Source organism: Amphibalanus amphitrite, unplaced genomic scaffold (assembly GCF_019059575.1).
Source record: "Amphibalanus amphitrite isolate SeventyFive unplaced genomic scaffold, NRLGWU_Aamphi_draft 001345F_arrow, whole genome shotgun sequence".
Classification (NCBI taxonomy): Eukaryota; Metazoa; Arthropoda; class Thecostraca; order Balanomorpha; family Balanidae; genus Amphibalanus; species Amphibalanus amphitrite.
The window spans coordinates 39,435-179,811 of record NW_024882838.1 but is presented as its reverse complement, the minus strand read 5'-3'; the positions used below and the strand labels follow the sequence as shown (position 1 = coordinate 179,811).

The window sequence follows — 140,377 nt, the reverse complement described above, 5'->3', positions numbered from 1 at the left end:
CTGCCACGGCGGCCTGTCGCCCGACCTGCAGAGCATGGAACAGATCCGGCGCATACCGCGGCCCACAGATGTGCCCGACCAGGGCCTGCTCTGCGACCTGCTCTGGTCCGACCCCGACAAGGTACGGCCTGTCCTACAGCGACCCCTAACCTATAGCGACCCCTGACCGGGGCTGACCCCGACAAGGTACGGCCTGTCCTGTACTGACCCCTGGCCTTGCTGTGTCCGCTCCCTGCCCTATACCGACCCCGACAAGGTACGGCCCGCCCTATACCGACCCTGCCCTATAGCGACCCTTGACCGGGGCTGATCCCGACAAGGTACGGTCCGCCCCATACTGACCCCTGACCCCACCCAACCAGGGCCTGCTCTGCGACCTGCTCTGGTCCGACCCCGACAAGGTACGGCCTGTCCTACAGCGACCCTGCCCTATACCGACCTTTGACTGGGGCTGATCCTGACAATATGGTACGGCCTATCCTATCCGGGCATCTCACCCGTGACGCTTGAGTCTTGACTCATGGTTCATGACTTATGGCAGAGAGGCGCTTGGCCCCTTGTCCTGATCTCTGGCCCTTGACCCCCGACCATGACCTTGTCTCTTCTATGACCCCTGTGACCTGCTCCGATAGAGCCACCCAACTCTGACATTGGCCCCTGATCTTTGACTGTCGAAGCACGTACTCCCTGCTCTGTGACTTTGTTTCTGTCGACCACAAGATACAGAACGTCTCCCAACCCTACCCCGCCCCGCTCCACCCACCCTGCCCTGCGCCGGCTCGGTCCCTGGCAGCCGCTGCTGCGGGGCGGGCGACTCCCGGCGCGCCGGTCACGATAAGGTAATCCCGGTGGCTGTTGGACGATTGGCCCGCTGTTAGCTATTCATGGGTCACGGGCCAGCGATGGCCGCCCGCCGGGTCGCCCAGGAAGGGCGCCCGGCGGTCACCTTTCGCGGAAGTGGTTGGCGCGCTTCCTGTGCGGGTAACGGGTTAATGTGGTCATTAGTGAACCGGTGGGTGTCTGCAGACACTGGAGCGGCGTGTAAGTTATGCATGCAGATGTACGGGATCGAAGTAAGGACGCCGTGTTTTACATATGTTCGTCGTAGCACCGCTGCAGGATAGCAACAGCGATAGGAGGGTTGAGCTGTTTAAACCGGTGGTATTCGTCCGTCCGCGATATCAGCGGCTGTCAGGGTGACGGCGCCGTGACCCCCAGCTGTCGCTGTGACCTTGATTTGTGACTTAGGACGTCTGGCCGGCAGGACACGATGGGCTGGGGCGAGAACGACCGAGGCGTCTCCTTCACCTTCGGAGCAGAGGTGGTGGCCAAGTTTCTTCACAAGCACGACTTTGACTTGATATGTCGCGCTCACCAGGTGAGGGGCGGAGAGGAGGAGGGGGGGGGGGCGGTCTCAGCGGCCGCTGCTGCGGACCGGCCAATGTATACTGAACACGAGGAGTGGAGTGTTTATTCGGACTTCTGGCCCGGATCTGGCATCATAGAAACAGCCGTGCAGGCTTGTCCAGCGAGTCCAGCGCCTGTCCCGTAGCTCAGTTGGTAGAGCATCGGACTCCCGGTAGTGAGAGCCCGGGTTCGAGACGCTCCGGCGCTCGATAGTTGAGACTCCTGACGGGGATGGTCTGCGGTTGGTGGGAGCAGCCGCAGCCAGTTGAAGTCAGTTGAGTGGGACAGGCCGTGTCCGGCTTTGAAGGGCACGTTAAACTTTGGCATCTAAATTCTCCCGTTACCCGGAATTGCGCGATCGGACGGTAGGGGTCGGGGTCTACGCAACAAGCTCTGCTTAGCGTGGGCTCCGGCTCTGTCAATCCGTCCATTCAAACATTCGAGATAAATTAAAAAAAAAATCTAGTGTGAGATTCAGCTCTAGATGCTATTTCGGCATTTTCTGTCAGAAACACAAGTAGCCGAATCCAAATCGTGCTGTGGAGGAAAAAGATCAACGATATTTTGCTGGTGCTGCAGTCTTTTCCCATTCGGAATGAGCTCAAAGCTTCGATGACCCTCCGGACTCGACCGAGTAGTAAACCCTCCAATATAATCTCCCCGTGAGATCATCTCCGCATTTCGATCTCTCCTCATCAGATCACTCCCGGCTCCGATTTCTCACTAGGCTGCGCCCGACTCTCGGTTGCTGTGGAGCTCGCCGTCGCCGCTGATAATAATAAACAGCTCGGGGCGCCCTGACGCGGGCTACAGGTACAGTTCCAGCCGCCGGCCGGTCGTTCGCTGTCGACCTGCCGGGATCCCCCAGCGTGGTAAATAAGCAGCCGACGCGGCGGGGCTCCCCGCTCCGACCGCGGCCGACGCCCCCCGCGGCGACGCTAGCTGTAATTGCGGTGGGAGGTTTACGGGGGCGGCAGGATGTGTCGCGGGGATCAGGGCGGAGTTTCAGCCGCCCGTCTGGGCTGTGGTCAGGTCTGGGTCGCTGGCTGGGACATTCGGTCGGCGGGTTTCTACCACCCCGCCCCGAGGCTCGGTCCCATGATCGGACGGCCGCCCGCTCGCTGACAGCCTTGAGCCTGTGGCCGCCGGCCAACGCGACGTCAGCGTGACGTCACCGCTCGCCGGCGGCCGTGGCAGCCGGCCAGTCGATGACAGCCCGTGACGTCATTGTGACGTCATCACGGCTGGTCGCGGCGCGGTGTACTGACCGGCGATTTAATGTTGGCGGTCATTTGTTCGCTGTAATGAACAGTCTGTGTGCCGGGCTGACCCGCGCTCGGTGCGCGGGCCAGCCTTGGTCCAGTTCCATCGCCTCGCCGCTCCGCTGCGCAGCACCGGCCTCTCTGATGTCGATGCCAATTTTATTTATGAACTTCCTTCTGACCTGTCTTCTGCCGGTTCAAAGCAGTTTTTCCGCAGAGTGAAAAATGACGTGGGAGAGCTACCGCCGACTTTACAGATGGACCGAGACGCTTTTTGCCGAGTTTTTGCGCTGTATATTTTATGTGAATGTTTCTCTCTCAAGGTGCGCCGTGGTGAGACAGGCGTGTGACGAATGGCGATCGGTTGAGCCCGAGCGCCGGGGTCTGTCTGTCTGTGTGTCCGTCGGACCGTTTTAGTGATGACTCAGCTGTGACATGGGACGGAGTGACAGACGGCTGACCCGAGCTGTCACCGGCCGCCAACCTTGGCCAGGTCTCCGAACAGACATCATCAGAAAAATGAGGTCTTATGACCTGAGTCTGACAGTCACAGATATAAAATTATTAGTCATTAGCCAAAGCATCCTCAGTCGTAACGAGATATGAATATATTCATAGTTACATTCTGATTTGTTTTGTTTATCTCCAATGACTGATGAAACTATTAGCCTTCTCACTAAAAATACGGTGAATCTCACATATCGTCGATAAGACAAACACATTATATTGTTGTAGTTGGCAGCCTCGGTAACGCGCCGGTTGTTCGTTATATAATGGATGTTCATGACTTGTGCCACGGCACGCTCCAGTCGATCGCATCCCAGGGCGCACACAGGTGGTACTGTCTATCAAACTTTCGGTCGGTCCCTCGCCCCTCGGTTATTAGACTGTTTAGCGGCAGGACAGAGCGCCTAGCGTAACTCTAGCAGTCACATCACCGTCTAGAAGCTTATCACGAAAAGCGGCTTCGATGGCAGTTGCTCCTATCCTGATTCGTATGTGCACTCGCGTTTCCGCGTATTTCTTCGGATTAGACAGACTTAGTCTGAATGTTTCAGGCACAGCCAAGTAATCACATTGCTGTAATTAAACGGTTTCCTACACCTTTTTAATTCCCTGTCTTCTGTGTGGGCGTTGATAACATTGCAAAACGGGTGACTTGAAAATTTACCTGTCTTTTTGCGTAGTGTGACTCCATCTTCACTTTACCGCCGAATAACACGCGCCAATGTCATTGTGTGCATCTGGTAACTACATTAAACACCCGTACTGATGAATAACCATATGCGGCTATATGCTTCTGTATATACTCGGCAACTGGTACTGACTGTGTGTGACTGCTGCCATCAGGTGGTGGAGGACGGCTACGAGTTTTTCGCTAAGCGGCAGCTGGTCACGCTGTTCTCGGCGCCCAACTACTGCGGCGAGTTCGACAACGCCGGCGCACTCATGTCCGTCGACGAGAGTCTCATGTGCTCCTTCCAGATCCTGAAGGTAGGCACGCATCGGAGGGGCACCTCTGTATTTTGATCAGAGGCGGGATCGGGGTGGTGTTTGTAGGAATGGAATAGAGCACTGCTTCCCCAGCCAGCTTAATACCTGGTATTTTGCCTGTGTCACGCTCGTGGGCATGTCCAGGTTTGACGATTTTTCGTCATCGGCTGCGATATGTCTCATTGATTCTGACGTCGTATTTCGAGGCTCTCATCCACACGGTATTATGGGTGCGCTGCCCTGTGCGATACGGCGTGGGTGTGATTCCCGGTGTTAGTCTTTCGTAATGCGTTAGTTGTTTGTGTCGGTACATCCGCTGTTGCCGACTGTTGTGCAGGCTTCAGAGCTTCCTTCCTTCACGGATAACGAGACGCACCCAACTGACGTTAATTTCCCGCCGAACGCGCCGCCAGTTTACACTAGGCGGCCCGTGGGCTCCCATACAAGTCCGACCGTGTCCTCACATGACAGTCTGCCCATGCCCTTTCATACTTGTCTGATCGTGTCCTCGCATACCAGTCTGACTACTTTGCAATACGAGTCTGACATTGCCGCTTGGTACTTTGTAGTCTGACAGCATCCGCCATTTCACAGCCGACAGACCGGAAGAAGATGTACGGAGGCGTGAACGCCGGCCGGCCGGCCATCCCGCCCAGGGGCGGATTCCCGGGCGTGAACAAAAACAAGAAGAAATAGGCGGCGGACGGTGGGCAGCTGCGGCGCGGCGACGGTACGGTCGCCGACGCCGCTTTGTTAGTCTTTACCGGGTGGGAGGGAGACCCTCAATGCGCGCGCTGTCTAAGCGCAGCGCGGCGCGTCTTGCGCAATGTGCGCCGCGCGCGTTGCTAGGTTTCGAGATGACGGTGTGCCGCGGAGGCCGGCGAGTTTTACGTTTGACCCGCGGCGGTGCGCGCGCCGCCGCCGCGCGCGCGCTGTGTCGTGTCTAGTGCTCAGCGTCCTGTGGTGCGTCTGGGCTGGGGCTGGCTGTCTCAGTCGCTAGCTGGCGCAGTACAAACCGTGTCTATCTCCGGAGCGGCAGGGCGCCATGTCAGATGGATAATATACATACTTCTCGAGTCGATATCGCCTGTTTCAGACTCCGGGGGACGTGCTGTGGGGGTCGGGAGGGACGGGACGAACCGGCACCAGCTGCCTCGGAGGAAACTTCGGCGAGGAGGCAGCGATGTCATCTCTGCCATAAGTTATCACGTCTCTGACCTTTCAGCGCGAATCGTATGATGAGCTTTACACGCACATCCCCAAGGCAGCGAACAAACAGCTCCCGTCATTTACAGTCCGGTGATCGCGCACCCAGCAACTATTCGGTCGACGCACCGCGACCCCAGAGCCCCCTCCCCCCCCGTCCCCCTACACACACATCGAGCGGCGGGGGCGGTCGGATCAGCCCGGCAAATCGCTGCAGCGTGCACGAATTACGCAACAAGATCGCGACCTGGTATCGGTCGAATTCATTCAGCTGGGGCTGCACGCGCCCGGACCGGTTCACCGTTGCGTCCGCACTGAACGGACCGCTCGTCGGCAGGAGGGGGGGGGGGGGCTGGATGGGTAGGGGGGTCGGGTGAATGGAGGGCGAACAGGAAAAAAAGGACCGGCGGGCGAGGATCGTCAGGAAAGTGAACGCTGATTCAGCGATAATATGAAGCAGCTATCCTTGAAGACAAATAATGAGAGCGATCACTCGATATGCGAAACTGGAAAACCTTATTCGCGAAGTATCGTGTTTCATGTTCAAAATGACTGATCAGTTCGACACAATTGCACATATATCTCAAAACATTCTACACACGCCAGCGTCACAACAAAAGGCTTCCTGTCCACTTCTCTGAAACATAATTAGCTAGGTCATCCATCAGTCGATACGATTCCGCGATCTAGCACGCAATCGTACGCACGCAAACGCTCCCGCACGCTCCCATCGGCCGTCCGGTCAGGTGACCTGCACCGGAGCCTTAGCCGGCCGGTCACGTGACCAGACAGGCGGTGACCTATCACGGCCCTCGGCCGGCCGGTCAGGTGAGCTGCAGCGGTTCCCAGCCGGCCGGTCACGTGACATTAACTAGTCCTTGCTGACCGGTCAGGTGACCAGCAGCGGCCCCCAGCTGTTCTGGCCGTGCAGCAGCAGTCGGTCTCGGCTGAGTCGGTCCAGGCGCGCCTGCTCTCGCCGCACGTACGCCACGATCGTCTCCAGCCGGGTGGCGTCCTTACCGCCGCGCGAGAACAGCCGCCGCCAGAGGGCGCTGGCCAGCACCCGGTCGTCCTGCAGACCCTCGTCGTAGCCCAGCAGCGCCGCCTGCCGGCCGCCGCGCCAAACGTCAGGTCGGCTCCGTCGGGGGCATAACAGAGCCTGACACCTATTGCCGCCCAAGGCAGGATGGTGGGGAGCTCTCGAGTCATCGTCTCGAATCACATTCTTAATATCTTTACCAGGAAGTAATGTCTGGTAATGGTGCAAAGCACCCTGGATCGCCTGGATATTGTGCCAAATCCGCTGGATCTACTCACCTGGAAGTGGTGCGACGTCTGCTGGATTTGCTCGTTGCGCACCGACGCGGCGACCGATCCGAGTTTTTTGCTGCGCGTCTCGAGGTCCTCCCACATGGCGGTGATGAGCTGGCCGCGGCAGAACTTTCCCTCTGCGCCGTCATCGGCGAGACGCACACACAGCATCCACACGTGCAGCTCCGTTACCAAGTACCTATGGTGTGGGGAAACAAAGTCAACATACATTCACAAGCGGAGCGACGTGTCATAGGGAGATACAGTCTCATTCCAAATCATCACGCGTGAACAATGATGCGCCTGCCACATGCATATTGAGCGACAAATGTAAATGCGATGAAGTAAATTATTTCATTATCATGAAACAGGGATGAGGGCAGATATTTTTCTCACACAGTTAATAATCATTGCATTGCACCATCTCTGATCAGGCGTTCCCCGCCCAGGCTCTCACCATGAGAAGAACGTGTCCGGCATCTCGCAGAGCTGGAAGAACTGCACGTAGTCGGGCCCATCGGCGGCCGTCTCGTACAGCAGGTATCCGACGGCCCGCAGTCGGGCGCGGCTCACGTTGAGCACACCCAGCTTTCCCAGTACGTTCCGGATGGCGCCGCCCGGAGCCACCAGGTCCCGGAGGCCGGCAGAGACGGGAGAGGTGTGGAGGGAGGCAACGGAGGGACTGGCGAGGGGTGACAGCAGGTGTCTATGGGGAGGGGTGGCGTGGTGGGAGGTTGCTGAGGTGGTGAGAGGGCTCAGGAGACCAGGCAGACATGTGGTGGTTACAGATGCTGGATGGAGAGATGCTGAGGAGAGGAGGCAGCGAGGGGATGCTGACGTTAGACGCAGTGGTGCCAGCAGCAGCCTCATATCTGCTCCTGGAAAAAGATAGGAGAGAGAGGGTCAACCTCAGCTCACTGGCAAATTGCCACATTTAGGGGACATGCTCCTCAAATAACTTAATGCTACTTAATCAAAATCAGTTGATTTCCTCAGAGAGCAACAAAACTTATGTGGTTCCTGAGTTGTAAGTCATAAGTTTGTAAGTTGACGTCATTGAAGTTGACAATTTAATTTACCCAGCCACAATGAAACATATGAATCTGAGGTGACTAACCAACTAATTCCACACAAAGGATTCTGGGGGAGTGTTCTGAGGATTCTGCAGCATTAACAGGCAACAGCAGCAAATGACAAAGCATCTCAACCTAGTGAATTTGCCAGAGCAATAACTCAGCAAAGTGCCAAATCATTACAAATGAGGAACCGTGCACTTATATTTTTGAATCCTAGAGTTTGAAATACAACATTTTTCCATTCTTTATCAGATAATTATCAACAAATTTAGCCATTATGATTAGGTAGGTAGGTAGGAAGTAACATTTGACTGTGTTATGTAACCTTCAACTTAGTTTGTTTTGTAAGGTAATGTGAAGGACTGACTCAAAGACTTGTTATCTTCCAAGAAATCAAATTAGTTCAAATGCACGAAAATTTACCTGAAGTTCGATGCAGTTCTTTTAAATCTCTGAAATTTAGCAAAATTACTTAAAATCGAATTGGCACTGGGTATAGGAGAAATCAAGATACCGGGAGAAATTGCATGTAACGGAAGTTAGCAGGGATTCAGCAGGGGTTCAGCAGGGATTCAGCAGGGATCGACGGCCCCTACGATATCGCTGAATTTTGGTGGAGAGGTGCAGAATGGTGTCCTCTATCGAAAATCCTAGTGCCAAAATGCGGGGAATCCATCAGGGGGGCCACAAATCCCAAAAAATAGTATGCCCTCAGGGCACAATCGACGAACTTTGAAAACCCTACTTCTAGCCGTCAAAACAGCTAAAAATGCACGTCATTCGAAAGAGGACAAAATTTTACGTGCAACGGTACCAAATTTAGGGGGCTAGCTCCCCCCTGAACCGAACAAAACAGCTTCAAATATATGGGCCCGGGAGTATGCCCTCGGGGCATAAATACACGTTTTCAACAATTTCAGGCCTATAACATCGACAAAATCCAGCAATATGCACATCATTGGAAAGAGCGTAATTTCCCAAACAAAAAACCCAAGTAACATTTTTCGATGGGGCCCACCTGGGGCCCACGGGACCCAATTGAAATTTGGGGCCCAATGGGGCGGCCCCTACGATTTTCTTCAAAATTTGCACAGACACTCTCCTGGGCCCCCTCTTCAATATGGCTGAAGAAACCTACCGGGGAATCCAAAGGAAGGGGCCCAAAGAGGGCCCCAAAGAGGCCCTTTCTAAGTATTGCCCCTAATTTCGCGACCAACCCCGACAATATGCACAGCATTGGAAAGAGCGTAATTTCCCAAACAAAAAACCCAAGTAACATTTTTCGATGGGGCCCACCTGGGGCCCACGGGACCCAATTGAAATTTGGGGCCCAATGGGGCGGCCCCTACGATTTTCTTCCAAATTTGCACAGACACTCTCCTGGGCCCCCTCTTCAATCTGGCTGAAGAAACCTACCGGGGAATCCAAAGGAAGGGGCCCAAAGAGGGCCCCAAAGAGGCCCTTTCTAAGTATTGCCCCTAATTTCGCGATTAACCCCGGCAATATGCACATCATTGGAAAGAGCGTAATTTCCCAAACAAAAAACCCAAGTAACATTTTTCGATGGGGCCCACCTGGGGCCCACGGGACCCAATTGAAATTTGGGGCCCAATGAGGCGGCCCCTACGATTTTCTTCAAAATTTGCACAGACACTCTCCTGGGCCCCCTCTTCAATCTGGCTGAAGAAACCTACCGGGGAATCCAAAGGAAGGGGCCCAAAGAGGGCCCCAAAGAGGCCCTTTCTAAGTATTGCCCCCTAATTTCGCGACCAACCCCGGCAATATGCACATCATTGGAAAGAGCGTAATTTCCCAAACAAAAAACCCAAGTAACATTTTTCGATGGGGCCCACCTGGGGCCCACGGGACCCAATTGAAATTTGGGGCCCAATGGGGCGGCCCCTATGATTTTCTTCAAAATTTGCACAGACACTCTCCTGGGCCCCCTCTTCAATCTGGCTGAAGACACCTACCGGGGAATCCAAAGGAAGGGGCCCAAAGAGGGCCCCAAAGAGGCCCTTTCTAAGTATTGCCCCTAATTTCGCGACCAACCCCGGCAATATGCACATCATTGGAAAGAGCGTAATTTCCCAAACAAAAAACTCAAGTAACATTTTTCGATGGGGCCCACCTGGGGCCCACAGGACCCAATTGAAATTTGGGGCCCAATGGGGCGGCCCCTACGATTTTCTTCAAAATTTGCACAGACACTCTCCTGGGCCCCCTCTTCAATCTGGCTGAAGAAACCTACCGGGGAATCCAAAGGAAGGGGCCCAAAGAGGGCCCCAAAGAGGCCCTTTCTAAGTATTGCCCCTAATTACGCGATTAACCCCGGCAATATGCACATCATTGGAAAGAGCGTAATTTCCCAAACAAAAAACCCAAGTGACATTTCTCGATGGGGCCCACCTGGGGCCCACAGGACCCAATTGAAATTTGGGGCCCAATGGGGCGGCCCCTACGATGTTCTTCAAAATTTGCACAGACACTCTTCTGGGCCCCCTCTTCAATCTGGCTGAAGAAACCTACCGGGGAATCCAAAGGAAGGGGCCCAAAGAGGGCCCCAAAGAGGCCCTTTCTAAGTATTGCCCCTAATTTCGCGACCAACCCCGGCAATATGCACATCATTGGAAAGAGCGTAATTTCCCAAACAAAAAACCCAAGTAACATTTTTCGATGGGGCCCACCTGGGGCCCACGGGACCCAATTGAAATTTGGGGCCCAATGGGGCGGCCCCTACGATTTTCTTCCAAATTTGCACAGACACTCTCCTGGGCCCCCTATTCAATCTGGCTGAAGAAACCTACCGGGGAATCCAAAGGAAGGGGCCCAAAGAGGGCCCCAAAAAGGCCCTTTCTAAGTATTGCCCCTAATTTCGCGACCAACCCCGGCAATATGCACATTAGGGTGTGTCATTTTGTGCACTTTTTTCGCAAAACATGGTGCTCCACTGATTTTATCGTGCCCCAGACACGTAGAAACCGTGTGACATTTTTTATTTCCCCCAAATATTAACACCCATGCGGCGCCGACCGCCGACACTTTGGCCTATCTCTCAGTATTAGCGACCTCAGCGCCCCTAGCGGCAATGTTTTGAACTAACACGCTCGCTATGCTTTGTGAGCTTACGATCATCAGTAAATGCATTTTACCGAACTGACGTCTTGCTGTTGGCTTATCCGGCACTCAGAATGTTGGTGAAAATGTGATGTTATGCATCTTAAAGCACGAAATAGTTCTGTGTTAATGTATATTGCATAGTACTACCCCCGATCCCCGGCCTGGTCTGACGGGATACGTACGAGCGCATGTTTATAGTGCCTGCTATTAGGTGTCACATGTTTTTTTTTTTTTTTTTTTGGTAGCGTCGTTCACTGCATAGACCCCGGGGAACAGGGGGGGGGGGGGCAGTGGGGGCGCTTACCCCCCCCCCTCCAACTTGAGAGCCGAGTGGGCGCCGCCCCCTCAACATTGATGCAACGATGAAGGATCTCATCTCCCTTTTATGGACCTACATGTCTGTTTTTATATAAACATCAGCACAAGGTATTTCTCTTGCATGTGAATGGTTTCTGCTGATTCGGCATCGATTTAAGAACACCTGCTATTGTCATCCCACTTTGATTTTATCTGAACTTGATCATAACTTTGGTAGGTCAGATTTTATACTGGACCATTTTGGTTCCGGATGGTATTTGATTTGGCGTGATGAGAACATTATGACGTACAACCGTGGTAAAGTCGTTGATTGATACAGGTTCACTCGCTCCGGTGGGAGGCAGTAGCGGCGGAACACCTTCAATTAAGTGGAGGGGGGGGGGGGGACACTGCCGACTTTTGGTCCCATTCTTTCCATGCAACGTCCATAGCGCTAATGTTAAAATGCCCAAATCAGAGGGGGCACGGTGCCCCGGTGCCCTCCCCGTTCCGCCGCCTATGGTGGGAGGGCGGCGTGTGGGACTCAGAAGGAGACTAATGGCTTGTGTTGTGCCTTTGGTAGGACCCTCAGTATCACCGATGCAGGGCCTTCAGAGCCTCCAATTAGGGGCCTTTAGAGGCACTGGTGTGGGGTCCTCACAGACGCCCGTGTGGCCCCTCAGAGGTGCTAGTGTGAATCCCTCATAAGCGCCGGTGAGGGTCCTCAAGAATACAGACGCCGTTGTGGACCCTCAGAGACACTGGTGTGGGTCCGTTACATGTGGGTGTGTGGCCCTTAGAGCTGCTGGTGTCGGCAGGGGGCCCTCAACGACCGGGGAGGGGGACCTCAGACCGGCAAGGGGCCCACAGAGGCCGGCGGCATTTTCAGAAGCCCTGTGGGGTCCTTAGATACCGACAAGGTACTCTGAGACGCCAGTGCGGCCCTCACTCTCCGGTGTAGGGCCCTCAGAGTTGCAGGTAGGTGGCCGTCAGATATGCTTTTGCCGAACCCTCACAGGCGCAGGTGTGGGTACCTTAGAGCCACCAATATAGGGTTGCATAAATGGTGTGGCACTGGCTTGGGGGACCCTCAGTGGTGTCCTTATGGGCCCTTAGAACCACTGGTGTGGGGCTGTCAGAGGTGCTGGTTGTGAACCCTCAGAGGCCCTGCTGAGGGCCCTCACGGTCTCCGTTATGGGATCCTCAGAAGCCGGCGTAGACCCTGACGGAGATCTTAGTGTGGCTACTTAGGGGTTCATGAGGTGCTCTTACGAGACCTGTGAGGTCTTTCTCAGTTGAAATATAGTCAGCGTGGACCCTCAGAGGTCAGTTGGTGCCGCAGGGCCCTTTATGGCCGGGTGGGCTCTCAGAAGCACCAGTGAGGGCCCTCAGTCTCACAGTCGTCGTAATGGGGCCGTCAGAGACATTGGTGTGAGGCCATTACTAATTACAGGTTGGCGTAAGGCCCTAGATATGGCCCCTCTTGGGCCGGCAAGGACTCTCAGAGGCACGCTAGCGGCCATAAGAGGCCGGTAAAGGGCCCTCAGAGGCCGCCAGTAGCCTTCAGAAGCCGGCGTGTAACCCTCATGGACAATTTAGTGAGGCTTCTTTGGACTCACGAGGTGCTGTTACGAGCCCTATTCTTTCTGAATCGAAATATGGCCAGCATAGACCCTGAGCGGTAAACTGGTGCCACAGAGCCCCTCCGACCCGAGGGGTCCTCTGAATGCGATAGGGGGGGGGGGGACTAGAGGGCACGTGCCTCCTGGGACCCCCTGACTACGCTACTATTTCATATGCGTCATGTCAGGTATTTTGGGCTTGCACCCCAACTTGAAGAATGTCCCTGGGCCCACGTGACAATATATTGTATTCATTATAGGTATTCTTCATTAGCTTGCACTCTCTGCAATCTGCCCATACTATTATTTGTCCCTGGACGCGCTTACAGAGAGCAGGGATAAGCCCATACAGTCAGCGGCCTGTTAGTTTCGCAAACAGCCGCCAGGGGCGCTAGGGTCGCCTATGTTGTGAGATAGGGTAAACTTCTCTCGCTCGGCGCCGCCTGGGGGTTAAAATTTGCGGGAAATTAACAATGCCACGCCCTTTCCACATGAGTGGAGCACAATAAAATCGATGGAGCACCTTGCATTGCGATTAGTGACACACCCTAATGCACATCATTGGAAAGAGCGTAAGTTCCCAAACAAAAAACCCAAGTAACATTTTTCGATGGGGCCCACCTGGGGCCCACAGGACCCAATTGAAATTTGGGGCCCAATTGGGCGGCCCCTACGATTTTCTTCAAAATTTGCACAGACACTCTCCTGGGCCCCCTCTTCAATCTGGCTGAAGAAAGCTACCGGGGAATCCAAAGGAAGGGGCCCAAAGAGGGCCTCAAAAGGCCCTTTCTAAGTATTGCCCCTAATTTCGCGACCAACCCCGGCAATATGCACATCATTGGAAAGAGCGTAATTTCCCAAACAAAAAACCCAAGTAATATTTTTCGATGGGGCCCACCTGGGGCCCACAGGACCCAATTGAAATTTGGGGCCCAATGGGGCGGCCCCTACGATTTTCTTCAAAATTTGCACAGACACTCTCCTGGGCCCCCTCTTCAATCTGGCTGAAGAAACCTACCGGGGAATCCAAAGGAAGGGGCCCAAAGAGGGCCCCAAAGAGGCCCTTTCTAAGTATTGCCCCTAATTTCGCGACCAACCCCGGCAATATGCACATCATTGGAAAGAGCGTAATTTCCCAAACAAAAAACCCAAGTAACATTTTTCGATGGGGCCCACCTGGGGCCCACAGGACCCAATTGAAATTTGGAGCCCAATAGGGCGGCCCCTACGATTTTCTTCAAAATTTGCACAGACACTCTCCTGGGCCCCCTCTTCAATCTGGCTGAAGAAACCTACCGGGGAATCCAAAGGAAGGGGCCCAAAGAGGGCCTCAAAGAGGCCCTTTCTAAGTATTGCCCCTAATTTCGCGACCAACCCCGGCAATATGCACATCATTGCAAAGAGCGTAATTTCCCAAACAAAAAACCCAAGTAACATTTTTCGATGGGGCCCACCTGGGGCCCACAGGACCCAATTGAAATTTGGGGCCCAATGGGGCGGCCCCTACGATTTTCTTCAAAATTTGCACAGACACTCTCCTGGGCCCCCTCTTCAATCTGGCTGAAAAAACCTACCGGGGAATCCAAAGGAAGGGGCCCAAAGAGGGCCCCAAAGAGGCCCTTTCTAAGTATTGCCCCTAATTTCGCAACCAACCCCGGCAATATGCACATCATTGGAAAGAGCGTAATTTCCCAAACAAAAAACCCAAGTAACATTTTTCGATGGGGCCCACCTGGGGCCCACGGGACCCAATTGAAATTTGGGGCCCAATTGGGTGGCCCCTACGATTTTCTTCAAAATTTGCACAGACACTCTTCTGGGCCCCCTCTTCAATCTGGCTGAAGAAACCTACCGGGAAATCCAAAGGAAGGGGCCCAAAGAGGCCCTTTCTAAGTATTGCCCCTAATTTCGCGACCAACCCCGGCAATATGCACATCATTGGAAAGAGCGTAATTCCCCAAACAAAAAACCCAAGTAACATTTTTCGATGGGGCCCACCTGGGGCCCACGGGACCCAATTGAAATTTGGGGCCCAATGGGGCGGCCCCTACGATTTTCTTCAAAATTTGCACAGACACTCTCCTGGGCCCCCTCTTCAATCTGGCTGAAGAAACCTACCGGGGAATCCAAAGGAAGGGGCCCAAAGAGGGTCCCAAAGAGGCCCTTTCTAAGTATTGCCCCTAATTTCGCGACCAACCCCGGCAATATGCACATCATTGAAAAGAGCGTAATTTCCGAAACAAAAAACCCAAGTAACATTTTTCGATGGGGCCCACCTGGGGCCCACAGGACCCAATTGAAATTTGGGGCCCAATGGGGCGGCCCCTACGATTTTCTTCAAAATTTGCACAGACACTCTCCTGGGCCCCCTCTTCAATCTGGCTGAAGAAACCTACCGGGGAATCCAAAGGAAGGGGCCCAAAGAGGGCCCCAAAGAGGCCCTTTCTAAGTATTGCCCCTAATTTCGCGACCAACCCCGGCAATATGCACATCATTGGAAAGAGCGTAATTTCCCAAACAAAAAACCCAAGTAACATTTTTCGATGGGGCCCACCTGGGGCCCACGGGACCCAATTGAAATTTGGGGCCCAATGGGGCGGCCCCTACGATTTTCTTCAAAATTTGCACAGACACTCTTCTGGGCCCTCTCTTCAATCTGGCTGAAGAAACCTACCGGGGAATCCAAAGGAAGGGGCCCAAAGAGGGCCCCAAAGAGGCCCTTTCTAAGTATTGCCCCTAATTTCGCGACCAACCCCGGCAATATGCACATCATTGGAAAGAGCGTAATTTCCCAAACAAAAAACCCAAGTAACATTTTTCGATGGGGCCCACCTGGGGCCCACGGGACCCAATTGAAATTTGGGGCCCAATGGGGCGGCCCCTACGATTTTCTTCAAAATTTGCACAGACACTCTCCTGGGCCCCCTCTTCAATCTGGCTGAAGAAACCTACCGGGGAATCCAAAGGAAGGGGCCCAAAGAGGGTCCCAAAGAGGCCCTTTCTAAGTATTGCCCCTAATTTCGCGACCAACCCCGGCAATATGCACATCATTGAAAAGAGCGTAATTTCCCAAACAAAAACCCAAGTAACATTTTTCGATGGGGCCCACCTGGGGCCCACGGGCCGCCCCATTGGGCCCCAAATTTCAATTGGGTCCCGTGGGCCCCAGGTGGGCCCCATCGAAAAATGTTACTTGGGTTTTTTGTTTGGGAAATTACGCTCTTTTCACTGATGTGCATATTGCCGGGGTTGGTCGCGAAATTAGGGGCAATACTTAGAAAGGGCCTCTTTGGGACCCTCTTTGGGCCCCTTCCTTTGGATTCCCCGGTAGGTTTCTTCAGCCAGATTGAAGAGGGGGCCCAGGAGAGTGTCTGTGCAAATTTTGAAGAAAATCGTAGGGGCCGCCCCATTGGGCCCCAAATTTCAATTGGGTCCCGTGGGCCCCAGGTGGGCCCCATCGAAAAATGTTACTTGGGTTTTTTGTTTGGGAAATTACGCTCTTTCCAATAATGTGCATATTGCCGGGGTTGGTCGCGAAATTAGGGGCAATACTTAGAAAGGGCCGCCTCTTTGGGGCCCTCTTTGGGCCCCTTCCTTTGGATTCCCCGGTAGGTTTCTTCAGCCAGATTGAAGAGGGGGCCCAGGAGAGTGTCTGTGCAAATTTTGAAGAAAATCGTAGGGGCCGCCCCATTGGGCCCCAAATTTCAATTGGGTCCCGTGGGCCCCAGGTGGGCCCCATCGAAAAATGTTACTTGGGTTTTTTGTTTGGGAAATTACGCTCTTTCCAATAATGTGCATATTGCCGGGGTTGGTCGCGAAATTAGGGGCAATACTTAGAAAGGGCCGCCTCTTTGGGGCCCTCTTTGGGCCCCTTCCTTTGGATTCCCCGGTAGGTTTCTTCAGCCAGATTGAAGAGGGGGCCCAGGAGAGTGTCTGTGCAAATTTTGAAGAAAATCGTAGGGGCCGCCCCATTGGGCCCCAAATTTCAATTGGGTCCTGTGGGCCCCAGGTGGGCCCCATCGAAAAATGTTACTTGGGTTTTTTGTTTGGGAAATTACGCTCTTTCCAATGATGTGCATATTGCCGGGGTTGGTCGCGAAATTAGGGGTAATACTTAGAAAGGGCCTCTTTGAGGCCCTCTTTGGGCCCCTTCCTTTGGATTCCCCGGTAGGTTTCTTCAGCCAGATTGAAGAGGGGGCCCAGGAGAGTGTCTGTGCAAATTTTGAAGAAAATCGTAGGGGCCGCCCCATTGGGCCCCAAATTTCAATTGGGTCCCGTGGGCCCCAGGTGGGCCCCATCGAAAAATATTACTTGGGTTTTTTGTTTTGGAAATTACGCTCTTTCCAATGATGTGCATATTGCCGGGGTTGGTCGCGAAATTAGGGGCAATACTTAGAAAGGGCCTCTTTGGGGCCCTCTTTGGGCCCCTTTCTTTGGATTCCCCGGTATGTTTCTTCAGCCAGATTGAAGAGGGGGCCCAGGAGAGTGTCTGTGCAAATTTTGAAGAAAATCGTAGGGGCCGCCCCATTGGGCCCCAAATTTCAATTGGGTCCTGTGGGCCCCAGGTGGGCCCCATCGAAAAATGTTACTTGGGTTTTTTGTTAGGGAAATTACGCTCTTTCCAATGATGTGCATATTGCCGGGGTTGGTCGCGAAATTAGGGGCAATACTTAGAAAGGGCCTTTTGAGGCCCTCTTTGGGCCCCTTCCTTTGGATTCCCCGGTAGGTTTCTTCAGCCAGATTGAAGAGGGGGCCCAGGAGAGTGTCTGTGCAAATTTTGAAGAAAATCGTTGTGGCCGCCCTATTGGGCCCCAAATTTCAATTGGGTCCTGTGGGCCCCAGGTAGGCCCCATCGAAAAATGTTACTTGGGTTTTTTGTTTGGGAAATTACGCTCTTTCCAATGATGTGCATATTGCCGGGGTTGGTCGCGAAATTAGGGGCAATACTTAGAAAGGGCCTCTTTGGGGCCCTCTTTGGGCCCCTTCCTTTGGATTCCCCGGTAGGTTTCTTCAGCCAGATTGAAGAGGGGGCCCAGGAGAGTGTCTGTGCAAATTTTGAAGAAAATCGTAGGGGCCGCCCCATTGGGCCCCAAATTTCAATTGGGTCCTGTGGGCCCCAGGTGGGCCCCATCGAAAAATGTTACTTGGGTTTTTTGTTTGGGAAATTACGTTCTTTCCAATGATGTGCATATTGCCGGGGTTGGTCGCGAAATTAGGGGCAATACTTAGAAAGGGCCTCTTTGAGGCCCTCTTTGTGCCCCTTCCTTTGGATTTCCCGGTAGGTTTCTTCAGCCAGATTGAAGAGGGGGCCCAGGAGAGTGTCTGTGCAAATTTTGAAGAAAATCGTAGGGGCCGCCCCATTGGGCTCCAAATTTCAATTGGGTCCTGTGGGCCCCAGGTGGGCCCCATCGAAAAATGTTACTTCGGTTTTTTGTTTGGGAAATTACGCTCTTTCCAATGATGTGCATATTGCCGGGGTTGGTCGCGAAATTAGGGGCAATACTTAGAAAGGGCCTCTTTGGGGCCCTCTTTGGGCCCCTTCCTTTGGATTCCCCGGTAGGTTTTTTCAGCCAGATTGAAGAGGGGGCCCAGGAGAGTGTCTCTGCAAATTTTGAAGAAAATCGTAGGGGCCGCCCCATTGGGCCCCAAATTTCAATTGGGTCCTGTGGGCCCCAGGTGGGCCCCATCGAAAAATGTTACTTGGGTTTTTTGTTTGGGAAATTACGCTCTTTCCAATGATGTGCATATTGCCGGGGTTGGTTGCGAAATTAGGGAAAATACTTAGAAAGGGCCTCTTTGGGGCCCTCTTTGGGCCCCTTCCTTTGGATTCCCCGGTAGGTTTCTTCAGCCAGATTGAAGAGGGGGCCCAGGAGAGTGTCTGTGCAAATTTTGAAGAAAATCGTAGGGGCCGCCCAATTGGGCCCCAAATTTCAATTGGGTCCTGTGGGCCCCAGGTGGGCCCCATCGAAAAATGTTACTTGGGTTTTTTGTTTGGGAAATTACGCTCTTTCCAATGATGTGCATATTGCCGGGGTTGGTCGCGAAATTAGGGGCAATACTTAGAAAGGGCCTCTTTGGGGCCCTCTTTGGGCCCCTTCCTTTGGATTCCCCGGTAGGTTTCTTCAGCCAGATTGAAGAGGGGGCCCAGGAGAGTGTCTGTGCAAATTTTGAAGAAAATCGTAGGGGCCGCCCCATTGGGCCCCAAATTTCAATTGGGTCCCGTGGGCCCCAGGTGGGCCCCATCGAAAAATGTTACTTGGGTTTTTTGTTTGGGAAATTACGCTCTTTCCAATGATGTGCATATTGCCGGGGTTGGTCGCGAAATTAGGGGCAATACTTAGAAAGGGCCTCTTTGAGGCCCTCTTTGGGCCCCTTCCTTTGGATTCCCCGGTAGGTTTCTTCAGCCAGATTGAAGAGGGGGCCCAGGAGAGTGTCTGTGCAAATTTTGAAGAAAATCGTAGGGGCCGCCCCATTGGGCCCCAAATTTCAATTGGGTCCTGTGGGTCCCAGGTGGGCCCCATCGAAAAATAATACTTGGGTTTTTTGTTTGGGAAATTACGCTCTTTCCAATGATGTGCATATTGCCGGGGTTGGTTGCGAAATTAGGGAAAATACTTAGAAAGGGCCTCTTTGGGGCCCTCTTTGGGCCCCTTCCTTTGGATTCCCCGGTAGGTTTCTTCAGCCAGATTGAAGAGGGGGCCCAGGAGAGTGTCTGTGCAAATTTTGAAGAAAATCGTAGGGGCCGCCCAATTGGGCCCCAAATTTCAATTGGGTCCTGTGGGCCCCAGGTGGGCCCCATCGAAAAATGTTACTTGGGTTTTTTGTTTGGGAAATTACGCTCTTTCCAATGATGTGCATATTGCCGGGGTTGGTCGCGAAATTAGGGGCAATACTTAGAAAGGGCCTCTTTGGGGCCCTCTTTGGGCCCCTTCCTTTGGATTCCCCGGTAGGTTTCTTCAGCCAGATTGAAGAGGGGGCCCAGGAGAGTGTCTGTGCAAATTTTGAAGAAAATCGTAGGGGCCGCCCCATTGGGCCCCAAATTTCAATTGGGTCCCGTGGGCCCCAGGTGGGCCCCATCGAAAAATGTTACTTGGGTTTTTTGTTTGGGAAATTACGTTCTTTCCAATGATGTGCATATTGCTGGATTTTGTCGATGTTATAGGCCTGAAATTGTTGAAAACGTTTATTTATGCCCCGAGGGCATACTCCCGGGCCCATATATTTGAAGCTGTTTTGTTCGGTTCAGGGGGGCACTAGCCCCCTAAATTTGGTACCGTTGCACGTAAAATTTTGTCCTCTTTCGAATGACGTGCATTTTTAGCTGTTTTGACGGCTAGAAGTAGGGTTTTCAAAGTTCGTCGATTGTGCCCTGAGGGCATACTGTTTTTTGGGATTTGTGGCCCCCCTGATGGATTCCCCGCATTTTTGCACTAGGATTTTCGATAGAGGACACCATTCTGCACCTCTCCACCAAAATTCAGCGAAATCGTAGGGGCCGTCGATCCCTGCTGAATCCCTGCTGAACCCCTGCTGAATCCCTGCTAACTTCCGTTACATAGAAATTGCCAATAGGAAATTGTGATAAGGATATGTCTCTTGCGCGCCGGAACTGCTTCTAACTTATGAAGGTCGCCATGTTGTATCTAAAATGCTGCACTACGGTGGATCTTCTCTGCCATCACTCGTCAGCAAACTTGACGCCGTTAGGACTTGGACTGGCGTCTCAAGAAGTCGACAATCTGAAAGGAGAAAATGTGTCATGTGTTTTTCTCATTACATATTATAAAGCATGACCATCGTCATGCTGACAGTGACATTCGTTTCCCCGACAAATTGCAATCGGCTGGCCGAAAACAGCGCTAGCCCGTTTTCAGGATATTATTTTGGGATATATGCCGCGACCATCCATCCACGATTGTAGCTGTGCATAAATATCATGATAATAAAAGCTAGGCACCCTTTCCCGCTGTAATACTATCGAAATCAGTAACCGAGCTCTTGCAACCCATTATCATTCCATGGTTGGTTACGCGAAGTAACTTCATGCCACAGTATCCTGAATATTCATTCACATACCAGCGCCACCAGGTCCATTCCCCCCTTCATCCTATTGAGTGCAGATCACAGCATAAACATGCTACCTGTATTTAAACCACTCTCAACCGGTACAACGCAACAGTCCACTTCCATTCGGCCACAATCCCGATGACCCAACAAGCCAGCTAGCTACCTTCGGCAGACTCGCACCAGCCCCGTGAAAATATTCCAACAAACATCCCATTCACTGCGTTGTGTACAAAAGCCAAGGCAGTCGCGAGTCGCAACCACCGGTGAGCGGCAGAACAGCCGCACGCGCGCAGGAACGCCCCACGGGCCGTTATCCTCTGTCGAACGGGGACGGGCCGGGCGTCCCCACTGACGGCAGTCGCTCAGAGTCGCGCGGTAAGGCACCCAGCAGCACCACACGGCTCGTACCGGCGCCACCCGGCCGCGTGGCTCCGATGGAAGAGATCGTAACGGCCGATCACACAGAGCACGCCTGAGGCCATACGGAAGAGACGCCAGCGGGCCATCACAGCCGACTGGAACGGCAGCCCCGGACACTAACGGACAGACGACTGGGCTCCGGCGAAACGGTAGCCGCGGACGACAGGCAGACTTCGACCTCGGTTAACGGGCGGGCCACGGGCCAGGCGGATACAGACTTCGCTACCGATACATTCTTCGCACGTCCTGACCTCGGCGGCTAGGACTGCGACTGGGCAGAGGCAGCGGCCGGCACATGGACATAACTGGACGCATACGACCGCCGTCCAACGCCACTTTTTCACAGATTCGATCGGTAAATAACTCTCCTACTCTCCCGTCGGACCAATGTACGTCAAACACGACAGCCGTTACAGCAGTGACTTATCGTGAGCTTCGTAGCGCCCGCCCCGACGTTCAATAAGGGATCACCTTTACGTCGCATCAGGTGGCAGGGGGGGGGACTCTATCCCCCGGTGTAAACTGTGAACACGGGTAACTGCAGTTGAACGCAGGCGCTCCCGGTGAGCGCTCACCCGTCTCAGGACGACGGTACCGCTGCGACGGTAGCGGGGCGGTGACGGTATGCTGCCGTGTACGTACTTCTCGGGAGTCGGCAGGACGCGTACTTTCTTGGACATTGTGTGCTTAACTTCTCGAAATGTCTTTCCAGGCCCAAACTGTCACCTCCACACACAACGAACGCGTCGACCGCTCCCGTGATCACTGATTATCACTACATCGGTGTGTATCTACAAACCAACATCGCCGAACGACGCCGCGTAACAAGCCGCGCGTCGGGGAAGCATCCACTCCCACACATTCACCTCCGGACGAGCCGACCTCAGTCAACCCTCCTCGCCTTCAGGCAGCACCTCTCTTCTAAAGCCGGCACTCTGCCTCAGAGCACTTCTCTCCCAGTCACCACGTGCTCCTCGTAATACGTCTTCATCACAAGGCGCTGTTTTCACGCCACTGCTCTGCCTAGCGGCTGGGCGTGCCCGCCCCGATCCTATCCAGCTCCTCGTCAGCGTTGTTGGACTTCATCTCCTGCAGAGTGTGCGCCAGCCGCGTCCACTCGTCCTGGCGCGGATGGGCCAGCCTCTCGCCCACGTCGTACACCCAGACGCGGCCGCGATCGTCGCCGACGGTGATGTGGAGACCGGACGGGGTCCAGGAGACCCGGTTCAGCGCGGCCACGCCGCCGTCCACCACTGTGCCGGCCACCGGCACCTCCGTCTCGGCGTTCAGGTTCCAGACGTCGAGTCGACCGGTGCCGTCCACAGCGGCGAACAGCGCAGGGTGGAGCGGGGACCAGGCGGCGTCGTACACGTAGTCCGAGTTGTCCTCAAACGAGTACAGCGGCTTGGGCTCCTGTCGGGAGGGCAGCGGGGTTGTGAGATAAGGTGAACAGAGGAGGGAACAGAGCGACGGGAACGGAAATTCTGTTCAGGAATTAATCGAGACGGAGTCGTCCTATTTACACCACCTTAGAACAGCCAGGGAGTGATATGATAAGACATACAAAACGCAGGTGCGATTTGTTTAGGCAAGGCACAAACCTGCCCTAGAAACTGCTAAAGAGAATACCCGATAACTAGTGATATATTCAGCTAGTACCGCATCTCTCCCAACTGAAACTAATTTATTGCTAGCCCATCCCTACCCCCGCATCCCTCACCGACCCGGCCGGCGCCGGCCGTTACCTTGACGCTCCACAGTTTGACGGTCCAGTCGATGGACGAGCTGATGAAGAGGTGTGAGAAGTCGAGGGGCCCGCTCGCGGCGTGCGCACTGACGCCGGTCACCGGGCCGCAGTGGCCCTGGTAGACCTCCTGCACGCCGGCCCGGCTGCCGTGGCGGCACGCTGGGGACGAAAGGGCAGGAGGGCGTCAGTGAGAGTGTGGAGGAGGGGAAACCCAACGGTCTTACTGGCCAAGAGACGGCAGAGACTGCCAATGAGGCTAGCCGACTGCGTATTGTTAATAGCTAACCTGAGCATACGGACCGATATGACCGTCCCTGCAGACATAAACAGATGTCGGCAAGGCCGCTAATTTATTGGTGTAAGCACTAAGCACAATGAAACTGGCGATTGGTACACACAAAATATGAAAGTTTTGGTAGAACTATTTCAGACGATGTCCCTCAGAACGCACCTCAACTGCGAATTAGACCACCAGTCTCCCCAACTGACCTGTGTAGAGGTTTCCGTCCTCACTGGCCACCACGAAGTTGTTGACCTCGCCCTGCGGGAAGGCCAGTCCGGTGACGGGCACAGGCCGGCTCTGCTTGAACTGCAGCTCCATCTTCTCCTGCGGGACACAGAGGGGGGTGGGTGATTAATGCAGACGGTGCGATAGATAAGTGAGGAAAAGAGACAGCGAGATGAACGAGTGAGGAATGGAGACGGTGGGTGCCGTAGACAAAATGAAGTGAATTAAAATGGATAGTCCGAAAAACGGAATGACCTTTAGAGCATCAACAATAAAAATATCAGGGACTGTGATGATGTTCATCACAACTCGCCTATTACCATAATTGTCGATACTCTTTGAGTGACATGTGAGGTGAATCTTCGAGATCTCAAGCATGGACATCGTCTAATTTGGCAGCGAGGCGCTGGTAATCTACAGCCGCCATTACGCACGCCACATCCGAATGTTACTGGAGATAAGAGTCCACTACATTCCAATTAACACAGACCCCAGGTCCTTACCTGCGGCTGGGACAGCATGTCCAGACTCCAGGAGCAGAGCTTGCCGTCGGTGGACACAGAGATGAGGTTGTGCGCGTTCTGAGTACCCACCACACGCATACAGTACACCGGGTGCTGCGGATGGACATACTATGGCTGTCAGACATGGGGTGCAGACGATAAAAAATATACCGAGTGATCGTAACAGACTGATGGAGATCGGATAACAGGGGACCAGAATCATAAAGTTGAAATTTCCTGTGTCATATGAGCGAACTGAAGGGGTCGCCACTCAGAGCGCCAAGACTGTGTTCGTTACGAGTGCGTCCATAAAAATGCAGTGTTGCTTTGGTCAAAAGAAAAAATTAAAAAAACAGATACATTTTTTTCTAAACAATAAATGAGATTCTGTCCGTAATTCCACGCCAGTTAGAAAACAGCGACCTATTGAATCGACCAGCGAAAGGCGTTGTCCACACATAATCTATCGGTATGTCTGTAAAATGTCTATCATTCACATGACAATGGCGTGACGTATTGACAAACGTCAACGCCCCCCCCCCCCCCCACACGCACACACACGTCCGACCGTCGACCGGTGACAGTGTATCCGGTTCAATTACTGGGCCGGCACGACACGAATGCAGCTGGGAGGGGAGATGAGACAGCGGGATTTACAATGAGCCCGTCCTACCAGCCAGGGTGGGAGAGTATCACACGCTGCATCAGTCTGGTCCGATCCCCGCCAGCCCGTCAACCCCCCAGCTGCAGTCCGGCACTGAGGACTGTACCCCTCCTACTCCCCCCCCCCATCAACACACTAACCGTGTGCGCCCCTGTATGTACCTCAGTCCCTCCTCCCCCTCCCCCCCACTAACCGTGTGCGCCCCTGTATGTACCACTCCCCCCCCCCCCCCCCCACTAACCGTGTGCGCCGCTGTAGATAGCGGCGACCGCTGGACCGGTGTTCGCCGCTGTACCCGGTTATCCCAGAGCACGATCTGTCCCGAGTAGGTACCGCCGAGCAGCAGGTTCGGGTGGAAGCGCGCGAACGACACACTCATCAGCGGCGACTGGCAGTGGAAGATGTACTCGGGCGTGTCCTTCTTGAAGCGCGTGTTCCACACCAGGCACACGCCGTCCGGCTCGTGCGGCGCCGACTCGTTGTTGTTGTAGCTGTAGGTGAAGCAGAGGAACATGGTAGATGGAGATTAGAGTGATTTAAATGTGATGGTCTCGGTTTACTAAGGACTAACAGTGGTCAATAGCCAGTTCAGCATAAAAACAGGGCATACCGTTTTACAACGAAACGTGACTAAAACGTTAGAAAGACACAATCACGGAAAATAAAACAAAATACATACCCAAAATTATCATTTAAACGCACACCACAGAACGACGATAAAACAATGGCTCCCTCTCCTCCCCTTTGGACAAAGCACGCCCCGCTCGCTCACCTGGCGGCCAGCAGCTCGGGGAACTGGGGCGACCAATCCAGTGACGTCACGGTCCGGTGCTGCGACCAGCGCTCGTCGAAAAACACCCGGTTCACTGACAGCTGCTGGCCAGACTTGTCGTCCCTGTGGGGGAAGGGGAATGGAGATGCGATCAGTGGTGGAACGCACGCTGCGGTACCAGCACTTCCACAACAGGCCAGTTGAAAACAGAAATTACCGATAGTTTTGTAATGCATAGGTGAAGCACTGCAAAAGAAAGACACACAAAACATTGAGACACAAAACAGCAAGTGTTACACACCAAAACTCCCTCCAGTGTCCAGCTTATAATTTCCAACGTCATCATTTCACATTAATCGTTTCCGCCCTCGCGTTATTGGTCATTCATTACAGTCCTCTCGCCCTCACGGCTGCTAAAATCAAATGCTTCCTCTCAGTCCCTAGTCCCCCGTAACTCACATCATGCCGTCGTCGTCAAAGTTGCGGCTGTAGTCGCTGTAGAGGTCCCTGTCCTCGCAAAGCACGCGCTCCACCACGCGCGACTGTCGGCTGAAGAACTCGCTGAACTCGGCCGACATCATGATCAGCTGCTTCTGCTCCTCGCTCAGCTCCCGCGCTGTAGGGTAGCGAGGAGAAGGTTTTGAAGTGGCTCGTGCTTTCATCCATTGTTTTGTTATTATAATTCAGGTTAAGGTCAACGCAACTGAAAAAAAAATGAAATGATATTCGGGTCTCTTGGATTCATTACTCCTAAACTTTACATGCATCTCTAATTACTACCCACCCAATTTCGCGTCTCACTCTCAGTCCCCTAACCATGGCCACATCCCTCCGCCCCCCGCCACTAATGTTCGTTTTTTTTTTTTTTTGGAGGGGGGGGGGCTCCGCCGGCGGTTTGTCGGCTATACGTTGCCCTCCCCCCGCCACTAACGTTCGGGTTTTTTGGGCTCTGCCGGCGGTTTTTCGGCGGCGTCCGGCTGCACGGTGGCCGGCTGGACGTCTGTGACCGTCGGCATCCCGTGGTGAAGGATGCCGGGTGGTAGTCGGCGTCCCTCCAGGCCGGTCAGACTGGCGTCCTCCAGCTCATCGCCGTGAGGCTCGTCGTACGTCAGCACTGCGACACGGAACGAGGGGGGGGTCAGAAGTACAGCGACACGGGACAGGTGGGGGGGGGGGTCAGAGCGGGGTACTGCGACACGGGACGGGGGGGGGGTCAGAGGTACAGCGACACGGGACAGGTGGGTGGTGTTCAGAGCGGGGATGCTGTGACACGGGACGGGGGAGGGGGTCAGAGCGGGAGTGCCAAACATTGTTTCGTCAGGTAATCGCACATATGTTATATATAGCGCACTCGTATAATATGAGATTATGGTGAACATATTGATTTTAGCGAGCTTAATTGCTCGTAGCAAAGAAGTCTGAAGACTACGGCTGAAAATTACAAGCACATTTCTTTGAAAAGTAAACAATTTTGGCAAGATTCAATCGGACTGAGCGAACAAAGCTGCTGACAGAAAAAGAAACAGGAATATGTATTTCTGCAAGAACTGGCGCAACATTGTAGAGTAAGCATCATGTAAATAGCCATTCGAAAATGATCTTGGCCATCAACTTACCATAGTAATCGAAGCCACCAGGACGCGCTGAAAAAGCGCCAACCAGAACACCGTCAGAACATGGTCACGACGGTAACAATCAGACGTGACAAGTCAGGGAAAATGGTTATGCAATGTGCAATGTATTTTTTTTTTTTGACCCCATATCCAAGAGGTCACCAAACGTTACAATGTACTAATCTAGCACTGTCACTGACAAAGACATGAGATTGGCCCAAATGGGTTAATTTATCCACCCCGTCGGTCCCGGGAGCGGGTAGCCGGGTACTGCACTCACTGGTCTGCTCGGACCCAGACGCCGTGGTCTGCGTCTGTCTGCAGTTACAGGTTAAGGCCCAGTCTGGGTCTGTTTGCAGTAGGTTTGGGACCGGCGGCTCTGGGTCTGTGTTATTACTCACCCGTCTGCTCGGGACCAGACGCCGTGGTCTGGGTCTGTTTGCAGTAGGTGACGCTCTCTTTCGGAGGTATACTGGTCGAGTGAACCTGGACAACCGTCAGATCTGGAGGCTTCTTCCTGCGGGGACGGGAGGGAACTCACATAGCGCAAAGGAACATGAACAGACAGATACGGCGTATAAGATCAGCAATCAGCATGTCCTTACAGGCGCCTCGTCACTGTTTGAATCAACAGTCTCGTCTAGGATCAGACGAGACAACAAATGTCAGCCTGGAATGAGCACCAGTTGAGCTTATCAACCAACAGGCCCTTCTCGCCTGGCGAACCGACCAAGTGGCCCCGTGCCTACCTGACTATGATGGGTGGACGCCTACCTGGCTGCGGTGGGTGCTGGTGCCGGCTGTGACAGACTGGACGGCTGTGAGCCGCCCCCTTCAGAGGGCTGCAGCGACCCCCCGCTCGGCGTGGCACTGATGTCTGACACATCTGAGGGGAGAAGATGGTCAGTTCGCACGTCACAGACTGCTACATGGACCGTCACCGGTAGTTATAATATGGTAAGAACCACAGCAGTTCAAATTGTGATTGACTGCTAGTTGACACTTTATTACCACTTGACACCTGCTGAGGCCATGACCCCACAGTGTGACTGACCTGAGATAGGTGCGATGCCCTGTTTCCTGAGCTCCTCGTCAAGGCTGGCGCGGTCCACAGGTCCGGGCCGGGCCACACTGGGCGAGAGCGACTGACGTGCCAGCTGCGGGCAGCGACAGTAGGGTAGTGATCAGCGGCAGTTGGGATAGGTCACCGACAGTCCTCTGCGCACCAAACATCAGTTGACTGCCCCAGGTGAAGAGCAGTACCAGACAGTGTCCTTCTGGCTTCTCAGCAACTAGCAGCCTTTCAAGAAACAAAATATGCCTACCACAGCTTTCGAGATATACAAATAAATGGTATACTAAAAAAGTTATTATAAATGTGAGTAAGGGCAAACCAGTGATGGAGGAATACAAACCATTCTATAACTTTTTGGTGAAATCATAATTCTGCTAGGATGCACTATCCATGCACAATGCCCTTAAGACCCTTATGACAGCACATGAGTAAAGAGGTGGATTCCGACATATGCAGCATCTAAAGCATCTTACCGCCTGTTCCTTTTCCTGCTGTCTGCGCTGCTTCTCATCTCGAAGGGCCTGCAGACGCGCCTTCTTCCTCTCCAGCTCTGCCTTCCTATCTGACATACTCATCTTGAAGCTGTAAAAGAAGAGTTAACATTTTCAGCCAAATAACAAAGTCAAATACAACAGGCAAATATTTCATTATGTTGGGAATTTGACTTGGTTACCTATTCCTTTCATGAAAATTGCGGCTTTCTAAAAAATTACAGAGTTAGACAAATTTTAGGTATAAGATTTGCCTCCTCCCTCATCCCAACTGAATTGGATTTTTGGATGAGGCTCTCTCTGGTATAGACATTATTGGTGCACGTAAAAAAACACGTGGGTGTATATTTACCTACCACCAGTTATAAGTGATGTGGAAATAATTGGGCGAAACTTCAGTAATAATTGCAAGTATAGAGCAAAAGGCATTTATAAACAGTAATTTTAAATGTGTCCCCAATGGTTTTTCATTTGAAAACAATGCTCATCTTTAAATCGGTAGCAGCACACCATCAATCATCAACTGTTACAACTCACAAACAGCTTAGTTCTTCATAGAGATGTTCCTGAGGCTGCTCTAAAGCAGCTCTCCTTGAAGCTCATCCAACCTCCTATTATATTTTTTAGATCAACCATAGGAACAGGCAGGGGCACGGGAACTACTTTTAGACTGGGGAGCACACTAAAATAGATATCAACCTAGGGTATCCCCAAATCTAGTTTTCTCATTGGTTTTAGGCCACTTATTTTTCATCCCTTGGCTTTTTCATAAAAAACATTTGCAAAAAGTATGATATTCCGTCTTAAAGTTGTGGGCAGCGATGCCATTCCTTGGGATTTGTCCCAAGATCTTGGGATTTGAACATTAACATTGGGATCTTGTGATTTGCACTGCATATCTTGGGATCTGGCAGAAGCTGATTTCACTTTGTCTTCTCATGCTGTCGAATGCTTTTTCCTCGGTCGATAATAGATTTAGGATCGATTTGCACCACGGAGGGTTAATCAAACATATTGAAGTAACGGACGAAGCTTGCGATGTTTCTAGCCGGCATTATCTTCCCGAGATCGCAGGATTATTTTTGTACCATTACTTGTTATGGGTATAGTAGCAGCTTTCAGTCGCTGTTCGCAACTGGCGCTCATTTGTTTAAAGGTAGTGTGCCAGCTTTCTTGGACCGTATGGAGTTAATGGCCCAGATAAGGAGAACCGGATTTTTAGAACTTATCCATACCTTCAAAACTCATGGAAACGTCTTAAATTCTTCAAATTTTGAGTACCCCAGTGCGAAATTCGCCCCGACGGGTTGTCGGTCGTACCCCAACCACATTTCACACCACTATGAACAACAAATGCACACACTGAAATCGCTATTACCGATATGCTCATCCAATCAAGTTTCGATAAACCCGTTCATCATCATCTCCTGCGGTTTCGAACACGCCTGTTAGGTGGCTTCTGATGCTCGTCGAGGTCGGAATTTCCAAATACGCGTGGTGCGTCGGGCCGCGCGCTCTGACTTCGGCCAAGAAAAATGCGTCAGCTGATCATTGTCATTTCTGCCACTTGCGTGTGGTGAAATGGGGTCATAACTTATAAGACGGCTTTTTCATATCAATTATTTTACATAAAATCATATTTCAAACCATAAATAATGTTCGACAGCCAAATAAAAGAAACAATACCAATACGGGCTTACAGTTTAAGGCTCGACATTGTGTTGTCTACGATTAGACAGCTGATAACTCATTCCCGTACGTCGTATGGTCGTAACACTATAATGACCTTTGCTTATTGTCACAAGTGCGCCGCATTCGCGATTGTTGCCCGACGCCTGTTTGCAGGTGAGCCCACTACAGTTGTTATACATATCTAAAAACCGAAAAACTTTTAGGCGAAAAAGGCACTATTCCAGGCCCATTTTTGATTTTTTTTGCGATATTAGGTAAAAACAGAAGCTTCTTATCCTAGGAAAAATAAAATGGGAAATCTTTCAAAGGTGGCACACTACCTTTAATTTCCAACTACCGATCAACGGGGATGGGTGGTTTGGCGGCATGATGGACGACGGTGAGAACAGGGCGCCTGGGGCGATTTGATCAAGGTTCGTGAAATTTACACGTGACGTTTAGCATGTAGATTGTAGAAGGCACACGAAGGGGGAGAAGCTACAAATGTCACGTGACTAATATGCCCTCCGGCGCCCTGTTTCACCGGCGTCCATGATGTTGGGTGGCTATGAAAAGCTTTTACAAACATTATGCCTAAAAAACATTTCAGAAAGCGGCTCCCGCACAAAGCGTTTCATTTTATGGTTTTGCTCTATGGAGGCTTATCCGTCGACCGCGAACCAAAATAAGGGCAATTTGTCTTTGACCTCGGAAAAGTGTCTGGTCACCTGACCTCTGGGCTCTGCTGGACCAAAAATAAATCAGCCTGACCTCACCTGACCCTAGCTTCTCCAAATGTGTCACGAGACAAATTTTGAAATAAATCCAAAATGCCACAGACTTCGTTTCCAAGAAGTTCTAACAGATTCGGACTGTGTTTTAAGTCCTTGACCCACCATTGACGGTCGACGAATGACCTGACCATAATATCAGATACCACCGGCTTCATGTTGTCTAGGCCAGCATCTTCATTTTTCGTGAAGCTCTTATACTCGGTCAGGAACCGATCAGCTGTAGGAGTCCGATCGACCCCCTCCCCCTCCCCTCCCCCCGGCCTCTAGGTACATTAGCTGCTGTAAATACGCCAATAAGGACAAGGGTGGACCCGAAGAAGAGAAAGTTGAATACTAAACACACTAATATGTCCAAAATAAGCTATGGATTTACTTGGGGTACTCCTAAGGATATTCGATGGGTAGTCTTGGGATTTGAGACGAGAATCCTGGGAAATTCTGGTCGAGATCTTGGGATGGAGCAAAAATGTGGATGGCATCACTGGTTGTGGGGGCACCGCCCCAGCGGCCCCAGAGTTGGGCGGGGGGGGGGGGGCAAGCTGCCCCCACTCCCCCCCCCGGTCCCGCACCTATGGGAACAGACGCATTGGTTACCAATGGATTGGGGTGGTTTGCTGCTGTCTGAGTGGCATCTTAGTCTTTTGGGTCACTGGGTGTACTTAGAGCATTTGTAAGCAGTTCTACACTTCACTGTCAACTTCATTATTTTAAGCATACTTGTAAATTCAACTTTTTACATTTCAAACACCTGAACGTCCAGGCTTTTAACATTGAAATAGGCCTGGAATAAACGGCATAAAAGGAAACCACACGATGAGCCCGAGTTTATGACATCCTCCTCTATTCTTGATGAGAGTGACCCAACCATATAAGGCTCTCATAAACCAATATTTCCTACGGATATTTCATACCAACCTTTCTTTTGGCTGGAATTCAGGTTATTTACTTCTAATCATTCATTGCATCGCCATGAATCGCACCACCGGCAAACACAAAAGGGCGGGGAAACAACAAAAAATGAAGGAAATGCGAAATACTTCCGTAACACAGGTCCCAAGTTATCATGATTTAATTTTGTGACGTCATTGAAATGAAACACGCAAGAGAAACAAGAGCATTTGCTCTTACCCCTCAGGCTCAAATCATTGAATGATAACTTTGATTGGACATTTGAGTTTTCTGTATTCATATTTAGCCTTCTTTGCTTCAACAAAAGACAGGAAAGCCAGTTGCCACTAGCCTTCTGGCAGCACAGCACACTATCATTATGCTAAATTTATGACGTCATTTTATTACAGACTTCAAACTGATTGTGAATTTGACTGTGTCCTCAAAGTTTACGTATGTGGCGCTTATGCTACATTTGCATGTTCGCTAAGCTAAAATACAGCTATCTTTTATCTGACATGTAAATATTACACTTAGCTCAAATTACCGATCCACTTGCGCAAAGAAAATTTTGGATACTCTTAAAATTAGGATACCAACTCAACAAATATTGCTCTGGGACCCCAGTAATTCGTTATGCGCCTCAGACGAGATCCCGCCTCAGCTTGTGGCGCAGCCTAGGCTGCACCTAGGCTAGGCTGCCTTGCTGCAGGCATCAGCCGGCCATAAGCAAGCCCGCATACACCAGCAACCGCGTTCGGATCCGCTCAAGTGTCCGCCGTCTAAATCCATTCAATATTTCAGGTGGCGAAAGAAACCGTGATTCACAGATAGGTAGTAGGTACATCAGTAAGACTGGGGTCGCCAGTCGGCCAATTGCCAATTACCTATCATCGGTACCTATTGTCGATGCAATGGTACTGTCGATACCTATTGTCGATGCAATATTACCTAAATTCCGTCAGGCGAAGCTACCTTTTTGATAGACCGGATCGGACGGATACTTGCCTTGCCCTTCTTTGAGATGGGACCAGGACAAATTTCAGTTTGTCAGTCCTTAGAAACGTTACGGCGTCAGTCTGGCATTCTTCCGACATCATATCTCAATGTTCATATCGCGACCGTTACCTCAATAATACAAGATTGCTTGGTCTGCCAGCTTAGACCGGTACTTCGCTGGCTCTTTCCGGCCCAAAAACCGCAGCTAACGGTGGTTCTATCCGACTTATACCGGCTTTACCGTACAATCTCGCAGTGCCATCTCGCTCTGAACACGTCTTCAACAACGGGGCGAGTGGCGCCCCGGCTCACGACTGAATCACCCTCGCGTGATCGCGGTCTGCAGTTGCACCTACCCTGTCCGTCTCAGAGTTGTTTTGCCCCTCAGCCTGCCCTGGCCCTTCCGGCGACTCTCCAATTCGTCTGTCCGTCTGCCTATTCCCTGTTCGTTCCCACGTCTGTCTATCCGGTGTCCGTCTGTCCTATCATCCGTCCGTGCGTCTGTTCGTCCGTCCGACCGTCTGTCCGCCCATCTGTCGTCCAGCGTCCGTCCGTCTGTCCGTCCGTCTACCCGATCGTCTGTCATCCAGTGTCCGTCCGTCGGTCCGTCCATCCATCGACAGGTCTGTCCGTCCGTCCGGCCGTCTGCCTGTAATATCCAGTGCCTGTAATGTCCACCGCTCGTCTGCCTGTGCGCCTCTCTCTCCGATGTCCGCCCCGAGTGTCCGTCCTCCACCCGTCTCGGCCCCGTACCTCAGGACAGGCTGGTACCGAAGCTGGCCTCCATCGCCAATCCTGATCAGCCGGCCGGCTGAGAGAGCTCTCAGTGCCAGCGGCTCATACATTACGCTCGGCGATAGGATCGCTGCCGAGCGGCCCGGCGCCGTCTCCGCGAGGCTCCACGTGCCGTCCGACCGGCTGGCCGGCCCTTGTCGCCACGGAGAGCCGTCCGGAGGGGCGGAGCGCGCCGGAGCCAGGTGTTTTTGTCGCCAGGACAACCGGGAGTGATCCGGCAGCCACGGTGGACGGCGGACTCCGCACGGAGGGACGGTGCGCCGGTGGCTGTTTTTGTCAGGGAGGATGACGGACGTGTACCGGACCGGTGGGCGTTGTGTTTTCAGCTGACAGCTAAACCCTGACCAGATATGATCGTCCCGTCCCGCTGGGCGGATCGCTGTCCGTCGGGCGCATACCTACCGCTGCGGACCGCGCCTCGCGCGCGCTGCCCGGAGCCAAACTGACCGGCGCCGAGGCGGTCACCTTTCGTCAGCGGTACCTGGAGCATTCCCGGCTGACGGGCCTATCGTCTGTCCATCAGAGCGGCTCTGTAATTGTCCCAACCGGCGGCGGATCCTTCCTGCTGGATATTCCGGCAGTGAACGGAGGAAACTGGCCCGCCGGAGCCCCATTGTTCCATGGCGGCGACATTGAATTTATTGCAGTCACTCCCACCTCGCCGTTAGAGCCCAGACCACGAACGAGGAAAGACGGATGACAAACGAAAGAATGTGATGCCGAACGTGATAAAAGAGCCATATTTGATGTGTATTCTGTCACCACAAATAAATATCTGACAATCGCACGCTTCCTAGCAAGATTTTCTATCGGTGAGAACCATGAAAGGCCTAGCAACTGATGTACTTACGTATTCGTCTGCCATCTCAGGCTATCATTCCAGATGACCAGCCATCATCCCTGCTGCTAATTGGCCTCCATCATCATCTCGCTAGCCGCCTCTCATCTGAGGCAGGGTGCGTAGAAAGTGGCGATATCAATTAGCCACTACTACTGGGTTTCACTTGTAGTGTGCATCTGTCTCTCCACATGGGGTGCCTTCCACGCGAGACATCTCACGCTGCCTCTTATCTGACTCAGTCTATCCGTCTTACTTTAGAGTGCCTTTAGAAATAAACTGTTGTTCCTCGCTAAATACCCCAGGACTTCTCCGTGCCTTTTTACGCAGACGGAAGACACCTGTCGGCTCCCCACTCCCGCAGGAGTCTGCCACTGGCGTCAGACCGGCGCGTGCATCCCAGCCAGGAGAGGGCGCGCACTGTAAGTACCGCACACCCTCCGCGGACTAATAACACTGGCCGGCCGGCCGCACACCCTGGCCCACAAAAACACACGGTCCTGTGAGTTGTGGGTCCGTCGGCCGCCAATCTCGGCCCGCCCAGGGAAGGGGGCGGAACGGGCGGACGGGGAGAGGGATCGAGAAGGAGCGGTAGAACCGCCGTCCACCACTCGGGGAAGAGAAGAGGGTATACGAGAAATAATGCCTATACGTTGTAGGTAAGAAGCAAAAATAAAGATCCTAGAAGCAGTGCACAAAAATAGCAAATGTAGTTGGTGGACAAGAATGCAAAGTTGATGTTTTTTATCCAGATTATCATCAACTTCTTGTACCGGCAGTTAGAATCGGTGGATTCCTTGGCATCTTATGAGGTTGTGCGATCAAATACCAATCATAGCGGCTAATCTTTGAAGACCGGCGGGTGGTGTTCAAGTCCTGCGGTGTGTTATTGAGGCCAATACCGCTGAAATATACATAGAGTCGCTGCGACTGATGTTGGATTTCAACAGCCATTCTTACAATCTCATGATGTCTCCGATACTGGGCGTCCTATGAAATGTATTTATGTTGCACGATGGCGGTATCCTGTTTTGTGGGAAGTCTGGGGTCCTGTGAAGGGATTTCAGCCTCACTGAACACAAAACTGCAGAACAATACTTGTCCGTATACAATATGTCACCTGATTCACTGTCAAGCTGCGACTTAAGCTGTCAAGCTGCGCAATAAGTCATTATTGCAACTTTAAAATACAGATAGTACTCACGCATTTAACATGTCTAACTACACATGTGTCGTAGTTTCCTGGCGTCACAAAAATGACACGAACGCGTCCGAGAACCATCTGAGCCGGTAAGTGGGCACGCCGGTGTGCTCGTTTCCCGGCGCACAGCAATAACGTGGGGCGACGAGCCGTGCCGACGACGCCGGAATGGGGACCGGCTGGCGCCGACCGCAGAGCATGCCGCGGCACCAGTCATCAGCCCACTGCGGGACCAGTCAGAAATCGGCCGTGGTTTCAGCCAAAAACTGAGTATGATACAAGCCGGGTTCACGATACAATACAAGCACGCCTTTTTACGATAAATCGGCCCAAAGCCAAGCAACTAAAACTAATCGTATAACAGATACGTATACCTATAATACTATAAACTCACACCGAAGATATCCAGCTTCTCATGCTACTGAACTGAATGACACCATGACGCATGGTTAGATGCAAATATTTAAATAGATGATGGATAGTTACATAGACATTAGACATAGCTGTATACCACTAGGTATAGCTATATCGTGGAATCGTGATAATCGTGAATAGTGATTCCGATGACACAATTCAGGAACCCGAATCACAAAGTCAACGACTTGTGTCCACCGTGCCTGTTGGCCGCCGCATAGTCAGGGGCGGATCCAAGGGGGGGGTCACATGGGTCATGGCCCCCCCCCCCTTGAGGCCCGGGGGCCCAAAGACCTGCCAGGGGCACCACCGGCCTATCAGGGGTATCACAGTCCTGACAGGGGCACCACAGGACCGCCAGGGGGACCACAGGCCTAGCAGGGACACCACGGGCCTGGTGCCCCTGGGCCCTGACAGGACTGTAACGCCCCTGACAAGCCTGAAGTGTCCCCGGTAGGCACGTGGTACCCCTGACAGGCCTGAGGCGCCCCTGCAAGGCCGGTGGTGCCCCTGGCAGGCCTGTGGTGTCCATGGCAGGCCTGTGGTGCCCTTGCTAGGTCTCTGGTGCCCCTGACAGGCTTGTAATGCCCCTGGAAGGACTGTGGTGCCCCTGGGCCCTGACAAGCCTGAGGTGCCCCTGACAGGCTTGCGGTGCCCTTGGAAGGACTGTGGTGTCCCTGGCCCTGACAAGCCTGAGGTGCCCGTGACAGGCCCGTGGTGCCCTTGTTAGGCCTGTGGTGCCCTTGGCAGGCCTCTGGTGCCCTTGCTAGGCCGCTGATGCCCCTGGCAGACCTCTGGTGCCCTTGCTAGGCCGCTGGTACCCCTGCGCCCGGAGAGGACTGGTGCCCCTGAAAAGTCTGAAGTGCCCCTCGGCAGGCCCAAGGTGCCCCTGCGAGGCCGGTGGTGCCCCTGGCAGACCTCTGGTGCCCCTGGCAGGTCTGTGGTGCCCCTGGCAGGTCTGTGGCGCCCCTGGCAGACCTGTGTTGACTGGTGCCCCTGCTAGGTCGCTGGTGCCCCTCACAGACCTGTGGTGCCCCTGGGCCTTGACAAGCCTGAGATGCCTGGCTATGACAGGCTCGTGGTGCCCCTGATAGACCAGTGGTGCACTTGCTAGGCCTGTAGTGCCCCTGGCAGGCCTTTGGTGCCCCTGGTACCCCTGCGCCCGGAGAGGACTATGGTGCCCCTGAAAAGCCTGAAGTGCCTCTCGACAGGCCCGTGGTGCCCCTGGGCCCTGACAGGCCCAAGTTACCCCTGCGAGGTCGGTGGTGCTCCTGGCAGGCCTCTGGTGCCCCTGGCAGGTCTGTGGTGCCCCTGGCAGGCCTGTGTTGACTGGTGCCCCTGCTAGGCCGCTGGTGCCCCTCACAGACCTGCGGTGCCCCTGGAAGGACTGTGGTGCCCCTGCCCCTAGTTGGGCAGGGGCACATGAGCCCAACATGAGCCTAGTTGGGCTCATGGGCCCAACAGGCCCGTTGTGCCCCTGACAGGCCTGTCGTGTATACTTGCTAGACCTGTGGTGCTCCTGCTTCCTGGCAGGCCTGTGGTGCCCCTGGCGGGCCTGTGGCGCCCCTACAAGGCCGTAGGTGCCCCTGACAGGTTTGTGGTGTCCCTGGAAGGACTTTGGTGCCCCTGACAAGCCTGAAGTGTCAAGGACAGACCCTTTAGACGCCAGGTTCAAGTTCGTCGGACTGACAATTCGATTTGCTTACCTGATAACGTTCCTGGTAAGTACTTACTACTCAGCGTCCACAACATATATACACATAGCACATTCATATATACTTGCTTACAATTGGTAAATGTGGTTGTGGCTAAGAGTTAAGATACTGACTAAAAAAAAAATAAAAAGAAAAAAAACTGAAAATGGGGGCCCCACCAAAATGAAGTGAACGAAATCCGTTGAGTTTTTAATTTTGGGTATAGGTAGGGGCACCACTTCGATTCATGACCCTCCCCTTGGAGTTTTCCTGGATCCGCCCCTGCGCATAGTTTCACACTGCCAGCAGAATCAAGTCACATTTTCCTTAAAACTTAGCCGGTCAAACCACGTCGTGTGCCATCAGTCACCATCACGACTAAATCAGGCGCTTATGGCATAACACCGGCTTAGCGGCGTTCGCGCCGCAAACACGGACCGCGCTTTCACGCTTCACCTCTGGGCGACGTTCTCCATCGTGTGCAGAGCCTCCCACGAACTTTTTGTGTCGTTTTTGCAGTTGACTAGATGCGCCGCGGAGAAAGCCCGGCAGGAGGGAAGCCGTGACTTGTCCGCCTCCTCTCGCTCCCTCCGCTCAGCCCACTCTCGGCAACGGGATGAGACCGACAGAGAAAGTAGATTCGCCGCCTCTGGAGAGGCTCTACCCGCGCCAAATCGCCAAATCCGTGCGGACGTTTGGGGTAATCGAGTGCCCGCTCGGTTTCCATAATTCCTCGAACACCGTATAAATCTCCGGTTGGTTCCAGTTAGTGACGGAGATGACGCAGCAGCGGAGACTGTGTGCCCAATGCAGCGCACGTACGCCGGCGGCACGTGTCCGTGTCACGTGGTTTGGCACGTGATTCGAGGTGTCGGCTGATGTCCACTGTATCTTGGCACTACGCAGTGTCCTTGGCAGCACCGCGGGTTATGCTGCAGCCGGGCGGATGATGTGCCGTTTATTTTACAGTGTGCTCTTCCGTCTTCGGCTCTTGGGGCTGAATCGGGGAGCCGCCGGAGATTCTATAGATAAGAACCTATGCATACAGGCAGGTTCCTGAGCGTTAGGAAAATTTCTGCTGACTGCAGAGGAAATCATTTGAGGCTACAGTGAGTCGTAGTGAAGGGTCTGGGAAGATCCGTTCGGGGCTAGTTTTTCTTCACTACCTCTGCTCGGAAAATTGTTTTTGCCAATAAGCACGCATTTTTAAGATACAACCGTTACCCAAAATGAAAATCATTCAAAGTCAAATAACAGCTATTATATCCATGGATTTTGATAACATATGGCAGCAGTGGCGCGGGAACCGGGGGGGCTAGGGGGGGGCTGAGCCCCCCCAGCTTTTCGGCCGGGGGGCTCGTAATGTATTTGAGCCCCCCAGCTGGAGGAATCGAAATCGGAAATCTACCAACATAATTTCATAGATTCATACATAGGCGTGGGAACCGGGGGAAGAGGCAGTGGGGGAAGCTTGCCCCCACAACTCTGCGGCCGTGGGGGCGGTGCCCCACAACGTTTCATGAGGCCAGGAACCGTTGGGCAGCTTGTCCTCCCCAAATTAGGGGTTGTGGGTCACAAAGGAAGAAAGCATGTAAGTGAAAAATCCACCTATTTCACTGGCTCGGCAACTCATTTGGCAGATTAAAACCTTTACTCCAGGTTGCCAAAACGGTAGTTTTTTCACTCAGCTGAGACGGAATACCTCACTTTTTGAAAATATTTTCGTTTTTTTTTTGTTGTTGAAAAGGCCAAGGTCTGAAAAATAAGTGGCCTAAAACCGGTGAGAAAACTAGATTTGGGGGTACCCTAGGTTGATTTCTATTATGGTTCAGCCCCCCCAGTCTGGAAGAAGTTCCCGCGCCACTGTATGGCAGCGCACATGAATAGGTAGCCAAAATACAGCAATTGAGCATCTAATCCTAATCCGTGGCACCGAGCTCAATGAACTCCGCTATGCGCATTTCCCGGCCACCGACCGCTAATCACATGCACGGCGTCAATTCATATGCAAGCTCACGCCTACGTCCCACTAAAAACCCGTTTGGCGGTATAGTTGCTAGTGCGGGCGGCGATTGAACATGCTACTGGGTCAGACAAGCCCGGTAGGCGTAGGCTCAACTCGCAATGCGGCAGAGACTGGCAACTGCGAGCTGGTGGGCATTTCACTAAATTTAGGAAGGTCGAACCAGCCACACCAAACCGGCCGAAAACACTGCCACTTTGGGTTGAAGAGATGTCCAATGTCTGTAGTCCAACGGCTGTTCAAGCTCACTCCAGTATGAAGAAGCTGGTATTTTCAGGACGGTAGAGAATATAAAGGGGACAATGTGGGCCATGGAAAATCCACGAAGCCGCTCGATTTGAGTTGCTATGAGCGATTGAGTGGATAATATAGGTTGCATCAATACATACAGATTTACTGCTGTACAGTAGTTTGTAGCGAGTAAATAGACAATAAGACCGGGGGAGTTGCACGGATATTGTGGGCAGAATGAACCACGAATCGACCGAGGACCCATCCATGGCAGTGCCGGCGGGCAGGACTGCTTTCGAGGTGCGCCGGCGGACTGGGACCATTGTCCGCCGGCCGGTTTTTACGTCCTATCGTTACCCATATAGCTGGTGGATCCATGGCCATTGTTACAACTGGTTTTCGACTGGATAGCCCAGGTAAGTATGAATGACCTGGTGGGGCGGCTGTGTTACTTTATGATAGGGCTAAAGGGCATCCCAAGTTTTAGTAACCCCGAATCATCATGATGATTACCATCTTGCGATGCATTCTATGCCATGCGATCTCACATCTAAACGGGCTGACGTTTCTTGTAGTACCACAGCCAACAGTCTGATAGCATGAGCGATCCCACGCAGCGGCTGTGAGACGTGTAACGACTACGATCGATTCTATCACTTGCTTCTGTTTTATCACTTGTCGCCATAAAACTAGCTTCGGAAACACATCCTGTAGCTCTACACAAGCTTTTATACGCTAATCAGGCGAATATCTCAAATGCACGTGCGTGTCTCTCCTCACTGTGAAATCTGAACAAATCAGCTTCCTTGTTCCTGTCATTGTTTGATAGCTACTGAGAGGCGCCGCTGCATTGCAATGCTGGCACAGTGTTCTTCTGCTGTCATTCATCACTATTTTGATATCTAGGCAACGAACAGTCCAAACTTCACGCAGCGATGCATAGTAATTAGTAATCATCTAACAAGACCCTCCCTCCCTTTCCTAATACACCGGCAGAGCGGGTGGAGCGTATACCGCTGTGTCCTACACCCCATCAGTGCATCGTTCTCACGGCATACGCTGTGGAGCGTCACCATTCACCTCCTGATTAGCGCTACAGCCGTGCGTGACATTGCAGTCTCTGGTGTTACAGCCGTGTGTGACATTGCAGTCTCTGGTGTTATACACGTGTGTGACATTGCAGTCTCTGGTGTTATATACGTATGCGCCACTGCGGTCTCTGGTGTTATAGCCGTGTACGCCATTGCAGTCTCCGGTGTTATAGCCTGTGCAATCAGTGTAGCCAGTGCAGTCTGGTGTTAGATACATGTGCGCCACTTGCAGTCTCCAGTGTTATAGCCGTGTGCGACATTGCAGTCTCTGGTGTTATATATGTGTGCGTCACTGCAGTCCCTGGTGTTATAGCCGTGTGCGACATTGCAGTCTCTGGTGTTATATACATGTGCGTCACTGCAGTCTCTGGTGTTATATACATGTGCGTCACTGCAGTCTCTGGTGTTATAGCCGTGTGTGCCACCGCAGTCTCTGGTGTTATAGCCGTGTCTCCAACTGCGGTCTCCGGTGTTATAGCCGTGTCTCCAACTGCAGTCTCCGGTGTTATAGCCGTGTCTCCAACTGCAGTCTCTAATGCTACAGTCGTGTGGAAACTGCAGTCTATGTTGTTATAGCCGTACGCCACTGCAATCTCTATTGCTGTGTACACTGTACAGTCACTGCAGTCTCAGTAGTATAGCCCTATCCGTAACCGAAATGCCCAGCAAACCGTTTTCTGTCCTCCTAAAATCACTTTTTTGACAGAAGCGTGAGTCACGCCTGTCTCAGCTGTCATCTCATAAAAAAATAACTTACAACACATCACTGAATAAGGGCATTCTCACTTTCTGCTTAAATACATCGTGCTACATCAAAGAAAGCATTAAACGTACGATGCCGATGGGCAACATGACTCATGTCTCTTTGTTTTAGACTTTTGACTCGTTGACCATTTATATTAGCTTCACAACTACCCTATGAGTCATGGTATCAGAACAGAGCGCCAGCTCAACTCACGCCAGCACTCAGCTACGACCGATGGCCACAACACTTGGCACATAGAGCGCCGGCCCACTGCTGCAGTGTTACCGTCCCTGACGCCCGCTTACTGCCTGATCGCGTGCATTTTTCGTGTCCATGGAGCTTCAGCAGGGCGCGAGCGGGCAGACTGGGCACGTAACTGGTTCCCAGACCCGCCCACCACTGTGTCAGCGTGAGCACTGTGCACGGCGCCGCCCCCGCCCACTGGCCTACTGCAGCCGCCGCCGCCCCCGCCCCCGCCGGCTGACGGCAGCGGCCTTGGGCAGCGGCTACTGGCGGCATCCAGAAGCTCTTCTAAGCCGACTGCTTTCAGAGAAGTCCACCGAGCATTCCTGTGTGCCGCGGAGGAGCTTAGTCGCTGGGAGTTTCGCGACCGAGACGGATCTGTACGTGACCCAAACAATCAGCGCCGACTTTTAAAGTAGCCAGTGTTTTGAACTTGATCACAAGCTTCCAATCTTCAGGAGGGCGGATCGTAAACACAAACAGTTTAAGGTGTCAAGGCCGAGTACTGTTTTACCAATACAATGAGCCTTTCACTGCACCGTGAGATCCCACACACGCCCCCCCCCCCCCGCGGTGAGACGACCATATCCTCTCCACTGGCACACATTTGAAAGGAAGAAAAAAAAACAGCCGTCTCATTCAAAGGACAGGCCAGTCAGAACGTTACCTCACTGTCGCTAGAGATCTTGGCCTAGCCGTCTAGCTTGCTCTCGAGGCCACAGAGACTACAAATGCTAGAAACCAAAGACCAGAGAGGCTCCAAGAGACAAAAAAAACAGCGTCGACGGGAAACCGGACACCAGAGATACGTTCTCCGCCGCCGGCCGGAGACCGGACGGGACGGTGGTCACAGCTCAAGATTACTTGTCACAGCTGTCCACCGACCGACCGTCTCGGCGGTGCCACCTGGGCGTGGCCGTGGGAAATCAGCCCACGGCAGCGCGCGCACGCTAACGTAACACCGCCTGCCTCTCAGCTATAGGGAGGGGTCGCCGCAGTGGACACACGGTGGGTCAGCGAGAGTGAAAGGAGCCGGCGGCGACCAACGGACAGCCGCGTCTAACGACCGCTACTTGAGGTACTTATTCACCGGACTCGGGCGAGAGGCCACTTCCGACTCATTAGCTCAATCAGAGGACGGCGATTTATCACTGGGGATAATAGAGCCGCTTTCACACCGCGCTGATACCGAGCGATTGATGGTAAATGGTTCAGTAAGAGGCATTTGGGGAAACATGAATGTCAGGAAAATGCGTAAAGGAACATTCGCTCAACAGGCTACTTTCATCCTACAGAGTATGTGATAGTGTTAATTAAGTGTGATCGCTAGTCTTCTTACAGCAACAGCGCACGTTTTATCTGCATATTCACACCTGTTGTATCAGTATGTCGTATCAGCCGTTTATGCCGTATCTGCAATCTACATTCAACAGCCTGCAATCCCCATTGTGCGGCCCTGTCATCGTCGCCACTTGTGCCGTGATGGCGGTGCTGCAGAGCACAGTCTCTCAATAGGGAGAGAGGCGACGACAGGTCGCAAGGCCATGGCGACACAAAACAATTCGCTGAAGGTGACGGGGTGCAGCGGGAGACGGCTGAGTCCGTGCCAGGCGCGGCTCTTCTCGGCCCTCCCCTTGGCCACCACCTGCTCGCCAGCCCCATACAGAGGTGTAACACATGGAGAGGCCCGTCTGACCGGCTACACCCACAGAATACACCACCGGCATGCATAGCAATCCGAGCCGAGGCCCGTCCGGCGCTGCAGCCGGTGAGATGCCACCGGACGCGCGGAGAATGGCCATCCTGACGCCGGCGGAACGCGGAGCAACGCCGGCCAAAGTCCGGCCCGTCAGATGAATATCGGTAATGAAATTCGCGGAATGTCGGGAGGTGGACCGGACCGAGCCGGGCGGCCGGGCGGCAGCAGTCGGGGCAGCTTTCGAAATGGATCTTAAGCTCGTTCAGGATTGTAATTAGAATGACAATGGGTAAAATCGGCCATTCAAGTCTTGCAGAGGCCGAGGGGTGTGAAAGAGAAGTCATTCGACAGCCGAAAATGACGGTGGGATTAGCGCCAGCCATCTCACATCAGCGCTGAAACCGGAACCAGGAAAGCACAACTCCACCCGTCGTGCCGCGGCTGACAGTGGCGCGGCGCAGGGAAACTGGCAGTACCGGGGATTTTCCTGTCGACGACAGCCAGCCATCACTCCTGACTCGGAATGTGGCGACTGGCAAACAGGGACGACGGATTACATCGCGGACCAGCGGGAACTGATCGCTGTCTATGGTCGTAACTAATCACCAGTGGACGGGGATGGCATCCAAGCACGCGATGAACGTGGGTCAAAGCGCGATTTGATTGTAGTAAGGTCTTTGTCAATCAAACATATCTTTACCCAAGATTTTTACAGATACCTACGTTTGGGCAACCGTTTTATGGGATAGTTCATATTGCATATGTTTCTCCACTATTCATTCTTACATAATGTATGTTGGCAGCTAATAATATGGTATATTATATTCACTTGTACCCGATATTCACTGACAAATGAACATATTACACGTACACAACACATTCACAACTTCTGCTTGGCAGAAACATCAAAACGATTACACACATTTGAGGCATTTTCTACAGAGCTCACACTGCGGATTTCATGTTTGGCTAGCGTGGCAAACACCAGCGCCCTATCAGCTGGCGGCTCCACAAGCATTGAGCACAGCACGGCGCCGGCTGGTAGGAAGTCTAGCCTGGCTAGTTGCATACTTGGTCGCTCGGCCGGGGCCGGCGGGGACCGCGACGCGCCGATATACCGATAACACCAGGCGCCGGCGGCGGCCGGCCGTGCTGGCGGCGCTGGCCGGCCGGGGTGCCGTTCGGGGTGCCGTTCGGACCGCGGCGCCGTCCGGCGGACCGAACCCCGTCCGACGGCCGGTGAGTCACGGTCAGCGGTCGGTGACGGCGTCACCCGGACGTCGGTCAGAGCTCCGACACGGCACGGCGGCCGGCCGCGGTTCACGGAGCAGCCACCGTCTCCGCGGGGGCACAGCTCTCACAATTGGCACTCCGGGGCCCGGACGGATTACCGCCGGTGACACTGCTGCTCAGCTCTCGTGCAACCCGTCTCGGGAGGTGAAAGTACCGTCTCCGGACCGGCCCGCCCCTGCAGCAGCCGTCCGCCGGCGCGCCCCCGCCGTCCAGCCAAGGTCACACGGGGCGGCACGCACGTGCCTATCGGCCCCCTCAGGAGCGGCGCAGCGAGGCGAATATGGATCGGCGCGGGCGCGGCTCCTTGCGCTCCTTGAGGTCCATATCTGCCATCTGCCGGTGCAGCTGGTGGCCGGCGCGTCCCGCGTCCCACGGGCCCGGCTCGGCGCTCAGTAGGTTACCGTGCGAGCGGCTGCGCTGCTCCTGCTCCAGCGAGAAGCCGAACGCGCGCTGCTCGTGCGGCTGGAGACGCCGCAGACCGGGTCCCGGCATCCCGTGCGCCATCGGCATTCCTCCGGCCATCAGAGGGTGTCCGTGCGGCCCGGGTGGAATCGGCGGGCCGGGCGGGCTGGTCTTCCGCGAGCGCAGGTTGCCCAGAGTGGCGTACTGCGGCCGGCCGACGGTGGCGTACCCGGGCGGCTCCGGCGGCGCACCGTACGGGCCGTAAGGCACCTGCTCCTCCCCGCCGGAGCGCGGCCCCACCCGGCTCGGCCGCGGCAGGCTCAGCGAGCTCATGGGACCAAACCCGCCGGGCGGGGCAGCCATCGAGTGGCGCTGCGGCGGCGGCGGCGGCGGGCCCAGGTTTCGGCGCCGGCTCGAGGTGCGGATGACGCGCTCCGCTGACGAGCCCCGATCCTCCCAGCTGGACCCCATCGCGGCCCGGTCGCGCCAGGCGCCCGGACTGCCGGACACGGACCGTCCGGTCCGGTCCGGCTCGTCCCAGTCCGGTCCGGGCGGCAGCGGACGGCCCCCGGACGGCGGCGGTGGCGGAGGGGAGGGCGGCGGTGGCGGCGCGGCCGGCATCTGCCGCTGCCGAGGACGGTTTCTCCGGGCCGTGGCGTACAGTGGAACGCCGGGGTCTGTGGCCGCCTCCGTCCAGCCGGGCCGACCCGCCGGACCGCCCTCACCGTCACCAACATCAATACGCAGCTGCTCGCGCGAGCCGGGCCGGCCGGCCGGCGGCTCCTCGTCGCTCTCGGCGCCCAGCTCCACGCCCGTCTCGCCGTTCTCGGCGTGCTCTCCGTTCTCCCCAGTGTCGTCAGCTCGCTCGTCCAGGTCCAGTTTAGCCTCCTCCTCGGACCAGTCGGCGGCGGGCGCCGGCGCGGTGTCTCCTCCCTTCACACCACAAATCGCCTCATACATCTGTCCGTTCAGCCGGCGCGCCTGCTCGGCGTCGGCGTACACATGGAAACACGAGGAGACCAGCGCGTTGGCCGGCGTTTCTCGGCGACACATAAACACATGACACTCGAGCACTTTGAGGCCGGTGGTGCGCCGCAGGATGGCGGCGAACAGCGGGGGGTGCGCCGGGTTCGGAAACCGACCCGGCGGCGAGTCCAGCGGCAGGAAGCGCGCCACCGGCTGCCCGGAGGGGGTCGGCAGCAGCACGTAGCGCACCGCCGCGCAGTAGTGGAGGGACGAGATGGGGAAGAAGCGCGTCACCTTGTGCTGCTGTTCGTCCACGTTCTCCAGCAGCAGGCCGTTGCTCCAGACGGTGAGGCGCGAGTCGATACCACGCGCGGCGGCCAGCCCCTCGGCCGGGTACAGCTGCGACAGCGGCCCCTGGATGCCCTGCAGACCGTCCTTGGAGGCGTGCGGTACCGCCGAGCCCAGGTAGAGCACCCGACACCGGCACACGGGGGTCGACTGCTCCGGAGAGCCGGAGCCTGAGCGCGGCCGAGACATGGCCGGCACCGGTGGACGGCCTCCCTATACCTCCCGAGTGGGGCACTGCGAGACACCACCGACCGCGCTCCTGCGCTGCGCCGTGCCCTCCCCGTCACAGCGCTGTCTCGCGACTGGCGCGTCCCGGCCGCGGTGCCGCCGCCGCCTCCGACCGGCGCATGCGCTGCTGCCGGGCGGTACCTGGGCGGACGACGCGACGGGTCCCGCAATAATGTATATCGGACGGACGGGACGGGACGCGCCGGCCGGCGCCCAGCTGATGGTAAAATCAGCAGGAGGACCGTACCGGCTCCGGCTGAGCCCGGGCGGGTCGCAGCTCTCAGCACAGTTCACACGGGATGACGGGAGGGGGATTGGACACATCCCATAGCTCGATGTCGAAAACTAAGAAAGATAAAACGACGCGGGAAAAAAACGAATAAATATTAATTCTTTGGCCATACCCTATAACATATATCGATGCCAAAGATAAAAACGTTTAAAAGTGAAAATAGCTTTAATTAGGTGTCATCCAATTGATTTTCTTCGTTCAGGCAACCAGGCAAATTGCAATTAACGGGAGGTCACCGAAGATCAGCTCATCAATGGTCAAATTCTCCCGATTTTGACATATCTTGGAAAAACGGCACATAATTCGAGCTTTAACCCGCACACCGCTGCAAGGCCTCCTGCATGCACCCCATACTGGAACATGACATTAACAGCTACCGGCTAGCTCGGATCCTGGGCCAAGTGCTAAGCGCGGCAGGCAGCGTAGCTACGAACCTGTGCCTAACGCCTGAGGTTCTAATAAATGTCCGTGAGGTCGGAGGGAGCATGAGACAATATAGCTCGGCTGACCCCAACTACGTCTCAGGTTCCGTCTCCTACTCATGCTTGTTGCAACAGCTGCAGGCGAGCCTGTCTGACTCCGACTCCGACTGTGACTCCGAAGTCTGAACCCCTCACTTACTGACCTAGGCAAAACGGTGATCCGTCGCCTGCCGATCCCGAGCGCCGCGTCACCTCGCGGCGTCACAGCAGCGACACCTACCGGCAAACGGCAGTTGATAAGTCAAAGCCAATCGGCCAGGAGAGAGTTGTAGGCTAGGGTAGACTGTAGTGATGAAATAAAACCATGAGATTGTCAGTCAACGTCGTCATTTCACAGAAACCCACCTTCAAATCAAGTCACTGTCATCATAGGTATAGCTGAAAAGATATTGAGACTAAGTCGTCAGTCGCATTTTGGAGTTAGAAAAGAATCACCGATCATTATCGATACCAATTTGAATTATTTACATCCGAATCAAATTTCAATTATAGAATTCCGGCTCCCACTGAAAAATGGCATCAGCAAACATGCATGATTCCCATCCCAAGTCTATCCACCTGCATGATCCACCTGCGTGGATGGGTAACCGGACAAAAGATCGTAAAGCAGACGATCGTATGGCAGAAGATCGTAGGCAATTGATCGTATGCAAAATATCGTAATGGATAAAGATCGTACGACATAATGCTCGTATGGACAAAAGATCGCATTCGCTAAAGATCGTCAAGGAAAATGATCGTATGCCAAAAAGTCGTAATGGGTAAAGATCGTACGACATAATGAACGTATGGACAAAAGATCGTATTCGCTAAAGATTGTCAAGGAAAATGATCGTATGCCAAAAAGTCGTAATGGATAAAGATCGTACGACATAATGCTCGTATGGACAAAAGATCGTATTCGCTAAAGGTCGTCAAGGAAAATGATCGTACGCCAAATGATCGTATGACTTATGAGATAAAGATCGTACAGTCAAATGACTTAGGTGGCTTGTGCTGCAGTTTAGATTCCCTCGCATATTTTATTGCAGTAAATTAGCAATTGACCTCGACTTCGTCATCTGCGACAAATACAACGCAAAAGCGCTGGGAGCGTGTGGGGAGCGTGGGAAATTTTTCGATGTTTCGCGTGTCTCCTGTATCATAAGGGTCAAATTACCATGCTGTCATGAGCATATATACACAAAGACAGAACGAGGGTAACGATACACTGATAATCTCAATTGCAATTTACGCATTTTGTTAGGTGAGTGGGGTTCAGTCGGGTTCAGTGTAGTTTGCATGGGGCACGTGCTTCGGTGGGAATTTAATCTTGAGCCTTTGCAGTCTGAGAAAATCGCGCGTTTTTCGAGGTCAGGATGGTTGATGGTGTTGCTAAACGGTTTATATAGCCTTGTGCTAAACAATGTCAATGTTTGTTTTGATTTGTGACGTGTTGATTTTGCGAATGCCAACAAAACAACCTTTGGGTTGGGGGTGGCCGATCGGGAGCAGTGGCCGAGAGGCATGTAGCTGTGAGCGTCCGTTTTTTTTTTTAAATTGCAATTCAAGCAGTAGCGGTGGAACACCTTCAATCAAGTGCCAAGTCTGTTCATGATTTCCAGACACTACCCAGCTATTACAAATTATTTTAGATATGGTGCAGAATTCATCAGCTTGCTCAGTAGACTAGATTGCAATGCATGGCTATCATGATGAGATGTTCTCTGTGTGTACTGTGAAGGCACTGATACAATGTTTGGATCATGGTGTACACTCATGATTAGGTATCAGTATGGCTCCTTATAGGACTGGAAATTGCTAAAAGAACTGTATTATATGACCAAATCACAGCAGAAACATTGTGGTAGTGATAATAGAAGCTCACACACCACAGAAAGAAGTGACATGTGCACAAAATACCAACAGAGCCCCCGCTGAGCGAAGCTTGTTGCGTTGACCCTGCCCTCTACCCTCCGATTGCGCAATTCCGGTTCTATGGCAGAATTTGGAGTCCAAAGTTTAACGTGTGTTCATAGCCGCGCATGGCCGGTCCCCTCACTGACTTCGCCTGGCTACGGCCTGCCAACCAACCGCAACCATACCTGTCAGGAGGCTCATAAACCTCGAGCGCCCGTCGCACTTCGAACCCGGACTGTTGTAACCGGGAACGCGTGCTCTCACCACGCGTCTCTCATAGCTACATCTTCTCCTTGGCCCTCGCCCACTAGGATTATGATATTGTGATAGCTGAAGCAGACATTCGGCTCAGCAGTCAGGAAATTCATGCAAGAGCCTGCTCAATTGCATTATATCACGCCCGCATCAGCACGTGCGTGCTATTAGCGATTAGCGAGATGTTTGGTGAATTATAGATCCCCAATCGACATTCATCACCATATTTGTCACCCCATATAATTTTCATATATAGAATCACGTTAACCAGACTCTCTCCATCATTTAAGTTTTTTTTCGTACGCTAGCTTGAATGCGGTCAGCCCACCTGCCGATGTCATGCCGTTTTATACCTAATGCTCGTCTGTGCCATTGATAGACCGGTTTGGAGAACACGGACCGGCTAGGCAGATGCAGCTCAACATCTCGCAACACAGCTCCCCAGGTGGCTCGCCAAACTTTTCACACACGCCCACTTTTTCGCACACACCACTGTCCACTAGGTCCCTACTAATACAGAGACTAATAAGACGGATGAGGTTCTGCGCTTTGATGGGCAGGTGATACCTTATTATCATATGAGTTATGAAACTGTATACCTAGTGTATTTGTTAATGTGTCCCGATCAATCCCATTTGCGCCGTGAACACATAAGTTGATGGTGTAACCAAGCACATCCCAGTCAATGGTTTTGAATGGGGAATATTTGTTTCTGGTCCCTAAAAAGCTGTTTCTGGCACCTAATTGCTGATCAGCCCCAAAATGCTTATTCGACCCTAATATCTGAATCTGGCACCTAATTGCTTCCACACAGCCTAAAGTTGCCAGATCGTCTAGTTGAACTCCGTATTTGCTGTTTGCTGATTCAGCACCAAAACCAAAACATCAAGCACCTATTTTATTCCACGTTTGCCTACCTAATTCGCGTAATCTTCCTGATTTTATGTATCCTAACAACATGAACGTTGCATTCGGTGATGTCAAGTGCCATTTTCGCCAGTGGAGATAATGATTAATGCCATTTCTAGCCAAAAGAGAATCACTAGCCAGCTATGGTGCAGCATAGCAAGACGCTCCTATACCAGCCCGCTATGTAGAGACTAGAGATTATTGCACCCTCAGCCATTTTAACGTGAGAAGTTTGGATCCGTCACTTCCAGCCAGGCTCTCAGGTCATAAACTGGAGTAAAGCAAAATGTCAACTCTGAACAGACATGCCACGCAACCGGCCCTCTTTTCAATATTATTAGCTTTCTGCAATCATCGTCTGACTCCATCTCGATCAAACGCAGCATCCGGTTTCTACAGGGGCGTTTGACTGACCGGCCACACAATAACCAAAAAAAAAAAAATCAAAGCTTCATGCACACATATGCCATACGTAAGAAACGGATGAAAAAGGCACAACCACGGCACAACTCTGCGCGGCAAACAACGGACAATGTCCCACGCAAGATCCCGCGTTTCTTCAGCGGCCTTGAACGGAATGAAAACATTACATTTCTTTTTTGGAGCTATTTGATGACGTCAAAAAATACAATACCCGTTTTAATGGTCAAAATCGAGACAATTACTCACAAAAATGTTTCCCTTTAAGCATTACAAATAAATACTTTTAAATATTTAAATGACATTGTTTTTTTCAAACAAATTAATATTATTTGCTTACTTAAACGTCATATACAATGCTGAGATCACTACGGGGCTGTCTTAGAGTGTAGCTGCACTGGCAACCTTTAGGCTAGACTCCAGGGGTCATTATACCAGAACAACATGATTCTACCAGCCAGTAGTTCATTTTTCTACTAGATTGGTGCTACGCTCAGCATTTAGGTGCCAGATTCAGAAAAAAAGAGTAAGGCGTACCGATGAATAGGTGCCAGAAACAGCTAATTAAGGTCATTTTCCATGATTGGTGCTGGTATCCACCAAATAGGTGCTGAGGACCAATTTTGGGGCGAGTCAGCTTTTAGGTGCCAGAAATAGCTTTTCTGGGACGCAATTAAATGGCGTCCGTTTTGAATTTGCCTTTCCGGTCGCGTTTTTTTTTTTCGTTCTTAATTTTTGATCGGTTTTCGTCGAGCTGTTCAGTATTTTCTGACTCACCTCCCTTAATAAATAACCGTAAAATACTGTTATGGTGTCCAAAAACAAATCTCAACCATCTACAGGACCACAAATCCACAAAGTGTGTCCGTCAAAGCATATGCCATACAGCACCGTTGAACCCTGCGTGTTTCCCTGACTGATCCTTATGACGTTTTATCGAGCCCGGCTGGTCATTTAGGATCAGAGCTGCAAGGAATGGGCGGGGTTGCAGACGTCAGGATATTGGTAATCTGTATTTAAACTCGCACAGAAAATAAACCGACTTTGCGAAAACAACGCTCGGCGGCCGCCACGCGCCGCTCCCTTCCCCGCTCACTCTCGCCGACTGCCCCCCTGATACATTTTCTACAAACAAATCCCAGCCGCACGCTATAACTCGCACGCGCGCCGTGCACCGGACGCGCCTCCGCACAGCGGCAACTACACCTCCCCCTGATCCTGAGGATCATTTACATCCCTCACAGAAACATCCTTGCGGAGGACGGCGGGTGCGCTGACTTCGCCGAGGAGCCACGGCAGGAGGCTCCGGAGCTGGAGCGTCGCATAACTCCGGCCCCTGCTCAACTGGAGCCGGCTGGAGGACTGGGAGAGACGGGGGATCAATCACGTAGATGGGGTCGTCCGCGTCAATTTCAGCACATGGGGACGGCTCACTATTTCTGCGCCGCAAATCCCTGACGTGTCGTGGCATACCGTCCACATCGACAACCTGCGGAGAGACCACCGCCGTGACGGTCCCCCGGCGGGACGGCTCCGTGCAGCGCGTCCCACGGCGGCGCACCCACACCGCGTCTCCGACTGTGTATGGACCCGTCTCCACCGCAGGGAGCTCTCGCGCCCCGGCCCCGCCGTCCGCGGCCGTGCCTGGCGGAGCAGCCGGCAACCGCACACAGTCACTCGGCTCGTACCTGTACACGCCACAAAACGGGGCGCTGGCCACCGCCTCGCCGTCACGCGGCGTCACATTATACAAGTGCACCGCCTCGGCGATATCGCACCGTTTCCGGGCGGCGATCACTTTCACTGTCCGGTGGCAGCGCTCGATGACGCCGTTCCCGCTGGGTGCATGGGCCGCCCGGAACCTCACCGCCACTCCCCAGCGCGCGGCGAGCACGGCAAACGGTCGGCCGCGGAACACAGGATCGTTGTCACACAACAGCTCCGCCGGAGCTCCTCGATCAAAAAATATCTCCTCCAGCCGCTGAATAACGCACACACTGTCCTGCCGTCGCAGCGGCCGCCATACACTGAACCGCGACGGCCCGCAGTCGATCACACTGAGGTACGGATGGCCCCCATAATGAGTTATATCAATGGCCAGTCTGTGCCACGTCTGTGGTACACCCAACGACCCGTGTCGCCACTTTACTGGAGCCGGGTCGATCGCTCGACAGACATCACAATTTGCCACCACAGCGCGTACCTGGTCTCTCGAGACGCGGCCGATACATCGGCGAGCAAAATACAATGTCCGTCGGACGCCCGGATGACCAGCTCGCTCGTGCACTTCAGCCACGCTCTCTGCACCATCGAGGCTCGCGTTTACAGCGGGCGGCTCGTCCGCTGTGGCCGCGCTTACTGCCGACGGTTCACCCACCGCGGCTGCGCTCACTGCCGGCTCGCCCGCGGCAGCTACTCCCACTGCCGACAGCCCGCCCGCTGCGGCCGCGCTCACTGCCGCCGCGCTCACTGCCGCCGCGCTCACTGCCGACGGCTCGCCCGATGCAGCCGCGCTCACAGCCGCCGCGCTCACTGCCGACGGCTCGTCCGATGCAGCCGCGCTCACAGCGGCCGCACTCACTGCCGACGGCTCGCCCGCTGTGGCCGCGCTCACTGCCGACGGCTCGCCCGATGCAGCCACGCTCACAGCCGCCGCGCTCACTGCCGACGGCTCGTCCGATGCAGCCGCGCTCACAGCGGCCGCACTCACTGCCGACGGCTCGCCCGCTGCAGCCGCGCTGACAGCGGCTGCGCTCACTGCCGACGGCTCGCCAGCCGCGCTCACGGCGGCCGCGCTCACTGTCGACGTCAGATCGTCTCGGAGCCACTCCCGGGGCACTCGAGTCAGTGCGTCAGCGCGATTATCCGCCGATCGAACGAGCGCCACTGTCAGACGGAGCTCCAGCTCGATGACCAGCTGACGGATAATCGCCACACGCCGTCGGATGAGCAGCTCGCCGCTGGCTTTAGTACGGAGGCGCGCGCGGCCACTGATCGCGTCGTCGATCCACCGCTTCACCGTCACCGAGTCGGTTCGGAGGTCGATACTCCGTGCGCCCCACGCAACAGCCAAGTTAATGCCTCGAATAGCGGCATCGAGCTCGGCCATATTTATGTGTACAGCGTCGTCTCGCCTGAGCCAGCATGCGTCCTCGATCACCTCACCGTCTGTGTTTTCCAGGACCACTCCAGTGGCCAGCGAGCTGGCGTCTGTCCAGGCGACCACCTTGTCCCCGTTGACACACCACACGCCATGGGCCGGGTCGTCACTGGCGAGGCGACTCGCGATGCAGTCCATCTGCACACGCAGCGCGGCGTCATCAGTGATGTCGTCCCATCCGCGCGTCAGCTCATTTACACGCCGCTTGAGCCATGCGACCGCGGGTCGAAGCCATCCACACACTGGTAGGTGGGCCACTAGCTGTCCGCACCACGCGAACACAGCTCGGCGAGTCACACGTTCTGGCGGCGCGCTCACGGCATTGTCCCGCTTCCACCGCAGCTGTCCGTTCTCCTCGTGCACCCGCAGGCCCAGGAGCCGCGCTCCACTGGCCGCCCGCTCCGGCGGCTTACAGTCCAGCCCAAACTGCGCGAAATGCGCCACCACGCGCTCGGCACTGACTATGTCCTCATTTACAAGGAGGTCGTCCACATATGGGAGGACGGCACGCCCGATGTCGGGGTCCTGATCGAGCACAGCACGCACGACAGCCTTCATCACGAGGGGCGCGATATTCAAACCAAAACCTAGGCGGGTCAAACAGAATCGCTGCCCCCGCACCATCACCGTCTGAAACGGCCAGAGTCGCTCCTCCAGGTGCAGCTGGAGGTAGGCACGCTTCAGGTCCACGACCGCCACATTTGCGCCGTGCTGGCGCCACTTGCGGAGCTGTTCCGCGCACACGTCGCTGTCAGCTGTGTGAGCCTGCACAAAGTCATTCAGTTCTCGGTAGTCCAGCACCGGTCGAACTTTCCCCCGATTGCGCTGCTCCACAGCCATTAGCGGCACCAACCCTTTCGGCGGCCCCTGCCGCCGCTCGTCATACGGCACGAGCCACTCCCGCTCTATCCAGTCGTCAAGTTCCGCCTCGAACTCGTGGCGAGCGGCGGGCGGCACAGCATACTGCGGCACAGCGTTCGTGAGGCACTGGGGTCCTATCCCATCGGACCATTTCCATGCAACCGACCACTTCCGGTCAGCCGCGTTGAACTGCACCCGGAAGTCCGGCGTCTCAATGTCTGGCGGCGCACGACACACTGCTCCACAGAACCGCACCACAGAGGGGGACAGCACCGTCACGCCCCCGAGAGCCGAAATAGCTTGTATTTAAACTCGCACAGAAAATAAACCGACTTTGCGAAAACAACGCTCGGCGGCCGCCACGCGCCGCTCCCTTCCCCGCTCACTCTCGCCGACTGCCCCCCTGATACATTTTCTACAAACAAATCCCAGCCGCACGCTATAACTCGCACGCGCGCCGTGCACCGGACGCGCCTCCGCACAGCGGGAACTACATAATCTACAAGTCATTGTCGTTATTTCGGGAGCAATCTGTACTGCTCACAGAGCTGAGCAGCGGTTCCGTGTCGATATTGTCAATCTAGCAGCAAAACGCAGCAATATAATAGGACGGTGGAATGGTGCAGCCAGGTGCCGCAGCACGATTTTCGGTGACCGATGCGGCAGGAAAACGTACTCGCTTCGAAGGCAGTATAGTGATAGCCAATTATGATAGTGATGGCCCCTTGACCTTTGGTTTGTGCCGACAAGATTGACGCCCCACTTCATATGGTTACGCTACGCAAACAATCTGACAAGGCCAGCTATAGACGGTGTGTTGTCTGACTGTCATAGAAACTGGGAAGGCTGATAATGCATAGCACTGAAGAAGTGCAACTGCTCTTAAGTTAAACGAGATAACCAATGCAGGCTCAATATTTCTCACAACCACAGTTTGGTATTCCATACAACCTAATGTATGATGGACAGCGCGACGTTTTAACTTAAGCTGATGTTACGGTAATGATATCCAAGTCTCAAGTAGAATAGGGGTACACCATTTCATGGTAGATTGCTTTTATGGGCAAAAAAAAAAAATAATAAAAAATAGAAATGCACCGAGCTCTAATCCATATCAGTAGGTGGAACTATGGTCATGAGTACCCAAATATAGGAACGTTCCCATTTTTGGGAACGGAGTTCCCAAATATGGGAACGGGCGTTCCCATTTATGAGAACGGAAGGTAATTTTTCGGCCGTTCGCCCACTAAAACTCATTAGTGCATCACGTCTCAAAAAAGTGCACGCTAATTTAAGTATCTACTAAGTCTCTATAAAATTATCTTTAATCTGACCGTTGAACAAGGAAATTGACCGTCGAATGATATTTTTAATGATTTTTTGAAATGACGGAATGGTGAAAACATGGGTTATACTACATTTAACTTGCAATTTTAAGGAAAATGAAGCGTTTTTTTTACATATTGAGGTCAAGTATAATAATTTTCGCCTGGTTATGAAGTTTCATACTAGCGACACCAGATGCTGACATATGCAAGCGAACACGCGGACAGTCCCGGGGTAATATTGTTGACATTTGGTGTCGGGGCGCACGACCGCGTGGAACGTCAGTGATTTTACCGAACTACTGTTGTAAACTCAGTTTGAGTGGTTGAAAATTATTCAGCTGTATTTTATCATCCCGGAAAGACATATTTTATTTGGATGCTAGCTGTTTAGCGTTGTTTTATAAGGAGCGTCATGAGCGTGGTTTTTGTCTTCCGTGTTTCTAAGCATGATCGTTTTGGGGGAATTTCTCTTATATAGGTCGCTCTGTGTGGCTTATTTATAATTTTTATGCTGATTTCGTTCATTCCTCGTGCCCATCCTACCAGGCCTTTTGCCACTTACACTCATTGTGAAAGGAAAAAACTAGATTTTCATTGGAACTATGTGTTTTGAGGTGTAACATATTCAGCGTTCCCATTTTTGGATACTTCCTTGTGCTCGTCAACTATCGGTGATAAACAGACAGGTGCTTGACATGTCTCCACCCTCGGCGCGGACGGTGGATATAGGTATGGAAGACCTTGTTGAACATCGCTGAGCGTTGTGAATTACGTAATCCTGCAGAGGGGGCGTGCCCGCTGTGAGATCGACGGAAATAAAAGCGCAGAAGACCGGGCGAAACATGCGACGGTCTTGCCGGAAAGGTCATCTGATGATTGTTGCGTTAACAATAATTTGCGGCGTTGGACGTGATGCTTGTTAATGAAAAGGGCCCCTGAAAGGCGTCGGTGAAATCGTTCCCAATTTTGGGTACGCCGTTCCCACTTCCCATAATAAGGAACGCTTGCAGCGCCAGTGTACGAGAGCGTTCCCAAATTTGGGCTCGCGGCCCGGATGATGGACTGCTTTAGAAATAGGGGAACAATTTGAAACTACGATGGGCCTTACAATATCAAACTCTTTCCCAACAATATTGAGACAAATATCAGGCGGTTCACGATCGTTTTATATTTTTTGGACGTCATTTAACGGTTCTTTTTCTCGTTTTAAATAATGGCTACATGGCGTTCCCATATTTGGGTTTATCGTTCCCAAACATGGGAACGAAAATGCGTTCCCGAAAATGGGTACGCTTGACCATAGTTCCGCCTACTGATATGCATAATGAATAAACCATACCGATTGGTGCAAGCGCTTATACGAATATTCGAGCTCCCTTCGCGAAGGAGGACGATGCCTTTGTCCAAATCTCTACTGATTTACTCATATCGGCTTCGTAGAATGACCTCGCTTCAGTACATTGAAGTTGTACGCATATCATGAAGCAATGCTGCCCAGCTTTACTACTAATGGCCATGGAGGGGTGTTGGCCGCTGAAGATTCGTGACCCAGTAATATTTAAATTATGCGCGATCAGAGCAGTCGCAGCGTCACCTGCATGTTCTGCATATTCTGCAGTACGGGTGTGCTGTATTTCGCAACTGTTTTATGGATTCGACACTTCTGCCCCTGACCAGTCTCTGGAGACGGATCGTGTCTGCCCACAATGATGATCCGATGACCTTGAGTCCCTTCTCTGCACGAGAAATGAAGGCTCCATTGCGTAGCGAATAAATGCGCAATGCGCATGCTGCATCACTTGTAGCCTGCAAAGATGTCATACTGCTATGATCGCTTGGGCGTGTGTTTATTTTTTAATGGATCAAGCTAGTCCGATTGGTTCAGTGGATGACTGAGGGTCGCCGCCACGTTAGGATGAGGCATGTCGGTGGCACTTTGTCAGGACGGGTCGCAGTTGTTTTGTTTTTCATTTGTCACTGCGTCAACCCAGCGTGCCGTAGTTATTGATAATGGAGTAAGTTTTGCTGTCACAAAACGCCTCTTCATGAGTCCGGTGGGTGGTAGGCGGTGCCCAGTGCCCACCCAGTGGTGTACCTGGTCATTGTCCATTCTATTCACCTCACAGGTGTCACTTTCAGAGGTGACGAGGTCTGCCTTTGTTTTGACCCGTTGACACGCCGCCGGACTTGGGCGACTTAGTTAACGATCGTCGCTGTCAAAAGTGCCGGCCCGAGCCGCGATGTGCACGGAGCATCGACCGGCGATGGGGGCGAGCGCCGAGACGGCGGCGACCCCACCGCTCGTCCTCGGTGACACCACTCACAGCGCCCCACAACACCTGACGGGGCGGACCGCGCTGCTTGGTGACCGATTAACCAAAGCAAAGCCACGTCGGCATGGCACAGCTCAGCCCATCGTCGTATAGACGGCGTGCAAACCCAAACAGCCTTCAGTTGTATCATGTTCTGTTCAAAAGAGCGAGTTTCCAAAGAGCGAGTTCTCTTATGCAAAAGGAACAAATTGTTTTACCAATCCCTCATGGTGACTTGTTTTTATCCTCGTATCTTGTTGGCAAAACATTTTGTCAAATTTGTGAAGCGTGCATTAGCGTAAATACTAAGTGGGAGTCATGAATTGAAAGCGCACTTGGTTTTCATAGTTAATAATTTGGTTTGGTTTCATAAATAATAAATTGGTGCCCATAGACTTGCCACTGGGGATTTGTTTGCCACGGACAAAGAATTGATATTGGTTGCATCCGACTTCAGGAACTTTAAACTGCTGAGTTCCAGCAGGGTTCAATAATAGCCTTCTTGGGTGAGAAGAGAATTTCGTCTGTTGTTGTGGATGCAAATACGGTTACCCACCGTGACCTTTGTTAAATTCAAACATTCATATTATCAGACACTGGTGAATTCTCGTTTCTTTCAACATTCCCGGTGGCATTTCCACCCACGGCGACCTCCAGCCTGCCTCACCAGCGGCCGGTCGTATCAGCCGTGGCGCCGACGGTCGGCTCGTGCACGCCCCGCCCACCCGGCGGCGCATGGCCCGCGCCCGCTCCGCAGTGCCGCTCGCCGCTCGCCGCTCGGCACATTGTCAGTGGACCGCTCGACGGTGGCACTGGCGGCGCGCGGTGGCGGCGCGCGCGAACCGGCCACCTGATTCGCTGGGAGTCGGCAGCTGCGCCGCGCGACAGACGTGACGTGACGGGTGACGTGTTGCAGGCGCGAGAGCTATGACTGCCGGCACGGGCGACGCGGCCGCCGCCGTCGAGGCCAAACCCAAGGGCCACGCGGAGACAGTGCACATGGACGAGCCGTCCGACAAGATCGATACTGCCAACGGCGATCTGGGAGCGCCGCCGCCGCTCACCGAGCACACGCCGGCTGCAGTGAACGGTAAGTGACTCCGGCGCTTTTCTATTAATTTTGTATGAATTTGACAGGTTTCTTGGTTCAGGGCATATGTTCACTCCATCGCCCAAACCCTGTTCTCCGGGTGTCGTGTGTGAGCGAGAGCAGATGTCTTGCTTTTTCTCCGGCGGGCTTCCACGCAGCAGCGCGGGTTAGGTATAACCCGGTCGGTGGGCTGGCTCTTGCTGAGATTGGAATGCAGTCTTCTACCGCGAATCTAACACATCTGTACTTTCACATCGCGTTGGCATTCATTGTATTCATGCTGACACACATCTTCTGCAAGTCGACTTTCACGCGGCAGCTGTGTGTCGCGGGCCGGGCCGGAGCCCGCCGAGGAAGGGTGCCAGCACACGTGGCTCACGTGGGCGCGCGCGTCGCTCTGTCACCGGCAGCGACACGGGGCCGTGTTTGACCTTCGTCGCTCATCGAATGTGTGCGTCAGGCGGCGGGAGCGGCGCGGCCGACCGCGGTGCAGCGGCGCTCGGTGCTGCAGCCCGCTGTCCGACGGCCGGCCAGCTGTGTTTATGTGGCCGGCCGCGGCCGTTCATGTGTGCAACTGACGTCAGTGCGGACCGCGCGCGCGATGGAGCCGCCGGTCCGACTGGTTACACGGGCTCATAACTTTATAGGCTCAAAACGGCGGAAAGAAGTTGGCTGGAAAGGGGGCGAGACGGGTATAAGTTAGCAGAAATGGGTGGACATTTGCTGGTGTAAAATTTACCTTGGCAACATAATCCAGTGTTCATGATGCTATATCCCGTGATGTTGTGTGTAATCGCGGATGATTTCTGGTCACTCTATGGTCTCAATAGCCCTGACAATAGCCGATAGTGTATTGAAGCTCTCCAATCAATCCGCCCGAGTCATAAGTAGAGCCAGCGGTGCGGTAGACAGTTTCTACATTTTCGTCAAACTAGGAGTCACCGTCGACATTTGTTCAACTATTTTGGTCACTCTAGGATGTCTCTTTCCCAGGTTCCCTAGTCTCTAACAAATGTCCGTTCTACCTAACTCTCGGGACAGTTACGCTCCCCCACCTGTGCATTGTGGTGTGCCACCTGAATCAGATGGGAAGGCCACCTGTTTCACCAAGTGTTACGGAGCACATAAGCGCCACATGTTTTTACCAAAGCATCCATATTATTTATTCAGAATGCACCCCATTGTATTGATTGGTGACATTGTTCTCCATTCTGACTTATAGGCTAGTATTTCCCACAATACTGTGCCACGTTACTGAGGCCAACTCAAGATATGTCGACGCAATCGACTACAAGGAAGCACGTTTTATCCTTTTTGCTACCCGCGTCAGATTGAAGTGGTCAGTACCCGACACATTATCTACAGCACTTGCTGTATTTGCAATATGTGTTATTATTCGCCCCAACTACTCGCAGGTCCTGAGAAACACCTACCTACCGCATTATCGCCACCTTGATCTTGTTCTTCAGTTCGACTAGACTTTCCGGCATGAGTCCATAAACCAATGACACCAACTCTTTTCGATAAGGAAATCTCATGGTGTAAAGCCTGGTGAGTGCGCAGGCCGGTTGACGGCTCTCCGTTTGGAGGTGAGGCGGCCCTCGAGGTGCTCCGATACTCACTCCATCGACTGGTGAGCTGGTGGAAGGCGGCTCCGTCCTGTCACAAGCCACTGCCGGTGCGGATCCAGGCTGGTTTCTCGCAGTTCATTAGTCGATGCAGTGGCTGTCGGAGCACTTCAAGGGCTTCTTCATCTCCAATAGGAAACCCTTTGATTGGCCCGCGCATTTCCCAGACATTTGTCCGTTGGATTTCCGTATCGGAGAGAGTTGACGTTTTTGGGGGGGAGGGGGCCGTGCCGGGAAGTTTAGGGAATCTGAAGAACAAGATTAAGGAGGCGGTTGGCGCCACCACGGTTGACATGTGCAACTGTTGGGCGCGGCAGGCGTTTCTCTGGGCCTGCCGGAGTGCCTACGTGGGGCTAAAAGTGGCACATATCGAGAAAGTGTTGAAGGTGCTGACCACTATGCTCTGACATGATAAGCGAAAAAGCATAAAGTGTGCTTTCCGTTTGAATGGATTGTTTCTAGATCTCATTAATTACGTAACGAAGTGATTTGGTGCATTATTGTGTAAGCATGACCGTTTGATAAATATTTATGTCGCGTACTTCCATCATTTTGCCACGAATGCAACCACAATTCATGTAGCTTGGTGGCCGCTATGGCAAGTGTCACGCGCAATCAGGAGTGCCAAAAAATGTTCTGGTTACTTCCGCAATGGACGCCGACGACCACCGCAGTCATGGCGCCCTAAACCCCCGGATCATCATGATCCATGTGTTTCACGTGTTGACGTGACATTACCTGCCCTGTGCTCACGTGGCGAACTTACACATGCATATCAAGGACGGGTGGACCACCGATTGCGCATAACTCAGTACACCGCCTGGGACCGGCTGAATGGGTGACCGGTTATAGTTAATTAGGGGCTTCCAATCGCTAATGTGAACACATCAGCCTACGCAGTAGCGGCGGAACACCCTCAAGCAGGGGGGGGGGGGCACTGCCGACTTTTGGTCCCATTCTTTCCATGCAGCGCCCATAGGGCTAATGTTAAAATGCAAAAATCAAGGGGGCACGGTGCCCCGGTGCCCTCCTCGTTCCGCCGCCTATGATTGAGTAAATGATAAGTTTCCACACCTTGGAACTGCACCGCGCCTTTAAGCACGTTATAACTGAGGCAGTGAAGTTTTTTTTAATCAAGACCAATTTCTAATGATTCTTTGACGTCCTAATGTCTCATGGATTAATGAATAATTATTGCCCAGCGTACGTTCAGAATGGACGGCCATTGGTGACAAATGTGGCATCGAAAGGCTGTTTGTGGGATCATTTCCTGTTGGTGATAGGTATGCCACGATCACGCTAGGCTTTCTAGTGCCACTTTACGATATATCTTATCCAATTTTTATATGGAACCCCATCCCTGATATGATACTGAGAAGCCAGCCAATCATTTGCAGTCGGTACGTTTTCATATATGTGTTTCTATAAGCCTTGATGTTTAAAGGCAAAATTACTAAGCCATCCAACGGGCTACACTACAACTCATCTTGCCTAAAATTATACAAATATAGTGAAACTCATAATTTTCATGTCAGTCGCCGTTGGAAGTCCGGAGTCTGGCATCTGAAAACTTATACTTGCTTACACTGCAGTGTTTATGACATTTGAGTTGCGGGAGCGTGACGCTTAGCATGTGGGATGGTTCAAATGTTTAGTTTATATGGCTTAGCAAATGCATCGGACTGTATCGGTTGCATTGACCAACACTTGGTGGGGCGTTTTAGCACACTGTCATGGCAACGCCCCGTGTTTGTCGTTCAAACGCGTTGCCCAGCAACGTGGATGTGGACTGTGCGCTTTGCGTTGCTTCCTGGTGACTGTCGCTCGCGCTACGACATTGATTGTTGCCAGCGGCCACAACTGAGGCGCGATCGTCCACGTAACGCGATGCTGACCTGCCCTGTTGTGCCATCTCCAGGGACGACGCACGTCGAAAACGGGGTGTCCCAGCCGGTGGTGGAATCGACGGTGGCGGCGTCGGCGACGACCCCGGTCAGCGAGGCGGCGCCGGCGGCCAGTCCGGCCGGCCGGACACCCTCGGAGGACGGCGGGCCCACGCCGCCGCCGCCTCCGACGGCGCCCGACCCGGCGGCCGCGGCCGTCTGCTCGGCGGCCGCCAGCCAGCCCTCGCCGGCGACCTGTCCGGTCACCATGACTGCCAGCCAGCCGGCACCACCGGCCCCCGTGCCGGCGGCGCCGCCCGCGCTGGTCTCCTCGCCGCCAGCGCTGGTGTCGCGGCCACCGGCCTCGCCCGCCTCCTCCGCGGCCAGCGCCGGCTCACCGGCAGGACGGAAACGAAGCGCCGAGGCTGCGGCTAACTCTGCTGAGCCGGCGCCGCGCCAGCCGCGCCGCAGCTCCTCGGAGCAGCCGGCCGACGCGCCGGTGCCGCAGCGCACCGTCGAGATGATCGAATCGTCGCTGCGTAAACTGCGGCGAGAGGTGAAGGCCATCGACCTGCTGGCGCGGCAGAAGGAGCGCGAGTGGGACAACCTGCTGCGGCTGCGGCGAGCAAAAGAGGAGACGTTCCAGCGGCTGCGCAGGAAACGCGAGGTGCTTCTGCAGCAGCCGGCCGCCGAGGCCGCCATCACCGCCTCGGTCATACAGAGTCCGACGACTCCGCTGACGCCCACCGCGCCGGCGCCGCTCATCCCCAGCTCGACCATAGGTATCGCCACGCCCACCTACTCGGTCTCGTCGTCCATATGGGCGCTGAAGCAGCAGCAGGACCAGCAACGGCAACAGCAGGAGCGGCTGCAGCAGCAGCAGCGGATGGCGCACCACCAGGCGGCGGCAGCGGCGGCCCACTACGCGCCGCGCGTCTCGGTGGGCCTGCCGCGGCCGCTGCGGCCCGTACCCGTGCCGCCGCCGTTCGTCAGCGCCTCTGTCAGCTCGACGGCGAGGCTCTCGCAGCCGCCGCGGCCGTCGGTAGTCTCTGAGGCGAACGAGCCGCAGTACCGCGAGATCCTGGCGCAGGTGGCGCGGCTCAACCAGCGGCTGGCCGGACCAGTGGAGCCGGCCGTCTCCGACGCTGCGCACGCCTCCAACCTCGCCAAACTACTGATGGAAAAGAAAAAGATCGAGCCAGCACTGCTCGAAATGCTAAAGGTAAATGGATATACCGGTCGAGACAAGCACGAGTTGCAGTAGGAGAATGACGGCGTTACGCTTGACCAAACCAGACTAGCAATGATCGGATGTGTCATTCCTTGCCATACCATGCAGTTACCGGGTGACCTGTTGCGGGGCTGGGTCGCCACTGCACCCCGGGGCCCGGCGTCGGTACCTTCCCGTCCGATCCCGGCTTTGTTCGCTCGGTACAGAACCGCCGGACAGAGGATGGCCGGCCCGGGATGTGGTCTGTCATCTTCCGCTCGCCGGATGCAAGTTCAAATGATACCGACTCCTCTTCCTCGTCCGTACCAATCTATCCACGTCCGCTGTTTGCGTGTCGCGTGACTGGAGCGGCGGATCTCGAGATGTCTCTTCGGTGAGATTAGTCACTGCTTTAGCTTCGATTTCACCGAGAGAGCGGAGCGTAAGTTTACAGTTTGTAATGGTTCTGTGAAATCTATATGTAAAGGCAACTTTTTATGGATCGCTGCGTCTACTTTATTGTTGTTTTGCATGCACGAACATTTTAGGTTATCACGTCCGTCAAACATTATGTTATCTAGTTCACTTGTTTATAACAACGTTTGTGCACAATGGTGTAGGAACATAATTCATTGCAACCGGCGGTGACTGGACCACATTCCCAATGCTAAAAAGGTGTTCAGGATCACTTAGTTTCGTCCAGTGAGACGTTCTGGATCGCCGTATTCACACCTCTGGGACTTACTCAGGTGTAGCGTTTAAGGCATTCTGTCAATCATTCATCTCGTCAATTGCGACCTTTCTCGCACTCAAACTGTCTAGGTAACCTTCATGAATGATGTCTGATTGTATCTTGCCAATATTCGCTAGTGATTTCAGTTTGACTTGCCATCTTTCAGTCGCTGTCTTCATTGCGCCCTTTCTCGTGCCCGCCACTGTCTGTCTGACGCGCGGTTTCTGTCCTCACAGCAGCCTCACATTGCGGTCCGGCCGCCGGCGAACGGTCCCCTGCAGATGCGCTCGGTGGCTCCGGTGGTCCAGCGGCCGCCGCCGCCGCCTCCTCCTCCCGTTGCCACCGATGTGCCGCTCTGCCAGGGCTGCGGCCGCCGGCAGGCGCAGTTCGTGTGCGCCGGCTGCGGCCACCAATGGTACTGCTCCAGAGACTGTCAGGTAAGACCTATCCCTCCAGCGGTACTGCTTCAGGCACTTCAAGTAAGGAGGCCCATCCCACCAGTAGTACTGCTCAGGGTCTTCAGGCAAGAGATGCCTACCCCCCCCCCCACACACACACACACATACCACCCACAGTCACCAGTGATACTGCTCCAGGGACTGTCAGGTGAGAGACATAGTTATTCTACCACCCCACCCCACCTAGCTACCCTACCAACCACCAGTGGTACCGCGTCAGAGACTGCACCTACTCCACCGGTGGTACTGCTCTAGAGACTGTCAGGTAAGCGTCAGACACCCCTACCTCAGTGTAGGGGTGTAAACCGTAGGGCCTACAGTTTACACCGCCCCCTTCATGGACACACCGGCCACTTTCCACCAGTGGTACTGCTCTAGAGACAGTCAGGTCAGCCAGAGACAGTCTGATGAAACCATACCCCACCACCTGCGTCATTTCTCCCTAGACCTCAGATGAAACCCGTTGTATTGATCTTTCATTGGAATTGCTCTTCCAGTATTTGTTCTCAACAAAGGCATAGGCAACAACGAAACATTGGACTAGCTCCAAAGATAACGGGCGAACCAAAAGTGCTGTAGAAAGAATATGTCCTCTACCTAGTCACCAGGCTGTTACTAAAGTAATTTTGTAGTTAATGCTTTGCGATATTACGATTTATACGTGGCAACGGAACCTCAATCGATTTTCCTGAATTGCAGCATTTGCCGAGATGAAAAACGGCACCTCTGTTAGCAACGGAACCTGTAACCGGTTTACCGACCTCGATTGACGTGATACGATTTCGGTAATGGCATAAAGCCGATTTGCCTCCGGTCGAGATGAAAAGACTGGCTTATGGTCGTGTCAGCGTGTATGACAGATCCTGCCCTTCCGTCCTTTCTCGGTACGTGGTCACACTCATGTTATCCTTCCATGTCGTGACTTCTGACGCAATTCTGACCGTGTCTCCCCCTTCTCACAGGTGGAAGCCTGGGACAATCACGCGGACAACTGTTCGGGCTAGCGGCCGCCGGTGACCGGTCGCTGTCCGCTGTGCCTTCTGCGACTGCCGTTAGCCGGTGCTCCGGACGCTGGTAGTGATCGAGCCGCGGTGTGCCACGGTAGGCAGTGGAGCGGCGTGCAGTCCGCAGTGGTGTGAGGCCCGTCCGTCCCGCCCAGTGTGACGGGTGTGGCCGGACGTGCCGTCCCCGTGTGGGGTACAACGGCGCGCAGAGCGCCAGTGTTTCTGTATGTGTGTGTGTTTCGAGAGGGACCGGCGTGGCGGTGATCGAGCCGCATCAGAAGCCAGCGCATACGGTGGCGCCTCTGGCGGACCCGTGTGGAACCACTGCTTCTGCCGTGGTAAGGCGAGTGCCGTTGTGGATCGAGGTGCAATTGACAATAATGTTGACGGTTTTTGGACAAATTGATATTAAATGATCAAAACCAGAACCAGTTCTTTTAATGGACAGAGAACAACACGAACATGTCATAGCGCTGTTTTGGGAAATGTTACGGCGTCGAATTTAACCGTCGTTTCCCAGTGAACATCTTGATGCATTTCACGTAACGAAACTAGTGATGCCTTGCGATGATTGGCGTGAAGAGGCAATTTTAAGTTTGAATTGCATTTTAAAGCAATATTTGTAATTTCAGGTCACTTGAGTGGGCTATCAACTCACTGAACGATCCGACGAAGCGAATGATATAACTGAATGATCTGGAGGATCTGAACGTTGTTCTAAACACTGCGCTCGTGGATGTAGATCGGATCGACATTCTATAACACAGGTAGGATAGGTCAGCATGTCAGCCGATGCTATGAGCACTGAACAGCCTGCAATCTCCCCATACGTGTATGCGCTCGACCGACCGACGGTACACGTAGCACAGTATCGACTGCACGTATATGGCACGACGCACCTATCCGGTGGGGACCAGCACGTTAGTTGGAACTTGGAAAAAACATATATTCCAATGAAAACTATAAAAAGAACGGTTAGTGAAGGTCACCTTGGGCAATCTGTGCACCGACATCCCACCATCAATAGCCGGGCAGCAGCAGCGCTTCCTGTGCCGGTCGGCCTGCATGGGCAGCTTGGCCGGAACTAACGCCGACGGTTACAGGCGGCATCCCGGCTGCACGGTTCGCCGGTACAGGTAGCAGGGAGTGTCCGGTAATGTGGTAACGGCTGGGGCTAACAATGATCGGTAGCGCCACAGTCACTAGACGGTAAACACGGCCTATACCAAGTATGTGCCACATGAACGGTGTAGTATATGAAAAAGGACGTGGCTTCCAAAACCCTCTAGGACTACAAAGTACAAAACCCGTCCATGAACCTTTTTTAAACAGGCATTAGCCTTGAATTTCCCGTTTGCGAAATGCGAATCTACCAAAACTCGCAACTGTGTATCTCACGACACCTATGACCTATAGTATAGTGTTGACTGCCGAGCTTTGCATCTCGACTATGAAGCATCAACAGTTTGACTTCGACCCGGTTGACGTCATTGACGCGTCTGATCTCCGTAGTGTGATAGCTCGGCGGTGGAACATTCGGCGAATGACCATTACGAAGTCCTCCAAGAACCCGCGGCGGTGCGTCAGAGGCGGACGAACGGCGGTGTCAGTGGCGCATCCAGGACGGAAGTGGTGGGGCAGTGAGCGACGCAAGCCTCAGAGGCGGGTCCAGGACGGTGCCAATGGGGGGCACGTAAGCCGTTCGACTTATAAAAGACGGGATGAGAGTGGTGGGATAGTGACAAGCGCAAACTCACCACCGGCGGATCCAGGACGGTATTCGCGGTGGTGATGGACACAAGCCACACAGCCTCCAAATCCAAGGTATCGCAAGAAGATCACGGACCCGAAAATTCATCTACTGCGGGTACCACCGTTGACCCTGGTCCCTGACTACTGACTAGCTGAATCGAGCGCATCATGTCGCCACCGCTGCGGGTCAGCCGCCGGCGCTGCGCCAGCCCTGGCCTCTGTGCCCCGTCGGGCGCGTCGACGAGGCCGGCCGCCGTCACACCTGGTTTCCGCGGTTCGTCGGCTGGCCAGCTATTCGGGGAAGGCCGGTGAACCGCCGTCGGAGCCACGTGGGCCGGGCCGCGCCGGTGTCGACACTCGACTCAGCCGACCGGCGACTGAGTCACGCGTGAGCCGGCGCCGCCGCTGCGTGCGACGCGTGTCGGAGGGGAGGAGGTCGGGCTGAAGGGGATCTCCGCTGACACGGCGCAGCCGGGGCGCACCACGGGCCGACAGCCGCCGCCGCTGCACGGCCGTCGGTAAAAACGGCCAGAGGAACCGGCCTGCAGCCGGGCCGGGCCGGGCCGGTGGACGTGTGCAGGGTTTGGAGCGGCAGACCGGGCCCGGGGATCAGGGTCTGGCTGTGCGAGCGGGTAGATTCTCCATATTCCATCAGGCAAGCGAGAGTTACCCGCTCTGTAAGCCGATACTTTAGAACAATTTCAAAGAAATTGATCTCAACAAAGAACCGGTAGATCCGAGAAACCTGTAACGTTCCATTTATAAGATCGCAAAGGATATCGACTAGAAGGACTAGACTAGATAGATAGGACTAGAAACATAAAGACTAGCATTGTTATCAAATAAAAACAATATTCGTGTTTTGTGAAAGTTCGTACTTGTCTGATTGCTTTGAGACGGATCTACCACAGCCAACACTGACTGAACACTGAGGACGGCTTCGGACTTTCAGCTACACCGTGTCGCTGTCGTGCTTTCCCGGAACAATCGTTTAAACGAGAAGATGGCCTTATTTTGGTGACGTCCGTCGCACTTCAACGAACACCTCATGTCGTTGCTGACAACCCAAGTCTCAAACAACAGTCGATGACACAGACCACTTGTCGAGCGTTCACAATGAGAGGGCGTCTCTGGAGCTGAGTGACGACTGACAGGTTGACAACGTCAGCGCCGGCTGTAGCCTGAACAATTGATGGTGATTTGTGCCGCCACTCGGCACCGTCTGCGACGTCAGACAGAGTAGGCGAGATCCTACACCGAGACCGACCGACGACTCGAGTCTGGGCCCGGGGCAGTGGCCACGCCCGTCGGCCTGGACTGACAATGTGAGCTGCAATGCACTCCGCTGGAGACTGCTCGACGGTCCCTATCACAGTGTAAAAACGTGGGCGTGGAATGGATAATGGTTCCAGAGCATGGCTGATAACTAAAGGAAAGAATAATGCATTCGATATCAATCCAGCACACGATTAGCGTGAGTGATGGCAAAAGCGTTTGAGCTCCGAATAATAACAATCATAGCAACACCCAACATCGGCTTGCTGGTGACAGCCGCATGAAGGCAGGAACCAGCAGCGCAGCCACAACATTGAACATAGCACCGGCGCCGGCATCAACCATTACCTTACCTAAGCCAATGCTTCTGCGCGAGTTTTCACCGAACGACACCGCATCGCTCAAAACTGACACCGGCCGGAGACCGGCGCATTTACTGAGTCACATTACAGTGAATGTGTGTCCCTGAGCCAAAATGTTCGTAAACTAGGATAAACACTGCCAAGCGTATAGGCTTATGCGCCACGCGTCTCAAGGAAGTGCCAAATCCACGCCGAAACGTTTTTTGTCCCATAGCTGTCCGACAGTCACCTTCATGTCCCAGGAAGCGGGACCGACCTTGGACCGCCGCCTGAGTGCGCCCCTGTGCACCGTGACAGAAACCGTGCACAGAGGTGTGAGTCAGCCGACACCAGCTGACCCAGCGGACCCAGTTCGGCGTGTGACTGCGGCCGGCCGGCGCTCCACATACACAGCACGGCAGGCGGGCCGGGCACGGCGGCAGGCACCGAGACAGCCCCGAAACAGCCGCTGAGACAGCGCTGAGCTGCAGCCCGAGACGGCCGTTGAGTCGGGCATTGAGCTGCGGCCCGAGGCAGCCGCTGAGTCCGGCAACAGGGCCTGGAGTCGGGCATTGAGCTGGGCACTGGGTTAACCGCTGAGCCAGCTGTTGAGTTATCTGTAGACCTGCATCGTGAGTCAGCCGCTGAGCTGGAGGCTGAACCAACCACACAGTCCTAAATACCGGGTCTGAGGCTGACTGCTGACTGCTGAGCCATTAGTGGTATAATTTCCCGACAGGATGTGTTTTGAGCAAAACGACAGCTTTTGACGCATGTGATTGTGGAGGTTAAAGGACCCAGGCTGCTTGCTTTTCTTACATATTTGTAGACTATACGATCTAGCCTGGGCGCTGTTCAGCTCAAATATGTTGGTCCTGGTCACGGTACGGTGACACTCTGTCACCAGAACGTCGCCAGGTAAGCAGTACTGAGCAGAATAAGTTTTCCCTCCCCCAGTGCAAGCCCGGATCCCCTTCCGTCCCAGTATCAGCGGTGTGCTCGGCCAGATCCCCGACAGTGTCCATGTATGGTATACCGCCGCTGCCCTCAAGGCCAGACATGCAGACGCGCCTTGACACCTCGCTCCCTAACGGGACGGTTCATAGGAGAGTGATGTCAGACTGGACAGGCCACGGAATAGAGACTTCTGCCGTGACCAACTCATAGACCTTACTGAACATATAGAAAGCGGATATAAAAGCAGAAGGTAGTCCCTCCGGCTGCAAAAGCAGTTTAACTGCGGTAATGGGTTAAGTCGGTAGTTAACTGGGAATTCACCTCACTGCACTGTGAATTGCTCACCTCACTGCACTGTGTCAAACTTGAAAGAGTAGGGGACAAATCGTCAACCCAAGGCAAACAACACCAACGTGCAATGATACGTCCGTAAACGGTGAGACGGTGGGACATAAGTTTTAGCGAGATACGCACTGATCGGTGGAAGTGAGAAATTATACTTGATTCTCAGGGGATCATTAGGTGTCACCGTTCACATAAAATCCCTCTCAGCTCTCAGCTCAAGCCCCCCCCCCCCCCACCCACCCACCCACAAAAAATGGCTTGACCAATTTTTGACATTTTCGGCAGCACAAGCTATGGTTCCCATGACCTATACAAGCTCGAATCGACTTATTAACAATGATCAAGCGCATACGCTTGGAGCAGGTAATATTGACGATCACATTTCTTCCAAAAATGTCATGCAGACATTAGAGTAGATAGCCCCAATCACGAATGACGCATGCAAATGCAAATACCATGCTCCAGTAGATGTAAGGAAAGGCCTCCGAGCGCTCTGACCTGAACGTTTCGCTGATATATTAGATGCTTCCGTTTACAATGAACATTCCTTCAAGTACTCATTAACTGCTACTCGAGTGTTTTGATAAGAGCTACAAGTGTGATCGAAGCAAACTTTCTGCGATGGCTCATCCTTACCAGGTTCTCGCATCGTCTCTTGGCGTTTGAATCGAGCTGACTTTAGACATAACATCCACAGCTCATTGTGTCATTTTATCGAATAAGGCTAAGGCCGAAAATGAATAAGGCTAATAATATCGAATAAGGCTAATAAGGCTAGGCGAACAAGACTACAGCATGCTCTATCGACACAGCATCGCCAAATCAAATAAGCCACAGCACCGAAATGGACGACCTTGATTTTGCGGTCATCCCCATCACCCTATTCCCCCAGCCAGTCGCGCCTGGCACCGCCTATGCCAAGTTAGCAGCAGCGGCGGCGGCGGGGGACGGGGAGGAAGGCGGCGGCCGCCGCCCTACGCGTCTCCACCAATCAGAGACAGGCACCGAGACGATAAAGGGGCGCTGACGATACGCGGCCCTCCACTCAGCTCTGTCCGCTGCTGGAGGAACAGATACACCGTCCGTAAGGCTTCGTAACACTGCCTTTGGTGGTTTATCTGAACCTCAGTTCGTGACCTTCAAACAGCAATCATGGTGAGTGTCATCCGAGATCAAGACCCTCAAGCTTGTGAGAAAAGAGATCATGTAATTTTGTAGACGTCACCACAATTCCGTAGCGGTCTGCTCTGCAAGTTAGTAGACTGAGCTCTAGTCCGCTTTAATCGAATGCCGTTTATTTACTGTCGCCCTTGTAGCTCACAAAGAGGGCCCGTTTCCAAATGTCCTTTGGGCACGCGAGGTCCGAGGAAGTACTCGACGCGTCTCCCAGCAATCGGTGATTGATGCCACTTGTGTATGCGCGCAACGCCTGAGCGTCGCTCTCTTTCCGCCCATAACTGAGCAACTACAACTAATGCACGGTTCGTGCCGCCAATTTTTGACGCATGCACGGTGATTGCACGCCTCAAGCTCAGCACCAATTGTTGATTGCCCTGAAATAATAGCCTACCGTGGCTACGGTGCCTTGGTGAACTGGGATTCTATAAGCGGCGTGACTATCAGCTTTACGTCACTCGGGTTATAAGTGCGTCACTACTTGAGCTATTACCAATAAGCACTGTCGAGGTGGAAAATACCGCTAGAGCCACTAAGCTATGCGCACTGAAATAGTCATTCCCTTACATCGGCCCATACAAGGAACATATTAACCCGCGCCCGGCTGGGGGTCCTGGATTTCCACGCCCTGCTGGGGGGGGGTGTTTGAACACCCCCCCCCCTTCTAACTCGGCTCCTGGGCCACGTAGCGATACGCGGAAGGCGGCGTTCGAAAGAGCGTCAAAAATAATGAGGAAATCACTTCGGTCAATTTTTTGGTCAGGTCAAAGGTCAGGTCACCAGAGGTCATTGAAGGCAAAATTTCGCCGATTTCCAGGTCGAATGTCGACAATTTCCAAGAAGCCAACGCATAACTCGGGAACCAATAGAGCTACAGCGCCGCGGAAAAGCGCATTCGATAGTCCTATTAACGCCCTTTCTGAGTAATTCTCTCAGATTTGACCTAACGTCAACGGTTTTGCCTCCAGGGGGCAAAAACTGCAAAAATAACCGATTTTTTCGGACAGTTTTTCTGCAATAACTTTTGACCCAAGCCTTGTACGAGCTTACTTTTACCAGCATCGTGTTCCTCTGGTCAAGACGCATCGAATGAACTATAACTTGACCTTGAAAGGTCAACTTGAAAATTTGACCTCAGGTCAAGGTCATGACCTGACCGGAAAGGGTCATGTTGCATATCAGTCGATCCGTATCGTCGAGCTGAACACATCTAAGGCGTTTTCATCGCTCTAGCATGCCTCTATCAAAAGTTATTTGCGAAAAACTGTTAGATACCATTCGTGACCTAAGATGACCTCAGGGCATAAACAGGGGTCACGGACACCATTTTCATGTTCAGTGTGTCTAAACCACTTGTAATTCAGTGTTTGGGAGTGTTTATAATGTATTTCGTCCAAAAGAGGCGCATTTCAATTTTCTCCCATTGACTTATAATGGGGAGGTCGCAAAATTGACCTGACCTTAGGTCATCGATAGCAAAATTCTGAGATATACATTTTGTACATGCTATTGCTCTTACCAATCGCTGAAAGTTTCAAAGCGATCGGTGACTCGGTGTAGCTATGACAGACATTGAAACTTTTTATGAGGTGAGGTCACTTCAAGTGACCTGGTGACCTGACCTTGAATGACCTTGGTCTGAAATTTTCACAACATGTGTAGAATTGATGTATGATAAGGTGTACCAAAAACGGCGGCGCGTTTTTGAGATATTCGCGAAAAACCACAAGGGGGATGTTCAAACACCCCCCCCCCCCCAGCAGGGCGCGGGTTAACCGTTTCAATTCAACATCATTCATCACTCCTGCTCGACGAATGTTGGAAACAAAGACTTCCGGCCCGCGGAACCGGTTCTCTTTCTATGTAAGCCCCGAGCGGCCGGAACTTTTTACTCTCCGCCGAGTGCATACCGGGCCTGAGCACTGCACTGGTCTGACCAGCCTATGGTCCCATCCGGCTCAACGTTCGTTGCCTTGTATGGAGAAAAGCTTTTTTGCTTTTTTAGGTACCAGCACGTTGCAAGTAAGGTTCTCACACATTGGTATCAGCGCCTGGTGATAGCGAGGTCACTTCGTTCCATTAAACGAGGCTGTCGCTGAGCTCCGTAGCTCCCATTTCGCCCAGTTTTGCCATTTCCGGCCCTGGGGTACGTGGTAGCAGCCGGTCGCAGCAGCGGCGCCAGTATCGCTGCGCCACGCCCGTTGTCGCCTGGTAATGACTCACCCTACGCCTACTGTCTGGGAGGGACGGCCCGGAGAGGGGCGCCACCACACGGAACCACAGCTGCCGGGAAGGGGAGAGCAGCGACACCTGAGACCCCGCGACAGGCAGCGGCAGAGTCGGCGGACTCGGCCCTTCTGTGGGCTGGCACTCCGCCCACCGCGACGCAAACGACAGCTAAACGCTCACTGGGATGTGTTGAGTCAACAAACCCATGAATTGGTCGATCGTTTCATCCCATTCAGAGATGCTTCTGAGCTGGCGCGAACATTATGAAAACTGACGTCATTTTACCCTCCACTTGCACAAATAACGTCCTGAAACGAGTGACCTCGTTGTCAGATGTGGCAAACAAAGCGGGATGCATAATACCATGACTTCAACCTCAAAGGAATGTGCACAAAGCCGTGCTAAATTCACGGCTTTGTTCCTTGTTCGTGCACCATTTCGGAAAACCCGTAGAGCTTAATCGTTGACGAATCGGCCTTTTCTACAAAGCGTCTAATGTTGACACTGGATCCTTTCATGAAAATCAGTGAAGTCCATGCTAGTAAGTAGTAAATGAAATTTGTGCGACATTTTCGGGGGACGAGACGTCTTGTTTAAACCACCCTCTCTCTTTTTCAGCGCGAATGCATCTCCGTCCACGTCGGCCAGGCCGGTGTCCAGATGGGCAACGCCTGCTGGGAGCTCTACTGCCTCGAGCACGGCATCCAGCCCGACGGCAAGGTTCCCACCGACAAGACCATGGGAGACAGCGATGACTCCTTCAGCACCTTCTTCGCCGAGACCGGTGCCGGCAAGCACGTGCCGCGCGCCGTGTTCGTCGACCTGGAGCCGTCTGTGGTGGACGAGGTGCGCACGGGCGCCTACCGCCAGCTCTTCCACCCGGAGCAGCTCATCTCCGGCAAGGAGGATGCCGCCAACAACTACGCCCGCGGCCACTACACCATCGGCAAGGAGATCGTCGACCTGGTGTTGGACCGCATCAGGAAGCTGGCCGACCAGTGCACCGGTCTGCAGGGCTTCCTGATCTTCCACTCGTTCGGCGGCGGCACCGGCTCCGGCTTCACCTCTCTGCTGATGGAGCGTCTCAGCGTCGACTACGGCAAGAAGTCGAAGCTGGAGTTCGCCATCTACCCGGCGCCGCAGGTGGCCACGGCCGTGGTGGAGCCGTACAACTCCATCCTGACCACCCACACCACCCTGGAGCACTCGGACTGCGCCTTCATGGTCGACAACGAGGCCATCTACGACATCTGCCGCCGCAACCTGGACATCGAGCGCCCGTCCTACGCCAACCTGAACCGTATGATCGGCCAGATCGTCTCCTCCATCACGGCCTCGCTGCGCTTCGACGGCGCCCTGAACGTAGACCTGACCGAGTTCCAGACCAACCTGGTGCCCTACCCGCGTATCCACTTCCCGCTGGTCACCTACGCTCCCGTCATCTCGGCGGAAAAGTCTCAGCATGAGCAGCTGTCCGTTGCTGAGATCACCAACGCCTGTTTCGAGCCGGCCAACCAGATGGTCAAGTGCGACCCGCGCCACGGCAAGTACATGGCCTGCTGCATGCTGTACCGCGGAGACGTCGTCCCCAAGGACGTCAACGCCGCCATCGCCACCATCAAGACCAAGCGCAGCATCCAGTTCGTCGACTGGTGTCCGACCGGCTTCAAGGTGGGCATCAACTACCAGCCGCCGACCGTGGTGCCCGGCGGCGACCTGGCCAAGGTGCAGCGCGCTGTCTGCATGCTGTCCAACACCACCGCCATCGCCGAGGCCTGGGCGCGCCTGGACCACAAGTTCGACCTGATGTACGCCAAGCGCGCCTTCGTGCACTGGTACGTCGGCGAGGGCATGGAGGAGGGCGAGTTCTCCGAGGCCCGCGAGGATCTGGCTGCCCTCGAGAAGGACTACGAGGAGGTCGGCATCGACTCGGCTGAGGGTGAAGACGAAGACGAGGAGTACTAAGCGCTTGACAGAAAAAGAAAAGACAAGCATGGCTGGAGCAGGAGGCAAGAAAGCGGGTCGGATATTCAGTCTAACTCCGCAGTCTCTAACAAATGCTCAGATTATACTTTTTCGTTTGCATGGAGTCGGGGACCAATCTGACTGGAACGAACTGAATAAAATGCTCTGAATCAGAGGAAATACAAAACAGCAACAAAGCCTGTCTTTAAACCAGAGTAATGAACGTTCGAATAATGAAAACCAGTTATTTGAGTGCACGAATGTCATCACATGATGAGCCAATGAGCCAATGTCAAACATTTATTGCTCCTCGAATATTGCCATTCTTGCTGCGCTTCCTATTCATAGTCACGTAAGCACAGCATTGTGATAAATGAACAGATTTCCTGCCAAAGGCTAAACGGCTTAGAGTTCCCATGCATAAGTGGCAACGTAATGCAACGAAAATGAATAAGCGCATGGTGGAAAGGACGGGTTTTTATCCGCTGCACAACTGACTGCTCACTGCAGTGCCTGTCCGGTTGTCCCCGGGGCCCGGGTATCTAGCCTTTCCCCACGAACAGCGAATGCAAAGCCAGAAACGGGGAAAGGAAAGTAGATAGCTCGCTTGACAAGGAAAATGATAAGGAGGAGCAATGGCTAATGCCTATGCAACTATGCTGTTCTTGTAAAAGTCCACATCATTCCCTAGAAACGTTTTGAAAACCCTAGTACACTTATACACTTATACAGGATATATTTTCATGGCATGAGTGGCTCAGCATTCTCGACAAGCTCAAGCCATATCTGTAGCCCAACCACCCCACGGAGCGACAGACCGTCGTCAGCACGGACTCCAGGTCGGCACCGGCTCCAGGGCCAGCTTGTCTCCCCACCGATCGGCGTCACGCGCTCGCTCCGGCGGCTTAGACCGTGCGCCGGCGGCGGAGCGACCGGCGACGGACCGTGACCGGAAGTCGGCCATTTCCGCCGTGACGCCGGTCCGGAGCATTCCCAGGAGCGCCAAAGCGGAGCCGAGCAGCGCCGCCGGCCACTGAACCGAACCGCCGCGGTCCACGTCAGTCCACCGGTACCGACCCAAACATCGGACCAAGAGGCTTGGAGAGATATGGTCGTTGAAATTCACCTGCAGTATAAAGAACCTGTAACTGCATCAAAAACAGCCCAAATTCAATTAAACGGTTCTATTCCCCATTACTCAGCCTGTCAAATTAGGCAATGATTGGCATCGTCTCTTCATATTTCATCGAGCACGGACTGGAGGGCGAAGCCAAGACAAACACCACACAGTGCACACAGGACGGTGCACGGTGCACACCCAGTCTGACATGCTACTCGAGAGACGGCGGACCAAGTATCGTAGGCGAACAATAATCCAATCCAAATACTGCACACCAAGTAGCAAACATCTGCTTTCCGTATGGTCCAAAAGACGGGCGGTTCAGGCATTCAGCGCCACAGTTTCCTCATTACTCCCGGTGGGAGTGTGGTGCAGTGTCACCGGTCTTGGCGACAACCCCAGTCGGCCGGCGGTCAGTCGGTCGGTCCGGACGGCAATTACACCGTGGGAGGGCCGTGATGACGGCGAAACGAGACCCATTGTGACCTGATCACCGACCAGCCAACTTTCCAGCGTGGTGGGAACTAAGAACAAACAGCAAACGTCCGAGCAGGGCCACTGGAACAAACACTGGGCGTCTGGTCAGACTTTCCGGTCACGGCCAGCCAAAGCATGGTGCGAAAGGCGCCTGATCTCTGCAAGGATATTAATCAAGCTCGTTTACGTTATCGGTGGAAAGTCCCTACTCCTTACTTATTCACAGATGCCTTATAACAATTTTCTGATCAACAGTATGAAGAAAAACGGCACGGATAACAAAGACCTTTTAACCTTCAAGTCCAGCTCATTGCCGGATAGACCAGATGATGACACCACGTCACCCGAAGGTTAGATGGAAAGCACATCACGCCGTCAACAGTCCCGGAACGAAACATGCCCAAAGTCACCCGGGGCACCCAAAACTAGTTCCGGTGACGCCATCGTGCACGACAGTCAAGTCACGCCAGCGTCTCAGTACGAGGGAAGCGACAAGAGATCGAGCCGCACAAAAACATCCCGTATAAGGCCAGAACGCTGCGTCCGCAGATGGCCGATAGGCAGATATGCAAATGGCTGAGGGGATAGCGGCGGCTTTAGCATGCAACTGAGCGAGGGGGACGGGTGGCCGGTAGTGATGGAGGTGTTTTTGAGCGATAAAAACTGGTGCCGGCCGCCCCTGGCCGGACCGTGACACACTTCGCCGGTGCGTGATGAACAGAGACCGCTCACATCGGCGTTTGTTCGCCAGACAGCCGGCGTCGCTCAATGTTGATCTCTTGAAGCAAGAATGGAATGAATTGAGACTTTTTTATTACGCAACTTCGATCTTTCTACGCACATAAGTTTTATATATATATTTATACGAGACTTATTGTAATCCGGTTTACTTTTTCAGAACATAAATGATGAATGATGATAGCCGTTCATTTTGCGGTGACCACCATTTATGGAACTAAAGATAAATCGCCTGACACAATGTATTGCGTACGAAGTACCCAGTACACACGGACTGGCTGAAATGAAAGATGAAATCAAATGTCAAAGCTGTATTTTCATCGTTGCATGAATACCATATGAGCCAGAGGTAAAGCGAGGCCTGTTGCCTCGCAAGGTAAGACTCCGAATGGGCATTAACCGATGATCCCAAAGAACATAGTTATTAACATGTAAGCGTAACAACGATGTAATCAGCCTCTGTAAAGTTGAACCTAGACTATGTAAAATATAGTTCACTTAATAAATTATTACTTCGCATAAAATGGAAACAGATTCAGTGTTCAGTGTTCCAACTCTCTTCCCCGACGACGTCTTCGTCATACAAAGACACAACCAAACCCACAAATCCCAAGCCTCAACCGTGCCTCAACTAACGCCATGTCACGTCCAAAGTGTGGCAGTACATCAAACTAACACCTACCTAAACAGGAAGTTTCCCCGGCTCCCGCTACGACTTCCAGGTGACATGGTGTCACGCCTACAGTGATCATATCTCTGTTGGCTTAATACACCAAAAGGACACACTCGTTGATTCGCTGAAGACTTTGTGCGTTGTTCGTTGCATTGTACCATTGCACACATGATCGATAAACATCAAGCAGGAAGTAGATTAGAATTATGGTTGAAAAGTACGCATTTGTATCAAAGCGCATAACAGGAGAGAATGTTCGATAAGTGGGCAGAATTTCACCAGACGTTAAATTTCTTAGGAATGCTTGGAATGTGAACGCGAGTTTTAATAAGTGGCATTGAAAAGTAGCGATATGTTCGAGGTGTTCAATGCAGAACGTGTCGGACTCTGTATACAATCAAATGACCATCGTAGCTCAATATCTACCAGTAACACCCTGCCTTTGTCCATCTATCTTGGACGGAACGCGTTGTCCGGCAGATCTACATTATATCACAGTTATCATATACGAGGAACACAGATCTAACATCATTGGCGGCCGCAGCCCGTACTACAGCTGCACTATACTTAACACCGCGTTCCATCACTACTTGTACTGACCTGGGGTCGCTGCTCTGCATAACGTACACACCTTCACGTTTAGCCTCTCGCAGCTACAAACAACCCCAATGTTCAAACCTGCACAGCCTCCGTGGAGACATCCGTATCGTCCCAGCTGTCCGCCACGGCCGTCGTGCGGGGCCGCTTCCAGATGCGGTCGTACTCGTCCCGACTGACGGGGGACGAGCCTGGCCGCTTTAGAGAGTCCTCCGTTACTACACAGGTCGCGATTTGACTCGGGCCCGCATCGAAAAGGGCTCCCTCGCCGGTCCTCTCCATCTCTCCGCCTTCACCGAGCCCCGCTTCATGACAGCCGTAAAAGTTGAGCACAGGCGCTGGCGGTGGAGCAGCGGCAGGCGGCGACAGCTCGGGGACGTCCAGGTCGCACTGACACTCAGCGCTGTCGGACGGAGCGTCCGGCAGTCGCAGCTCCAGAATATCGCCGCTAGAGGACTCCTCGAACGTATCTTGCATGGCCCGCAGCGGCGGTGTGTGGGGCGCCTCCGCCGGGACCAGCGCCCCCTCTGCTACCACCGGCGGTCTGACGTCTCGCCCCCGACTCTCCGGCGGTCGGAAGGTGCGATGCGGCGACAACACTCCACTGGAGGCCACCACAGAGTCGGCCGACACCGGGCTGAGGGAGAGCTCCGGCGCCGGGGCGGCGGCGGGCCGGCACGGTGTGCTGGCGGCCACGGCGGCCGGCACGGGGCGGCGCGGCGAGCCGGCCAGCGTGGGGAACTCGTCCACCAGTTCGCAGCTGCCCAGCGACTCGTCGACCGTGGTGGCGTCGAAGTCGATGAAGTCGGACTCCCTGCCGCTCTCGGAGCCGGCAGAGGCGTCCGCGCCGGCCGGGTAGAACGTGTCGTAGATGGACCGAGCCGACACCTGGTGCAGGAACAAGGACACGATAACAACCATAGGTATGACACTTGGCTCACCAAGAGCATTAGTAGTATATGAAAGCTGGGAACATAGGCTTCTGTACATAATTCCAACGTATTGTTGTCTCATGTCAATATAGACAACGGACACCCTACACACAATATACGTCCTGCATGCTGCTTAGTGCTTGGATATAGGTCAAAGAATATGGGGTGCAAGGGCTAATGCAAATGGAAACTTTCCAAGAAACCGGAGGTCATGTATTTCAGGAATAAGGAACAAAATATCTGATGTTGATCTATGCATCAGCCTTGGTAAAAACTACAGTTACTGTGGAGTCAAGATATACTACGTAAAAAGAGGAGAGTAGAGCTGACCACTGACCAGTGACCACAACACCAATAAAGATGTCAAATCTGCAAACATCAACATAAACTTTAAAAAAAAAATGGATAACAGGATAGGAATGCTTACCAAAGTATGTCTCCTTCCAATGTTGGTCTGGACAAAGGATTCTCGACTGGCGCGAGGAAATACGACACTTTTCGGAAAAGGAATAGTGGATTCGAAAATCGCGAACAAACCCGTCAACAATGTCATAGGTATGCATGTAAATAAGCGCAAAAACTGAAATCAAGTGTCCTTAGGTATGCCAACAAGTAAAAGTGAATGAATGACATTATCATCATAACCATATTCATAAAACCCAGGGGACAATTTACATGCCGTCACAAGCAAATAAGCACTGCCAGGCCTCAACGCAGAATTCTGGAAAAGTGCATGCGTTTCATGGTAGTTATAAAAGTGTATATCTTAACTCAATAGCGAATTATAAATATTGCATTCTTTACTTCAAGTATGCTAAAAGAAAAAATCATAAAAATATATTGAGTCAGCATCAGAGTCTTACATTTGTGTGATTTCCGCGTCTCTATCTATCGCTGTCAAATCCCTCCCGCCACATCCCCTGCCGAACTCACCTCCCTGGCCTTCACGGCGTCTAGATTGAAGTTGGCGTACCACGCCTCGCGGGACAGTTTGAGCAGACTGTTGAGCCGGTGTCGCGGCTCCGGGGTGAGCAGGCGCGCCACCAGAGCACGCGCAGGAGCACTGACGTGACAGGGCAGCCGCGGCTGGGCGGACAGCAGCAGACAACGCATCTCCACGTGGTCTTGGGCGGCAGGCACCGGGTACTGCGAGAGCAACGAGAGGTGCCAGGCTGACTAAGATTGTGATCCACGACAATTCGATTGGAAATGTGATACTGATTTGTGGAAAATCAGCCGGTAAAAAAAAATCCAGAGCAAGATTGCTACATTATAAACTAGGGCAGTTGCAGTGAACGGCCTTTTCCCCGCCAGTTTCCCTAATGGCCATGTAAGACACCGATTGCAAGCAGAGATACCGGTCGGTGACTCACGTTTCCGGAGAGCAGACAAAAGGCCACGACCCCGAGCGACCACCAGTCCACGCTGTGGTTGTAAGGCTGCGGCTCCAGCACCTCCGGGGCTGGCGGATAGAGAGCAGGGAACTGTGACCGACAACCAACGACGCACCCAGACACTAAGCACACATATTGGCAGCAACATATCTCACACTGCACCGTATCCCAGCATGCTGTAAGACGTACGTATATTTTACATAAGAAGAGCATACCAACATTCACAAGAGAAACGTTGCTGTGTATGTAAATACCACATTATGTACGTTATGAAGCACACAGCGACCCGATAGGCTCAGAACGTCAGCGAAGCACCACAGACAGGCTCTCTTTCACTCACCCATATACTGAAGCGTGCCACACAGAGTCTGGGTCCGGTTTCCGAAACGTAACCACTTCGCCAGACCGAAATCTATTAGCTTTACATGCATTTCTGAGTCCAGCAGAACATTTTCCAACTTCAGATCGCGGAATATCACACCAGCATTGTGGAGAAACTCTGTGAAAACAAATATGCCCGCATCAACTTTAGTCAAATATGTTGGGGGGGGGGGGCTTTAGGGTGCACCGTTGCACCGTGTGCAATTTGGTGCAATGCATAATACTAATAAGTGCTACCACTGTATTCACCCTAAGAATAAGGACGCATTTGACCTCGCGATGTTAAGGAGGAATACATAAACTGCTTGCGGTGACACTGCTAGCGGTGTCATTCAATATTTACAAGTTCATACTAATTAAAATGATCTTCATAATCACCTAGCGCTATCGCCATTTCGGCCACGTAGAGCTGGACGAGCTGTTCATGCAGGGAGCCGTGTCGCAGCCACAGGTCGCGCAGCTCGCCTCCCGGCACCAGCTCCTGAACTGAACGGAAACGGGGGCGGTCAACGGTCAGTGCACTTTGCCGGAGGGTAGTATTTAGATTCCCGGTGAACTAATCAGGTAAAGATAATAAAAAGCCTGAATAGCATTACTTTCAAACAAAAAGGATAACGTGATGCCGTATTCGAGTGCTGAACAATAACTAACATCGATGAAAAGCGATGACTGAATACCGACACAGCATGACTTGTTCAGCTCGAGCTTTTCATCAAAATCAGATAGACACTATATTCTTATCACACACAGGATTATCAAGGATGAGATCTGACCTGTCAGTCCTGTCCCGCCCCCGCAGCACTCCTAAGACCATTTCACCCACCCGTTCCTTCCCTGCGCCTCACTCACGGACGTAGAGCTGTTTGCGCGTCTGCCAGCGGTCCGGACAGGACACGATGTAGGGGTGGTGTCCGCAGGCCACCTGGATGCTGACCTCGTCCCTGACCTGGCCCACGGCTCCCTCACGTACCACCTGACGTCAGACAACACTCAGGTCAGATTAGGCCAGAGGGTAGCGATGGTGTGCGCCGGAGACGCGTGACCGACTTGGTATGTTAACGATCGAAACGTTTTATCGGCCGAATAAGACGTGAAAAAAGGAGAGTGTGCATGCATCTAAATGAGAGGACCAAGACAAATTACAAGAGGGAAATTACAAAATGAATAGTAATTTGGCCAGCCATCAATAGAAAAACACGACCACTCACATGAGCTTTCGATAGGATTTTTAAGGCGAACAGTTCCCCAGATTCTTTGTGCTTGACCTGGTACACCTTGCCGAATGCCCCAGTACCCAGCGTTTTCTCCACCTGTGACAAAAGCATAGCGACGTCAAAGATCATCAGGGAAAAGTCGAAAGCGGGGTTATCAACAATGTAGCAAGGCTACGTTTTTGTTAGAGCATAACGAGACAATAAACAGTAAGGAAGACGCAAAGCACACAGCAAGACGTCTTAACGGTTGATAAATATTTCAATCGTAAGTGCAACAAGATGGATAATGGGTTCCAGTGGCAAACTAAAACAGCACAGTTATCAAAAAATCTACCTCTTGTTTGCACGTCATAAAAGCGTTTTGTAAAGGAAACTTGCAATGACAAAGACGTCACCATCTTTCAATTTGAAATCATTTTACGAGAAACTCTAAACTCAGCATCGTTTATACTTACGCTGAATATTGTCTGGTGGCAGTGTTTCCGGACGGGAAAGTCTGGCAGGAACAGCGACTCGACCAGGCTGACGGGCCAGGCGGTCTTACAGCCGACCAGCGGGTCCTCCAGCGTGGCTTGGCTCCATCTGTCGCGGGCAGCGGGCACACACTCAGAACAAACAGGCGCGACAGATGGCGAAACTTTGCACGGAGGATAATTATCATGAAGTGACAGGCGAACAAATTTTAATTTTTAAGCTAAGAATCTATAATCCTCCAAACCATAAAACGTTAGCCGATACAGAAACAAAAGCCAGGCCAAACACACTAGTAATGCCTGAGATAACGGTAAACCAAACTACCAAAACAATTCGGGTACATTATCCCAGTAATTGCGGACGTACCGTGTCCGCGACACCCGCGACCACGGTCTGACGGGGCTGCGCGGGGAGGCGGGCCCGGACCGGCTGCTGCCCCAGCTGAGGTTGGACAGACGCGACAGGCGACCCCCCAGCACCGACAGGCGGCCGCTGACATTGTGCCAGCTGAGCTAGAATCAGACACAAATAATGTCAGAAGAGTGCTGAGCTGAACTCAGGCAATCATTGTCAGGAAAAAATGGAATGACTGCTGCTGAGAAAAAACAATAACATTCATTGCAGAACATCTCAAATCAGCACAACACCTTGCAACACATCACAGCAAAAGATTGAAAACCGAAGATAAAAGAAAGATATAATAAATGCATGTTGACATATGAATACCATTTGATTCTAAAAAGGGCAAAATGATAAGAAGGTAAGCAAAAACAGTGTAAGACTTAGACATGATTATAATCATACCTGGCTTTGACTGGATGTTTCATCAGCAAATGAAACATGCTTTGGCCCACTGACAAGCTCTCGAAGGTTGACGGGTTCACTTTGAGTAGATGGTTTCATATGAGAAGCACCCATCAATCTGAAAACATGTTCACAACATTTCATGCATTACATACAGCTAAATGGGTTATATAGGCCAACGAAATTCAAATAGATACTTGATAGAGAAAATAATACAGCTCCAGTTCATCACACAAAAATAAAATGCTTTTGATTTTACTGACACCATAATATGCTGCTCATCAGTCATCAGATCATTTAACAGGGGTTAGCTCCGGAAGCCTTTTCTCTCAGATAAGTGGACGCGATACCGCAAATACTGGCATGTTATTACCGTTTTTCTTCTGTAGTAGTGAGGGCTGCATTTGTGCCCATATATCAATGGTCATCAAAATTATATTTATTGACCCATCAATTTTTGGATCTTTGCCTCGTAGTTTCCCCAACTGAGTTCACATTTTACATCACACGTGTGTGACGTCCACTTCCAGGCATCAAAGATCTTGAGCTTTTTGATAGTACCAATATCATGCTTAATAGTCTAACTGTGGCTGTTTCTTTATCCTGAGCACCTACTTGCTAATGCTTTAAAGGATGGAATTTAAATTCAATAAAATTGAATTGAAATAGTTAAATTTCCAAATAGTCCAAATCAAAATTCAAGTTGATACATCTGAAAAACTAAAACAACTTACCAATTATCCTTGATGTGGAAAAAATAAAGACGCCATATATTTATGGGTGCTCCCAATGCAAAAGCAACAAAGAAAAGAAATTGCCAAAATTCAACATACACAATTTTTTACACGGACCCAAGCTCGGCAAACTCGGCGCAAAATACGCAAGGTCACACTAATCAATGTGGTGGTCAAGGAAATCGGTAAGCAAATGACGTCACCAACTCTAGTGTAAATTTTATTCGCTAGACTGAACTAGCCTTTCACATTATCATTAGTGATCAGTACCTAATCCTAATGTTAGTAGACCGCAAATAATTTCCCGACAAAACGCGACTACTGGGGTTTGTTAACAACTTCGCACTTAAGCAAAAAGCCCAGAGTCATGGTATTGCGGAGCACTGGCGGATCCAGGGGGGGCCACGGGGGCCATGGCCCCCCCCAAAGGCCTAAAGTGGCCTGTTTGGCCCCCCCAAAACGTAAGAAAAATTGGCTAAGAAAATATACTTGATGGAGGTTTTTAGCAAAGATTACTTTACTTATAGTTTTTAGCCACTTGGTGAAGTAAAGCTTTCCACAGCATAATATGGAAGCAATATGGTAGCAGTGAGGGTCAGTCAAAAGTTGCGCGAGTGGAGTCGACCTTCAAAAAAGACTTGTTGGCACCAGCCCCCTCCAAAGTCATATGGCAGCATGGGCGTGACTTTTCCTACTAGCCCATAGGGTTGCGTGTTAAAATGGGACTTTTTGCGCTCGGTTTTAAAGGTCTCGTAGTGTGGGCAGCCACGTATAAGGTATGTTAAAAGATAGCTACAACATTTTTATTTCCATTTTTGGGACGAAAAGTTCAAGCCCATCCAACCGTTTTCGAGATATTCGTCCATATATGACCCCATGTTTTTGACACATCCGAAGGTCCTGTGTTCGAATCTCGGACAGACCAAAACTTTTATCGTAAATGTGCGGCAAACCATGGCTGCAATGCAAAGTAGGGGTAAGCGCGCTGGTGATGGAGAGTTGTAAGCTGGTATACCTGACCTTTGATTCAAGCCGGATTTTGTGGCACCAACATCATTTTCAGGTCAGGTCAGGTCACTGACCTATGGCGTCATAAGTTAACCTCTGCACGGTCTCGAAGACGTCGCAACATCGTAACTCCATCAATGCAAGGAGATCTATCACAGGTAGATGAAACTTGCAGAACTGATCAAACTCCCTAATTTTCAAAAGTTGTTAGCTTCGGATTTCCCCTAAGGGTCACGTAAGGTCAGGTCGGTCAGGTGATCTGACCATTACCTATAAGCCAAAGGGGGAAAAAGGGTTGTTTTGGCGCTGACAGTGATCTTAGACGGAAAAGACACGAATGGACTCAGAAAGACCTGCCGAATTGAATCATGTGCAACTTGACCTAATCATGAGGTCATGACCTGACCTGACCTTGGAACATCCTAAATTGACCTCCCCCATACAAAAAGCATATCATTCGACGTGGCTGAGCATGACGAACACGATGGTGTCAAAATTGCAGCTCTGATACTATGTTGGACGACCACCGACCAATCCATCTACTGGTATGCTAATGCTTTTATTATCTATCGACGATGAACATTGAACATTCTCATGTATGTAAACATCCCACTTTGGGTTACAGAGTAAGTGGTTCCCAATCGTGCAAATTACATGTTCCACACATCACATTACCGCTCGTTCCAATGCAAATTAACTTTGGCTTTTTACAAATAAACTTTGGCATTGAAAGATGTCACGGTGTTACACTAAAGTTAAACATTGATCACAAGATAGGTACCTACAGCTCATCCTTAACACATAAGACGGAGAACACTATGGTAACCCTCTCAAAAAAGTTTTGGCCATAATAGGCAATGAGGCATAGCTGAGAGCAGGATCTTCCATCTGGGAACACATCAAGATGAAATTACATGAATCACACTTCAATAAAAACAAATTCAGGTGGTACTTATGTTTAGAAAATCAGGATGAAAGAACGTGTACCTATCTGAAAACATGACAAGCATTATCAGAGGAGTAATGCATGGTTATTTAAGTGACCTGTTAATCTTGGGTGGTTGAATGTTAGGGGGATCTTAGAATCTGTAAGGTCGAGAGATGTTACCTTCATAAGGGTTTCCCTTTGTGGTCACACATTTTTGATGTTTACGTAAATGAACAATGGGTGGGCGGTGCACACCCAAAGCCACAAGTTCACACAAGCTGGCGCCTATGTTGAAAGCTCAGCTTCCTTCCTGTTCTGATTTATACAGCTGATGGCACCTTTGGTTAGCTTTGTTTGAGGAAGCATTCACTCGAGGTTCGAGGTGCAGGTCTTATCCTGAAAAAGGATCAGAGGTATTTAGCTAGGGAAGTAATGAATGAAATTGATTCAGGCTGCTCTGAGGATGATTGACCACAAAGACATGGCTATTGTGAAAGCCCTGAAATAACTTTTAAACTGGTATGTGAGTGTTAAATGGAATATCAAGAATGGTAAGAGAGCTAAAAATTGACCTAAAAATTATCATCCATGTTGAGTTTCAATCAACTAAATTTGACATTATTTCACTTAATTTAAAATTACAAGATGTTGCATGATTATCACTAACAAGTGGCAACAAATGCTACTTTTTACATACTATCCACTTTCAACTGGATATAGAATGCATGTGTTTTGATTTCATTATCGCACCAACACAGTTGTACGAGATGCTTACACAAAGTATGATGTTACACGTTGATGGTAGGTATTCATCTGGGACAGTTATTGTTGACAGATATTATTAAGTTTGTTCAAAAGACCAGCTTTATTTCTTAGTATTAATAGCTTTTGGAAGACTTCAGTCTTCCTTCGTCAGCCTGTCAGAGCTCTAAAAATGCATACAAACGACCAAAATAGAAAAGAAAACACACAAATATTGCAAGTAGAGCAAGATAAAGCTGGCATAAACAATCCTTGCAATACAATTATACTAACTGTGCTCAAGTTAAATCGAAAGATGTCTTCAGGTGTCCTTTGATAAAATTCACCAAACCTTTTATAAGCACATTGTTATGTAACAGTGAGAGAATAAGAAAGCATGAGGCTGGCCCATCACCCAAATCAAAATTCAAGCCCAGCACTCAGCAGTTTGCAGATTTGCACACAACTGCCCAGAAAACCCTTTCAGACTTTTCCATGCATGATGAAGAACTGATTTTTATGCATACGATAGTTATTGATACTTAGTTAGCACAATTCTTAAGTCTTTAAATGAAGAGAGAACACCAATGAACGCCCCGTGCGAAACCATAGGTCGCATTGTGTATAAATATTACGCGCAATGTATCGAAACGCGAGCGCCAGCTGCGCCGCGCTTGAGCGCAGCCATATCCTGGGATAATTTTCGGTATATAGTTGTAACCTCTCAGTTCTAGTTGTTTTTCTAGATGATATAGTATGATTCTAGTATATACTAGGAAAAACTTTGGAGTACCCGACTCTTTAGTGCCCTGGTTGGCACGTGTTTATGGCGCGGTAACTGGGAGTTGGCGGTGTTTCGCGTGGTGTGGCATCACTGGCGGATCCGGGGGGGGGGGGGGCAGGGAGCCTGAGGTGCCCCTGACAGACCCGTGGTGCCCTTGGTAGGTCTGTGGTGCCCCTGGACCCTGGCAGGCCTGTGGTGCCTCTGGCGGGCCTAGGGTGCCCCTGCTAGGCTGCTGATGCCCCTGGGACCTGACAGGACTGTGGTGCCCCTGACAAGCCTAAAGTGCCCCCAACAGGCCCGTGATGCCCCCGACAGGCCCAAGGTGCCCCTGCGTGATGCCTGCGAGGCCGGTGGTGCCCCTGCGAGGTCGGTGGGGCCCCTGACAGGCCCATGGTGCCCCTGCGAGGCCGGTGGTGCCCCTGCTAGACCGGTGGTGCCCCTGGCAGGCCTGTGGTGCCCCTGCTAGGCCGCTGGTGCCCCTGGGCCCTGACAGGACTGTGGTGCCCCTGACAGGCCCAAGGTGCCCCTGTAAGGCCTGTGGTACACCTGCTAGGCCTCTGGTGCCCCTGACAGGCCCATGGTGCCCCTGCAAGGCCGGCGGCGCCCCTGGCAGGTCTCTGGTGTCCCTGACAGACCTGGGGTGCCCCTGACAAGCCTAGCCTGTGGGCCCCTCACAGGCCCGTGGTGCCCTTGTTAGGCCTGTGGTGCCCCTGGCGGGCTGGTAGTGCCCCTGCTAGGCCGGTGGTGCCCCTGACAGGCCTGTGGTACCCCCGGGCACTAAGGGGGGTCATGACCCATGTGGCCCCCCTTGGATCTGCCACTGGTACATATTATATTGATTTGTAATGGCGTTATGGCTTATGCAATATGCAATTGCAGGCACTTGGTATCCCTCACTTATCCCTCATTGGGGGCTCTGGCGGGCTCCTGAGGGCCCACGTCTAATCTCCGGGAGCCCTAGACAGGCTCCTTTGGGTCCTTTCAGTCCACTATAGCATAAGAGGTCTCCATGCGAGTCCTATACATCTGAGGACGTACCCTGACGTCTGAGGTACTCAACTGCAGCTCCAATGGTCTCTTACACTGGCGGATCCATGGAGGGGGCATTTAGGGCCATGCCCCCTTCCCAGAGGCCTAAAGTGGCCCGTTTGCCCCCTCCCCCAAGCGATAATGAAGCACAGTTCAATCAGTGCCTGGCCCAGGAGCCGAGTTAGACCACCTCCCGTTTTACCATCTCCCGGCCCGCAAAGGGACCCAAGCACTGACTCGAAGCGGGTTAACTGGTCGACAAAAGCAATAGTAAGTGTTTACAAAGTAATATAAAGGCATGGGTCGGGTGGGCTACCATTTATATATTTTTATTTTTAGTTAAAAAAAAATTCATAGTGTCAGCCGAAAAATAAGTGGCCTAAATCCGATGAGAAAACAGGATTTGGGGGTACCCTAGGTTTGGCTCCTGCATGAGTTGCCCCCCCCCCAAAACGCAAGTCTGGATCCGCCAGTGTTGCGGAGCCGGTACGGTACCGCATGGACTACATTCTCGGACCGTGTTTCCGTCTCCGATCATCGGCAGTTCATCACAGCTCCCGTGGACCTCCACGTGCCACCCACAGCTCTCATGGACCTCCACAGCAGTATCTCAGACCTCGACATTAGAGTTTGAGTTGCAATGCAAAGTTTCCCCCAAAGGCTGCTACCGGCACCGCCCCGCCCCACACATTTTTTTGGGGATACCGCCTACCGGCATGCTACCACGCCCAAAGCAAAAACACCACCAAATTACCGGCATACTAAAAAACCTGCATTGTTGATTCCAGTTTACCCCTACAAGAGATGCCACATTTTCCTCTTAGTGTCCAAAGTTTGAATCATATGCTAATAATTTTTTTTTGTGCAAAACCAAAAATACCGGCATGCTACCGGCAAGACATGCCAGATACCACAAAAAACCTGCGGTAGTGAAAAATTACCGGCATGCCGGTAATGCAGTAGGGAAACTTTGCAACTCTACTCGACATCTCACCCACAACTTCCTTGGACCTCCACGTGCCACCCAGACAGCTCTCACATGGACCTCCACTGTCCACAGCTATCCCAGACCTCGACATGTCCCACCCACAACTTCCTTGGATCTCCACGTGCCACCCGCAGCTCTCATGGACCTCTACAGCTATCCCGGACCTCGACATCTCACCCACAGCTACCATGGACCTTCTCAGCTCACCCAAAGCTCCTGTGGGCCTCAACATGTCACCTAGAGCTGCTTCGGACCTCCACTGTGCTCCGCATCTCACCCACAGCTATTGACCTCCACCTCTCACCCAGCTTACCCAGGCCTCTCATCTCATCCGCTGCTGTCATGGACCCCCACAGCTCCCATAGACCTCCCCATCTTACACACAGCTACCATTGACCAAAGCTGTAACCTCACACCCCCCATGGACCTCCACATATCTTACCCACATCTCCCACAGACCTCAGCATCCACGGTTTCGGACCTCCATGGTAGCTGTGGGTGAGATGAGGAGGCCTATGGGAGCTGTGGAGGTTCATGGGGCTGTGACAGTCAATGGGAGTCCTACGGACCTCCACAGTTTCCCCGTATCTGCATAGCTCTTCTGAGGCTCTTCTGAACTACACCCTCGATTCAATAGATCTTTATTGCTTCCCAAATTTTCACAGCCCCGGGCTCCATGGCCCTCTTCACAGTCCCTGGTCTCTCACAACACTCAGGGACCTCCACCGACCACAACACCGTAAGCGTATCAGCCGAGCTGATTGGCGCGCCGGTTTGAGACCGCCACTCGTATTGGTCAGCTTATGTGACGCAACAGGAGCCTCGACAGACCAGGGTCACGGGAGTTCGGCCGCTCCGACAGCTGTGTTACGGAGCGCCGCGCTGCTGTCCCGTGTGTCGCTGGGCGGCGGGGTGCATGTGTTGTTGGGCGGCCGACGGACTATACACGGTCGGCGGGTTGGTAGCGGTAGAGTTGGGGACGGTTGGTGAGAACGGTGAGAGGGTGAGGTCCCGGCGCCGAGAAAAGTGAGAGGCGGCGGAGCTCGGTTCGGAGGTGAGTGCCGAAACTGGGACCACAGAATACCTGCACTGACGACTGGTAACTTTTTAAGACGGTTCGCCGCTCTTCCGGCATGTCAGACCTCAGTTTCGGTAAAATGTGTTGTCAGCGCATGAAGACTAGATTACGCCACATACGAGTACTTACATCGTTACCGATTTAGTCTTGTGGACATAGTATGTACCTATAGTCGACTTCAAGACGTTTTCGATTTTCCCAAACTGGTCCAAATTGCAGGTAGACGGTGCTCTACCGACTGATGGTTGAAATGCGATGTCTTATTAGGTACCTGTTTACGCATGTAAGCTCTCTCTACCCTTCATTTTTTCAGTCAGAGCTCGTTTATCCTTTATCATCGCTGGAGCCAGTCTGAGCACCCGTGGGTGCCCCCCCCCCCCCTGCTGACCGTCTCCTCCCAGCCCGCTGCGCCGGCGCGACGCCACAGCCCGTGCAGCGTGCATCCTCCCCTCCCCTCCCCGGTATGACCGTTGCTACGCCCCTGTCTGTGGGCCGGGCGGCACACGGCGGCAGCGGCCGGCCGGCCGGCTCCCCGGCCCGGTCCGCCTCCGAAGGTCACACTACCGGCGCTCGGCAACGCGGGACCGCTGTTTGTCGCTGGGTGCCGGCCGCCGTCAGTTTTTGTGAGCCGGGGAGGCGGTGCAGAGGTGCAGCTGGACACCACGTGGTGAGCGCCTAGGTGAGGCAAAGGGACGAAGAGAGGTTCAAGTGCGTGGAAAGCTGTTGTTTGGTGATTGGTAACCATCCGGCGCCTTATGGTGTTTATTATCTGAGCTGGGGTTCGTAGACCTCTTGTCAGTCACGCACGGCGTGAGTCAGTGGTCATATGGTTTCATATGTCAAACCATTGACGCGAGGCCGCAGCCTATCTTTGAATACGTTGAATACATTCAATTCGATTATTTTCCCCGACCCAACTAATCCCGATCGCAGTGCCATCCCACTTTTGGTTTCTGGGACCGCCCGTGCGATCCGGCGGGCCTCGTGGTGATGCAACTCGGGATAAATAGACGCCTCGATTTCCGTCGTAGAGCCGATGGCCGCCGGCCACGGTGACTTCGGCTCGGTCAGCTGAGTAGGCCGGTCGTTACCACAAAAAGGGCCATTTAGCGATATCGTAAACAAACGGAAAGATACATGAAGGCTAAGGAGCTTAATTTGAAATGTCACTTAGACCCCATAACTTGGAATACGTAGGTACTCCGAATAACAATGTACCTAATTACCCCTACAATTACATCCATTAATTGTGCTTACACAAGTATCCGTGAACGTCTGTCCATCTCCTAGATTGAGATCCACAGCCATGCAACACATTGACTGTCCGATACAAGGAATTGCGAGTGGCACCTAATCCAGTACGGACACCAAATTATCCCTTCCCACCCCTTTAGATCCCCGTACCTGACCTGTTTGTCGCTCTTTCCAGCTGACTACAACCACTGCCACCACAGCCAGCAGCAGCAGCAGCAGCAGCAGCGATGCGCGGTGGTCTGACGCGGCAGCTGCTCAGCTGTCTGGCCCGACCGCGGGGCCAGGTGCGGCCCCTCTACTCGTTTTCCGAGTCGACCCGGGCGCCGGCCACCGTGCCCTTCACCAAGGAGCTGTTCGGCGTGAAGCGCGGCCCGTACGCGGAGGTCACCTCTGACGACATCCAGCAGCTGGCGGCGCTCGTCGAAGGCCGCGTCGAGACCGACAAGGATGACCTGCTGATGCACAACACCGACTGGCTGCGGTCGCTCAGAGGTGAGACGGGCGGAGGGTGCGAGTGCCGGCTTCCGAGACGGTGAGCGGGAGATGTAGAGAGGATGACTGCCGGCTGGTCCTGTGGACAGGGACACGGAGACGACAGTGGCAATATGGTACGTATGTGGAGAACATTGTCGTTGCACAAAAGACAAAAGGCTGCAGATTAAATGACAAACGCGGTAAGCAGAGGTCAGTCAGTGTTAAACGGCATATATCAGTGTCCAATCGGCCTGATAAGCAGTAGGTTGCCGTTGTAAGCCAAATTGTTGACGGTAGGTAAATAACTACCAATGCCGTTGGGTAGCTCAATGGTAAACAGCAGAGCTTTGCTGAGTAGTCCGCCTGAATGTCCCCATCTCTTCACTCTCACAGATCAGTAACCATCACCCTCCTCCTCCCCACAGGCTGCTCACCATGTGTCGTGTTCCCGAAGACCACGGCCGAGGTGTCTGCCGTCCTCAAGTACTGCTCGGACCGGCGGCTGGCCGTCTGTCCCCAGGGCGCCAGCACCTCATTGGTCGGCGGCAGCGTGCCCGTCTTCGACGAGATCATCGTCAGCACCGCAAAAATGAACGAGGTCATCGAGGTCGACACCGATGGAGGTCAGTAGAAAGAGGGATGTGTGTTGAGGGACCGACGGGAGCGATGAGGACGTCACGCCCCAGGCTGAGGCCTCATTCAGGATTGTACAGTGGTGTTTCAAGGGATTTAAAAATCGCTTGTCGGGCTTGACATGGTAATGTATGTCAATGACGGTGTTGTGTGTTGATTGGGCCACGAGCAAATAGAGATGTGTGCTCAATGATTGTTGAGCCCATGGACATAGCGACAAGTTTGATCAGCCCCTACATCCCACTGCCCCAGGCACCCTGACCTGCGGGGCCGGCTGTTTCTATCACTACCCCGTTTCCCTCAGGCACCCTGACCTGCGGGGCCGGCTGTTTCTATCACTACCCCGTTTCCCTCAGGCACCCTGACCTGCGGGGCCGGCTGTTTCTATCACTACCCCGTTTCCCTCAGGCACCCTGACCTGCGGGGCCGGCTGCTCGCTGGACCATCTCGAGCACGCCGCCAAGAACCAGCACCTGTTCTTCCCGGTGGACTACACGATCCGGGAGGCGCAGCTGGGCGGTATCGTGGCGGCCGACATGGCCGGACCGCGCACGGCCCGCTACGGCAACCTGCACGGCAACGTACTCGGACTGGAGGTGGTGAGTGACGAGTGGGGGAGTTTGAGGAGAGAGTTGAGTGTCAGGAGTGGGGGGTGTTGCAGTGTGTTGCAATGAAGAGAAGACGTTTGTGCGTTGATTTATCTGCAGGAGATGGGAAGGGTGACGAAGATACTTGAGAAGTCTCAATCGTGTGACAAGGTGCTTGTGTGATGGGCGATGCGATGTGGCATGAGAGGTATTTTGAGGGATTTACATGCTTCCTGTTTTGTACCATTTTATAACTTGCTGTTCTCTTACACGTGCTTGCTTCAATCGTTTCTCGTATAAACGGCACGGTTTATTCGCAGGTCCTTCCCGACGGCACCGTTCTGGACTCGATGTCCACCATGCGCAAGGACAATACCGGATTCGACCTGAAGCAGATCTTCGTCGGCTCAGAAGGAAGTCTGGGCATCATCACAAAGGTGGGTACATTGTAGTGCCGCCCGCGGCTCGGGTTGCTCAGCATCTGTTCAACTGGCTGTGCTCTCCTAGTATGTTGTTATTGCGTACACTTCTCTGGGGATATTTATAATGCGTTTGGTCTCTCATACGATGCGATTTTAAATGCTTCAATCAATATTTGTTTTACATTAGTCAGATAGAGGACTGAATCCTGCAGCATGCCACCTGGTTTGAGCCGGGATGCCAACTGCTGTAGGGCAATGAGTTCGGTCCCCGTTACCCCACAGCTCCCCCATCCTGACCATCACACACCCCTGTCGTACCCACAGGTGGCCATGGCGTGTCCGTCGCTGCCCAAGCACATCAACGTGGCCATGGTGTACACGGACAGCTTTCACAAGGTGCTCGGCATCATGCGGATGACCAAGGAGCACCTCGGCGAGCTGACCTCAGCCTGCGAGTTTATGGACAACGTGAGTCGCCGACGCCGCTCACTTTGTGTCGAGAGCACTCAGTTTGGAGGAATCCTACTTTTTGTGGAGCTTTGTTTGTGGGTCAGTGGATATCGTTTAAACGACTCGTTATCAGCATAGCTGTTACTTCGAGAGCGGTAAACGAGTCACATGATTTGTGTCATGTGTACATAAGCTTCTTCGTATCAGTCAGATATATGTTTACGTAGGCAAACAGTTCGATTTCCTTTTTCTTTGGTACTCCGAGGCAAAATGTCGATGTTTTGTGAGTCGCATTTACGGAAATGCACACTACATACGCGTCAAATCGACACGATCTCCTAATTTATATTTCCTCTACTACCAGCGTCGTATCCACTCCCACCGGTAACACCGATAACCACCCTTCCCCTTCCACAGGAGGCGGTGATGTCTGTCAAGAAGAAGTACCTGAGCGCCTGGGGCGTGCCCAGTAAGCCGTTCTACGTGCTCATCGAGACGGCCGGGCAGTGCGATATGCACGACGAGGAGAAACTGAAGACCCTCTTCAACGCGCTCAAGGACAAGGAGCTCATCCTGGACGGCCAGATCGGACCCCTCAACTACGACGACCCCACCTTCGTCGAGGTCGGTCAACTGGGGAGGGGGAGGGCGGCCGTGCGTGAGAGTGCTAAGCTAGGAGGGAGGTGGATGCTGGTGACGCTTGTCGCATTTTGCATGCTTTTATCTTCGGATGTTGACGTAAGATGTCATACGAATTATACCTGTATGACCATAAGTTGTGCATCTTTATCGCGTGACGTTTATGTGCATTGTTACCGCACATTGTAAGGGCCATTTTTTTTATTAAATTATCGATGACATTTATAGAAAAGTTGTTGTCACCTGACACATAGAAACTCTCTACACTCTACACTCGAGAGTTTAGACTCTAGAGTCTACACTCTTACTCTCTAGAGACTGTTGCACTTGTTGCCTCCCTCCCGTCCCCCACGAGAGTCCTCTGCAGTTTCCGTCGTAGTTCTAACTTCTGACCCTCTCCACGTCTGCAGCGGTTGTGGAACATCAACACACGGATTCTGGCGGCGCTCTCCCGAGGCGGCAACGTCTACCACTACGACGTGTCGCTGCCGCACGACAAGCAGTACAAGCTCGTCGAGAAGCTACGCAAGGAACTCAGCGGAGAAATCCTCAAGGTAACGACTGCTGGCTGAAATCGCTAGCCCAATAATACAAACGCATTTTATATCAGTTAAATTGTAACACATATTATGCGTTGTTTTTCAATTAATTTTCGTATAAAACACGTAATTCTAGAGCCGATAAAAACAGACGTTCTGATTCAAACAAGTATATATGTAGGTACCACGATCTTCATCTATACCCCGTTCACTACCCACCCACTCCTTGACCTCCCAATGACCGATCGGCCCTCGTGTCGGCCAGGTGGCGAGTTTCGGCCACCTGTTGGACAGCAACCTGCACCTGGCGCTGCAGTCGCACAACTTTGACCCGGAGACGAGCGACGAGCTGGACCGCACCATCACCGACTACGTGACCCGGGCGGGAGGAGCCGTGTCGGCAGAGCTCGGCTGCGGCTTCCGGAACAGGTCAGTGACGGTCTCAGACAGTGAGCACTAGTCGGTGAGGTTAGTGGAAGTGACCTAGCAGGTCAGTGGAAGCGGGTGAGGTCAGGGGGAGTGAGCCAACAGGTCAGTGACAGGCTCAGACAGTGAACAGCCAGTGAGGTCAGGCGGGTAGAGTGTCTCAACAGTCAGTGAGTGCGAACGTGCTTGGTATTGTGGTAGTGGATTGTACTTACTATTTTCTTCAGAAAACAGCTATGAGTTCATCACTGCGGCTTGAACCTCGAAATTTTGTTGGAGACTGAACTTTTTTAAACGGTTGATCATATTTAATCACGCGCATCAATGCATTTTTTGGCTAAGTTCGGGACCATATTTTCTCGGCAGTCAATTTGGGATTCGCGTCGTAACACCATTTACTGCCGAAAACCAGGGTGCCTTTATAACTTCACCAAAGACAAACGACGTACTAAAAACACTCATTCACTGACAAGTGATCGGTTCCTCGGTCCTGGCAGGAACCTGGGCGCCCACTGCAAGGACCCGGTGGAGGTGAAGCTGATGCGTCAGATGAAGCAGCTGCTGGATCCTCACGGCATAATGAATCCCTACAAGGTTTTCCCCGACGGAGCGTGATGCCCTCCTTCGGCCAGGAGGGGCGCCATCTACGAGTAATGAGGTCAGGTCGGATCCAGACCCGAGCAGTCTTCGGTAAGACACGGAGCAGGTCAGCCGTTATCTCACGCCAGCCTCGTCTTAGGTCGGTTCGGGCTGGGTCGGCCAGCCAACCGTCTCGCATCATTTACAGACGATGTTGCTAGATGGTGTGTTTTCAGCTCGTGTTTCCAGACAAGAAAGTATGCTGTTACTGAAGGCTTGTGTTATTAGCATACAAATACTATTTTATATTCACTTTGAGGTGGCAAGACTATCATTTCTTCCCTAAAAGCAGACAACTATTTTTTTAATGTGGGTGCTTACAGACCGGAAATCGCTAATGAAACGTGGGCCCAAAATGGTGAGACTGTGACCATGCAATAAGCTTATGTGGTGAAGTGGCGTTTGTGAGCTTCCAAATGTCCCTCCGAATACGTACCGAGTACTGAGTGAGCCGAATTCAGCTCACGGCTGGTATGTTCAGCCGCTACTGTGTGGATGGGTGTGCCAACACGTAAATAAAACAGCTGTTTATTTTGATCTGGTGTCATTTGCTACTACAGTTTGTCCCTAGCACTGAGAACAGACGTGCCACGCGTCTTGAATGCACGTCCCAACCTAAGTTTTAACACATGTCAATTTCGGACATTATTTACTGACGATGGCGAGGTTTCGAAGGCAGGCTGCAAAGGCATGTTTTGTTTTGTCGGAGAAACTGCAAACTGACATCGTAAATGACTAGATATATGACGAGGCGTCAAAGTTGAAACAGTGACCCTGTGTGGATGTTGATCGAATTGGCGTGATGCGTTTACCGTTTCAATGTATAACAGTGCATGCTGATAACATCAGAAATTTAATTCCGAATCAGTCATTTATGCAAGGTTGGTTTCTTCTTTATGAGTTGTTTCCGAGCCACGACTTTCCATCATTCCAATCCTTTGCAGAAACGTTCACCAACTCCCTACTGACACCTCTTGACTGGGATCCGTCGTCGCACCATCACTGCCCTCCCTTCACTCCCACCCCTCATCAACGCTCAGTTCTTATTCCCCACCCATCCACCCCAACCCATCCGCTTCTCACTATACAGCAGTCTAAAACCCGAGCTCGCCTGGCCCGTCACCCAGCTGCTCGCCGCGGCCGGCGACTGTCCTGCGCCGACAGTGGCGCCGCCCTGGTGTCAGACGCAGAGGGAGCTGCCTCCATCACGGCCGCCCAGAGGTCCATACGGCTTCACCTGACGAATAGAGGACAGGGCAAAGGTTCAATTGATTCAAGCTGATCACGATAAACCGAAGGAAGGCATAAAACGCCCGCCTAGCCACATGAAAGGCGTCTTAGCAATCCGGTTCAACTTCTTTGACGTGAGGAAGACTCGAATCACGGAGCGGAGCCACAAAGCTCAAAGTCAAAGTCAACGACGTAGACATTACGGTGCTAACAACAACCAAAAAAAAAAAACGACAGGAAATGTATTAAATGAGCATCATAGCGGTGCAAAACGTGATCATCAGTTGTCGAACGAGCAGAACGATCAGTTGTAGACGACGCCGTTCACTCAGCATACCACACACAAGCACGACAAAGTGAGAGTCAATCTTTTGACTCAACCACTGATGAGGCGTTATTGGAACACATCTTAGAGCGTATATGCTACGCTGAAGCTACTAAACGATCTTGAATGAAAGCCGGAACCACAGGCATACCAGCCCAAACATTTGCAGTTGCACAAGCAAAGTGGGCTATCCTATTTGACCGTTTCTGATAGTGGGCATGGCTCACCATCGCTCCAACCGGTTTCGTTGATGTCCGGACCCACCCTCCCCCATTACATGGACATGACCGGTGACCGCAGTCCCTACGGCCGTCGGCGGTATACGTTGACGGGCTGTTTGCCGGGACAAGGCTCCACGGCGGCCACCAACTGCGAGTAGAGCCTCCACAGCACTGCGTCCCAGCGGCACACGGTGCCACCGCCCCGCTCCTCCTGTGTCAGCATCCTATTGATGTCTCCCACACACACCCAGGGCCGAGACGCGTCCTCGGAGACGGCCCACTTGCTGTGGTCCTCGGAGCTCTTGAACGTGATGGTGGTCCTGCCGACGGTCGGCGCGGCGCGCTCCGCCGTCACCGAGATATCCCGCACGTTCTGTACGTGGTAGGCGAGCGAACAGTTGGACTTCATCAGGTCGGCGTGCGGTCCGTTCATCCAGGTCTCGGTGAGGAGGTCCGCACGGGTCGCCGGTGCCACTAGGTCCGCGTACAGGTCCTTGCCAAACTGACGCGCCTTGGCGAAGGTGGCTAGGGACAGATTGGCGGCAGTGGTGAGCGGGCGCACGCTGAACCAGGGCGATCGGGAGCGCCTCTTCCCTGACACAACCCTCGCCATCAGCGGGTAGCGCGCCTTCAGAACGGGCGCCAGCTGCGTGGCGTACAGGTAGGGCTCGTTGAAGAGCAGCTGCCGCGCCACCGTCTCCAGCTGGTCGGACGACAGCGTCACGCAGAGGAAGCTCTGCCCGAAGTGGTGGCCCGTGTGCGGGTAGCCATAGCGCTGACCCGGCGGCGGTGGAAAGTGCGGCACACTGTGCACCAGCCAGAAACCCTGGTCACCGTCAAACGCCACCACGCCCTTGGTGTGGCCCTTTGTGAAGCTGGTTGGCCCGTCCGGGTGCTCGTCGTTGTAGAAGGCATAGATGAAGCTCTTGTTCACGGTGTGCTGATAGAGCGGCTCCAGCGTCCGCCCGGCTGCTGACAGGGAGTCGTTTATGGGTACGTCCGACAGCGTCCACCGCTCGCCCGTCGACGCCGAGGAGAAGTGCAGGAATCCGACGCCGTCATCGACAAACGGCGCCCCGGTGTCGTGGATGACGGGCAGCTTGTAGAGGACGTACCAGTCGACGGCGGCTCCGTTCTGGTCCCGACAGCCGAGCGGGGAGCCTGCGGCCGGCGCGGCCACCAGGAGAGTCGCCAGCAGCACCGGCACCGACGGACACATGACGACCACTGGCGCGCCGGGGTACTGGAGCGGCGCGCGCGTGATCGCCCCGTCCAGCCGCGCACTCCCCTCCCTCCCCAGTAGCGGCAGCTGCCGGCCGGGGTACGGCGCCGCGGACAAAGGCACCGGACGGACGTCCGAGAGTAGCCCCCCCCCCCCCTGCTCCCCTCGCTGGCGTGCCAGGGGCGCCACGTCCGGGGCATCGGGCGATAAGAGTCTGGGTGCACGGGGGTCGCAGTAGTCGGTCGAACGCTGCAACAGCACACAGTTTACACTGTTCATAGACTGCCGCAAAATCAAGGCCATGAACGAAATGGAAAATGAAACATCTCCAATCGGGCACAGCTGGACATACATCCTTCTCTGCGGAGCCAGGCCAAAATTCCACCGAGGCCGGGTGGAGCTGTTACTGTCAAATGTCCGTAGCTGCTCCCCAGTGATAGGCATACGGCTAGCAAAAATACATGCCGCTGGACTCCTCTGCCGGTGATGAACCATGTCTGCGACGGATTTGACAATTGATATGCGCTTATATATCTATCAATATGCGCTTTACATATACAACTCGAATTGTTTCTTTCATAACAATGAACCATTTATTAGCAGTTAACTTTGCCAGCAAGATCGGTCAACAATGTATAACAAAACTTCGAACGGTTCGAACAGTTAGGTACTTGAGCTAGCAATCGCTATGATACCGAGGGTCGCATTACGCATATGCCTATTCAAGTGATTTCAGCAAAACCCAATTAAGTAAATCGTGTTCGCACGCCTTTGTCAGATAGAACGGTAGATGTTTAGCACTGTTTGAACGGTTCATAAGGCGCACAGCGCAAAACCGTTCACTCGGCGCAGCGACACCGCCGATTCAACACCTGTCTTTTTCACACTCATTCCCACGGATCTCCGCCAGCCGGACCGGCCAATGTGACCCGACTGGCCCGATCCGGGGGTATGACCTGCGCGCCAGTGGTCGTCATGTGTCCGTCGGTGCCGGTGCTGCTGGCGACTCTCCTGGTGGCCGCGCCGGCCGCCGGCTCCCCGCTCGGCTGTCGGGACCAGAGCGGAGCCGCCGTCGACTGGTACGTCCTCTACAAGCTGCCCGTCATACACGACACCGGGGCGCCGTTCGTCAGTGACGGCGTCGGATTCCTGCACTTTTCGTCGGCGTCGACGGACGAGAGATGGACGCTGTCCGAGGTGTCCATCGACGACCCCCTGTCGGCGCCGGGCCGCACGCTGGCAGACGTCTACGATAACCCGCAGAGGGATACGCTTATCTACGTTTTCTACAATGACGAGCATCCTGACAACTCCACCACTGGCGTCAAGGGCCACACCAAGGGTGTGGTGGCATTTGACGGCGACCAGGGTTTCTGGCTGATCCACAGTGTGCCCAAGTTTCCTCCGCCGCCCGGTGAGCAGTACAGTTACCCGGGGAATGGACAAACGTACGGCCAGAGCTTCCTGTGCGTGACGCTCTCGTCCGACCAGCTGGAGACGGTGGCACAGCAGCTGCTCTTCAACGAGCCCTACCTGTACGCCACGCAGCTGGCGCCCGCTCTGGAGGCGCAGTATCCTCTGATGGCGCGGGTGATTGCCGGCGAGCGGCGCTCCGAGCCGCCCTGGTTCGGCGTGGAAACTCTCCCCTCGGGCGACGCCACGTTCACCAGCTACGCCAAAGCGCGTGACTTCGGCGACGACCTATACAGCGGCCTGGTGGCTCCTACCCTGACCACCGGCCTGTTCGCGGAGACCTGGCGGAACGGCGCCACCGAGACGCAGCTGCCGTCCAACTGCTCGGCCGTCGAGCCGGTGCTGAACGTGCAAAACATCACGGCCACGGCCGCCGGCGGGCCGCTGCCGTTCGAGTTCGGCACCACCAAGGACCACAGCAAGTGGGCCGTCTCCGATGACTCGACACAGCCGTGGGTATGTGTCGGAGATGTGAACAGGATGTCGACACAGAGCGACAGGGGCGGCGGCACCGTGTGCCGCTGGGACGCAGTGCTCTGGAGGCTCTACTCGCAGTTGGTAGCTGCCGTGGAGCCGTGCTCCTCCACCGGCGGACACCGACCCCCGGCCCGGTGGTGAGCTGCCGCGCGACGGGTGGACATCGGTTCTCGCTGACAGTGTATCAGTGTCTTTCGGCAAGCATTTATCATGCGGTCCGATCCGCATTGCCAGTGTTTAATTTACTATTGTGTATGGAAAATAAAGGCAAAATCAGAAATACCCGAGTTAACGACATTATTTTGATAAACGTCCTCCCCGTTCCAGTGATTATTCTCATGATGAGATTGATTAAAGTAGATTCCCATATCCCTACTTTCCGATGAGCCAGATCTTTGACCGGCTCCCCAGCGGTACTCACCGCATTCCCGCGTCCCTGTGTCGGGCGGCGGCCGTCCGTCCCGTCGAGCGCTCCTCTCCTGACACGACGCTGGGCCGCAGCACGCGGCTGGCCCGCGACTGTTTGAGCTGGCTCGGGTCGCTGGCAACAGTCTGTGGACGGTACTTGCCCCGCGGCACCGATCCTGCGGGATAGCAGTGGGAGACACGGCACGGCAGATCAGCAGGACTTCGATTACTGATACGGTGGGCATTTACATTAGCTGAACCACTAACAGCGAGACAATGACTTATGTTTATTTTGGATTGAAGTGGTAAGCACTTATTTCGGACAGAGTTTTTATCAATCCTTTAGCACTAGCTGGGATGCCTATCATCATCACAGGGACAACAAGGACACATTATTACCCCACGGGCTTCTGTAAAGGAGTCTATCAATGAATGCTGGATGAGCATGACGATTGACGTCTATTTGAAACTCACTAATCAATATTACCGTGACTATTTGTTGAAACAAATTGTATGATACAACACACTGTGGGAATATAGCTGCCCTCAGCAGGTGATATTCCTCACATTGACGCAACTAGCACAGGTACCTAACAGATAAACTACACGACTCCCGCTGAGAACGAGGAGGGGACTGGGGTTCATTTTAACGAAAATTTGCACAGATTTGTCTCGTCTCGTCCAGGAAAGCAATAAACATTGTTAAAAATAAATTTGCCAACAGCCTTTCCAAATAGACAATCTGTAATGATCCAATACTATGACCAATTTTTTACGGCAAGGAGCGCTAATGCTTCAGCTACCCCCCCCCCCCCCCTCCAGTCGCTGCCGTGCGGCGGGACACCCACCTGTGTCGGCTGAGGTGGAGGACCCCTCCTCGGTCGCCCGTCTGCCGGCGCTGCCCAGCCGGTGTGCCGCCGACGGTTTCTTGCTGTAGGGTGTCACGCCGTGGCCGGGCACCAGATCCTCGCGCTGCACCATGTAGCGGAGCACCTGGGAGCGCGTGTCGGCCGGCTCGGCCCGCCACGTCTCGCCGCCGGTCTGCGTCTCCGACTCCCGCAGACCGGCCTTCTGCTGAGCGGCCGCCGGCGCCGCCTGCTGACTGGACTGGTGACGCCCCTCGCGGCCGCCGCTGAAGTCGAGCCGGTCGTGGCTGGACCAGGAGCCGGAGCTGCGCACCGCGCCCGGCCCGCTCAGCCACGCATGAGCCGAGGAGGCGTGCTTTAGCGGCGAACGGAGCGTGCACTTGGCTATGGGCAGCGCCGAGCGGCGGCGTGCCGCCAGGGCCCGCGGACTCGGCTGGTCACGCCGCTGTGACTCGGAAGGCGATTTACGAGCGATCGGCCGTGCCATCGCCTCCTGATCCTCGTCACCGAATCGAGTGACTCCAATATGACGCACTCCAGCTCCAGCGCCGGCCATTCTCTCCCGGTCGTCTCCGTGGTCCAGTCCCACGGTCCGCGGTCGGCGCAGCTCGGGTCGGGCCGTGGCCGCCGCCGAGCCGCCTCCTCCGTCCGTCGGTCGGCGTCTTATCACCACTCGTATCGGCTCGTCGGCCGCCGACGAGTCATCCGTGAGGTCGTCATAGAGCGAGGAGAACTCGTCCTCAGCGCCCGAGACCAGCAGGACGTCACCGTCGGGCCTGGTCCCTCCGCCGCGCCGTCCGGCAGTCCCGTCAGTCCGCACCTTCTGGTCGTCAGTGAGGTTGTGTCGGCGCGGCGTGTCCCACGGCACGTCTGGCCACTGGGTTTTACTGTCGGCCCGCTGGCGTGGTGAGCCCCAGGCGCGCTCAGAGCCGCTCGACACTGACACGGGTGTCGTCGTGTCGTGTCGGGCGGCGGGCGGAGCCGTGTTTCGTCCAGAGATGGCAGTAGCCGGGGTGCGGGTCCTCGCCTCCGGCACCGCCGGCGAGGGCTCTTCTCTGACCCTCGACGCTCTCATCTCCCCGGGCAGCGGTAGCCGTCGTCTGGCGGCCAGCGCCGGTCCCAAGGGTCGCCTCACCGTCACGTCTGCTGTTGTGGAGGTGACACTGAGCGCCGGTGTCGGCGGGGTCGGCGCCGCCGCGCCGGTGCGGGAGACCGTCTTGGCGGCCGGCGCGGTGGTGGGTCGTATCGGGTGTGCTGTGCGGCGCAGAGTCGGCCGCCGGTCGGCGCCGCGCGCGTCGGAGGCTCCGGAGCGGAGCACGGACAGGCCGGAGCGCAGACTGGCCGCCGTGGAGCCGGCCGGAGTACCGGCGGCGGGACGGAGACTGGCCGGCGCCGGCGGCCGCAGGGGCGAGTTGGACTCGATACTGCTGGTCAGCGGCCGTTTGGACGGCGTGCGGGTCTCTACTGGACGGATACGGGCCTCCTGCGAGTCGGGAAAGGGAAAAGACAGCTGTCACATTCAGCGGCGTATCAAAGTCATGTTAAAATTCATGGCCGTGTTTCATATGCATTTAGCTCGCATATAGAACTCCTGTCAAACGTGAGAAGATAAACAAAAACATTTAACATCAGTGATTACGATAGTGACGATGGATATAACGCTAGACAACGAAAACAATGTCTGCCAAGTATGTGGTTAAAGGTTACATCATCAGGTTCAAAGTCCCTGCCTTCACACACCTCGGGAAGCCGCGCTGCCAGGGAGATGTCGGGCTTGTTGGTGAGGATGTTGTACATCCCAGCAATGTCATCGTACATCTGCTTCAGAACACGCTCCTCGATCAGCTGCGGCTTGATGGACAGCAGCTCCGACATACGGTGGACCGCCTGCGCACAGTCAGATAAATTCGGTAGATGAGGATCCCAGCGAACAGTGGTGTGGATGCGAACAATATTCTAATAGGTACTCGGCCCACTTGAGTGGGGCAGCGTGAACTTGGTCGAGTCTAACAGCAGGATTACAGCTGACAGTTCACAGCATCTGAACTACTGGTCGCTGGAACCCTTATCTTGATACCATTTAGTCAGCGATTTTATCATGTCGTATATAGCCCCGCGCCGAAGTTTACATATAGAGTATGCTCCTACGCAAAATCAGGTACCTATCGTGTTGAGTATTGACACCTCTGCATGTAAACACTCAACATGATATTTATGGATGAGGCGTAGAGAAATAGCCTAATGTTGAGTGGATTTCACAAAGGGCTTCAAATTTTAAAACATAGCACTAACGCAGTCATCAACATAACAAAGTACATAAAGACCTCACTCTCCAAACGAGCGGACGAAAGGTCAAAGAAACACTATATGGAGACCAGAAGGCGCCCATTCCACCCAGCCGACATCGACCCAACACATCAAAGATGCAGGCTCGGTGCCAATGCACAAGCCCACAGCCTCGTTCAGTGGCCGGGAGCTCGTACCGAGAAACGTCGTCACATATGCTCGTTAAGTCAGCCACATAGCTGCACCGTTTGTCATCAGCCTAATGTTCATCGTGGTAGCGGGATAAGCAGGCGACAGCAGCGCAACGCGTTGTGTATTTGGCCGTTCGGCACCGTCTACGCATACGACGGGGCTTGGTCGTATCATTTATCAGTGTTTGTCACTGACATCATCAGTGCATCATAACTCAGCAGGCGACAATAGGTGGCCCAAATAATGCACTACGGTGTTCTGCTGGTCAAACAATGAGTTGTTCAAGCATAACGCCACATACGCGTGACTGATGTAACGCATACCGCACCTGGTCAGATGTGGTGCAATCAGGAAATACCTATAAAAATAATAAAAACAAAAATAAAAATAAAAATAATTGCAATTAATAATCGCTAATATTTTAGCAGAGCTTACGACGAACTGACGTTTTGTGGACAAATACTTTGAATGCCTGACCGCTGAAGCGTGGGACTCATAGAGTAGGTATATGCGGGGTGTGTGCCTTCCATGGTCTTTCTTGCTCATGTTTTTCAATTGAGCGTTGTTACCAAATTAGAGCAAATATTTCACACGATATGAATCAAATTATTATCAATCGATAGCCAACCATTGTAAATGTGCGATTTTTTTTTCGTTTGACTGCGCCCATGAGCAATGCCTGAAACATATTAGTGGCTCTGACCGTGTCTTATGCTCGTACCTGTTGACATGTGATTTTGGAAATATGTACTCGATATGAATAGCACCATAAGTGTTAAAGGTTTAAAATTACACAGCCCGTAACTTATACAAGGATACTCTACAAAAAATGAAAAGTTGAAAAATATAAAAACAGCTTCTCATGGTCTCATGGGCAGCTACCCTGCACCGCCACTGTCCGCCCCAGACTCAGCCACAGACCTGCGGGTCCACGGGTCGAGACCCCGCCGTCACCCGGTCTGCCCGGGACGCTGTCACTCTCTGAGGGCCGTCCACAGCCCCCGCCGGCCGGCCGCCGACTCTGACACGGGACTGCGGTACCGTGTCTGGCGCGACCGGTCGACGGGTGCGTGGCGGCATCTGAGGCGCACCGGCACCCACCCCAGTCGATCGCTGCAGACGGGTTACACCGCGGCTCGGGTCGGGTAGGATTTTATAAATGTGCAATATATCAGAATAGGCACTCCCGAGCAAAAAGTGTAAGTAAATACTAAGAAGGCACATCACGCATTACGCTTTGTGCGCCCGTCGCGCAGGGAGAGACCGGTCTAGTTATAATCCCGCTCCTAGATGGCAGTAGCGTCGAGCGCCTGTGGTTATGCTGCACCGCCGAGCTCGACGGATTTTGACTCCGGCCGCTAGATGGCAGTGGTGGTGAATGGATGCAAGTGCAAATGAATATGTTTATCTGACGGCAACGGAAGGGATCGGAAAATTGAGAGCTGTGAGCCGAATCCACTTACCTTTCACCAGCTTGTCTGAAATATTTTCCGGATAAGAGGTCTACCCTAACTTACCCCTCAAACCACTTGAACAACATGGGAAGCGGCATGGCCTTATAGCTGGTGGACCCTGTGCTAATACCCCGATGCCATCATCTTATCAATTTAAAATCGATATGTCATAAATCCAGATCCAAACGAAAGGAAAAAGACTGGAAAAGCCAATTGCAAAAAGAAAAAAAAAAACGTTAAACACCAATATTGTAAAGCGCTTTACCTAAATATCGTCCTAACATATATGCGTAGCACTCATTTACCGTGAGCCGCCTCCAAGACCCCGAAAAGTCACCACACGACACCGCTGAAAGGCTTGGCTATTCTTCTAGCGATCTGGCCGCCCCAACGAGTCACAAAACTCGCGGCCTAGGCTATTATTAACGGCTTAGAGCACCCGTGGAAGTCATTTTAGTTGCGACACGCCATCGCACCGCCTTCAAAGAAATGCCTTCCACTGTTCCCAGTTAGTGGTAGACAGGATATAGTTTAAAATGACCTAAGAATTCAAACAAAGACTAACTATGATCCATTTCGTACAATCTATAATCATAATTGATTTCGCTTGAAATATGAGGAAGATAGCTGTTTTTCATGCTAACGAAGATGGTGGTGGTTGGAAATGGTTTAACATTTTCTGCTAGCCCGACGCCCAATGCCCATCCACCTCAATAATATAAAACAAGCACCGCTTCGCGAAGGTATCTTCTCGCCAATAATAAGCGTGGACCCTGGCAGACAGACAGCCGGAAAAACTTGGTGTACAGGATGATACTGGGTACAGTTCAGTATAAGGTCTGCGTGCGCGCGATGGTGCGTGTTGGGTCGGGACTGGGGTGCTGTAAGGCCGTCACGCACGGGGCTGTCGGGACTCGTCAGATCTGAAGTTGTTTGTCCCAGGACGGCACAAACACAGCGGTAGGACAGAACTGTGATTGGGTTGTGATTGCCGCAGCGGAACCACAAAGGGGTCGTTTATTACGTTCGATGATCAAGTTTACAACTAATATATCTGTTTATGGCCGTGTGACAGCTAATATGCATCCCCTGAGTGCAGCTTTTTCTAAGTTGTAACGAGGAAAGAGAGGCGTCCAGGCGAGCTGTCAAACCAAAACAGAAATAGTTAAAATCGTGGTTAAAATAATCTTACATGCTGTAGGTGTAACAAGGAGAAAGAAAGAAAGACACCATATAAATCTGAAAGCAAGTTCCATCGATAATTTGTATAAACAATGCTGTCAAGCTGAACTGTTTGTCCTCGAAATTAATTTACGTAAGAATTTGTAAATATTTTTTGAAGAACGGTATGACTTTATCACCTTTCACGATGCGTTATACCGCCGAGTTTTTACACCACTGCACCCCAACATGCCAGCTTCGAGTGGTGGGCGGCCAGCCGTCCCACCCTGCCCTAGCCGCCCCCTACTCCTCCAACCCTCCACCCCCGCGGGCTGAGTGTCTCTCCGTGTGGCGCCGCCAGTCTCGGCGACTAAGGCGCGTGACGGCCAACGGGGTCACTGCGTCACGCCACCGTCTCAGTGACGCGCGTCACGGCCCGACACGTCACGATACGGACAGCGGCGGTACTGTCCCAACCGCGGCCCGAGACAGATTCTGGCCGCCCGCATTGGAGGGTGGGTTTAGGCGCGCAGCCAATATAGGGGATTGGAGACCCTAGGGTTGGCTGTTCAGAACGAGTTTCTGCAGAACTAATAACGAGCTTGACTACTGTGGCCACACAAAGAATATGCATAGTAATTAAGGATGGAAACCAATTAAGATGTTAAATGAAAACTGCATGATAATGATATGATCGATAAAAGTTATGATGAAAAGCTTTGTTATCCGGTTATTACAAGAAGCAACGACTATAAATATATATTACTTAAGGTTTCACGTGATACGCATTCCTATCCCTCCGCAGCGGTACTCACGGCGGCGTGCTGCCGGCTGCTGACGCGCGGGTGCTGGTACCCCGCCAGCGGCGACAGGCCCTTGTGCGTCAGCCATGGGTGGACGGCCACGTGTCTGAGCGTCAGGCGCCGGGCCGGCTGCGGCTCCAGCACCTTGGACAGCAGGCGGCGACACTCTGCCACGCGGGGGAGACGCGTCAGTATCCCAAGGTAGAGAATCGACATCGGGGAGAGATTCCAGCTAGGCTATCTGGCGTCACAGAGCATCACACTGGCTTACAATGGCCCTGCCCAAACTTGGCTTGGATGTATTGAAATATATTTAATAGCGGGACCATGATGCACTGTCATCTGGACAGAGCAGTATTTGACAATAAACGAAGGGTTCATTCGTCCAGATCCCAGGACCCAGCGCGTGAGCGGAATATAAGTGCCGCCTGGTGGCGAGGTACCGAAGCTGTGCTTCAGGCATCCGCCGGGTTTGAATTTTGCGTCTCTGCAGTCGCTGCTATTTTATGCGTGCGTATGTACAACCGTACAGAGCTTTAGAGCATGAAATAAATCAGCATGTGGATTCACTTATTATCAGACAACCATACCACTCATGATTAGATAAGCATGGACGCATCGAGGTATATGAGCTGCATTCTTGCCCGTATGACTCCTCTATTTGCTTTGCCAAACATGCATATCCCACCGGGTCGACTTGTTCTACATACATCTGTCTGCGCGCTCGTCACACCCACCCGATCCGAGGTGTTTCATGTCGGAGCGGTGTGTGCCGCCCAGTCCCTGGTTGATGTGCGCGATCAGCCGGTCCCTGCGCTCCTGGTGGGTCAGGCCCTCCTGTTTGGAGGAGAGGAACGGCAGCCGACCCACCACCAGCACGTAAAACACCACGCCCCTGAAACACGTGCCAGAACACCGGGCAGTTACAGAATACATCGGCTTCTCCAGCCATCGCCGAGACCGTCACTGGTAACGTTTGTGGCTTAGGTAGACAGCAAATAATTGATCGTCATGAACCGATAGAAAACACAGTCCTAACGAATAGTGTTGTCTATTTCAAACAACCTGTGGTTATAAAATAGCACCGTTAATTGAACCCTCCGCAAAACACGTGTCTAACCACGTCCGCAACACTAGGGTGAGACTGTGCGAGAAAAGGATCGGGCAACAGGCGAACAGTCCCACATAAGCTACCTGGCTAACATGGATCACATACACAAATACTGGCTCCTGGGTAATCACTTATCAGTCTTATGTAATTAAAACAATTAAATATTTAATTCTACACACTGATGGATGGAGTACTGCAAACATGCAACAAAACTCACATCAAAGGAGTTACTATGTGAATATTACGATTTCATAAAAATACAAATGAACATAAATCACTTCAGAACCAAGAAGAAACCATGCGAAATATGAACTAGCCAAACCAGTGCGAGTATAATCGTCAAGCCCCAGTTAGGTTTCCCATTCACGTCCGACTCAGCTGAGCGTCAGTTCCCTACCGCTGCCAGTTCCCACAACTGAACTACCATATCTTTCTAATGCCTATTATTGCTCCCAGGCCCACCTGCCAACCAAGTCCTCCACATCGTTGCTAGTGGTGTCAAAATCAGAAAGCGTATGTCCAAAGTCCGTCCAATGTCCAATGCTTACGTCGATTGTCCGTCCAAAAATGTCCAAGCCAGCCATTTGTCCAAAGATGTCCGACACCTACGCAATAGTTTACACTCAACACTGTTATTTAATTTATGTACCGTTACAAGCTCAAAAGTGTTAATCATATCAAAAGCTGAGTTTTCTAATAGCCAATCAATGTTAAACACGACTACTTTTTTTCAAATGTTGAGGTGTAGCAAGCGATTGTCCAAAGTTGTTCAAAGCCTGCTGCCATTGTCCAACCGAATTCCGAATTGGACATTGGACAAAATCGGAATTCCGAAGATTCAAGTTCCGATTGACACCGCTAATCGTTGCCCTCCCAGGTTCGCCTGGCTCACGTCCCACGCAGTCCGCCCAGACGCTGTCATGTCCTGCCGATGTTCTTTCCATACCGGCAGCATCCTCCCCCACGTCTCTTGACGCTCCTCCGATGCGCCTATCTCATTCCCACGTCCCACGTCCCTTCCACGTCACGTACATGCTCCAGACGTCGATCTCGGGGCCGTATGTCCTTCCGACTACGAACAGCTCGGGAGCGGCGTACTCGGGAGAGCCGCAGTGGCTCTTGAGCGGGCTCTCCGGCGACCAGCAGTTACTCAGGCCAAAGTCTGGGGAGGTACGGGAGAACAGGCATTAGCCAGCGTCAATGGTGGATTAGATTGAGAGAAAGACTGTGTTAGGAGACTTGTATGTAGAAGTTGAGCATTGGAAAGATTATGCAAATGGGTATCATCAAAATCAATACGATATAATGTAGGTATGTGCGTTGCTTGCAATGTGCATACCAATTGTGCATTTTGCAATAATATTCCATAGTAGGGTGAATTTCAAATAAAATGTAGTAAGGACATTGAGCCCAAGACTAACATTATAGCAGTGCAATTAGATTAGCGATTATTTAGTGAAAAATGTCACGTCGGTACTGGCAAAAAAGTACAGAACACCAGCCACGCGTCCCATTAAGTGGCGGTAAAATATGTGGCAGAATAATTTGCTTTTAATTGCAACGGTAATTTATGCCATGAAAATAAGGCACGGCATGCAATTGTGGCATATTAGAAAACAAATAAAAATGAATGCTTAAACAAGCCTAAGGACATACATAGAAGAATAATAGCAAATAATTATCCAAAATTAGCAATAAAGTTAGCGGTGTGAGTACACGATAACTTAACCCGCGCACCGACGGGGGTCTGCGCCAACTTAGTACCGACGGGGGGGGGGGGGGCGGATGACCGCCCCCCCCTGAGATCTCGAGAACGAAGCAAGATAGCGACAAGCGGTAAACGGCATCGGATACGCACGGTCAAGATCTACAATTTTTACTAAGGTCATTTTCAGGTCAGGTCAAAGATGACGTCACAGGGGTCGAAAAAGTCAAAATGGCGGCGCTAAATATGGAGAGAGTTTTTCTCGAATAACTTTCGAATTAGTCAAGATAGGAACAAACTAAGGGCATCATCGTGATCCTCTCGTCGATCCGCATCGAATGATATATATGTTGACCTCAAAAGGTCAAGGTCAAAGGTTGACCTCAGGTCACGTGACCTCGAGGTCATCATGTATATCATTCGATGCGTCTTGACGAGCTGAACACAATGAGACCATCCACGCGTCTGTATCTTGTTCCTGTACGGAGTTATTGGCCAAACACCTTTGGTGACCTTTGATGACGTCACATGACCTCACAGCTGCCCAACAGCAAAACAGACCTCAAGGTAGTGAAGGTTGATCGTATATGAAGTCATGTATGGTATATGGGGCCATTCCGACCCGTTTTAGTGGTAAAAACAGGGAGTTGATTTTTCCCCCATTGACTTATAATGGGGAGGTCGCGAAATTGACCTGACCTTAGGTCACCGATATCAAAATTCCGAGATATAAAAATTGTAGCTACTAATGACCTAATAACATCCTGCGACTTTCAAAGGCCTCCGACATCTACTGTAGCTCTGGCACGGTGACAAAGTTGCAAAAAAGTGACTTGAGGTTGGGTCATTCAAAGTGACCTGGTGACCTGACCTTGAAAGGTAGGAGGTTCAAACTTCCACACCATGTGTAAAATTGATAAGGAAATAGTCATATCAAATTTCGCGGCGCTACGCGCCGCGGTTTTCCCGCTATTCGCGAAAAACCTCAGGGGGGGGGGGCGGATATCCGCCCCCCCCCCCCGTCGGTGCGCGGGTTAAACATATGATATGGGCTCCTACAACTTATGTATGCCATTAATTGTGCTCGTGAAAGGGTAAGTCCAAGTCAATTATGGTGATACTGTTACTATAATTAAGCAAGTAAACACTCGTAAGCATATTATAGGCATTAACGTACTGACCAACTCTGCCATCCCAGTCTCAATATTGGCTGCGCAGTGCACCTTTCAGTTTCCGACCTCATGTATGTAGTACGTTTCAGTTGGGACTGCGAGCTACCCTGGGGAAAACTGACACGCCCTGATCAGAGATACCGGCGCTCGCTAAACGGGCGTCCAGATTCCGCATGGCTCTCCTAGCTGTCGACTCTGAAACCTTACAAAATCGCCGCGGGAACGTGTGACCTCATGAACCGCCTCTTGTTAAGACCAGATCATCCATCTGCAAACTTGCGACAACGTTTATGGGAATCTCTTCCGGGAATTTATACTTTAATTACGAGGATGTAAAAGTGCATTACACAGCGTGGGTCTGAGCGTTACTCGTCCGATTCACAATCAGAGTCCGTATCACACAGTTTCGCCAATTAATGATGATAACGGAGATTGCCTCTGAAAAATGAAGCAATTACACATAGGTGGGGACGGCACCCGGTGGCGCTATACCGACCTTCCCCACGCTAACTCAGCCGGCAGCGGTAACTGAACTCGGTGGATAACTCAGCTCGTGGTAACGCGGCCGCAGAACAATCGCCGACAATGGCGCCGCACGCCCCAGAATGTGCTCGTTTGGACCGCAGTCGGGTGTCGGTCGCCATGTAATATGCTGCTATCTGCATTAACGTCTTTTAACGAGTTTAACGAGCTGGGACCTCGGGTAAAATATAACGGCCGGCCGGCGATTACGCATTATGCTAAACGCGTGACAATTACCGAGGCAGAAATTTGTTGTTAAGAATGACGCCGCAAATGGATGAAAGCCAGGCAAAACGACGCCGTTTGAGTGCTTTAGAGCGCGCGTTTGGCGGTTGTGACTGCTCCATTGTGGTCGCCGAGTGGCCAAGGGCGCAGAGTCTCATAACCACGCCGCAGTGTCGGCCTGAGGAGCTGGGATTGCTGTTCTAATAATGGTGGTCTGTTCTTACATTTGTTGAACCCATTTGCCACCGGGTTCAAAAAAGGGTATATTAGCAGCATACGAACTACTTGCCATAAGCAATGGTAACAAAATGTTAAATGAAACTAAAAATACTTGACCGCTTTGGCGTGTAAAATGAAGGGGATGGAATGCAGAAAAGTCTAGCTGCTTCAGGAAGGAAACACATTTTATAGTAAGCAGCATAAGAGTCTTGAGCAATTTACCGAGGCTATGCGGAAAAAATTGTGGATTATATGATTATACCCCTTTTATCTCTCAAAAGTTAAGAAGACTGTGTCATTTGCTGACCTGATGTGTTAACTATGTGTATCATTTACCTTAATTAGAGGCATTCATATAGGTGAATAGTCAGAATATCCAAACAAACGGCAATTAGAGGCTCCAAAACAAAATGTTTACGGACCAACGGCGCTCTCACGCTAGTACTTACCAACAATTTTTAGAACATCTTTGGTAGAGTTCAGCATAATGTTTTCCATCTTCAAATCTCTGAAAAGAAAGATATGGATAATTCAATGCTTTGCTATCGACTATCGCTTGTCTCTTTGTGAATTCGTTTAGCGTACCATAAGTAGCATAGCCTTAAACGTTAATTTATGTTCGAAAAAGTGAAGAGGTGCTTCAGCTTTTTCGGAAAACCTACTACGCTGATGCTGATGCTTATTTGCCTGTCAGCATTAGTACCAAAGCGTTTGGCCACCCTCGAAGGAAATACAGAAAGAATGAGAGAAAGAGGGAGAGAGAGGAAGAGAGAGAAAGAGGGAGAGAGAAAGGAGGAGAGAGAAAGAGGGAGAGAGAGAGGAAGAGAGAGAGAGAGAGAGAGAGAGAGAGAGAGAAAAAAAAAGAGAAAGAGGGAGAGAGAGAAAAAAGGGGAGAAAGAGGAGGAAGAGCATGAGAAGACAAAACAAATTACTTATACTTTCACGATGAAAAAACGGCTTACGCTGCCCAGAATTATTCAAGGGGTCGTCGGTAAGTAAGCCATCCGACAGCGTCAAAGGATCTCAGCCACTCGCATTGTAGACATGGCCCAATCCTATGAACAGTGAGAACATCGAATGTTAACCCGCGCCCTGCTGGGGGTCCTGGATTTCCACGCCATGCTGGGGGGGGGGGGGGTGTTTGAACACCCCCCCTTGTAACTCGGCTCCTGGGCCACGTAGCGATACGCGGAAGGCGGCGTTCGAAAGAGCGTAAAAAATAATGACGAAATCACTTCGGTCAATTTTTTGGTCAGGTCAAAGGTCAGGTCACCAGAGGTCATTGAAGGCAAAATTTCGCCGATTTCCAGGTCGAATGTCGAAAATTTCCAAGAAGGCAACGCATAACTCGGGAACCAATAGAGCTACAGCGCCGCGGAAAAGCGCATTCGATAGCTCTATTAACGCCCTTTCTGAGTAATTCTCTCAGATTTGACCTAACATCAACGGTTTTGCCTGCAGGGGGCAAAAACTGCAAAAATAGCCGATTTTTTCGAAAACAGTTTTTCTGCAATAACTTTTGACCCAAGCCTTGTACGAGCTTACTTTTACCGGCATCGTGTTCCTCTCGTCAAGACGCATCGAATGAACTATAACTTGACCTTGAAAGGTCAACTTGAAAATTTGACCTCAGGTCAAGGTCATGACCTGACCGGGAAGGGTCATGTTGCATGTCAGTCGATCCGTATCGTCGAGCTGAACACATCTAAGGCGTTTTCATCGCTCTAGCATGCCTCTATCAAAAGTTATTTGCGAAAAACTGTTAGATACCATTCGTGACCTAAGATGACCTCAGGGCATAAACAAGGGTCAAGGACACCATTTTCAAGTTCAGTGTGTCTAAACCACTTGTAATTCGGTGTTTGGGAGTGTTTATAATGTCTTTCATCCAAAAGAGGCGCATTTCAATTTTCTCCCATTGACTTATAATGGGGAGGTCGCAAAATTGACCTGACCTTAGGTCATCGATATCAAAATTCTGAGATAAACATTTTGTACATGCTATTGCTCTTAGCAATCGCTGAAAGTTTCAAAGCGATCGGTCACTCGGTGTAGCTATGACAGACATTGAAAGTTTTTATGAGGTGAGGTCACTTCAAGTGACCTGGTGACCTGACCTTGAATGACCTTGGTCTGAAATTTTCACAACATGTGTAGAATTGATGTATGATAAGGTGTACCAAAAACGGCGGCGCTCCGCGCCGCCGTTTTTGAGATATTCGCGAAAAACCACAAGGGGGGTGTTCAAACACCCCCCCCCCCCCAGCAGGGCGCGGGTTAAAAAAGTAGCGGTCTATCAGTTTTAAGCGCCAAAAGAAAATTAGACTCGTAAAACGCGAAGCTGCACTGTTTCTGAACCAACTCAATAAGTCTAGCATACATGGAACATGTGCAACATAGCGCGTCAGACCGCGACTTTTAGTGACTGTAAAACAAATTAGCTGCCTATCGCTAACATCATGTCTTATGTCCATTACAACAGTTCTACAGCAGTTGACTAAGATGTGATGTGTGTTTTGGCGAGAATCATTTACCACGTTTCCGTTCCGGGGCAATGGCGCCCGCCCCACCCGTGCCTTCCGACCCTTTGTCCAAAGCAACATCACGACTTCAATTTCAGTTCGTAATTACCTTGCCAGCCTTCCGAGAAAATTGCGTGTGAATTTGCCACAACGCAGCCGCGTGCGAGCCACTTTCACCCAAAACGGGAACACCGTGTCCCTCGTCTTAATTTCAGCTCGATAAAAATGACATCGTTGCTGATTTCATCGAGCGCAATGTGACATAAATGTGTGTAAAAGAGCGCAAATTCAATTAATTCATGTGGCATTAATTTCATGCCCCGCTCACTTAGTATTCATTACATTATGCCGTAATAACGTTCAGGCATTGTTTGCACAGACACAATTAAGTAGCAGAAAATAAAGAACACACACCGTGAGAAAGTTTCTTAGATGGAATGCCGTTCCTGTAAAAATGCGGGCCCAATCAAAGTTGTCTTTTTTATTAGTTTCCCTCCACAAAGTGGCTTTAGTAGAACAGCGGCGGTAAGTATTTGCGTTTTTCTCTTTTTGCAATTCGGTATTTGTTATTCTATGCAGCTAAAATGGAAAATGTAATGGAAAAAAATAAAATGGAAAATGGAAACGAGATTTCACGCAAATGCAAACAGTGCTAGCTTAAGAGATCATTATTACAGCCAAGATCGTATAGCGGAGGGAAGCTTGCGAGTTTCTCTCCTCGCCGTTAGATCCCTCCTCTCTTTTATCTAGTTTCTCTACTCTTGCCTCTTATCTCTGCCTCCCTCCCTCTTTATTGCCCCTTCTTCTTACTTCTCCTCTCGCATTCCTTCTCCACCCGGCTCCCTTATTCCTTTTTGTATTCATAACTCCGTCGAGCTCAATCGATAGCTTGCAGTGAGAAAATGCCTATTGTTCACCCCTTCATTATGTAAATGGCGGGGGGATATCTCATCAGGTTTTGAATTAGCTGCGATAGCAGAGGGTTAAGTGTCAATTTTTATGAGTTGGTAGAAGTCTGTGATCAATATTTTCACCAGTTTTTTATGTTCTATCGCCAGACCTATGCAGCCGACCAAAGGGCAAGTCTACCGTACCACCACTAGCACCATCGATATCGATGCTGCCCTCCACAGGCCCATGATACCGAACAGTTGAGTATCTTCCCTCAGTCGTTCACATCTCCTGCCGCCCATGGTTCCTCATGAGTCTTCCACCGTGTCACCTCTCCGGCGACCCTTCACTGCGCGGGTCCGACCCGCACCCCGTGGTGCCGACCTCCTTGGTGACCGGCCGGCGGCTCAGTGCGGCGCCTCTGACCGGAGCACGGGGGCACGCCTGCGCAGAGCTCCTCTATCGACCCGGCGTGACCTGCCGCAACGACCCTCCACTGAGCCCAGACCGTCCCTCCCCCGCCCCACCCCGCGCCAGCCTCCGACGGGGAGGGAAAAAAACGACGAGAAATCCTAGATCACAGACATTGGACGGAGCTATTCTCTGGTCGAGGGGAGGTAGTGAGTGCGTGGGGGTGGGGGGCGGGAGAGTCCACTGTGGGCCGCCGGGGGAGGCAGCACGGAGGGCGGAAGATGAACTCGTCCAGCGCCGGACGCTCGACACGTAGTGCGCCGCCCGAGGCGATGGATGACCTTGACACCGCAGCGTTTGCGAAGGTGGGGAGATGGCAACTATCGGTGCGTGCCTCTCCTCTCGGCCGGCACGGAGGATGCGGGGGCGTCTAGGCGACCGGTAAATAAGGCCACCCACCGAGAGCGCGACCCACATCGCCGCTGGCAAGGCCGTCCGAGCGGCCGCCAAGGACGTTCGGACGCGATCCAAGGTCTGCCGGCGCACGCCAAGGTCGCGGGGTTCGGCCGCCGGCCATCGATCGGTCACCCCGGTCGCCGTGTGCGTGACCTCAGGTGCGCACCAGTGACGTCAGCAAATGACGTCAGTAGAGGCTGAGGCAGCGCCGACCAGAATACCGGCCATTGACGCGGCCAGAGCAGTCAGGGCCCTGTTTCACCGGTGATAGCAGCACGCTGCTCTCAAATTGCGCGAGCTGACGTAATGTGATGACGTCATACTGCTGACGTAAGGGGCAATTCTGGCGCACGATTGCCGCAATATTGTTTTACGTCATCAGCTAAATGTTCGAAGTTAATGTCCAAATTTTTCCTAAACCCAACTTCTTTTAAATACATCATATTGAAAAAAATATATATCAAAAATATATATACTATCATGACTGCGTAAACTCTTACTTTTAGGCTCATACGTCACTTAATGCCGCCGCCAAGGTCGCGGCAATCGTGCGCCGGAACTACCCATGACGACAACAGTATGGCGTCACGACATGACGTCAGCTCGCGAAACGTGATAGCAGCTTGCTGCTATCACCGGTGAAACAGGGCCCAGATGTCGATCGCGAGCTTGAATGGAAGCCCAGATTGGATATTTGCAGAGGCCGCTGACCTGAGCGACCGGAATTGTACCGTTATTGTATTGAACTGAGTAGGTAAACGTTCACGATAAGTGCAAATTTTCATCAAATTCAGATAGAATTATTTATCATAGCGTAAAGAAGTTTTGTTCACAAACATTGAAACGAAATCGATGTGGTCTTCAGATCAATTCTAAGTGCTCAAATTGTGTCGCGTGAAGAACAGCTCTGGTGGTATACTAATGGCCATGAAATAAATTGTTCGGCCAGAATGTAGGTAAATACTCTTATTATTTCATCTGTCTCATGTTGTTCAAATGACGGTATTCAATAGACAAAAACATTTTCCCGATAGTTATGTTATCCCCGAATAGCTACGCCAAGTGTGCTGTGTACTGTTTAGATCGCATGCAGACCATAGAGATCTTATATACAAGATAAGATATAAGATATATAAGATCTCTATGATGCAGACGGCCCAAGTTTATTAAAACGGTAAGAGTTGAAATTGTTAAAGGGACTATCCCACCTTCTAAAATGTTGTTAAAACCAGTTAAATTGTGCCCGACTTTATAGATTGGATGACCAGGAATACGGTTCTGGCATTTAATTTTCATTAAACATCTTAGGCTTCCCATATTCCAAACACAAACTTTCAAATATGTGACGTCACAGCCCAAAATTACCTCCTTCCCCAGGCCACATTACTGCCATAAAGCTGATTCTTTTTACTCTGTAGGCACCACAACAAAGTTCAGACCAAGTTTTAAGCGATTTTTCAACGAACAAACCCATTTAAATCAGAATGACTAAACGAGGTGACGTCACACTAACGGTCGCTCCATGTTGAAGATAGGGCCTTGTACAAGGCCCATTTTCAAATGAAGGGAACGAATTTCTTCAACACCAAGAGGCCGCGGGGGTTGCAACCTAGATAGATAGTGGTTTCTGAACCTCGCCGCAAACTTGGCTATCTCAACTCAAACCCCATGTTAAAGGTGGGATAGTCCCTTTAACTCACATGATGCGAAGGATTGTCACCAAATGGTCTAGATTTAAATACGGATCACTGGCGATAGGGAGCACGGAGGCAGAACCGTCTGCCAAACCGCACGCGTCCAACCTCGGCCGGGCAACCGTCCCTGTCAGACTCAGCACCTCGGGTCAGCAGGTATAGAGCCAATGCATGGCCCTCCCGGGGAGGTCGAGATGTGACCCCGCCGGCCGAGCCGCCCGCCCACCCTAATGGCGGCGACGGGAGGCTCTAGTGCTGTGGCCGGGTCAGGCCGGACCGGGTCTAATGTCGGCTGATCGACTCAGTACCGAAGACAGTATCGCGAATGATTAGAGCCAATTTAGTGGGGAGCGAGGTTCGTCCTCGGCATATACCGGCGATGGAAAGCATACACCTCTAATGTCTGAACTTACAAAAGACAGAAGCCGCAATATTACTCGAAGCCGGAGCCGGAACCGTCAAAAACTTGTTAGTAGGTGCTGCTCCGCACCTCTGCTAGTAAATATAAGCAATAATGCTAGGCATAAGGCCAAACAGCCAATATTGAAACTCATATTTTCCTTCCCGAGGAGCATATTTCGTTCAGTAGGCACTCAGCCACTCGAAGTTCATGCTGACAGCATGTGTTTTATGTTAAACCACTCAGTGTGCCGTTTATTGAACGCACGTGAAGCGCCCTTCACACGGTTGGTTGTTCGTCTCGTCACTAGATGTCTCTGAGAGTATCAAATCTGAGCAGTGCCGAGTCTGAAGGCACAAACTAAAATGTAGTTTATTAAAAACGTCTGAGAGACGTCGATTCAGCAGCAAGGAAGCTGAAATTCAGTTCATGAAGCATCTTATTTACTAGAAAATCATTCACCGACGAAGAGCCCGATTATAGTGACCTCACAACAGCGGAACGGAAGCCTCTCAGTTGAACGGGTCGGTCGGGCGACACCATTGACAGCGAGCCTCGAATGCCTCTCATTTGTCGCCAGCCACACATCCTGTGTACGTTCTGCGCGGATCGCCGGCCTCTCGCGGAGGCCGGGACGTCGCAGCGCGCAGGTCCTGTTGACCGTCTATTAGCCGAGTTCGGCACCGGTGGCGCGCCGCCATCGTCCCAGTCGCGCCGTCAGCGGCGCGCTAACGAGTCCGTGCGGCCGGTCCGGCGCGCTGCGGCGGAAATGGCGCGCCGCTGCTGCTGACGCCGCCGCGCCGTGACAAACGAGACGACCCCGCGGCGCCGGCCGCCGCCCCCGGGGCCACCCCGCCGCCGACACCCCGACTGACTCACCGAGCTGGACGGCCGACGTACTTAGCAGCGAGCAGCTGAGTGCATGTTAAATGGATGTGGAAAATACATGCTTAGCTTCAATATCTTTAAATATTTTCAGTTATATTTCGTTGCATTCAGATAAAAGCTTTTGATCCGTTGCGGCTTTTCATTTCGGACTCGGGCCGCCTGGGGCGTTATTGTTCCGTCTGCTGCTGCTACTGTCGTCTGGCCTGGTCACTCTCCCTGTTGACAGCGCAGCTACGAAGCTGGACAAGCATGCTGAAAGGCTTCACTTCATCAAGGGCCAGACGGAGGGTGCCGCCGCCGACAGTCCACTCAGGGCGGAGTCCACGCGGGGAGACCGGCAGACCTGGCCACTGCTGGCAGATATTTCTGCACTGGTCGGGCGTCTGCTCCTAGCACACCACATCCGGGTACAGGCACACCATGAAAAAAAAAACACCCATCAGGAACTAAGTGGACCAATTTATATCTGGATGACATCTCTTCCGGGAGTCGCTACAGCGCACCCCTTTGCGGTGGCCCAAGGAGGGCATCGACACGGCGTCCCCGTCGGGCGGTTTTCCGTCCGTCAGCTCCCGTTCGATCACGTCTTCTGGGTGCCGTGGGAGCGGCGGGGGACGCCCCACCCCCCGGTCCGTCGTCTCGGTCCACGGGAGGGCGCCGTGGCCTGCGGTGGCGCGCGGTGGTCGGCCGTCACGTCTCGGGCCGTGACAGGTCGGCCATTAGTGGGACCGCCCCGCGTCCCCGGTCCGGCCGGCCCGCGGGCCGCTCGTGAGGCGCCGGAAATGAAGCATGTCCGACAGACGGGCGGTGGGCCGTTTTTGCGCTGTCCGCACGCACACCGGAACCCGTTCATGACACTGTTCGGCGCGGCCAGCTGACCCGGCGCCCGTAAAAACGGGGCGCTGGACGGGAGCTGCATGTCACCGCCGGAGCAGCTCCGTGACACGGCGACAGCGGACGTCCGGCCCACGGCGGCGCAGACACACCGCTCCGGGGCGCATGAACGGAGTGGTTACGGTGGACAGCGGGCATTACATGGTCACCACAGTCGGCAGACAGTGGACACTAAATCCATCAGTGCTGAACACGCAAAGTCGGATGATACTATTTGTCGCTGCTCCGTCAAAAATAAACAGCAATCCCGTGCAAATCATTCCCAAAGCTGATCTTATGACGAAGAAAATATTACAGCTAACGTCCAACAGACATTCAGATAGGAAGATTAGCCCATAACAACAAAACTCACATTGCCTTTTCTCATCACGACGAAGCCCCGTCTTCTCCAATACAAACACGCTACCTCTCCTTAAAAACTTTATCAGTCACGTTTCCGTCTGGATTATGGTAAACTCTCAATCATTTTTTGTAATCAAAGCCCGATGAGTCTATTTCCCGGCGGGTAATAAGCTCCGAGCCGAGCGTCGAGCGCGGCGCGAGAGGCGGCGACCGACAAACAGGACGTCGAGATTGATGACTGAGCGCTGACAAAAACCGGGCGCGATGTTCGCCGTCGGCTATTGGGTGGTGCTGGAGGCGCGCAGATAACGCCGACTCCGATAGAACGCCGACCGGCGCTCAACAGCTGTATTTTCGGCACATCGCCCACCTATACAGACATCTCATACTCACTGAGAGTGGCCAATCATGGGCCGTAGAACAAGACGGATCACGGCGCACCCGGTGCTATCACGTGTGGATCGACGGCCCAGTGTCCAGTCCGGCCCTCCCGAGCAGCCGGACAGTCGTCGGCACCCGCCGGCAGACAGGTCCGCTGGCGCGGAAGGACGCCCTCTTATTTATTAGGCTCGTTTGCATAGACGTGCTAGCGTCCGCGGCGGCGACTGGGGGCGGCGGGGAGGAGCAGCGAGGGTGGAAGGGGAGGAGCACGGCGGTAACGGGGGTGGTTACAGGTCCAGAGCGAGTCACGGATCAGTGGCAGGTAGGCGGGCTCACTCTCACACTTCCAAAAACAATATGCAACCAGTCAATCGCCACACGTTAAGTTCGGTCAAAAAGATTCGGGAAGTGATAAATCAATATGAATCTACCCAGAGAAAGTGATAATGCCGGAAACTTCAGCTGCCGGGATTCCGAAAATGTATTCCACAAAAGTATCGATTCATCATCCAAAATCATGTGCTTAGATATAATTTGGCACGCCAAAGTGCTGCCTCGTCAGCTTACCTATGGATAGAAGTTTGCGCGAACTGAATGCATAAAAATTCTGTTCCAAGTTCCCATGATCCTATTATCAGCAAATTTTGTCACGCCATGCTTTAAAAAAAACAGCAACCATGATTGACATTGTATGTGATAGTCGTCATGTACCCGGCAGATTGGCTAACCGAACGCGCAATACTGACTCGGGATTCTGACGTCATAAATTATTGGCACAAAAAGGCAAACTCCCCTCCAACGCAGCCTCTGGCTTTGTTTCCATTATTAATGAGTGGACAGGACAATCGGAGTTGTTTTTCTACAACTGGAAAATATCACTTTTATCACTTTAACTACCCACCCATAATGAACACCCATTCCCGGAAAATTGATAGATTGTGCGGTCTCACAGTTAAGCTTTTTCTGGCAGGCTGCGAAACCCTAATTACCTTTTAACTATCGCTTGATAAATTGCGGATGTGTTATTATCTATAGAGCGACCCCAACAGTTATTTTTGCTGTTGTCAAGCTACCCCAGAAAAGCCGGCGATATTTAGCGAGAGTGTGGGAATTGACCGACCAGGACCGAAGAAGTGGACCGAAGTTCAGAAACTCATTAGAACAGCATCAGCAATCAGCTTTAACTAGAAAAAACAGCAAAAAAAAAAAACGTTCCAGGAATAACGGAGCATGTATTTAGTTCAGTGTTTAACGCTAGCGTGCTCGAAGGACAGAAGCCAAAATTACGCACCATTGTGTCAGACTTGTCTTGCTTTCATGATGGCGTTCTAAGCGGAAGCTACCGGCATGCTGAATCACCAGCTGGCAGCTGGTGAATCACCAGCTGGCAGCTGCAGCCAATGGTTATCCAGCGAGTTCAGGGAGAAGACAACCTTTCCGGACGACAGTCCGGAAAGGCCTATACGAATTAAGCCTGACGAACGGTCAGCACAGCCAAGTCTTAGCGTCATGCTTCATCTGTTTGTCGGATTAAATGAGACGCTGACTAATAGCCGTCCGAGAAATATATCGCACAAGATATCACTGTTGCTCACCTAGCAGCTAGGCCCGGACCGCGCCCGTTTGCGCCACTCTGCCGCACTGCGCCAATTTCGGATAAAACCGGCTCGTGTCTGTATAGGTCGACGGAGAAAACACTGTCCGTAGATGGTCGACGAAAAGAACAGTAACTTAAGCAACCATGCACGATTCTAGTGAATGGGACTGTCTGCAACCACACGATCGAGGGTCGACCGACAGATCAGTGAGCGACCAGCAACGGTTGACGAACAGAACAGCGGATAGAATAAGAACAGAAAACAACGGTAGAAGACGATCAGCGAACATCAACGATCGACGAGCAGAACAGTCGGCGACCAGAAAGGGTCGACAAATAGGACATCGACCATCGGGGCCCGGCGTAGGTATACAGGACAGCCAGCGACCATCCAGGACCGACTTACCGGGGGAGGAAGACAGCCATTCCGTTGACGAGCGCCACCGTAATCGATCTTGATGGCTGACGAATTGCCGAAGCACTTACCGTGATATCCACACTAACGGTCGGCGGCGGCGCCCCCTGGATACAGGCCGGGCCGACCCCCGTCGATAGAGACGGAGCGCCAACAGCGGTGATCCAATCGGATGTGACAATATGCGATTGCTCCCTCGTGAAGAGCCCCGAAGGCGAACAATCTTGTAGATACACTGCATTGCAGTTTGCTGTTGCTAGGAGTTTCGTTTTTGTAGCCGATTTTTTCTTTGAGTAGGATAGGAGCTATCGAAAGATAAAGCTTGTGTAGGGCAATGATATTCTAGGACAACGACACAAGAGGCAGGAGGTGCCTGGTGATGGCCAAAGACAATGACATTGACCACGACGGCGTAAGATATATCTAATTATCTATGCTAAGGGAGAACTCCAGTTTAGCAGGATGAGAGCTGATAAGCTTACCTTGTGCCGTTGATAGCAGACCTAAAACGAAAAAAGTAATGGCAAACCACATAAAAAATGAAATACCAACGGCATAAAATGAAATTATATGTTCTCACTTTTTAGAATGCACTGGCTCTCCGCCCCCTATATTGTATTCAGATCCTGACCGATGACCGCGGCCATACCGGACCACCCCGGGCGGAGGCCGTCACAGTCGCGACGGTCGCGACTTGGGTCGTACATTCATACATTCACCGTCGTCCAGCGCTTCCTCCGGTCACGTAGCCAGTTAAATCAGTGGCGAGCACCACGTCCGCATCGATCCCACACCCGCCTCCCTATCCGAGTCCGCTGCACTCTGCCCCAATATACTGTCAGACGCCTTATCAAGTTAAACAGAGCGCCGGCCAGTCACGCCAGTAAAACACCTCGTAAAAAAACTTCCCACTTACACCGGGACGCCGGCAGTGGCGGTACGTCGCGACGAACGGACACCGCCGCGCTGGCGGAGTCTGATAGCTGCTCGATGGAGCCCCGGCCGGGACAGCGCGCACTGCCCCCCCCCCCCCTCCCCAGGTCGTCCGCCGGCCGGCCGGACCTATCAAACGCTATCACCGGCGGCACACTGTCGTTGAGGCTTATCTGGCGCACTGCGCCGCCAGGGGACGGCCGGTGCGGCGATAACGACGCGTCGTCTGACCAGTGCGCCACCGTCGCCGCAGCTGCGCCAAGAACGCAGACGGCGGCTGTGGTAGATGATATAGTTGGAGTCCGACCGCAGCCCAGGCTGAAGTTTGTCAGCCAACTAGCAAACCCGCTCCAGATATGTTGCTCGGTTGACTAAAGGAAATTTCTAAATCACTGAACAATGAAAATCTACCCAGTGCTGTAAATAAAATACAGTCCGGCTATTCACAAGCCTGTAGGTCATATAGATACCTACTGTGCAATTAGCGTCACAAATGTTCTTGCGCCGATCTTATTAAATTTCCTCGTATTGCATATTTACAGTTAACACATTTCTTCATATATGTATTTGAGGCATCGAAATAATACAGAACGCCGTATGGATGTAGATTGATAAAATGCTGGCACTGACTGACCTGTGAATGATCCCTCGGCCGTGCATGTAAGTGAGTGCCGAGACCAGCTGACGGCAGAAGGGTCGGGCACGGCCCTCAGGGAAGCGCCGCTCGCGCTGAGCCTTGACCAGCGAGCAGAGGTCACCGCCGGGGGCGTACTCCATCACCAGGCAGTAGAGGTGACCCGACTGGAGGTCACACAGACACACAGAGGTCAGCTCAGGTCAGGGACTCAGGTCACCACCAGGCAGTGGAGGCAAACCGTTTGGAGGTCGTACAGACACACAGAGGTCAGGTCAGGTCACGGTAGTAAGGTTACGTCACGTCTGACGCGTACTCCGTCACCAAACAGTATAGAGGTGACTTGATTGCACAACATTGGCATCACATTTGAGGTGTCAGATCAAGTCAAGGCAGGTCAGGGGACGAGTCCCAGATTTTGACGTTGCATGCGATGACAGCACAGCACTTGTGGTCAATCAAACATACAGCATCAGAGCGATCAGTTGGGTTTTTGTGTACGTTTTGTTGCACAGCGTTCAAAACAACATTTTGGAGTGTCATGGTTCACTTTAAATTCAAAAGATCGAGCTTGATAAAAAGTGTTATGGAAATATATAAATAGCTTGGCGGAATGATGGTGACGAAACTGCTCCTGTTGAAAAACAAAATAATTGGAAACACCTTACCGCCCAATGGTTATATTCTAGCCCAAAATCAAAGCCCAGCTTCTTGAAACTCTTACCAAACTTTACCTTTCAGCGCCGAAAACTTAGTCGACAAACTACTCGGCTGGCCGACTGCGCCACAACACTCTCCAGCATTTTTTCTTCAACTTCCACTTGATTAATCCGCTTATTTTTGTTCTCCGGCGCACAAACACGCATCAGCCGCGGCAGCCGAGTTCCCGATCGCCTTTTGAGAGATTATAGATGTATCAATCACGCGGCGCGGCTCGCTATGGCCGCCAGCCGCGCTCCAATTCATCTCCATCGGTACGTGCGAGCCGGCGGACCCCAAAGCGACGCGGCGCCGCGCAACATTCGCCGCCGCGCGCCGCGATTGAATAAAAAAGTTGCGCCGTCGTCTGGCGGAAAACTGTTAAACCTCTCGACGCCGTCACACGCTCCTTTGCGTGCCGGATGAGATGACAAAGTTTGCCAATGAAACGCGGAAGGAATACGAACGGGCCCATATGAGACGGATGGACGGACGGACGGACGGGCGGACAGGAAAGCAAGTCACCGCCACCCGTCAGCGGAAACGACCGACTGGCTGTCTGAGGAGGAACAGCAGCACTGCTCGACCAAAACAAGTGCTCTAGAGCATGAACGACTGCCGTCCTCCGAAACTGACTGTAGGAATCATGGACTAGAATTCATCATGAGTACCAAGGCCTGTGGGAATTGTTGCAATTGGCTTTCACCCGTGTATTTCTCTTGCTTTATCATGTCTTCTCCTTTCCCAGCGTATTGTCTTCAAAAAATAAACAAAATGCCGCTGCTTCTCCGGCAGAGGCACTGTGGGATTGTTAGGCCGTCGGATGACACGACTCGGTCGCTTGAGAGGAACTCTGCGCGGAAAAGAGAGGGGGCCGCCGTACCGCAGCTGGCGCTGCGTGACACGGCTGCACACGACACCTCTCCCGCAGCCATTCGTCACCTACACGGCACGGCACTCCCTACCGACAGCAGCCAAAAACATCTGTAAATCCATCCGCGCACCGCTTCTTTTCCACGTGCCTTTTCAATTCCGCGCTTCAAGCCACCTTTTTGCCGGCGACTAGCCGAGCTCCAACCGTAAAGCATATCGGGATAAACGGTTATTGGATCTGTCAAAATGAATGCTGAAACTCATCTATTTGCGTCTAATGCAGACTTTAAACACGATACTCCCCGATGGTAGAAGAAGCGCGACAACAAAAACAGTCTGGATCAGAGGTGGGTCGGCAAAAACCGGGCCGGGAGCTCTCTGACAAATCGTGTGCCAAGGCGGTGGCGAAGTCCCCTCTCCGTCCCTACGCCACAGACGAGTCGCTATTCCCAGAGAATAGACCTCGGAGCGTCGTCAATATCTATGCAGCCATCCAGGGCGGTGAGACCCGCAGAGGACAGGCATGACTCAGCAGCGATGCAGCTTGCGACGGGAAAACGCGACAAATGGTGAAATGTTAAACAGAGCAGAGACATAAATGAAAACACTTCATAAAGCCGGCACAAGCTAACGCCGGCAAGTGCGCTACACGACTGGTAAGTACAGGACGTGAATTTCAAAAGCTCTGTGAAGTTGAAGTCAAAATGTGTCGCATACTGCCCTAATTCCCTTACCACCGAATGCCTTCTGACGGTTAGCGGCATAGCTTTTCTCAGCGACAAATGCCTCAGAATGGCACCTCCCAGCATGTAGTTCGTTTTAGGACGCCATTGCCAAACGAAGGAAGGCAAACGAAGCATATGGGTCGGCTCTAAACTCGTCTTTAAAACTAATTTAATTGCGATTTCACGAGAACGGGTTCAAAGGATCGCCAAAGAGGTCGCAGTCTATCTCACTTTTACTGGGCGTCTCTCCCCAGATGGACAATTTAGTCATCCATTGTACGGACGTTTAGGAGCGACGTAAAACTCCTGAGGCGCTCGTTTTTGTCGGACCGGTTTACGATCGGCTACCGTGGATAGCCTGATTTGAAAAGAGCGGTTCCCACATGAATTCGTTCAAGGTGCGGTCGTTACTGTTTTTGCCGGCTCCCATTTTGTGCCGGTCGTTCCGCAGAATACGGTCTCCCGTAATAATTAGATGGTTCTGGCTGATGTAGTTATCCAATGATGATACCGGAGCAACTCGCGAGCACATACACCCACCTGCATCAGCAGACACATTAACTATAAAAGATGCACCAGTTTTTCAGCGCTCAGTATACCCACGGTTGGGCTCATGCCTGACGCCTCCGTGATCTAGACACTCTGTTGGCTGAGTAAAGGCCGATCGCCCACTGGTGGCAGTTCCTGCTCCTGGAACCCTCTCCCTCGCTCTCTCCGGCATCTGTCTGCCCTCGCCCAACGCCTCTTAGCCGGGGGCCGCTAAGTTGCCATTCACATGAAGGCATTCAACCGACTCAAGAAACAATTGAATACGCATGATTAAAACGTGCATTGTGATTATGGAAGTTAGTTTTAGCCGTCCCATCAGATAAGGCTGATAAATTTCATGACACAGCAAATGTCTGAAAGTGTAAAATCGCAGATCACGAAAGAAAAACGGGTCCTTTTCCATCTCCAGTCGGCAGTCGGCACAGAGTTCGTGGATCCCAGCTCCTCCGTCCACTGGTGGAGGGACTTTCCAGAGAGGCTCCAGTCGGAACTGGCCGGCGGCGGCGGCAGAATCAACACGGCTGTGTGCCGGCCGGCCGGCAGTGCAGTGGCCACGCCGTCCCCCGGCCGATATTGGCACACAGAGTTGCCGGCGGCCGATAGACGATTTACGGCGCCGTATATTTCTCCGTTTGAGGTCCGTTTGACTGGCGCTGCCGGGTCGGCCGCCGCCCACCGTCGGTGCCCCGGCAGAGCGGCCGGCCGCGCGCGCTAAATGAAATACAGTGAGCGGCGGCGGCGGCGACCCGGCCGCGGGCGGCGGCCGTTAATGGGTTCCCGGGCGGCTGGCCGCCACTCCGCTCCTGGCCATTGTCTCCTGGTTATGGATGGCGTCGCACGGATAAAAAGCCGGCTAGCATTAATATCTGGAGACGGAGTGCAATAAAAGACAGCTGCCCGACGGCGGCGGCCGCGCACGATGAGGAGGGGAGCGGGCCGCACGCAGTTATCACCCGCGGTCAGCCGATGTAAAGTAGCGGGGTGCAGATCACTGCCGCCCAGTCGGCCTCAGTCGCCACTCAGTCTCAGAGGCGGCCTCTGAAGAGTGGGTGTCACGCTACACCCACCGGCCAGCCGTTACCCACCGGTGGGCACATTTCGTCCCGGGATACCGGTGATTGAAAGGTACTGGACACGCGTTACGACGCGGGGAAAGTCCGAGCCAGTGAGCTGTTTGTGGGCCTCTCTCACCATCATCGTCTCGTAGAGTCGGACGATGTTGGGGTGTCGCAGTCGGGAGAGCACCTTCACCTCTCGGCCCAGGTTCCGGCGGACATACTCCTCCTTCACCTTGTCCACGTCGATGATCTTGATCGCCACCTGAAAAAGAACAGAAAGCAAACTTGAGTAGGAAGCACACACTCCACAGGCATCAGCACGATTAACGAGCGAACCAGATGTTTGTTAGTCCCCACAGGTTCCAATTGGCTTACGATGCATGATAAATAAATGTTCGTCTCAAACGCGTCTTGTGTCTAGCAGCGGCAGCAACTTCGCTAGTAATACGCTTTCACTTTGTTAATGTAAAATGTATCCGACGATCTATTATGGTTGTGATGCAAGTCTCCAAAACTCTGGCATGTGAGGGCTGGCACACTTATATGAAACATTCTGCCTGTGACAGTATTTTCCAAAACTGTTTTCGCGTTGCAGCTGCTGAGTAACTTCCTCGTAATCTTGGAAAACGGCATATAAGTGCCTAATTAATCGTGTTGAACGGTTTACTTCTTAGCTGAATGACTAATTAACGGGCGCAAATGGCGTCTGCTTATTTTCAGAAGCCTCATATTGACTCGTTTTATCGCGATCACGAGTGCTTATGTTTACTTTCAGCTGTATCTCGGCGAGCTTAAATCCATATTTCGCCGGCCCACAACTCTGTTATCGACGCTCGTAAGGGGCGCCGGAAAAAAGTGAGTGATGATGCGTCCCGGTGATGTTTTCGACGGCCAGTGGCGGCGCAGAGAAGCGGAATCTTCGCCACAGCGAGGCACGGGCATCTTTACGGCAGACAGGGACCTGCAGACAGGGGACCGATTGCTGCTGCCCGGGACCCGGACACCTGGTGACTATGTCCGGAGGGCTGCTCGGCGGGCTGCTGGCGGGGCCGTCGTGACCTGTGGCCAGGTGGTTTTATTTTGCACTTAATTTTCGTGTTAATATTTCCTTTTTTGTGTGTTTATTTGTGTTTATGTTTTGTGGGAAAGGCGCTTTGATTTAAGCATTTTGCTTTTGCGCCGATCCGCGATTATTTTCTCCGATGTTTTTTTTTTTGTTCTTGGTTACCAAAATACACAACTGAACTGAACTGAACCGTGGACGGACAGACTTCCCAAACTAACAGCAGCGGACCGCACCGACACCTCGACATCAGGAGACCGTTACATGCTTCTAGCAATAGGCAAAGGCCGTGTATGAAAAACTTCCGACTAGCGAGCAAATAGACGATTTCAATAAAAAAAGCGGAGAAAATTAATGACGAAAGCCCTGACACATGACAGCCAACATCGTCTAGCACGGAACTGAGAGCAAACAGGAGTCTCCCGCAGTCCTCCCGTAAGCCTCTCATCGCCAGCGGGATCCTCCGGGCCGCGGGAGCATCCACCACCGAGCTGTCCTCGCCGCGTCCTCAGTCAAGCAGGTCGTGATGGATAATGCAGCATTATCTTTCCGGCGAGCTGACGGTAGTGGCGGAACTGAAGCGGCACGAGCATGGACAAAAGAGCCACTCAGTCGCCGGCCACGGGCCGTCCGTCCCTCGCTGCAGCGTCTCGGGGACTACGAGTGGACACCGGCCGCGGCCTCTCCTCGGCAGCTTCCAGACTGACAGACGGTTGGGGATATCATAGAGGCACGAACAGGCTCTGAGGCGAACAGAAGAACTGGTGGGTCCGGCTATGGCAATGATGGCACACATCGTGTTTGCAGGGAGCCAGTGGAAGCTATTTAGCTACATTGTATAATCGACAGAAACCACATCTCAGTAAGACTATTGCCACTAAGATCTTACAACGCAGCCTTGGTTGATAGCTTTCAGAGTCGTCTGACTGCCCTAGTGGTCTTCGTTCAGCTCTGTGCAGCAGCTCGGCAGCGCTGGGCGGCGCCCGGTGCCATCTTCATTAGCCGGCGCGTCTGTTTTTCCCGGGTCAGAGGTGGCCGCGTACGGCTCTGACCCCGACTGACCGCAGTGAATCTCAGCTGAAGGCTGGCTACGCCCAGAACGCGCCGCCGTGCCGAAAGTGGGCCAGTTTGCAGCACGTTTCCAGCGGCCCAAACTGCCGGCGCCGCGGCCACTCTCCGCTCGGAACTGCCCGTGACCGATGGTCAGAGAAAGCTCCCACTGAACACGGGAAAGACGGCGAGCACGGCCCCGATCAGCCGGCATCCCACCGAAGTCCCGGGTCGCTAAACACGGGACACATCTCAATCAGCCAATCGGCCGGTCGGCTGTCACCCGTTAGCCGATTGGCTTTGGCAGCTCAGCGCACCAGTAACAAGTTGTTTTGCTAAAGCTGAAAAATATAGCTCCCACGGGTGGCAAATTTATAGTCTCCGATACGTCTCAGGATTGAGCGCTTCCAAAATTCCTCGCCGCTCTCGGCTGGCCAGTACATACATAGATCTTCCCGCGACAGCCGGGACGCACGCCCCCCATTGAGAGCAGTCGATTCGGCAACGGCAGGAAAAAACAACATAAGCGATTTTCCTATTTCTGAACGCCAAATCGCCAGGGGAAATGGCCCGCGCGGCCCCAAACAGATGGACTTCATTTGCAGCGTGACGTTAACGGGAGGCGTCTCCGCCTTCGCCAGCCGTTCTGCAGACACAGAGCGAGAGAGGGAAATATCTCCGGCTGTCCTCGGGCGTCTCGCGCGCCGCCCCGGGGAGCGGCACGGCCGGCGCCCACTCGCCGAGACACATCGACTGGCGTCGCTGCAGACTGCCGCCCCGGCGCGCCCCGTAATGGAATCCCGCGCGGTGTCTCGATCCGGCAAACTAGACAGAAAGGATCCCAGGGATGGAGCCGTAACGCACAGCGCGGCGGTGGGAATTTTATGCATTGTTTTGGTATACCAACTGAATATAAAAAGTGGGTGATAGTCGATAGAAATGGCAGCCCTAAAGCAAGCTCAAGAATCATCTCCAATAAATAAATGTTTAGTTTGAAGTTCTTTTTCATTAGTTTCGACATAAAAATAAACAAAATATATATACACATACATTTTTACGCACTATGAAAACTTATATCCAGTGACATGAAATTCAAGCATGACGCCTAATGCTGAACCTTGACCAATTCATAAAGCACCCTATCTGTTAACAAGTAGTGAGGAGCAGAGAGACGGAAAGCTGCGGACCACTGTAGTTATGCTGGGCCCTCGGCGCTGCAGTTAGCGACAGGCACGGATATGTGCCTGTAACCAGACCCACGATACGAATCCCATCCACCTACAGTTGCCACTGCGCCAGTCCGCCAATCTCACAGTCCGCGGCAGTCCGCTGCAAGCCGGAGCGAGCCGAGAGCGAGCCGACCGCCGCCTCCCGGCCCGGCCGGTCCGTCCAGATTGCATTGACGGCCGGCCGAGATAAAAGTTTACTCGGATTGACCGATGGGCCAGCCGTCAATGAGGGCCGGCCGCCGATACTGGCGCGGCCGCCATTCAGAGCTGGCCTCCTCGGGATGGATGGAGCGCCGGCGATGGTACGGACCGGCAGCGGAGGGCCACGGCCGACAAAGGCCGCAGAAATCTTCAGAGCAGACATCCTCTAATATTGACTTTTCGTCCAGCGAGTCGGTCTTTCCCAGCGAGAGTCTGAACCACTCGTACGACTTCAGATACAGATTTAATCCGTAGCCCATCTTTGAGCTTAGCGGACCATGTCACGCTCTCCAAGAAACCCCGGCAACAAGTTCTCTCTCAAAACACCAGTCACAGAGAGGGCTCATATTTAACCCAGTGTGTACGGGCACGGCCGAGCCGGCGGTGCCGCGGCCGAGTCGTACCTGCAGTATGAATTATGCAGCGGCCCACTCGGCCAACGACAGCCGGCCGGCTGTTTTGACCGCCCGATTGCGGCCCGCAGGAGAGCGCTGCATGACAGTCAGTCACACACGCACACCGCCCGACAGCCATCTCACGTGGACGGAATTTTAGAGTTGAGCCGGCCGACGGCGGACGGTCGCCGACCGAGGCTGCCGAATAAGAGCCAAACTCGCCAGCCCAAATTGCCGCACCGAGGCGTCGGTTTCAGAAGCTGGCCCTCCATATGAATCCAGAGTCAAACGGTGACAGGTCGCGCCGGCCGCGCCGCACAGGTGCCGCTCCGAGCGGCCGGCCGGCGATTTACTCGCGTTTTTAGTCGCCACCGCCGAGCTCCTCCGGTGTCGCGCTCCACAAGCGCCGCCAGTGCCGGCTGTGCCCTCATTAGCTCGCCGATTTGGCCACAATTTGCTGGAGGGCGTCATTTTTCGTCGCACCGCGCCCCGGCTACCGGCGGCGGAAGACGAAACGTGCCGCATAATGGCCCGCGCGGCGCCATCAACTAATGAGCGTCGGCCGGTTTTTGCGTGTGTAACTCGTGCTGTTCCGGGGCGGCGGCGTTCCCACGGGTTTTTTGCCCGACTACCGTACGATATGAAGCAATTTGTAAACAGATTCATTGTGTGACGGAAGTGCCGCATCATGTTTGCAAACCAGACGCGATGGGGCTGCGTCCAGTCCTGAGTGCCCGCGTATTGTACGGCCGAGGCTGCTGCTGGCTTCGTTATGAAGAGTTCAAAGATGGGACGAGGCGCAAAAACAGCATGACATGCAAGAAAGTGGACACGGGGCGAAATCAAATGCACTGAAAGCGTGGTAAAGAAACTTAATAGCGCCTCCGAAAAGATAAAGTTGTAAGCAAGAGAATATTCACGACAATCACATATAATACACGTAATGCTATTCGTCTCTAGTTGACCAATGAACTATGCATGTAGAGCTTTGTCCAAGGTTGCATCCGTGGACACATTGAGATGTTCCGTCTCTGTCTACCATCGTGTATCCCGCCGTCCACCTGTCTCCATGGGCGGCTGCCCCAAGCCCCTGTCCCCGTGGAGGGAGCGTCCGCCCGGCAGCGGCCCGACCGCGACGGCCCGGCGGGATGACCGGAGCACGGACATGTCGCGCCATCGAGGAACAATCTCGACCATCCCTCCCGCCCCCGCCCCGGAGAGGATCCATTAGCCGTGTGCGGCCGACGTCTCTCGTCCTCTGTCTTTCTGCAGGCGGCCGTCGTCGGGAGACCAAAGAGGCCTTTGTGAAAGATGGGGACGTTAGACGCAGCCCGTCGGCCGGGCAGGGAGGGCCGTCGGACGGACCGACTGGGCCCTGCTGCAGGGCCCGGACGGTGGTACCGTGGACCAACTGTTCCGGTGACGTGGCCACAGCAGGTCCGCAGCGCGCAGTGGTCGTGTAGATGGCGATAGCCAGAAACGACGACCAAACATGGAAAATGAAGAAACGGAAAATAGTCGAATGGAAAGATTGATACAACAATTCAAATAAATGTCCACAGATAAAAGAGAAATACTTCCTTATGAATGGGATGGCAATATCTGTGACGCTGTTGTAGAAAAGTTTCATTTCCCGGTAGCATTGGCCCAGCAAAAAAAAAAACAAAAAAAAACAGCGTCGTTTCTGAAACCCATCTCCTGTCGAAGCACTTCAAAAGCGCAGGGTTCTGACTTCAGTTCTGGCTACACTGCTCCTCGTCTTGATTACGCATGCTCGTATTCCGAAGTTTAACAGTCCGACCAATTTCCACGTGCGCTCATATTCCAGCAACAGCTCAGCGTTCGGCTAGGTATGCAGCGATGCGCATAACCTCGGCGTGATTTGATTTTCCCGAAATCCCCCCACCAATATCTCGCAAAACTCTCCTCTAAGATCGCCAAAAATGATTAGAATAGCGACCCGTCCGCGACGCTCGCGTCGAATGGGCCGTAAAACCGGCGACGCCCCGTAAACCGAGATTAGATTTGACCGTAGTCGCTCGAGTCGATCATTGTCGGGGCTGTGTCGCCGGTGACGAGCTGCGTTAAACGGTCGCGGGGCGGGCCGGGCCGCGCGGCCCGAGGTGCGAACACCCCCGGCCGTAACTCAGCCGATCCCGGCCCCATCCGCTGTGTCAGATTGACGGCTCGGCTCGGCGACCGGAGCCGATTTCATGGTTCCATTCCATCTGCTCCAATCGACACCGCACGGACCAGATGAAGATTTGCCGCACCCGAATCCAGCTCGAAAATGTATGGCGCAGTTTGGACCACTATTGGAAAGAAGCGATCAAAAGCCATTGAAAAACATCCTATCAGCATAAATCCAGAGTGACTTGTTTACAGACCACAGTTGTCGGTGCTGACGTGTGTCTCTCATACCGGACCGGCTTTAGTGGGACCGAGAGCCAGTATCGACGGCTCTGTTATTGGCCACTGGCCGAGGTTCCTGCCTACCACAGGATCGGCCCAACATTTAATACATCTCAGTTGTGTCAGTTGTGAGAAATATGGTCGCTACAAAACAGGTGTAACTTCTGTACTGTGTTATGCTTCAATATATGGCGAACTATGAAGCTTATACGATCAAGGGAGGTAAAAATAGATACCAAATCCAGATAAAAGATACCAGATACAAATAGATACCAGATCTTAAGACCTAAAAGCCAACGGAGTCCCTTCCAGATGCAGAAAATAAGTGATCAATGGCTGAAAACAAGCTTCTAAACATGAGTTTTACACAATACGATAACATGCGAATGATGTTGGCGAGGTCGGTACCATATTCATTATACAAAGTCGAAAATGTTAAAGAATTATCATCTCTAGCTTTTTTCATGAGGAAATTTGCTATTGTAAGCCAAAAATGGCCGATATTTACGAATAGTGAGCGTTTAATGGAAAACAATCACATGCTCGCGCCCGTCCCCCAGCCGACAGAGGACCACTGCCCGTCTGACGCTGTCTTGTCTGGCGACCCCTCGCCATTCCCCCCGTGTGCCGACGGACTAATAGATACCCACCGAGGGTTTCCCTCTACAGCGGCCACCGTTCCACCCAGAGGGCGATGGACAGAGGGCAGGCGACGTGAGGGAGAAAGAGGGAGAGAGAGAGAAAAGACGAGGCGCGGGGAAGAGAGGAGAAAAGAGAGAAAAAGAGAGGATGAGAAAACAACAGAGAGGAGAGAGAAGAGAGAGAGAGAGAGAGAGAGAGAGAGAGAGAGAGAGAGAGAGAGAGAGAGAGAGAGAGAGAGAGAGAGAGAGAAAGAGAGAGAGAGAGAGAAAAAGAGAGAGAGAGAGAGAGAGAGAGAGAGAGAGAGAGAGAGAGAGAGAGAAAGAGAAAGAGAGCGAAAGAGCGAGAAAATGAGGAAGAAAAAGAGGAAGAGAAAGAGAGAGAGAGAGAGCAAGAGCGAGACAAAGAATGAGAGAAAAATAAAGTCACAGATAGAGAGAGAGAGAGAGAGAGAGAGAGAGAGAGAGAGAGAGAGAGAGAGAGAGAGAGAGGAGAAGAGAAGAGAAAGAGAAGAGAAAGAGAAGAGAAGAGAAGAGAGAGAGGAGAGAGAGAGAGAGAGAGAGAGAGAGAGAGAGAGAGAGAGAGAGAGAGAGAGAGAGAGAGAGAGAGAGAGAG

The 140,377-nt window shown here is 52.7% G+C and overlaps 10 protein-coding genes across 24 annotated transcripts in view; 5 read left to right on the top strand and 5 right to left on the bottom strand.

Annotated features, from left to right (window-relative positions):
* Positions 1-5,244, top strand: part of LOC122372318 (serine/threonine-protein phosphatase PP1-gamma catalytic subunit B-like) — a gene marked incomplete at its 5' end in the record, with an annotated part of 6,921 nt that extends 1,677 nt beyond the window's left edge. The window contains 4 exons of the mRNA XM_043349387.1: positions 1-121; positions 1,265-1,378; positions 4,020-4,163; positions 4,758-5,244. The exon at positions 1-121 is cut by the window's left edge and continues 94 nt beyond it. Coding sequence (XP_043205322.1) covers positions 1-121; positions 1,265-1,378; positions 4,020-4,163; positions 4,758-4,859 — 481 coding nt within the window. The remainder of the gene's footprint in view (positions 122-1,264; positions 1,379-4,019; positions 4,164-4,757) is intronic.
* Positions 5,245-5,888: 644 nt separating this feature from the next.
* On the bottom strand, positions 5,889-8,461 carry LOC122372326 (ubiquinol-cytochrome-c reductase complex assembly factor 1-like). Its single transcript, XM_043349412.1, has 4 exons — positions 8,180-8,461; positions 7,138-7,558; positions 6,687-6,879; positions 5,889-6,474 (listed from the first exon to the last, which is right to left on the bottom strand). The coding sequence occupies exons 2-4, from the start codon at positions 7,548-7,550 to the stop codon at positions 6,259-6,261; spliced, it is 822 nt and encodes a 273-aa protein (XP_043205347.1). The 5' UTR covers positions 7,551-7,558; positions 8,180-8,461; the 3' UTR covers positions 5,889-6,258.
* A 12,463-nt stretch (positions 8,462-20,924) lies between these two features.
* Positions 20,925-32,165, bottom strand: LOC122372321 (cytoplasmic dynein 1 intermediate chain 1-like). Of its 10 annotated transcripts, none has more exons than XM_043349401.1 (14): positions 32,158-32,165; positions 28,638-28,746; positions 28,144-28,246; positions 27,864-27,975; positions 27,491-27,606; positions 27,093-27,119; positions 26,408-26,590; positions 25,936-26,092; positions 25,477-25,599; positions 24,946-25,195; positions 24,041-24,154; positions 23,519-23,636; positions 23,028-23,188; positions 20,925-22,695 (listed from the first exon to the last, which is right to left on the bottom strand). In XM_043349401.1, the coding sequence occupies exons 2-14, from the start codon at positions 28,737-28,739 to the stop codon at positions 22,306-22,308; spliced, it is 1,956 nt and encodes a 651-aa protein (XP_043205336.1). In that variant the 5' UTR covers positions 28,740-28,746; positions 32,158-32,165; the 3' UTR covers positions 20,925-22,305. The 10 variants fall into 10 exon arrangements, with proteins under 10 accessions (XP_043205336.1, XP_043205332.1, XP_043205338.1 ...); XM_043349397.1 differs by lacking the exon at positions 32,158-32,165 and adding an exon at positions 32,036-32,150; XM_043349403.1 differs by lacking the exon at positions 32,158-32,165 and adding an exon at positions 31,494-31,536.
* Positions 32,166-44,775: 12,610 nt separating this feature from the next.
* Positions 44,776-48,123, bottom strand: LOC122372323 (collagen alpha-2(V) chain-like). Its single transcript, XM_043349407.1, has one exon. It carries the CDS (start codon positions 47,177-47,179, stop codon positions 45,530-45,532), a length of 1,650 nt encoding a protein of 549 aa, XP_043205342.1. The 5' UTR covers positions 47,180-48,123; the 3' UTR covers positions 44,776-45,529.
* A 963-nt stretch (positions 48,124-49,086) lies between these two features.
* LOC122372324 (calphotin-like) lies at positions 49,087-67,570 on the top strand. 2 transcript variants are annotated; one of them, XM_043349409.1, is made up of 5 exons: positions 49,087-49,238; positions 60,053-60,226; positions 63,773-64,959; positions 65,917-66,117; positions 67,101-67,570. In XM_043349409.1, the coding sequence occupies exons 2-5, from the start codon at positions 60,064-60,066 to the stop codon at positions 67,140-67,142; spliced, it is 1,593 nt and encodes a 530-aa protein (XP_043205344.1). In that variant the 5' UTR covers positions 49,087-49,238; positions 60,053-60,063; the 3' UTR covers positions 67,143-67,570. The 2 variants fall into 2 exon arrangements, with proteins under 2 accessions (XP_043205344.1, XP_043205343.1); XM_043349408.1 differs by having other exon boundaries at positions 49,097-49,191.
* Positions 67,571-72,737: 5,167 nt separating this feature from the next.
* LOC122372325 (tubulin alpha-1 chain-like) lies at positions 72,738-77,379 on the top strand. The gene is made up of 2 exons (XM_043349410.1): positions 72,738-72,967; positions 75,836-77,379. Exons 1-2 carry the CDS (start codon positions 72,965-72,967, stop codon positions 77,180-77,182), a joined length of 1,350 nt encoding a protein of 449 aa, XP_043205345.1. The 5' UTR covers positions 72,738-72,964; the 3' UTR covers positions 77,183-77,379.
* Positions 77,380-79,813: 2,434 nt separating this feature from the next.
* Positions 79,814-89,996, bottom strand: LOC122372322 (serine/threonine-protein kinase S6KL-like). 2 transcript variants are annotated; one of them, XM_043349406.1, is made up of 11 exons: positions 89,951-89,996; positions 85,987-86,104; positions 85,549-85,694; positions 85,164-85,290; positions 84,703-84,804; positions 84,344-84,467; positions 83,873-83,980; positions 83,454-83,612; positions 83,093-83,181; positions 82,653-82,865; positions 79,814-81,675 (listed from the first exon to the last, which is right to left on the bottom strand). In XM_043349406.1, the coding sequence occupies exons 2-11, from the start codon at positions 86,098-86,100 to the stop codon at positions 80,863-80,865; spliced, it is 1,995 nt and encodes a 664-aa protein (XP_043205341.1). In that variant the 5' UTR covers positions 86,101-86,104; positions 89,951-89,996; the 3' UTR covers positions 79,814-80,862. The 2 variants fall into 2 exon arrangements, with proteins under 2 accessions (XP_043205341.1, XP_043205340.1); XM_043349405.1 differs by lacking the exon at positions 89,951-89,996 and adding an exon at positions 86,721-86,896.
* Positions 89,997-92,996: 3,000 nt separating this feature from the next.
* LOC122372319 (D-2-hydroxyglutarate dehydrogenase, mitochondrial-like) lies at positions 92,997-99,876 on the top strand. Of its 4 annotated transcripts, none has more exons than XM_043349391.1 (11): positions 93,068-93,252; positions 93,768-93,955; positions 94,706-95,022; positions 95,430-95,627; positions 96,046-96,236; positions 96,545-96,661; positions 96,971-97,114; positions 97,514-97,720; positions 98,146-98,289; positions 98,540-98,703; positions 99,198-99,876. In XM_043349391.1, exons 3-11 carry the CDS (start codon positions 94,758-94,760, stop codon positions 99,313-99,315), a joined length of 1,548 nt encoding a protein of 515 aa, XP_043205326.1. In that variant the 5' UTR covers positions 93,068-93,252; positions 93,768-93,955; positions 94,706-94,757; the 3' UTR covers positions 99,316-99,876. The 4 variants fall into 4 exon arrangements, with proteins under 4 accessions (XP_043205325.1, XP_043205326.1, XP_043205324.1 ...); XM_043349389.1 differs by having other exon boundaries at positions 93,071-93,252; positions 93,768-93,943; XM_043349388.1 differs by having other exon boundaries at positions 93,071-93,252; positions 93,761-93,955.
* A 300-nt stretch (positions 99,877-100,176) lies between these two features.
* On the bottom strand, positions 100,177-133,035 carry LOC122372317 (serine/threonine-protein kinase MARK2-like; the record flags this gene model as incomplete). The annotated part of the gene is made up of 10 exons (XM_043349386.1): positions 100,177-100,576; positions 104,709-104,871; positions 105,544-107,044; positions 107,302-107,448; positions 111,470-111,624; positions 112,195-112,352; positions 113,601-113,730; positions 116,861-116,919; positions 128,870-129,036; positions 132,907-133,035. Coding segments are annotated over 10 exons (2,613 nt in total), but the record flags the coding sequence as incomplete, so codon positions are not given.
* Positions 103,288-104,563, top strand: LOC122372320 (deoxyribonuclease-2-alpha-like). The gene has a single exon (XM_043349393.1). The coding sequence runs from the start codon at positions 103,289-103,291 to the stop codon at positions 104,426-104,428; it is 1,140 nt and encodes a 379-aa protein (XP_043205328.1). The 5' UTR covers position 103,288; the 3' UTR covers positions 104,429-104,563.
* Positions 133,036-140,377: the final 7,342 nt, after the last annotated feature.

Excerpts from the sequence above, each read along its gene's own strand:
- LOC122372326 (XM_043349412.1), bottom strand. The coding sequence starts at position 7,550 with ATGAGGCTGCTGCTGGCACCACTGCGTCTAACGTCAGCATCCCCTCGC. Across the intron at positions 6,880-7,137 it reads CCGGACACGTTCTTCTCATG|GTACTTGGTAACGGAGCTGC; the intron begins GTGAGAGCCTGG and ends CCCACACCATAG. Across the intron at positions 6,475-6,686 it reads AGACGTCGCACCACTTCCAG|GCGGCGCTGCTGGGCTACGA; the intron begins GTGAGTAGATCC and ends GGCGGCCGGCAG.
- LOC122372322 (XM_043349406.1), bottom strand. The coding sequence starts at position 86,100 with ATGGGTGCTTCTCATATGAAACCATCTACTCAAAGTGAACCCGTCAAC. Across the intron at positions 84,468-84,702 it reads AAATCCTATCGAAAGCTCAT|GTGGTACGTGAGGGAGCCGT; the intron begins GTGAGTGGTCGT and ends GTCTGACGTCAG. Across the intron at positions 83,613-83,872 it reads CGAAATGGCGATAGCGCTAG|AGTTTCTCCACAATGCTGGT; the intron begins GTGATTATGAAG and ends TTGTTTTCACAG.
- LOC122372323 (XM_043349407.1), bottom strand. The coding sequence starts at position 47,179 with ATGTCTCGGCCGCGCTCAGGCTCCGGCTCTCCGGAGCAGTCGACCCCC.
- LOC122372324 (XM_043349408.1), top strand. The coding sequence starts at position 49,161 with ATGAGCATATATACACAAAGACAGAACGAGG. Across the intron at positions 60,227-63,772 it reads CACGCCGGCTGCAGTGAACG|GGACGACGCACGTCGAAAAC; the intron begins GTAAGTGACTCC and ends TGCCATCTCCAG. Across the intron at positions 66,118-67,100 it reads ACTGCTCCAGAGACTGTCAG|GTGGAAGCCTGGGACAATCA; the intron begins GTAAGACCTATC and ends CCCTTCTCACAG.
- LOC122372321 (XM_043349394.1), bottom strand. The coding sequence starts at position 31,275 with ATGAAGCCGGTGGTATCTGATATTATGGTCAGGTCATTCGTCGACCGT. Across the intron at positions 25,600-25,935 it reads TTTGACGACGACGGCATGAT|GGACGACAAGTCTGGCCAGC; the intron begins GTGAGTTACGGG and ends CTTCCCCCACAG. Across the intron at positions 24,155-24,945 it reads TATCTACAGCGGCGCACACG|CACCCGGTGTACTGTATGCG; the intron begins GTTAGTGGGGGG and ends GTCCATCCGCAG.
- LOC122372320 (XM_043349393.1), top strand. The coding sequence starts at position 103,289 with ATGACCTGCGCGCCAGTGGTCGTCATGTGTCCGTCGGTGCCGGTGCTG.
- LOC122372319 (XM_043349390.1), top strand. The coding sequence starts at position 94,758 with ATGCGCGGTGGTCTGACGCGGCAGCTGCTCAGCTGTCTGGCCCGACCG. Across the intron at positions 95,628-96,045 it reads CGAGGTCGACACCGATGGAG|GCACCCTGACCTGCGGGGCC; the intron begins GTCAGTAGAAAG and ends CGTTTCCCTCAG. Across the intron at positions 98,290-98,539 it reads TCAGCGGAGAAATCCTCAAG|GTGGCGAGTTTCGGCCACCT; the intron begins GTAACGACTGCT and ends CGTGTCGGCCAG.